General features: G+C 35.0%; 11 protein-coding genes and 1 long non-coding RNA gene across 13 annotated transcripts in view; 6 read left to right on the top strand and 6 right to left on the bottom strand.

Moving 5' to 3' along the window:
• Positions 1-14,757: 14,757 nt before the first annotated feature.
• Positions 14,758-15,772, bottom strand: LOC131944205 (uncharacterized). The gene is made up of 2 exons (XM_059304738.1): positions 15,673-15,772; positions 14,758-15,443 (listed from the first exon to the last, which is right to left on the bottom strand). The coding sequence occupies exons 1-2, from the start codon at positions 15,698-15,700 to the stop codon at positions 14,929-14,931; spliced, it is 543 nt and encodes a 180-aa protein (XP_059160721.1). The 5' UTR covers positions 15,701-15,772; the 3' UTR covers positions 14,758-14,928.
• An 8,287-nt stretch (positions 15,773-24,059) lies between these two features.
• On the top strand, positions 24,060-24,599 carry LOC131944241 (ficolin-1-like). Its single transcript, XM_059304780.1, has one exon. The coding sequence runs from the start codon at positions 24,060-24,062 to the stop codon at positions 24,597-24,599; it is 540 nt and encodes a 179-aa protein (XP_059160763.1).
• A 14,878-nt stretch (positions 24,600-39,477) lies between these two features.
• LOC131944240 (ficolin-2-like) lies at positions 39,478-40,116 on the top strand. The gene has a single exon (XM_059304778.1). It carries the CDS (start codon positions 39,478-39,480, stop codon positions 40,114-40,116), a length of 639 nt encoding a protein of 212 aa, XP_059160761.1.
• Positions 40,117-60,431: 20,315 nt separating this feature from the next.
• On the top strand, positions 60,432-80,378 carry LOC131944223 (acidic phospholipase A2 PA-3). The gene is made up of 5 exons (XM_059304762.1): positions 60,432-60,444; positions 68,133-68,196; positions 68,523-68,670; positions 79,567-79,670; positions 80,194-80,378. Exons 2-5 carry the CDS (start codon positions 68,145-68,147, stop codon positions 80,313-80,315), a joined length of 426 nt encoding a protein of 141 aa, XP_059160745.1. The 5' UTR covers positions 60,432-60,444; positions 68,133-68,144; the 3' UTR covers positions 80,316-80,378.
• Positions 80,379-82,866: 2,488 nt separating this feature from the next.
• LOC131944239 (ficolin-2) lies at positions 82,867-86,446 on the top strand. The gene is made up of 4 exons (XM_059304777.1): positions 82,867-82,906; positions 84,475-84,669; positions 85,009-85,167; positions 85,785-86,446. Exons 1-4 carry the CDS (start codon positions 82,867-82,869, stop codon positions 86,444-86,446), a joined length of 1,056 nt encoding a protein of 351 aa, XP_059160760.1.
• A 3,171-nt stretch (positions 86,447-89,617) lies between these two features.
• Positions 89,618-92,939, bottom strand: LOC131944215 (deoxynucleoside triphosphate triphosphohydrolase SAMHD1). The gene is made up of 5 exons (XM_059304751.1): positions 92,739-92,939; positions 92,087-92,179; positions 90,900-91,004; positions 90,480-90,623; positions 89,618-90,086 (listed from the first exon to the last, which is right to left on the bottom strand). The coding sequence occupies exons 1-4, from the start codon at positions 92,922-92,924 to the stop codon at positions 90,480-90,482; spliced, it is 528 nt and encodes a 175-aa protein (XP_059160734.1). The 5' UTR covers positions 92,925-92,939; the 3' UTR covers positions 89,618-90,086.
• A 3,019-nt stretch (positions 92,940-95,958) lies between these two features.
• Positions 95,959-97,697, bottom strand: LOC131944216 (uncharacterized). The gene is made up of 3 exons (XR_009387005.1): positions 97,539-97,697; positions 96,620-96,711; positions 95,959-96,003 (listed from the first exon to the last, which is right to left on the bottom strand). It is a non-coding gene; the product is annotated as an uncharacterized LOC131944216 (long non-coding RNA).
• A 195-nt stretch (positions 97,698-97,892) lies between these two features.
• LOC131944238 (deoxynucleoside triphosphate triphosphohydrolase SAMHD1) lies at positions 97,893-113,830 on the bottom strand. The gene is made up of 20 exons (XM_059304776.1): positions 113,388-113,830; positions 112,390-112,416; positions 112,187-112,208; positions 111,251-112,016; positions 110,960-111,024; positions 110,548-110,688; positions 108,180-108,212; positions 107,013-107,177; positions 106,814-106,905; positions 106,664-106,711; positions 105,562-105,754; positions 105,090-105,173; positions 103,717-103,821; positions 103,502-103,628; positions 102,783-102,826; positions 102,284-102,444; positions 100,069-100,178; positions 99,341-99,387; positions 98,467-98,616; positions 97,893-97,982 (listed from the first exon to the last, which is right to left on the bottom strand). Exons 6-20 carry the CDS (start codon positions 110,560-110,562, stop codon positions 97,893-97,895), a joined length of 1,464 nt encoding a protein of 487 aa, XP_059160759.1. The 5' UTR covers positions 110,563-110,688; positions 110,960-111,024; positions 111,251-112,016; positions 112,187-112,208; positions 112,390-112,416; positions 113,388-113,830.
• A 581-nt stretch (positions 113,831-114,411) lies between these two features.
• On the bottom strand, positions 114,412-117,214 carry LOC131944255 (uncharacterized). 2 transcript variants are annotated; one of them, XM_059304795.1, is made up of 3 exons: positions 117,176-117,214; positions 115,008-116,042; positions 114,412-114,563 (listed from the first exon to the last, which is right to left on the bottom strand). In XM_059304795.1, exon 2 carries the CDS (start codon positions 115,902-115,904, stop codon positions 115,047-115,049), a length of 858 nt encoding a protein of 285 aa, XP_059160778.1. In that variant the 5' UTR covers positions 115,905-116,042; positions 117,176-117,214; the 3' UTR covers positions 114,412-114,563; positions 115,008-115,046. The 2 variants fall into 2 exon arrangements, with proteins under 2 accessions (XP_059160778.1, XP_059160777.1); XM_059304794.1 differs by lacking the exon at positions 117,176-117,214 and having other exon boundaries at positions 115,008-116,116.
• Positions 117,215-121,140: 3,926 nt separating this feature from the next.
• LOC131944251 (uncharacterized) lies at positions 121,141-126,868 on the top strand. Its single transcript, XM_059304790.1, has 8 exons — positions 121,141-121,263; positions 121,382-121,465; positions 121,572-121,646; positions 123,120-123,410; positions 123,957-124,064; positions 125,024-125,104; positions 125,400-125,549; positions 125,644-126,868. Exons 1-8 carry the CDS (start codon positions 121,203-121,205, stop codon positions 125,715-125,717), a joined length of 924 nt encoding a protein of 307 aa, XP_059160773.1. The 5' UTR covers positions 121,141-121,202; the 3' UTR covers positions 125,718-126,868.
• A 462-nt stretch (positions 126,869-127,330) lies between these two features.
• Positions 127,331-130,657, bottom strand: LOC131944236 (uncharacterized). Its single transcript, XM_059304775.1, has 3 exons — positions 130,489-130,657; positions 129,677-130,257; positions 127,331-127,429 (listed from the first exon to the last, which is right to left on the bottom strand). The coding sequence occupies exons 1-3, from the start codon at positions 130,655-130,657 to the stop codon at positions 127,331-127,333; spliced, it is 849 nt and encodes a 282-aa protein (XP_059160758.1).
• Positions 130,658-139,350: 8,693 nt separating this feature from the next.
• Positions 139,351-144,179, top strand: part of LOC131944261 (neuronal acetylcholine receptor subunit non-alpha-2-like) — a 91,421-nt gene continuing 86,592 nt past the window's right edge. Inside the window, exon 1 of the mRNA XM_059304811.1 lies at positions 139,351-139,407. Coding sequence (XP_059160794.1) covers positions 139,359-139,407 — 49 coding nt within the window. The 5' untranslated portion in view covers positions 139,351-139,358. The remainder of the gene's footprint in view (positions 139,408-144,179) is intronic.

Raw genomic sequence — 144,179 nt, 5'->3', positions numbered from 1 at the left:
AAAGCTTTTCGTTTGACTGGGACCGTACACGTCCAGAGTTAATATTGGTCACACCCACTGGACCATCATCAACTTGATAGCCCGCCTAATTAAATTTTGACACCCGTCATTGATTAATGGGGTTCACTAAGTGTCTCTCTGCGAAGCACTTAGGTCATTATCCAACAGCTGTTGTGCGACAGCTGGTGGTGTAATTAGGTTGAGCAACCGGACATTACCTTGATGGTTTTCTAGTACGCGTATGCTACACGTATATACACACACACACACACACACACACACACACTAAAATTAGAACAAAAGTCTTCTTATATTTTATTTGTTTATTAACGTTTTTCCAATTCCTCAAAGGCTTTTAAAATTTCATCCTGTAAACTTAATAGGCGCTCAAAGCAGACGCGACTCATACTAACACCAGAATTTGTAGGAAAATTAAGATCGGTCCCATCTATAAGCTCTCTAAGATTTAAAGTGTTTTTGTTCATGAATTGGCTGACAATCGCCAATTTAAATCCGGTGTGATTCATCGTTCGTATTTCCGTCACTTTATTGTTACCTCTGGCCACAAGTATCCAATCTTCATTAGACATCTTGAAATAATCTTTTATAATTAGTTCCAATAATTTGAAGTGTTAAACGTAATATAATACGATCGTTAATATATTGACGATTCGCTGACGCCGAAAAGGGTTGTAATATAACTTTTAAATTTGCACCCCGCGTTTAATCGAAAGAGCTAAGTAGTTAACCGCAAAGCTACCGTTAAGTGTGGCGACAGATGTTACCAAGCGGGTGGTGGTGGTGGTGGTAAATTTGCTTAAGATTATAAACTTCAAGTTTTAAAAAACAACAACGTTATAGTACGTCGTGTCAAATGACACACCGTTTAAAATGTCTACATTTAAAGTTCACCAAAATAATGACGTAAAAACTAAATATGATATGACGTTAGCATACATATCATTCAATCTAATCACTCTAAAGTACAAATCAATAATTTTATTGATTAAGGGGCTGGGTGAGTTATTTTTATTCGGGTGCCCAGGGAAGGTTTGGAGTTGGTTGGGACAGAATTTATACACGAGTCGGTGACGTTTTCACCGAGGGAGGTTCGAAGCTAGATCATGCATGTTTTGGAATTGTTAGGGGTCGAGTCTATAGTAGGGTCGGGGGAGTTTTGTTAACACAGAGGGATGTTTCGAAGTTGGTACATCCATGTTTTAGAATTGATAGGTAGAGAGGCCATACTAGGGTCGGTGAAGTTTGCACCGAGGCAGGTTGCAAAGTTGGGACATGCATGTTTAGGAATTGTTGGCAGTTGAGTTCATACTAGGGTCTGGGAGTTTTGCTAACACTGAGGCAGGTTGTAAAGTTGGTACATGCATCCTTGGAATTGTTATGGCCCGTGTTCATACTAGTGTCGGTGAAGGTTGGTTTTGAACTCGGAACATGTATGTTTTGGAATCGGTAGGTCTAGAGTTCATACTAGGGTCGGTGAAGTTTTCACCGAGGCAGGTTACAAAGTTGGGACAGGCATGTTTAGGAATTGTTGGCAGCCGAGTTCAAACTACTGTCGGAGATGTTTTCACCGAGGCAGGTTGCAAAGTTGGTACATGCATCATTGGAAATGTTAGGGAGAGTTAAACTAAGGTCGGTGAAGTTTTCACCGAGGCAGGTTACAAAGTTGGTACATGGATGTTTAGGAATTGATGGCAGTCGAGTTCATACTAGGGTCGGGGAATTTTGTTAGCACTGAGGCAGGTTGGAACGATGGTACATGCATGTTTGGGAATTGTTGGTAGCCGAGTTCATACTAGTGTCGGTGAAGGTTGGTTTTGAACTCGGAACATGCATGTTTTGGAATTGTTGGTAGCCGAGTTCATACTAGTGTCGGTGAAGGTTGGTTTTGAACTCGGAACATGCATGTTTTGGAATTGTTGGTAGCCGAGTTCATACTAGTGTCGGTGAAGGTTGGTTTTGAACTCGGAACTTGCATGTTTTGGAATCGCTAGGTGTAGAGTCCATACTAGGGTCGGTGAAGTTTTCACCGAGGGTGGTTTCAAAGTTAGTACAGGCATGTTTTGGAAGTGTTAGGGGCCGAGTTCATACTAGTGTCGGTGAAGGTTGGTTTTGAACTCGGAACATGCATGTTTTGAAATTGTTGGTAACCGAGTTCATACTAGGGACGGGGGCGAGGGCGGCGGACAAAGTTGTCGATGTAGGTAGGGTGCAAGAGATATTCATCGAGGAGTGGTGTCTACAAGTTATGTATCCCAGTCTGTTGGAGTGGTTTGTAGGGGGTTGTGATATTAGTTGAATAAATATTTGTCTGTAGGATTGTCATACAGCCTTTGTCTGTCCAAGGTATAGTGTGGGTAGTAGTACGGTCTGTTTATCTAGCGGTTGGTATTGAGGTTAGTGTGATGACGCAAGGTTGGATGGGAGAAGGGGGAAGGGGTTGCGGACAAAGGGAAGGGGAAGGGCGAATAGTGATAAAAATAACTCACCCAGCCCCTTAATCAATAAAAATTATTGATTTGTACTTTAGAGTGATTAGATTGAATGATATGTATGCTAACGTCATATCATATTTAGTTTTTACGTCATTATTTTGGTGAACTTTAAATGTAGACATTTTAAACGGTGTGTCATTTGACACGACGTACTATAACGTTGTTGTTTTTTAAAACTTGAAGTTTATAATCTTAAGCAAATTTACCACCACCACCACCACCACCACCCGCTTGGTAACATCTGTCGCCACACTTAACGGTAGCTTCGCGGTTAACTACTTAGCTCTTTCGATTAAACGCGGGGTGCAAATTTAAAAGTTATATTACAACCCTTTTCGGCGTCAGCGAATCGTCAATATATTAACGATCGTATTATATTACGTTTAACACTTCAAATTATTGGAACTAATTATAAAAGATTATTTCAAGATGTCTAATGAAGATTGGATACTTGTGGCCAGAGGTAACAATAAAGTGACGGAAATACGAACGATGAATCACACCGGATTTAAATTGGCGATTGTCAGCCAATTCATGAACAAAAACACTTTACATCTTAGAGAGCTTATAGATGGGACCGATCTTAATTTTCCTACAAATTCTGGTGTTAGTATGAGTCGCGTCTGCTTTGAGCGCCTATTAAGTTTACAGGATGAAATTTTAAAAGCCTTTGAGGAATTGGAAAAACGTTAATAAACAAATAAAATATAAGAAGACTTTTGTTCTAATTTTAGTGTGTGTGTGTGTGTGTGTGTGTGTGTGTGTGTGTTTGTGTGTGTGTATATACGTGTAGCATACGCGTACTAGAAAACCATCAAGGTAATGTCCGGTTGCTCAACCTAATTACACCACCAGCTGTCGCACAACAGCTGTTGGATAATGACCTAAGTGCTTCGCGGAGAGACACTTAGTGAACCCCATTAATCAATGACGGGTGTCAAAATTTAATTAGGCGGGCTATCAAGTTGATGATGGTCCAGTGGGTGTGACCAATATTAACTCTGGACGTGTACGGTCCCAGTCAAACGAAAAGCTTTGGTGTCGGATCGATAAGTAACAGGTGTGGTTAAATGGATGTTCTATTTTCGGTAACCGTTCGTTGTGTTGCTGAATGGTCCCTATACAAAGTCCACGCTAGTGTTAGTCTTTTATTTAAAACATACATACAAGCAAATAAACAAACCAACAAATTAAACAACAAAGAAAAGAAATATATTAAATAAACAAATAAACAAAGTAATTAAAATCAAATTACGTAACTAGTTAATAATAATTTAACTAATTATAAAATAAAATTAAAAATTTAAAAATTCAAAAAATTAAAATCCAATTACGTAACTACTCAATAAAAAATAATTAAAAAGTAAACAAATAATCAAATTACGTAACTCGTTAATAAAAATTACACAATATAAACAAAGTAATTAAATTAAACAACAAGTAAACAAACAAATTAAACAAAATAAAAATGCGATCAAAGTAATTAACACCTAGTAATTCTTAAACATGTATGGTTCGAGTTCAAAACCAACCTCGGTGAAAACTTCACCGACCCTCGTATAAACTCTACACCAACCAACAACAAAACATTGCCTCGGTGAAAACCAAAAACCTATGATACTGTCCGTATAACTGTTAGTGAAAAGCACGGGATCCAACCGGGGGGAAAAAACCGATTAACGTGGTAACAGATGTTCCCACACTTAACGCTGGCTTTGCGGAGAGGCACTTAGCTCTTTCAATTAATTATCATACCCCCTGCTGTGTTCGTTTCGGCGAACAACACATAAAATCGGTGAAGCATAACAAGATTTAATTAGGTGTGATGGCCCCGTGGGTGCGATCAATACATTCCCATTAAAACGGGCAGCGGCGAGAAAACCTCACTAGTAGATCGATAAGTAACACATGTTGCCCGCCTGGTTAAAGGCTGGTATACAAAGACTGTTCTAGTACATGGTAGTGTTAGTCTTTTATTTAAAACATACATACATTCAAATAAATAAACAACATTAAACAACAAAGAAAAAGAAATATATCAAATAAATAAATAAACAAAAGTAATTAAAATCAAATTACGTAACTAGTTAATAATAATTTAACTAATTATAAAATAAAATAAAATTAAAAATAAACAAAATAAAAATAATTAAAAAGTAAACAAATAATCAAATTACGTAACTCGTTAATAAAAATTACACAATATAAACAAAGTAATTAAAAAAATTCAAACTAATTTAAAAAGTAAAAGTTAATTAAAAATAAACAAATAATAAATTAAAACTACAAAATTAAAAATTAAAATCAAATTACGTAACTAGTCAATAAAAATTTAAAAAAAAATTAAAATTAAAAAATAAAATTTAAATAACTTAAAAAATTAAAATCAAACTAATTTAAAAAATACAATCAAAGTAATTAAATTACGTAACTCGATAATAAAAATTAATTAAAAATTTAAAAACTCATTAAAACTAATTAAAAAATACATTAAAATTACGTAACTAGGTCAAAAATTAATTAAAAATTTTAAAAACTCATTAAAACTAATTAAAAAACGCATTAAAATTACGTAACTAGGTCAATGATGATGTCACAAGGTCACTAATTACGTCACAAGGTCAATGATTACGTCACAAGGTCACCAAAAGGTGACTCACCCTTCACTCCTCCGCCAACCCAAGTTGGCGTAGTATTTTACTATATGTCTTTGCGCCTTCACCCTTCGCTCCTCCACATCCCGATGCGCCAGGCTGGGAGTATTTTGCTATATGTCATTGTACCAGGCTGCGCCTTCCACATCCGCTCCTCCCGAGTATTTTACTATATAACCTTTGCGCCTGCGCCTGCGCTCCTCCGCCAGGAATACGCTCCAAAAGTGACCTAATATACTACTACTTAGAATTAACATCAGCATATGAAGGGATAGTTTGGTCGGTTCTATTCCCAGGTGCCTCTACTCTCCCCAATGTGATTCAGGTACCCATCCGAGCTGGGTGGACTCAGGCTAAAAACTTGCTAATAAAATAGCAACTTTATGCAATGTAATTACATCATGTTTAGTTTTCTAAAATTACAAAAATTTGAACTAACAATTCATTTGATATCCTTTTTACTTTTAATATTCACAGGTTCTTGCTTATTCCACATGTTTAAAATAAAATTATTCCGAAATTTTATATATATATATATATATATATATATATATATATATATATATATATATATATATATATATATATATATATATATATATATAATTTACACACACACTCTGGTTAGTTTTCATCTCTATATAGAGTAGCGTTAGTTCAAACTGAGTAAATATTCGATTTTTAAAAATAGGGGGGGGGTGCTTACTTCCGTCCCCTATTTTTATCAAACATATATATTTAAAACACACATTTTGATTGTTCCTATTTTAATATAGAGTTAACTACAACCAGGCAAAATTCGAGACTTAAATAATTAATAGTTCAAATTTTGCACCATTTTTACGTTATTAAACTGAATTTCGGTTTGGCAAAAATGCCTTATTTATCAACTTTATAGCACTTCAAACAAAAATCTTTTAAGTGATGACAAATATTTTGATAGTATTAATTAACTCATTCATAGCCATACATCCTGAGCAATTCTGAGCTTTATATATCAAACAGCTTAGATTTAAACTGAAATAGTATGAAAGCACCTGTGTGTGTGTGTGTAAAAATTGGGGGGGGGGGGAGGTCCCCTATTACATTACTTTTTTTTTTAAATTCTCCCCATAAAGTTCTATTTTTATTGTTTATTATGCTTACTTATATAATAAATTAAGATACATTGAAAGTTTTAACAAATTCTATTATATGGTTTACAGCCTGGGAGAATTTTAGTGAAGACTCAGAAAAAAAAATGTTTTAAAAATCTCATTTTTTAATACGAAAAAATATCATAACTATTTAACCGTTTGAGCTACATCAATAAGGAAAATTGTTCTGTTATTGTAATTTTCTGCTCTTTTTGACTATAGTTGTTTTTTTTTTTAACTATCAATTAAACACATTTTAAAAATTATCATAGTACCTACCATATATTAAACAATTGCTTTCGCTAAAATAATTAAATTTATCACAATATAGGTAGGCCTACTAGGATTTGCCTCCCGTTTTAAGATGCGCGGCGAGATTTTCCCCCCGTTACCCAAATACCGAGAGTTGGCGGACGCGCGAATGCGAGTGTTTCGTAATTTTTATTATTCTTCGTTTTTGCCTGATCAATTTTATTAAGAGGAGTTTTTTTTTAAGAAAAATGGACCTCGCTTGTTACATATTTAAAAAAAAAATATTTTCATGGACTATTTTTTATGGAGTGTTTCATTGAAAATTAGGTAAGTTTGACTTATTCCCTAAACTTCTCTATGGGCTCTACTTGAAATTGTATTGCATAATCTCCATTCTTATCCATTTTTCTTTATTACTTTAAAATATCGTAATGATTAGATGTGTCTCTTAGCTGCAAAACGCTTCACAGTTGGGTGTACTGTTTGGGACTTCGACTATTTACAGACTGGAAGTGAAAGTGAACCGGAAGTTGTCGGGTCTCGCTACTATCACTTGTGTGACTAAGTCTAGCTGGTATGCTTGTATTAATGTCATTACGATAGTTGCGAACGTTGATTTGACTCGGGCGATAGTGGCGAACGTTGTTTTGACACCCGGCGATTATGTCGAGCGTTGTTTTGACGCCCGGCGATAGTGGCGAAAGTTGTTTTGACGCCGGCGATAGTGGCGAACGCTGTTTTGATGCTGGCGATTATGGCGATCGTTGCTTTGACGCCGGCGATAGTGGCGAACGCTGTTTTGACACCCGGGGTATACCATTCGAACCGTCCCTAGAGGATTTCATAGTGTCAGCCGCCAACCAATCAAACGCGCGCTTTCTCCGCGTTTTGGCTGGCGGCTGACGTCACGGATTTTTTAAAGTTTTTTTAAAATGGGCCCGAAAATGACACCTTTTAAAATTGGACTTAGCCATTTTTTCAAACATTTTTTTCGAAAAAAGGCCGTTTTGGGTGATTTTTTGATGTAAACAATGGCCTAGGTCAACACGTGTCAAACCACGTGAAGGCACCCAATCGACGATTTCGGTCACGCATGAGTGGTTTTCATTCGTTCTCGTGAGATAAATACCAGTTTCTTGACAACAAAATGGAAAACGACAATTTCGTGAAAATAACGAGCCTAGAGGCTTTTGAAGATTATTAAATAAAAATCGATGTATTGGCTTCTTGTGTTGATTCTAAAGTTGTCTATAATTGACTAGTAGGGCATGCTGAAACAACGGCCTTAGGGCGCCGTGTAGTGTGTGGTTTCGCTAAATGTAAATTAATCAGCCCGGCCGCAGATAAATCGCAAACTGTTAAAATGGTTGGATGTGAAAAGCATACTACTTACAAATTACTTCTGAATAATCACATCACACAAAATAATCCCAAAGAAAGCACAAAATAAAATCCTTTAGAAAAGCATCACCATAAAATTTGAAAACCACAGTATGTCAACCTTAACCAGCCATCTTTGGCTTGATCTAGAGGTCATTCTTTAGCCTACACATGTGTCTTGTCAACCAATTTAGTTTCTGATGGTACACGACATTTAGATCAATATAATATAACAAACTAACTGAATTCCAACATTATATCTATCTAATCCCAATATTGAAACAGAATTTGAAGCACAATGATCAAACGAATAAATCCAACTGTATGCGAGTGTCGCAGCTTTAGTCCTGGATACAACCATAGTGTGTAGTCGTGTTGTGAGTAAATTTGCACGAGATACAACACCGACCTAGACCTTCCTGATGTGTATGGCCCCAAAGTCAAGTGCTGCGAGTAGGGGAGGGCAATTTAACAACAGAACATTTTTTTTGCAATAGTTAGGTCATCAGTAGTTCACGCATCCTAACGGGGTTGAAAGTGTAACTTTAAAATTGAACTAGGTGAGAGGAGGAGGGTGAGGTCATTTAAACAGGGTCCATAGCCAAATCCCAAAAGAAAATTCAAGGGTTTTTCAAGGTTTTCAAGGTGATTTTGGGGGGAATTTCAAGGTATAAACTACCACTAACGGGCATTACAATGAGGGTGATGTATGTTTTTTGCACACACAATTTTTGAAATAATTTTAGTGTTATTACAAAATTATCTAAGTCAGGAGATTGTCTGAGAGTCCAGCATAATCCCTTTTGCAATCAGTATCTTTGGTGTCAAATGACACTCCTCCAACTTCTATTTTCAGAAAAACCTCTTTCAACACTGGCTTGACCATGTGACAGAAGCAATAGATCTCTAACAATTTTCCAAATGTTCACATAAGAAATTTTGCTACCAAGCTGTTCTATGAAAAAACTGTCCAGCCTATCATGTGATCTATTAAATTTAGATAGACAACTATTTAGAGTACATGTATCTATGAATGTTGAAAATTGAAACAGAACTTGGTCACACTCAGCTGATTTCAGTTTCCATTTGTTGACTAGGATGTGAAGAATTCCCTTCATTTTTTTTTTTTTTGAACTGGCTCTATTTTTAAACATTTGCATTAGGCTAAGTCTCTCACCGATGACTAAAGTAATGGAGATTTCAACAAAACATTTTAAGAAAATCCGATCAAAGTTGTCTTACAATCAGATTTGAAATTGAGAATTTGAAGCTCACTTGCTTTTTTTTATTTTTTTTAGAGACTTTATTAGAGAGTCAGCAACAAACCCAACTTCAATTGAATGACTTGTCAATGTCAAGTGCTAATCAGAATCAGGTCATTATACATAAAAGGAAGCATTGGTTCATCTGTCTGATAGTCTTTTAAAAAGGACTCTGCACACATATTCCTTTAAAAAGGACTCTGCACACATAAAGAAACAAAAAAAAACTTGCTATGCTTGTAGAAATTATCCTGCTTAATGTCATAAATGACCTCACGCTTTTTAAAAAGATTTTTACCTCCCCCCCTCCCCTCCGTCACACTTCACAAAAAGCCAGGCCCCGCCCTCTAAAATGACGTCACACCTCAGCCTATAACCCCCCCCCCCCCCCCTCATAATTGCAGTTGAATTTTTTTTTAAAATACGATTTTTTTCCCAAAATCTTGTCTGAACTCTGTCAAAATAGAGTATTTTAATCAATTCCTTTTACAATTTATTAAAACAGTTTTCTAAAATGCTAAAATTTGTTTTCTAACATTGCTTTTTAATAATGCAAAAGTGTGATGTCACACCATCTGACCCCCCCCCCCATCCCCTCATCACACACCGACACACGATTATGGATCCTCCCTCCCCCTACGAGTGTGACGTCATTTATGGAGGACCCCAATGTCCCCACCTATGATATACATGATGACGTAAAGAAATATCATGGAACTTTTAAGTTAGTTCATATCGCGGAATAACAGAATTAAGTTGTTTTTTTAAACAATTTCACAAGTAACTACGCTAGTAATACTCATGTCAGAGATGTAGCCGCCCGACAAAGTGAAAAGCGGATTTTTTTTTACAAGGGGATGGGAGGGGGCAGTGACAGCGGCAATTTTCTCAAACACGGTAATTCGAGGCTTCTTAAACATTTCAAAGACGTTTTAACACAGTAAAAAGCAATTAGATCTAGACCCTGCTAGATGGTGTAACTAAATTATAGCAGACCTACATATTTTGTTCAATGACCCAAAACGATGCAGATCTAGTTTTTGTTTTCGCTTAAATCTAGCATTAAGCCCAATTTTAAAGATAACCACGTTAAAATTAGATAAACAGCGTTTGTAGAACTGCCTTGACCGTGAGACACGACTGTGCTCGCGCGTGGTCTCGTGTCGTAGGTCATACGGTCAGCGCGACCTTCAAGTGAGAGGTGGTAAAAAAGTGTCCGTAAAGTTGAATGAAAACAGCACAGTCATAGTCCTTCAAATTATTTTTCTTTTCTTTTGATAAATACAAAAAAGTTTTACGTCGGCGCAAAATCTTTCTTTTTTTAAGAAGACAATCGGCGATGCTAATGAGCTGGTAATGTTAGGATTTAGTTTTTTTAATTACATAGCCTAGCGGTAGCCCATTGATGACGTCACGTAATTAATGCGAATTTTACCCCAACCTCTATCGTCATAAATAACCAGACAGCCACGTCAAGAATGACATCAAAAAGTTCTGTCTACAGCCTCACCCATCTGATACAGCCAATGTGTATTTGGGCCATAGCGCACGTGAGATTGACGATTACGTCATTTGCTATTGTTTTTTATTTTATTTAACGAACGTGATAAATAGGCCTATTGGCATTAGGAAATCTTGTTGATTAATAGTTAAAAATCTAGATCTAGATCCACCACTATAATATACTGCGAGGTCACTGTAAGTTGAGATAGACCTAGAAGACCATCTAAGGTCGCAGTGACCGAAACGTCTGCTGACGAGGGGTACACAAAGAACCGTGATTGATCTAGGTTCGTAAAAACGTGTCTTCTCGCACATCTAAAACAACAGAACACAATAACTCGATAAATTATGTCTCGCTATTTATATTCTACCCGTAATTCCGCAGCTACGTTTCGCCCTTTTGTGTTTTACCCACACCGAGAAAATTTAATTTAAATAAACATAAACCTACGCTCGCATAGTTCAGGCTATTCTTTTTTTATTTAAACCTAAGGCTTATTTTCTTGAAGAAAAAATATTAGTTCTAGATGTAGGTTTAATTATAATCGAGATAATTTCCATGCGCGACCAGAATTTTAATAATTTAGGCCACGTTCAATTTTTTTCTTTACGGACATCACCGAGCAGGAGACAACAGACCACTCGCGGGGTCAATAAAGTTCACAATATAAATAGAGCCAACGACTGCCGAGATATTGTCGGGAAGGGATTGGGGGGGGGGGGGGGGTGTCGATTGTTATGATGGAAGATGGTTGAAACCATAGAACCGGATAACACAGAAATTTAACACAAGAAAAAAAAGGTCGACACTAAATCGATTTTGATGTTTACTGTGGGCTTTTGCGTAACATTTGCGGCCTAATTCCGCAACAGGGGTGTCAAAATCGAAAAATTACGGACAAAATCGTACAAGTAGGTAGGCCCTAACAGAAACACTGAATCTAGATCTAGAATCTAGTAACTCGGTCGTAAACGGAGATATCCAAAAAACGATGCATAATTTAGCCCTCGGCTATCGTTTACGTCACGATCTAGAATCTAGGTTAGGAAGAGCCTATGCAAAACTGGTCAGGTTGAGGGTTGGAAATAGTAGACTCCGAAGTTAACGCAGACCCACGGCAAAAAAAAAAAAAGCCAGACAAAGTTTAGATCCATCAGAATTGAATTTTTTTTAAAAAATTCGATTTACGCACGGTTTTCAAGGTTTACCTATAAAATTCAAGGGTTTTTGCTCATTTTTGGGGAAATTCAAGGGTTTTTCAATGCCTTGACATGTTTTTTGGAATTCAAGGGTTTTTCAAGGATTCAAGGTCCGCTACGGACCCTGTATTAAACAACGGAGCTATATTTCTAGTAGAAGAATACCGGGAAATCATAGCTTGAAGTTTGAAGCCGGCATTTCATTTTTTTCATTGTTATTGAGTACAGCCCTTTAATGCACGACTAAAAAATGTAGTTGTGCTAAACTACCATGCAAAAGTAGCCTAATAGGTCGTGTTTATTTAAATGCAGATCCTGTTAGCCTAAAAATATTTGGATACACATTTTAGTTATATCGTAATGATTAATGTTATAATACAATGCATATATTCTGGCAGTCCTTCAAGTTTTTGGACAATCCATAACTTGTATTTCAAATTTATAATGAGCGGGATGCACTCGATGTTTTAAGTGCTACATTCGGTAGCTGTTACTTTGTGCATGACAGCATCCCAATAGTTCACTGTTAATAATATAAACTGAGCTTGACAAGACTCCCATCGCCAAGCAATCGTATGATGATAGACCCAGCAAGCATCACTCGTTAAATTCGACATCATGGCTATACCAGTCCTTGATTTTCATTACAGCCTTTAAACGCCCAGTTCTTGGTTTTAAAAAAAGTGTCTCCCCCCCCCCCTCCCCGCTTGCGCTGACGTCATCATAGGCCAATACCATGTTGCGATTTTTTTTAACGGATATAACACACACACCTCTCTCCCTCACAGCAAACGCCAACAACGTCACCGAAGGCCCAAGGCCAATAACACGCACCACGGTGGATTTTTTCTTCAATGAGTATATACCCTACCCACCCGCCGCCTTACAGCATGCCGAATGTCTCTACGAACGGGGTTAAAAGTTTAACTTTGAGTTCAAGAAGGGGAGAGGGTGGTATTGGAACAAGGAAGGTGTTTCTTTAATAGTACAAATACATAGTTAAAAAATTATACTTACCGTAACTTACCTACTGCTATAGCATCATACATAATTTAATAAATTAGCAAATAAATTAATTAATTAACTAATTAAATATATCTAATGATAATAAAGGGAGATTTATTTTGGTTAAGGCAGGACACACAACACTATGCGTGCCTGGTATGTGGCCTGACCTACTGAAATTATTATTGTTTTGAGTTTATATTTAACTCAATGCAACGAGCCCGCCGGTTGGTTGAGGCCACGACGGGGGGAGGATCTGACCGGGATTCAAAGGGACGACTCGAAATAACGGAAATATCATCCTTTGTGGGTAATCTATAATATTTGACACAAATATATCACAATATACTTCTATTTAAGCCTTGACAATGAGGTAACTTTTTCGTACATTACTAGTCGCGGGCGATTTTACGTACCTAAGACGATAGATTACCCAGAGTTTTACCGGCATAGGCCTAACACTAACGACTAACAGTAACAGTAAGAAACAACACTCAGTGTAACAGACTAACAGGTTCGCAAGTTGTTCTAAATTTATCTAAAGAAAATCAAGCAAATATAGTTCTTTACATAACTAAAAACAAATATTTAACATACCTAGAATGAGCACACCGAAATTGGAGAATACAAATGTGAAAATTTGAGGTTCGTATAAATTGTTTAATAGTCACGACTAACATATAAACTAAAATGGCTGCATTCAGGTCTGTGTCTAGTTTTATATAATTATCTCCAACTGCATAATGTGCCTTAATAACGACACGCTATAAAGCAACAAATCTAGTAAGACTATTTAAGGAACGAAGCCTGCTTAAAAAAATTCAAGTCGGCTGCTGTTACGCATGCATCATATAGACTAGCAGTGTTTCTTCCAGACTTTTTTCACCGGAGGGGGGGGCACTTGAAATTTTCGGGGGTGGGGGGGGGGGGGGGCGGTAGACTTTCTTTGGGGGGGGGGGGGGGGCGGACACTGTTAAAAGTATATATTTTATATATTTTCTATATAAATTATATAAATTTCATTTCGTTGGGGGGGGGGCGGTAGAATTTTTTCGGGGGGAGGGGGGTGAAGCCGCCTGGAAGAAACTCTGTAGACTAGCTGTTATATATAGATCTATACGCCCCTGTTTGCTGCAATTGCCTTTTTTTAACCGCAACTAGTTAAAGCTGCCGCTTGACCTAATTTTTTGCCGTCGTAATGATAATGATGGCCTCCGGAAATGATTATAAAGTTGTTTTTTCCATTTTCAATAATGTTTGATAGTTACTAAAACAACTCATACGTGGAATCGTTATTTTTGTGTATTAATGATAATCAGATATTTTATTCGTGAACAAATTATACGGCTAAGGTAAATTCTAAAGTCTAAAATTGTAGAATCATTTTATAGCTATAAAATTAAGTGCACTAAATATATTCTATGTTAGCAGACAGGCAGAGTAGCCTGATGTAAATACATGATTGTATTGTCTGTTGAATTTGTTTCTGCTGTTGTGTCTTGATAGAGTTATTCACAACAACTCGCACATATGTTGGTTGCTCCCAATCTAGACGTCGTTAAGTGTTATGCATATTTGGTTTAGAAATTAACTTATATTTTTTGGAATTATGTTAAATAAGTATCCCATATATCCTACTACTAAAATTATGCAAAAGTCTCACTTCAGGTCACACATTGTTTTGTCACTAAATTACATTTTAGAATCTACACAATAGTTTTATCAACTAATATATTTTTACGATTAAAAAAACGAAAAACTAAAAAAAATAATTGATAAAGTTCAAATAATTAAAACCCCACTTTAATTACCTCCCCCCCCCCTAGTGTATGTTGGTCAACTTGTTTTGCTTTATGCTTCCATATTCGTTGCTGATGTTGTAGCGAAGATCAGCAAAGTGTTTGACCATCTCCTCCAGCTTTCTGGCAATCTGTGAATCGTGAGTCGCACAATAGAAAACACACACATCTCCTTCAGTATCGGGAGCGTCAACTTTCATTCCAGTAACTACGATATTTGGACTTTAGTCTTCATCAAACCACAACCTACATCTGGACTGTCTCGCCTCACTGTCATCAAACACCACATGTCTGGCTGTCATGACCTTAATCTCCCACCATACCTTGCTTGGTGAAGCCGAGTGGTCACATTCAGGACATGGACAAGTACGGTATTTTTTATCGTCCAACTCTTCCATTCCTTCTGAGTACATGTCCACATTGAAAACCATCCCCGTCCCTGTCCTCAACGAACTCGCCCCCCTGGTGTTGTGGGAGGGATAAGGAACTTTGGTGAGGGGGTCTAGCTCTGGTCTCGCTAGACTTGTATATTCCACGGCAACCCTGACGGTCAGGTCAGCAATAGCTCTAGTCAGTTTATACAGGTCTTCGTCACGATGTTTAGCAGGGAGATGATCAAGGGTGAAGCTCTTGACTGGGATAAAACCTTCATGACCCGGTTTTTTCTCACAAGAACTTCGGTAAACTGCTAGACTAGCCTCACTTTCACCTGCAAGACATTCTTGTACCTCGTGTGTACCTGCGACAGTAGATAATGCAAATCAACTAAAGCATTCTTTCTTGTTAAATTTATGTCAAATTTTAGACAATTGTTAAAGTACTTTGTGGAATGGTCGATAAAGTTCGAAATAGTTTACCTAAAATAACGCCTTATTCATATCCCAAACATTATTTTTATTTCATGTTTGGGCTGTTAAAGTGCACTGGCTATTAATTGCTGTCAGTATCTAGTCAATGGGAAATTTTACCTGCAAATGTGTTTGAATTTTCGGCCATTTTGCTGTTGTATTAAACCTGTGAAATATCCATTAGAAAATGTGTTTGAAAATTTGAAAGAGATTCTATCTAACGTGGTTTGTTGGTAGATTTATCTCGCTTGTGCTAGACTAACTTGTGATTACAATCTTTTGATTGAACTAAAATCAATAATGAGACACTGTGGCCCACTGTTAGATCTAGCAAAATGCGCCACCCTTAAATGGTGTATCGATCCATCTGAAATTAGAATTGATTACATTGTCCTGCAGCACACAGTTTTAATGTTAAATGTGAACTCACTGGAATGTTAAACAAAAACATTTTGCCCTTTAAATTTACCATACAATCAGTACATCTAATTACAATTTTTGTCAAAATGATGAAGTCTTCGTATTGATTATTAGTAATAATTATTGAAATGAACTGTTATGTATCATTGTATGCTTTGTTTGACAGTAAAATATATTTTGGCAAGTACAGTGATTTTACGCTGTTTTTCTTACTTTTTATACTGAAAGATTGTTCCTGTAGTGCGTAGGGAACATATTTTGATGTAATGTTTTCTTTTTAAATACGTCATACGTCTGCATTACACCTTCCTTTCATCAGCCCTTCAGTGTATTGCTCCTACACTAAGTGTATACGGAAGTGTAATACGTCACGCATGACGCCATAATGTTTGTACGGTTGGTCGGCGACGCCAGAGATCAAATAATGACTAAGGACGATGAATTAGGTCTGCTTTAAAGTACATCACGCGTCTAAAAAAAACACTGAGCGTAGAGCACAAACATTTGTTTCATAACTTTAAGGTTAATTCTTTTTAAAACTATGATTAGAAAAACGTCTACTTCTAACGACTTGAATTTATAGATTTTTAAGTTGGAACATATTACATTTTGCCATGTATTTAGGTATTTTTTCCATTCAAGATTTAGCATTTTCAGTCTCAGTTAGAACAAATTAGAAATTCTAGGAACATTAACTAGGATATAGCTATATATACACGCACACACGGCACGCATATATATATATATATATATATATATATATATATATATATATATATATATATATATATATATATATGTATATGTATATGTATATATGTGTGTGTGTGTGTGTGTGTATGTTTATATTTATCATTAACCTAAGCATTTTGGAGGTGATTGTTATAACTAAGTATTATTTTACAAATAGTTTTTACTTATATTTTCGTGTCTTTTTGAAAAAACAATGATTAGAATTAGCAGCAACCTTGATCACTATTTACTAAAATTATAAATTTCAAAGGGATGTATTGTGGTTTTTTTTTTTGGCTCGGTCAGTAATATTTTTTTTTTTTAAGTTTATGTCCTAAGAGTTGACCTCCCTTTAAATATATCATCACTCACCTCTTTATTCGGTCATCTGTATAGGTGTAGGCCGACCTTCATAAGTCTCAAGTCTAATATAGCATAGCAAAACATTAAAGTGATACTTCAGAAATAAATCTTCACATTTTATGACAAACAATCACAGGGGCAATGACATATCCAAATTTGTTCATGATATAAAAGTTGTTTCAGAAAGTGTTCCACCTTAAGGCTAATTTATTACACTGAGTACGGTCGTATGTCTATTTTCAGAGAAAATTTAGTATTAAATATAAAGTTCCGTAGCAAATCAAAAACATTTTAATAGCTTTTTTTTTCAAACCAAATCATGCTCTCAGGTCTTCTTCTTCTTCTTCGTTCTTAATTATTAGTGTTGAAGTTGATCGAGATTTATCTGCCAGTAGGTTTGAACTCGAAACTTTGTTCGAATTTATCAACCATGAGCTTTTTGCCGACTCGACTACGCCTCCAACACAATTAAGCGTTACGTGTCAACTGGTTATGCGCCATTGAGGCCATTGACTCCGATTTCAGCCTGCTTTTCTTTTTGGATTTTGCTGCCATAGCCTTTGTCCAACCAAGAACAAACTACAAGGCAGCAGTTGTTTAATTTTGGAGTTGTCTCTCCTAGAAGAGTGGCTTTCCCCAGCTTAAGAGCCTCATCTGCCCGAGGGTTCGAACTCGAGACTTTTCGGTTTAGCAACCATGAGCTTTACCGACTCGACCACGCCGACCCCTCAGGTAAATTAAATAGTTTTAGATCTAAATATAAAACATTTTTTTTTCCTTTTTCAAACTAAATGCTTTACTTATTCATATAACTAAAAAAGAAAAAAAAAGAAAAAATTCTTAGTTTACCAGCCACCAACGATTAGCCGGCCTATTGAGTAGAGACTCCACTTATAAGTTCCGTCGGAATGAGATCACGTTCAGGAAAGCTGTAAACTTGAAGTGTAGGTTCCTCTTGTAGGAGGAGGGTATAAATAGACTGGGGATTCCCGAGAAAACGGCTCTAGTCTTTATAAAACCGGATAAAACTGGTGGTGTCAAATGACGCTGGCTATGTTGTGTTGGTAGTAGACTAACACAGTCACACACACACACACATACACACACACACAAACACGAACACACACATACACACACATACACACACATACACACACATTCACATACACACACACATACACACACACAAACACGCACACACACACATACACACACACATACACACACAGATACACACACATACACACACACACACAAAAACAAGATTCCTGTACACACATGCTATACACATACATTGATGCGATACATCGCACACTTACAATACATACACATATACGATACATATACGATACAAACGCACACATACGATACATACATACATACATACGATACATACACACACAAATCCTACGCACACAAGATTCCTGTACATACAAATGATACCCACACACAAATGATACCCACACACAAATGATACCCACACACAAATGATAACTACACACAAATGATATCCACACACAAATGATACCCACACACAATAGATATCCACAAACAAATGATACCCAAACACAAATGATATCCATACACAAATGATATCCACACACAAATGATACCGACACACAAACACCACAGGACATGCATGACCACAAATATTGATTGAAAAAATAAAGAGAACCATTGAACCGTGTCCTTTACCGGGTGTTGATGTATCGATTTTCACGTAGGTGTTGCGCTGAGAGACAATACATATTTGAAATATATGTCAACACAGGGGCGTAGCGAGGGGGGGGGCGGGGGGTGCGGACCGCACCGGGTGACACCATTTAGGGGGGTGACACCAAGGCAAAAAATAGCAAAATATATAGAGAAAAACTCGAGGGGGGGGTGCAAATCGAAAGTTTGAGGGGGGGGTGCAAATCGAAAACTCAAGGGGGGAGGGTGCAAATCGAAAGTTTGAGGGGGGGGGGGGTGCAAATCGAAAATTTGAAAGTTTGTCCCTGGGAAGGGTCTCTATGCCTCTGGGGGGGTGACACCATTAAGTGCCGCACCGGGTGACACCCGACCTCGCTACGCCACTGTGTCAACATATTACTGGTTCACACTGGGAAAACCCGCATTTAGTATCCAATGGAAGACTCCACTATGTGGTTTATGTGGATTAAAGTCATGTTGAAGGCTAATCCGCTGAATAACTGAGCTTGTGAACTCAAGCGTGACTCTTCACATATAGTGAACGAAATGTCTTTTATAAGGTGTCGTTGATTATTCAAAGACTACCAAAACAAAAGTTATCTTTATGAGACTGGCGAATTTAATGTTTAGACGTCTGTTGCCACTGCATTTACTTGTAATCTTTGACTAAACTGATAGACTGTCAAATGAAGTTTTAAAAAATATTTAAAGCTCCTTTGGAGATAATATACTCACATCGCATTGTTCAGTATATTATTTTATCATCTGTTAAAATACTATGCCTTTCTCTTTAATTTTTTTCTTTTGTATGCTATCCTTCTAGTGTATTATTAGCAGTTACATCTATTTCTGAAAAAAAATATATTGACTATTTAATGTATTAGGAAAATAGTTATTTTTATGACCACTTTATCTAGATAGACCTACACGCTACAAAATTCTTAACGAAATCCAATAATCACAAAATATCATATGTTGTTAAGTTTATTACGTACACAAATTTAATTACTGAATTTTGTTAGGCATAACCCTACTTAATTAACTTAATATATGACTTAGTCTACTCTTAGTCTTATGTAGTGATCTTTAGAATTTAAAATGCAGAATAGTTGATAAAGCCAAAAGGTGTCAATTGTCATAGATGGATTAACTTACTAATCAAATTAATGTAATTATCCTAATATTTATTATAGTATGTGTATGAATTAATGATAGTTATAGTAGCCTAGTTTGAATATCAATTTTCAACTAATTCCTGAGGTGGCTAAACATAAGTAGTAGATCTTTATTGATACCTTTTTCTTTTTTTTTAATGATATATACATGACTTTTGGACTCTTTTGAAGGCCTATTGTATTTAATGACAAACTCCTTACATTAAAATATTAAAAGTAAACTATTAGACCTATATTTTTAATGAATGGTAATAGTTAAATAGCCCATACAATCCAATACATACATACACATCATTGCTTTATGATCTTTATAAGACACAAATATTTTTATTTATAACATTAAGAGTTGAAAGTATGTAAACATAATGAGTTTAATATAACAGTTATGAAATTTATTTATGTTTTTTTAGATATTGTGGATTATACAACTGCATACAGAGAAGACAAAAGTCAAGATGAAGCTCAATTTAAAAACTGATCCAAGGATACATGTTGGACCCAAGAAAACTTGTTCATATTGAACAATTAATTTTTTAATATTAGTTCTGAATGAATATGGGTATTAAAAAAAAAAGAAAATATAAACTTTGTTATGTTTATTTTTCAGCACTGGTTGTGTGTGCTGGTGTATGCAGAAACTAATTATTGCTACCTTAATTCAACAAATAACTTAAACTGGCGAACTATAAATAGTTTTTAAGAATATGGTGCTGAAGTAGATTTCACCTAGTTTTGTTGCCCTTCCATATTAATAAATTGTATGGTCAGCAAAATGTCAAACAGCTTTTACTAAGTTTTACTGTCCATAACCAGTCAGGTACCAGTTAAAGCTGCTTTGAATTTGAATCAGAGACAACCTAAAGGATTAAAATTTCAACTCAAGAACTTTTGCTTTAGCAAATATGTTCACAAATATGTAGTCCCACTATAAGTCTTACATTTGCATATATCTATCATAGATGTAAAACTTAATGATAAGGGAAGAATCAAGAATATGGGTTTTTGTCAATTATAGCCATACCAGCATATAAATGTAGACCAGGCTTAGTGAAGAATGGCTGATAACTAACTATCAACCACAAATACAACAAACTATAATCACTGCCTGTTTCCTAGTAATGTGTTGTTATTGGCTGTGCAAGTTTATGAACATGTTATAATTGTTTATACATTACAAAAGAAAAAGACTTGCTGATCAGATGCATTCCAGATATTAGAGGAAAAGATGTTTTCTATAAAGGATAGGCAGCTATAGCAAATGAGGTTAGGGGAAATGTTGAGTTAAGATAAACTATTTAATAATTGTAATGACAGAGATACCATCACAGCAACAAATGTAATTGGGTTTGTATGACTAATTAATGAATATCCTATAAATAATAGCAAAATGCTGAAGTGGTCGTCCATAAAAGACTGAGGTGGTGGGAGAGATTTGGACCTTTGTGTCAAGGGGGAGGGGGTTCAGAAAGTAAGATGACACTTCTCCATGTTCAACAAACACTCATGTTAAGAAACTGAATTTAAGCCTTTATTTGCATTATTAAAAGTTGTTTAATAAATTGTTATAAAATAATTCATCAATAGGCCTTCATTGAATGTTGGAAAAGCCCATAGGTCTAAATATTTTATGAAAATCGCTGCAACGAGGGGGGGGGGGGGGGGGGAGATCTTAGGTTTACTTTTTCGGGGAAGGGGGAGGTCTGGCATCGTTGTGACATCGTTAATAGATGACCCAATAGTCAGAGGTAGATCTAGATTGATTAGGCCTATATTAAAATGTTGATGTTAATTACGCTTTACTTATTATTACAATGAAATATAGCCTAGTAGTTTATTTATATTAAATAATATAACATCCCCTTGCACCACAACACCCTGACTATACTAATCCAAATTAAAATTAAAATGTTTGGTAAATTACTATTATATTATTAGTAATTTTGTGTTTAAATATTTCTAGCTTAGTAAAACCGGAAGTGATTTTTACTTATTTCACAAATGTTATAAAATATTCGATTTTGGTTCAAAAATATGCTTTCTCGCAACACAAAGTGGAACCACTTTTGGAACCACTTTTCCAGTCTATTGTTTTAAATAGAACACTATAATTATTGTCTTATAATGCAACTTTTTCAATATAATATGAATTAAAAAGAGATGTAAATGCCACAGCGTTGTATTGAGTTAATACAATACGCCACGCCTCAAGAGGTCTGTTCTATCGAAGCTGAAGCTTTACAATTATGTTCTGCATCAGTTGGGACCAACTGACGCTGCATCAATTCACAGTTTCCTGGCATTTTAATATTATTCCATTGTTCGTTTCATATTTCCACGCTTGCCTGCTATTTCATTACGTCAATCGCTGAAGTAAATTTATAACAATCTATTATTATATTTGTTATTTATTGCTGATTAAAAAATTAAATGCAATTTTTAATCAATAAAGAATTCCAAACTGTAAGAAGTTAGAACAATAGAAATAACTTGTATAGGTATAATGAACTTCATTACCAAGTCGGTCTGGTGGATTGAGTTTATGGCAGGATAACACATGTATGGAGATTAAGTTAATGGAACACTAGGCAACACACCGTCAATTAACTGCATCCAGTTTGATTTAACATGCATTCACTCGTAACTCAGGAGCCAATTAATGTTGACAATAATTAGTTAAAGACACTCTGGGGTAGGTTGTTGGTTTAGGTACATCGATGCTCAAGCGGCTAAGTAAAACATTTTTATCACCATGATAAATCGCTCATAGTACGCGTGGATTGAATCAAGCTATGGGTTTCTCAATTTGTGTACTGGTCTGTGCTCTCACATGTAAGTTTATCTTCATATTTTTATATGTTATATCGACAATTTGAATTATACTTTTTAAATAGCATCTGTTTGACACAACATATGATTTACAACACAGAAAAAATTGATGCGATGTTTTCAGCTTTAAATAAATTACCATGATATAGAGCTGCCAGCATCTACAAAGTAATTTTTGGTCTATAGTAACTCAATGGTATTATCGCAAGAATAAAAAAAAACTTTAAATAAAAATTTCGATTTAAGAGACCTGAGTAATTAAATATTTAATTAGCATACATCTAAATAATGTGTTTATTTCAAAGATTATAGCTGGATAATACATTTCAATCTATAACATTGCTAGCATTCTATACAGTATACACATTTTTAAGTTGAATATAACGTTTTTCGTTTACTGAAGACGCTCTGATGTGATGTTAAAATGTATGCTTCATTATAAAAGTTCACTCTGTTTACTGCGAGACAAAAACTTTCAACTACACCTTGCGAGACAAGAGTGACGTCACAATGTTACCAATGGACGGGCATCACGTGACCGATGGAGTGCTGGGCTGTGCTGTTGTGTGCTCAAACAACGAGAACGATTGCTACAACTTTATGTTTGACGAGGCCAGTCGAGGCTGTTATTTAGGTGGGTTGACATTTGGAACATTTGAGGATTTTTTGCACGTGTTGAATCCAGTCCCAGATTTACGTGTGACTCTTATATATATATATATATATATATATATATATATATATATATATATATATATATATATATATATATATATATATATATATATATCAGAGAATAAACATCCGTTTCAATACATTCAGGCAACTGGCTCCTACCCAAGGCCTCCGTCAGCCCGTCAGTCCCACAAGCCCCTGCCGGGTCAAAGCTCTACACAAGGGGCAGATACTGTGAGACACATGAGATGGTCACCCCACTCAGCTATGGCAGGATAGGATCTTGTAGCACGGCCGCTTGTCAGGGTAAACATTTTATAAACCAATATGTAATAGATGTACCACATAATATGTATTTTATATAGCTAGTATAACATATCGAATTACTTGATAAGATAATATTCAGATATTTTAGCTTAAATAATAAAAAGAGTTTTTTTTTTTAAATTTACTAAGATATAGGCCTTATATTTAAATGGGAATACATTTAAATAACCAGATCGAGGTAAAATAAAGAATGCAACAAATGTCCTGAGCGACCCAGCTATTTATAGATCGTGTGCCGACGTGAAGAACTCCACCAACCCCAGACAACTTTTACAACTGTCGTCTGGTCTTGTCGTCATGTGTGACACAGTGACAGATGGAGGGGGCTGGACAATTTTCCAACGTCGCGTCTCCGGTGTCGTGGACTTTTACCGCAACTGGGAGGAATACAAACACGGGTTCGGAGACTTCGACGCTGGAGAATTTTACCTGGGCAACGAGCATTTATATTGTCTAACTTCTAATGGATCTTACCAGTTAAGAATTGATATGACCTACAATGGAATCAAGTATTTCGCAGCGTACTCAAATTTCACAATACAATCAGAAAGCAACTTGTATAAATTGCTAGTGAGCGGTTTTAGCGGCAATGCTCTTGATGGTCTAAACACCTACCACAACAACCAATCATTCAGCACATACGACGTAGATAACGACCAGAACAGCGGGTTTAGCTGCGCTCAGCGGTATTATGGAGCTTGGTGGTACAACACTTGCTTCCAATCCAATCTAAACGGCTTGTACGGCAAGACAGAAATGGCTAAAGGACTGCTATGGTCTAGTCTTACGCGAAATGCTGCATTAGAAAACACAGAGATGAAGTTTAAAAGCGTGTAATTGATTATGGCGATACTTTCAAAATACATGCGTTTTTTTTTATCAAATAGTTGAGTCTATAAACTTTTAAGATTATAATATTAATATCGACAAGCGTAAAAGTGTTCTTTCAATTACCTGCGATATTATAAATAAGCGAGGTAGCCTGTTTAAAATTTATAATTCACTACAATATCAATTTAAAATGTGGAATAAAGAAATAACATTTACATAGTTATAACATATTGTGGATAAAATTGAAACTAAAAAGATGGATGAAAAACATTGAGATGATTCATTTTAGAATTTTTTTTTTAAAAAGATGTATTTGTTGTTAATTGCACGTCGCTACAATGATTTTCTGCTGACGTCATAAAATAAAAAATTAAATAATCAATATACGTAAAAATGTTGAAAAGAACACTTTGTGTTAGTTAAGTCCCATTTAGTAATTTTAAACATCAGGGGAATTAATAAGTATTTGTGTTAGACAAGTTTGTTAATTATCAAGAAGAATTGTGTAATAAATAAATAGAAATAAAGTTCAATATTTATAATAAAAACAATAAATATATTACAGCTCCCTTATGGAAATATGTTTTTAATATTTCCATGTGTAGGATATTAAAACTAAAATTTGTCTCCAAACTAATCGTGAAAACATTATAAGTTTTAAATATCTACCTTGTAGACATCCGAGAGGGTTTTTATAATTTTCATTGCGCGGTCCTTTTTATCTGTGTTAAATCTATGAATAAGAAAACCACATTTGTAAACCCTACACAGCTTCTTCCACTTGAACTTGTTGACAAATGTTATGAATCAAGGATCCACAGCATCATGAAGAATGACAAAGGAATAGTTGAAATTTTGCTGGGTTTTGATGACGTCACAGAATTTGAAAGTACATCAGATGCAGGAGGGTTACATAGCTGGACAAACCTTCACTCACTGGAAATAATATCACTATGCTTGTCCCTGGTGGTGAGGGTCCTGAGGTCAACATTCTTTGATTCTCGTGTGTGCAAGATTTTGTCTGTACAGTTGATTGTGTGTCAAAAACTGAGGGAACGAACAGATTTGAAAGAGAGTGAAACTGGACTTTAACCATTTTCATTATAATCATTTTGTAAAGAATGGCCTTTGTTTATGTTGGTTATTTTAAAAATAAACCAATTCTAAAAAAAAAAATTTTAAAAGTATAAGTAAACCATTTTATATCAGTCGTCAAAAGCCGATGATGAAAACTATAATACTAAAGCGAACATGCAAGGCAAACTGACGCTGTAAATTACATATCTAAGGCAAAAAAAAATGTATTTTTTATTAATCAACAGCCAATCACTAGTTAATGTATTGATTGCACGAGAAGGAAATTATTGATACTACTTCGGTTGTAGCTTTATGTCTTAGTCTGTTACATTTCAATTTTGGTCCAAAATTTATATTTATGTATATATATATATATATATATATATATATATATATATATATATATATATATATATATATATATATATATATATATATATATATATATATATATTCTCTGACAAATGTAATTTTAAAAATAAGTTGCAAACTCCTGTAGTCTTTATAACAAGCTCATGTAGATTTTGTTTAAAACAAAGTGTTAATAGTTTTATTGACACTGATAAGAAGGTAGTGATTTAAAATGTAGTTGTTAGCGTTTACGAAGTATAACGCATGATCTCTACCGCAGCTTCCATGATTAAAGAACGACATTCTATTTTAAATTTTTGACAAAGATACAACAACCAGAAGTATTGACAAAATCGTTGTTACACTTTACTGCTGTAAAAAGTTCAAACATGTGCAGCCTTGCTTATAACATGTCACATTTTTGTAGATGACAATAGGCAGCAACGTTTATACTAGTAGTTTGTGGACCATAACGATATTTGAATGTGTCGAGTAAAAGGGTATTCTATATCGTAGAACCAGGCACAGTGAAACATTATTACCGTCAATAAAGTGCATTGATCCAAAGCATGAAGCCACGCAAGTCTATGGGAGGTTGAGCTGAATTAAAGCAGTCAAGCATGACTCAAGTCAGAACGTTTACTGAAATTCCATATCACGTTGAAAGAAGCTCAACAGCCATCAAAAGACATTATTGATTGTTAAGCGAGGTTATCTCAGTACACGAATATATACAGACAACAAAATGATTTAATAGAAAGAAATGAACATTTAAAATGAAATTTACAACTCAGTCGTTTGTGTTTGGTTACTATGGTCAGCAAAGCTTTTAATTTTTCAACGCATTAGCCTATATTGTTACTAATACCGTAAATGACAATAACAAAATCAAACAACAACAACAATTCAATCACATGATAAAATAAATATAGAAACTGGAATATGGAATAACAATTCATAAACACAAGGGCTTAAAATAAACTAGAAATAAGTGTTGACGTAGCTGGACGTTAAAATGAATGATATAAGTGACCGATGATTTAGCATGAAGTTGTAAAATCGGCGTTGCCTAGCGGTGGAGCGCTAGACTGCTTACCCGATAGTTTCGAGTTCTAATTTGTGTTCAAGTTAGTTGAACGTCCATGATTCCACCCAACTCTGATGGGTACCTAACTCACGTTAGGGAAAGTAAAGGCGGCTGGGCATTGTGCTGACCACACTATCCCTTTATAGGTTATATGCCGAGGTTAAGAAACATGAACTCCACTTCATCTGCCCATTCGATCGTTAGGTCTAAAGAGGATTCTTTTTGTTTTCTTTTGTAATGAAATAGAATTTATAAGATAGATTGTAAAAAAAGTATTAAAGCGCAACTAAGGTATAAAAATTTATTTAAATGCTTCACCAAGTTGAATAAAAGGTAACCATGTTTTAAATGTCGACCGACATTGATTATGGGTATATTGAGAAGCATATCGAGAGCAACAAATGCAACGACTGAAATGAAATTTAAAAAAAAAACCACTTATTTTCTGATGTCACTAGGAACAGAATTTTCTCAATGGAAAATATTGTTGTCACAACAGTTCACAAACTCACATTAAAATCATGGGTACTCTATAATCAGAGTTGTTGTTCATAGCCTAGGATCTAGGACGACATAGAAAAACAGATATCAACTGCAAATGGAAATGTTTATATGTATCTGTAACAACATGAATTCTTTGTTGTTATTGTGAGTTCTTCAATATACTCATACGAGCAACAGTAGTTGTGAAACAATAACTTTATTTACACTTTGTACAGAGAATTAATAGATCCATAGTAAATCCATGGTCACAACTGGTATAAGTACAATCACAGTCAAGAAACAAAGTGTCGTAGTAACATCCTACATTCACAGCCACAGTCCTCAGGTTCAAGTTCTAGCACACAACACCCGTTCACCTTTTTGCTCTCCCTTTTATTCACTACTTTCTCTCTGTTATGATGTATGTTTTATAGGTATTGAATTGAGTACAGGTTGGTGCGCACACATAGTGAACACATGGGTATGATGACGCGGTACGAGAGATAGTGACGTTTTAGGTTAGAGAGTTGGTTGCTATGAGTTGATGTGTGAGCAGTTGAATCCTTATCGTCGGTGTGGAAGGACGTGTGTTGTTGTAGATACGAGATTAAAAGATTTATATACGAATTACTTGATTCATCTTATTCCTGATTGTTCGTCGTGGATCTATTTGAATGTGACATAACCTAGGGGTTCTCAAGGTGTAATACTCTCTCCCTGGTATTGGAGAGGAGTCAAATGGTAGTGGCTGAGTCAAGTAAAGTAAACCCTCTCACTGCATAACTGTGGTACGCATAGAGAACGCAGCAGTTATAACATGGTGGAGATAGCGAAACGATATATATAGCCAACGACCGTCCTATGAAGAATCTGTTTGTCTGGAAATCCGACTGGAAAGTAGAATCTATTCTGAAGTTACCCGTGTTGTGAGAACCGGTGGGAAAATATATAGGAACCAGAGAATTATCGATATAGACACCATATCGGTACAATACAATTTAACTACGGACATTTCTGATTGTTCACCGTTAGCTGAATACTCCGATGACCTCCAGTCAGCTGTGTCAGCGCAACCTTGACCGTGAACCGTTTAAAACATGGCGGCGGCAGGAAGAAACTAAAGTGATGTGTGTATAAACATTGACTCTGTATCAAGTATCAACGTGAATTACTTCATTTGTGGAAGACAACGAGAAGAACCTATGTGCCTGGACTTATTGAACTAATCAAGGGGACCTGTGTTGTGTGCCGGGACGTATTGGACAAGTCAAAGTCAAGGGGATCTGACGGATCTGTGTTTCAAGTTTCGGGACGTGTTGTACAAGCAAGACTACTCACTACTGCAAGGGGATCTGTGTGTCGGGACCTGGAGCTGTGTGAATTCGGTTTCTAAGATAAGTGCCACCATTTTCTTACTATTTAGAGTACATCTGTGGGGTGTTTTACCACATTGTTGGTTGAGCTATCATATATATTATTTATATATTAGTTGTATAATTGTATATTGTATACGTTAGGAATTGATCTAGAAATCTAGAATAGATCTGGATTCTGTGGTTAATCACAGTTAGTGAATTTAATGGTGATCTGGCTAATAGATCTAAATATTATAAGTTGAATGGTCATATAGTGTGTCATATAAATATTAAATAAGAGTGTTGTGTGTAAGAAGGTGATTTGGTCACTTCTTAAACAGGTGAATCTAGGGCTTAGATCTAGAATCTATCTAGATCTAGATTGATTTGGATCTATTGGTGGATACTTTTTGTTGGATCTAGAATGGACACAGAAGAAATTAGGAAAATGTATAAGTTAGGACAGAGTCTGGAATATAAGGGTGAAGATTTAGAGAACTGGGTAACTAGGCAAATGAAACTAGTAGAGGAGACAGCTAGTAGGGCCTATAAATGTGAAATAGCTAAACAGGAATTAGATATAGAGAAAATTAGGATTGAGGCTAATGAGCAAGCTAGAATAGAGATAGAAAAGGTAAAATTGGAATATGAAGCAAAATTGGAACAGGCTAAAGTAGATAATGTGGGCAAGCAAGTAACTAAGGAGGTTAGAAATTATGAAAGTAACATTTTAGGGAAGATTCCAAAATTTGATGAGTACAAGGACAACCTTGACTCATACATAAGGAGATTTGAAACCATAGCAAGAACTACCAATGTTCATGAGTCACAGTGGGGGACACAGTTATTGGTTTTGATAGGAGGTAAGGGATTGGATGCATGCCAGGGTTTAACAGAAGTTGAGATGAAAGACTATAGAATTCTCAAAAAGACTTTGTTAGAATATTACCACCTAACAGAAGAAGCCTACAGAGTAAAATTTCAGGAATTATTACCAGAAAACACAGAGGATTTCAAGATTTTTTCAAATAATATTAGAACAAGTTTTGACAAATGGTATGATGCTTCGGGATTAGAGTTAACAGTAGAAAATTTGAAGGAATTTATTCTAGTCAACAAGGTTTTGACCTCAGTCCATAAAGATTTATTTGGTTATCTCCAAGAAAGGAAACCCAGAACTTTAGCTGCATGTACAGACCTGTGTCAAAAATATCAGGCTGCCCATCCAAATAAAACCATTAGGAAAGAGACAGAATTTGGTCATATGTTTTTAGCTCAGGGAGTAGAAAGAAATTATAGTAAAATGGTAGACAACAAGAATATCAGAAGGAATAATGCAAGTCCAAATATAGCTTCCCAGGGATCATATAAGTGTTATAATTGTCAAAAGGCAGGTCATTTAGGGAGAAATTGTCCTGATAGGGTTAGAGTTATGGATGAGGTAGGAAATAGACCACAAGTTAGATGTTTTGGTTGTAATAGGTCTGGGCATATGAGGAAAGATTGCAGGGAATTTCAAGAGTCAGGGAGAAATAGTTATAATCAAGACCAGGATAGTGTATACATAGCAGTGTTAAATAAAAATTGTCAGGGGATGAACACTTTCAAAGCTTCAGTGAATAGGATGAATACAGTGACAATTAGGGATACTGGTGCCTCCATTATTGCTGTTAGAGATAAATTTGTTAAACCCCATCAGTACACTAATAAAAGGAAGCGCGTGAATGTGTTTGGAGGTAGAAGCTATAGTTGGCCTGTGGCTAGAGTTTTTGTCAGATCAAAACAGATTACCGGATATGTAGATGCTGTGGTTTTTAAGAAAGGCCCGTATGACTTGATTATAGGAAATGTTCCTGGGGTAAGAGATTATAGTGAAAGTAGTAAAGTCCAGAACTTAGAAAACAAAATCAACATCCTTGAAAAGGAAATTGGAAAACTTGTTAATAAAGTACAGGAATTGACCAGTTTAATAAAGTATAATGGCTCTGACAAGGTAGATAGTACTAAGGTAAATATAGGAGATAGGAATCAGAATAGAAATAGAAACAGAAAGTGGTGTAAGAAAGATGATACAGAACAAAATAAGGCACAATGTTTTATGGCTAGAGATGGAGATGAGGAATTGAATGATTTACAGTGTGCTCTAGTAACCTCTGCTGATGGAACTGAGACTATAAGGATTAATGATCCAAATTGTGTTTGGGCTGACATATTTAGAGCAAATTTGCCTGATGCTAGTGATTGAATTTTTTTTTACTGAGGTAATTGTCAAGGAAAAGACTCTGTAAGATATGATATAGATACATGTAGACATGTTGATATGTTGATGTGCTGATTGATAGTACTCTGAGTTTTGTTTGATTAATATATGACGATGTGGGTTGATGAAGCTTTGTTGTAGAGATATTATACTTATGATAATAATAATAAGTGATAATATGATAAGTTCTTTTTGTTGTTGCATGATGATTACACTAATGTTATGAACTAATGATGTCTATAGTCACTTTGATGGGGTTTGATTGCTTCTGATATAATATGTGTTGATGTGATTATGTTTACTTCTCTAGGTTGATGAGAATCCTAAGTTACCTGATCTAGGATGTGGAAATTATGTTGTACTATAATGATTTACTGAATTGATTATTTTTCTAGGTTGAGAGAAGTCTTTATGCTGAGTTGATATGGTTATATCATGTGTTAATAGGACTTTATTACAGGAGCTGGGGAATCCAGTGCCATGTTGATTAAGCTGTATTAGTGATATTGTATGTAAAGATGGGAACAACCACAGATGTTCACTAAATGGTGGCACTGGGGGCTCTGTTCGCCATCACAAGTTGTATTGGTATAAACTAATGGGATGTTGGGTATAATTTTTCTTTTATAGCTACTGGTGTCAAGAGATGGACATTGTTGAGTTGAATGATGATGAGAAGTGTGTGAAAACCCAAGAATACCTATCTGAGGGAGAAATTCCAAGAGAAATTATTAATTGAATGCGAGTGATTAAAATAAAGTTGTGTGGAAGTAAAACTACAATGTAATGTAATAATTAGGACTGGGAAATAGAATGAATGTTCATGTATAGCACCTAGTTGATATTGTTAGGTTAAAAGTATATTGAAGATGATATGTTGGTAGACATAGTTGGACTTGGTGAAAATGTTTGAAGCTAATGTGATTAGCTTAAATGGGGAGGGGGGTAATGTTATGATGTATGTTTTATAGGTATTGAATTGAGTACAGGTTGGTGCGCACACATAGTGAACACATGGGTATGATGACGCGGTACGAGAGATAGTGACGTTTTAGGTTAGAGAGTTGGTTGCTATGAGTTGATGTGTGAGCAGTTGAATCCTTATCGTCGGTGTGGAAGGACGTGTGTTGTTGTAGATACGAGATTAAAAGATTTATATACGAATTACTTGATTCATCTTATTCCTGATTGTTCGTCGTGGATCTATTTGAATGTGACATAACCTAGGGGTTCTCAAGGTGTAATACTCTCTCCCTGGTATTGGAGAGGAGTCAAATGGTAGTGGCTGAGTCAAGTAAAGTAAACCCTCTCACTGCATAACTGTGGTACGCATAGAGAACGCAGCAGTTATAACACTCTCCCCTTACGTACATGAGCGATGTCACCCAAAAACATGGAAAAACACATGACGATCGCTCAAACAGTCCTTCCGCTAGCCAGGTACTCTTCATTCATGCAACTTCATGTAAAACACAATAATATAAACATACCTAATTATACAGTCTGTGACACGTCCCCCCTTCAAATAAAATTTTGTGTAACAAAATTTATAAATACAATATTGGTAGGGCAGGACCATGTGCCAGACAACAAAAATTTTTATACATCTCAAAAAACATGGAAAATACATTCTTTGTAGACTAATGCACAAGCATTATGTGTAATATATTCAAATATGAGAAAGAAAAACATTTCAATTACCCAGTAATTGTAGTATAAACAAGATCAATGAGTTTAGTAAATTACCAAACTATAATACATAGTTGAAATTATCAAAGACTTGATTCAACTCATAATTTAAATAACTATATCCTATGTGGTAAAAAAAACTTCCTTATCATCAAGGTATGTTATTACCACGCATGAGTAATATACTTTGTTGTCTCCCCTATTTGACCCATTTCAGTCATATCTAGGTCACAACACAACATTCTTGCCTTTCACAGGTATCGACTGATACAATTCATCATTGAGACTTCCGTCTTATTGTTATGCGGAATAAATAGTCTCTAACTTTTACTTGATTTACTTTATTCACTGTTAATTAATAGTATAGAATAGGTTTAACATAATACAGTTTACATTCTTTAGATATAGTACACAATTTATGTTTACTCAAACACATTATTTGATATTTATATATTACAGTTACAGACTGTATAATATTAATAAACTGTCAATTGATAATTTAATCTTAGCATCCTCTATAGCATGAGTAATCGTTCTCGTGCAGTTGACGATGACCTGTATGCCATCTCTCCCTCAAATTGTAGCTTTTAGCTGTGCTACCATAATCATTTCCTAGATTTCGTGTAACCTGTGTTACTTCATTTGTTTTAATATTCTCCTCTGGTTTCTGAACAACGTCAGTAGTTATCTTGCTTTGTGTATGTTGGTTTGGTTCATCAACCAACTCAATATAAATATTATGGCATTGCTTTGGCCTTTCATAATACATCTTGCTTCGGTATCTTTCATTAGAACATGATATATTCTTTCTTAAATTACTATATTTCCCACATGACTTTCTTTGTACATAATTGTTTCTTCTCTGATTTGCCAACCTATGCCAACATTGATTTTGGTAATGACCTGTTTTTCCGCAGTAAAAACATCTAGATTTTGGCTTCTTATAAACATGGTGACTGTATTCATAGTTTGCTAAATTTCTTTTTCTTTCATTCTGTGCATTAATGACATTAATGACATTCTTATTAACATGTTGACTGTATTCATAGTTTGCTACATTTCTTTTACTTTCATTCTGTGCATTTTTATTAACATGGTGACCGTATTCATAGTTCGATACGTTTCTTTTACTGTCAGTTTGTAATTTTTTGACATTGTAGTTTCTAGTTACTGTTTCATCTTTCTTAACTTCCTTGTGCTTCTTTATTGATTCTAATTCACACATAAATTTCTGTGTTAATTTCTCCATTTCTTTGTTAAATTTATTCTTGAGTTCTAGTATATCTTCTTTATAGTTTGACTCCAATTTTCGAAGTAAATCTTCAATAGGTACGTTCTCTTCATTGTGGCTTATTAAGTTCACTGATTCATTAATCATCATTAGTTTATCATGATTCCTGCCATTCTCCGATGGACTTATTAAATCATCACTGCCATTGACTGATGGGCTTATTAAATCATTTTGACTGCCATTCACTGATGGACTTATTTCTTGTTTACTACCATTATCTGATGGACTTATTTCTTGTTGACTGCCATTCTCTGATGGACTTACGATACAACTTTCAATAATATTCTCGTGTACCTGCGTATCATTTAATAAAGAGTCAATCTTAAGACATTCTAATGTATCTGTCACCTTTAAATCATTATTAAGTTCAACCTCTGTTTTTTCCTTGGGTTTCAATTCTTCCTGGACTATGTTACTCTGTTCTTCATTCCAAAGGTTGCCAATATTTACTTCTTCAAGTTCTGCTTTAAATTCTGTCTGTTCACTTTCTAATTTTGGTTCATTTGTGTCTGTTATAGCTTTCATTTCTAATAGTTCTTGTTTATATGCTAGTTCATGTAGGCCAACTTGTTTTTCCAAAGTTTCAGCCCTTTTATCTGCTCTCTGTTTTCTGTTTCTTTTTTTCCGCTTTCCTTTTAGTTGTACAGTCTCTTCTACTTTATCTCCATCCGAGATTTCTTCTTCTTTTTGCATGTCTGTAATAGCTCTTGATCTATTACACACTATTTCTATCACATCATCTAGTTCTCTCAATACATTTCCATGAGCTCGTCGGGGTTGGTCTGTTTCTTCGTCCCATGCTTCTTTTGCTTCTTCTATGTCTCTTTCAAGTCGATTGGTTGCCCAGGCTATCTGCTTATTCATCTTCTTAATGCCTTGCGCCCTCGCTAGTGCTAGATATTCTTCAAAACATAACATTTTGATATATTTTCTATGACATAAAATATAAATTCATTAGTTGACAATAGATAAATGTTAATTAATTTACAATACCCTTTCTTGGTTTCTGGCTTGTTTTAGTTGATTACAGACATCTGGTTATCCAAGAAAAGTTCATAGTACATATATATGTCCAAAAATAGTTCACTTTGTTGATTCCAAAAAGTTGAAAAAAATTCGAAATAGTTCTAGTAGCCTGTTACAGAGTAGAAATTTGTCCAGTTTTAGATAAGACATCTTTAGGAACAGTTTAGGAACAGTTACAAAAATAAACTTGATCTGCTAAATCCAAACAGTAGAAAAACTTGAACAGCTAATCCATATAGAAAAAACTTGAACAGCTAAATCCAAACAGTAGAAAAGAAACACTAAGACTTGATCGGCTAAATCCAAACAGAAAAAACACACAGACGATATTTACTCGACATTGGTGAGACAATATCGAAGTAAGGTGATAAAAATTATCACGTTGATGACTTGACTTGAACAAAACGTCTGACTTGACTACAGCAATCCTTCTGACTTGAGTGTAGATAGATGACTTTCAAGAACTTGACGTACTTGGTAAACAGTGGAAGACCGCAGACTGTAATATCTCCATTTCTGACATATGTAGCACCAATTCTTCAACCACTTGTGACATCATAAGTAACAGTAATACAATGTAGCAACATCACTTTATTGCCCCCACTTCTGACACCATATGTAACAACATGTCTGATAATAATGTAGAAACACTTCTTCAATTGCTTCTGACAATGTAACAGTAGTAGTAGACGCTCACAATGTAGCAACTGTTGTTGCCCCCACTTCTGACACCATATGTAACAACATGAATTCTTTGTTGTTATTGTGAGTTCTTCAATATACTCATACGAGCAACAGTAGTTGTGAAACAATAACTTTATTTACACTTTGTACAGAGAATTAATAGATCCATAGTAAATCCATGGTCACAACTGGTATAAGTACAATCACAGTCAAGAAACAAAGTGTCGTAGTAACATCCTACATTCACAGCCACAGTCCTCAGGTTCAAGTTCTAGCACACAACACCCGTTCACCTTTTTGCTCTCCCTTTTATTCACTACTTTCTCTCCCCTTACGTACATGAGCGATGTCACCCAAAAACATGGAAAAACACATGACGATCGCTCAAACAGTCCTTCCGCTAGCCAGGTACTCTTCATTCATGCAACTTCATGTAAAACACAATAATATAAACATACCTAATTATACAGTCTGTGACAGTATCTTAATCTGGACAATCTCCTGTAAGTTTAGTAGAGTTAGTTTCCAAGATTTTCTCAAATCTTAAAAATACTTTCTAATTTGTATATATTTTTGTATTAAACCATTAAATCTAACCACTAGGAACCTATTTAATGGTTAGGTAAAAGGTTCATTTAACTATAGTAAAATCAAGTCAATAAAGTTTAACTGATTACTTGACGTGAGTTATGTATATCTATAGCGGCTGGGTCTAGAGTTGACCATAACATATTTACATATACACGTCAGCGGTAGAGTCTACCAGCCTGTCCAACAAACCATTATATCTATTATAAAAAAAACACAATTATTGCAGTTTTCCGACTCTTGCAGATGTCAAACATCGAGATTTATTACCATCTACTTTTAGCACGATTACAATCTTTCCTCCATATTCGTGCACGGAAAATTAAAAACATCGAGACGGGTTTTAAAGTATTTTAAAATATATTTTGAAGTATATCAGATTTTTCAAAAATTGTAATTTTATTTTTTATAACAGTTGAAAATGTTTGTTGTGAAAATAGAGAATTCAACTACACATTGAGAGACAGGAGTGACGTCACAATGGTACTACTGGAAGGGCATCACGTGACCGATGCAGTGCTGGGCTGTGCTGTCACGTGCTCAAACAACGAGAACGATTGTTACAATTTTATGTTTGATGAGTTCAGTGGAGGGTGCTATTTAGGTGGGTTTACAACTATGTTTGATGAGTTCAGTGGAGGGTGCTATTTAGGTGGGTTTACAACTATGTTTGATGAGTTCAGTGGAGGGTGTTATTTAGGTGGGTTTACAACTATGTTTGATGAGCTCAGAGGAGGGTGTTATTTAGGTGGGTTTACAACTATGTTTGATGAGTTCAGTCGAGGGTGTTATTTAGGTGGGTTTACAACTATGTTTGATGAGTTCAGTGGAGGGTGTTATTTAGGTGGGTTTACAACTATGTTTGATGAGTTCAGTGGAGGGTGTTATTTAGGTGGGTTTACAACTCTGTTTGATGAGTTCAGTCGAGGGTGTTATTTAGGTGGGTTTACAACTATGTTTGATGAGTTCAGTGGAGGGTGTTATTTAGGTGGGTTTACAACTATGTTTGATGAGTTCAGTGGAGGGTGCTATTTAGGTGGGTTTACAACTATGTTTGATGAGTTCAGTCGAGGGTGTTATTTAGGTGGGTTTACAACTATGTTTGATGAGTTCAGTCGAGGGTGTTATTTAGGTGGGTTTACAACTATGTTTGATGAGTTCAGTGGAGGCTGTTATTTAGGTGTGTTTACTTGATTAAATTGTTATACCAATGAAACTAAAAGAATATTTAAGTATATTACTGAATAATATTATCATTGATTCAGTGCTAACCATCTTGTATTAGATTTTTTGTTGTTAATGTGGTTTATCGAAAGCGTGTAACGCAGATATTTTCCATTGCTTAAACCATTCCGTGATTTTATCTATTTGTTTCGCATAGTGCACGTTACTATCATATATGGGTACATTTCACAGTTTGGGTGTGAGCTTGGGGTAGATTTAACTTTCCGAAAACTAAAATCGGATCAATTCTAAACATCTTAACGGTTGTATTAAAAAGAATAAAATGCAAAATGATATTCTCAAAATATTTTAATAAGCTGATGTTTGTAATATATATTAATTAATTTCGCTAATTTTTAAAAGGCTCTTGGATTCTACCAAACGACGCCGTCATGACCTCGGTACCACAACCACCAGCCGAGTCTAAGTTATACACAAGGGGCGGGTACTGTGATACCGTGGGCAATGGAAGGATGGGATCTTGTAGAACATCTGTCTGTACAGGTATTTAGTCACCGTGTTCTATAGAAGATACAGAGGCGTAGCGAGGGGGGTTGGGGGTGCTGACCGCACCAGGTGACACCATTTAGGGGGGTGACACCAAGCAAAAAATAGCAAAATATATAGAGAAAAACTTGAGGAAGGGGTGCAAATCGAAAGTTTGAAGGGGGGGGGGGGGTTGCAAATCGAAGACTTGAGGGGGGTGCAAATTGAAAGTTTGAGGGGGGGGGTGCAAATAGAAAATTTGAAAGTTTGTCCACGGGAAGGGTCGCTACGCCTCTGGGGTGGTGACACCATTAAGTGCCGCACCGGGTGACACCCGACCTCGCTACGCCACTGAGAAGATAAATATATATATATATTCATACATATATATATATATATATATATATATATATATATATATATATATATATATATATATATAATAAAAAAACGTTGATTGTCAAATTATGTTAATTTTTGTCACTTGCAATGTTTAATGTGTTAAATCTGTTATTAACTTTCGGTTATAGCTTTAATTACGTAACTGTTTGTTCTTTTTAATTGGGTTCTAACACTAGTATCAATTATCTAATTCGAGAATAAAAGCGATATATAGAATTACGCTATTGGTTAGGTACGTTATGTTTGTAGTAGAAACACGATTCTGATTCCTATACAACATCCAGCTTTAACGTGTTAATTAGCTTTGGCGGTAGCTGTAATGATTTAACTGTATGTTGTCTCTATTAGGTAACTTTTGAATAGGATGAATTAGGATATAATTTAATTTAAACAAGTTGTTTTGTTTTATTGATTGGATCATATGCAAGAGTTAACGGTTAAGTATAAAACAATAAACGTATGAATAATTCACTTAAGTTTTATTTAAGTCCGTAGGTTTTCCCTCTGTTGTAGAGACTCGACAGCTTGTTTGAGGTTAAGATCCGCCCAGAAATATACTATGTTACTTTAGCCTGTACAATGATTGCACTTTGGAAAATAAATAAAAATAATAAAAGATACATATTAGTTAAGATGCAATTTGTGATTTCGACTACATTTGTAAAATGGTGATAGATTTTAAACTGAGATTACTTGTATAATTAGTGACCACAAGACGCTTTTAGAAATCACACGCTAATCGTTAAAAAAAACAATAATTACTTGCTCAGACGATTTAGTTAAGCTACTCAATATTCATATGACCTATGTTACATGTGCTTTTAAAATATGCATTTTTTCTTATAACAGAACAGAAAATATTAAGAAAAACAACACAAATGATGTTAGACCATGATTTGTATACATCGTGTGCCGACGTGAAGAACTCCACCAACCCCAGACAACTTTTACAACTGTCGTCTGGTCTTGTCGTCATGTGTGACACAGTGACAGATGGAGGGGGCTGGACAATTTTCCAACGTCGCGTCTCCGGTGTCGTGGACTTTTACCGCAACTGGGAGGAATACAAACACGGGTTCGGAGACTTCGACGCTGGAGAATTTTACCTGGGCAACGAAAACATTTACTGTCTGACAGCAAACAGATCACATGAATTAAGAATTGACATGACTTTCAAGGGGAAAAACTATTACGCCTCGTATTCGAGTTTTAAAATACAATCAGAAAAAGAGTTCTATAAACTATTTATAAGTGGCTACTACGGTAATGCAAGTGACAGCCTAAACACAGTTCACAACGGAAAATATTTTAGCACCTACGATGTTGATAATGATGAGGTCAATTATAATTGTCCAGTAACGTATCAGGGCGCTTGGTGGTACTCCAACTGCCACATATCAAACCTCAACGGTCGTTATGGGAGTGTGCTCTTCGGGAAGGGTCTCTCGTGGAAAACTGTTACCACTTTGTATGATGGAGTGACCTATTCTGAGATGAAGTTAAGGCCTGTTGAGATTTGACTCTTTAAACTAGCAGCTTTATGTATAATAAGCAAGACTTGTGTTGATTTAATGAGCTGTGGTGATTGATAGAACATAGTATTTTATAATAAACACCAACAAATTGTTTAAAACATTAGAGGTATTATTTCACATAACAAAGAAGCGTGTTGATTTGTGATCCATCAAGATTACGTTTTTGACAAAACCATTTTTTTCTCGTGTACAGAGTAGGCCTATAAAGGAAATATTGCACCCGAATAAAAAACATTTTAACTTAAATGAGTAGTTACAAATTGTGTCTGTGTGTGTCTGTGTGTCTGGGTTTTATGTTAACACAAGCACTTGAGTATTTTTTTAGTTAGGTATAGGAAATTTCATACATAATTATCATAATTTAAAAAAAACTTTTCTAAGAATTTCCAGGTACCCGGACGTGATACTAAGTTCAATTCCAAGTAATTAAAATCTGATTTGACGCACAGATTGTTAACTTTTTAATGCTCTCCAAAATAGCCCGATGTGATACTTACGGATCACAATAACTGTAATACTGTTTTATTTAGAGAAAATATATTTCATATGAATGTAAAATATTAATACTTACATTATTTTCAATTTTTTGAATGACGTGCAATATCTGGATATATTACTCAATTTCTGGATTCTAAAATATTGACTATCGTTTCAGTTATTTGGAAGAAATTTCAAAATAATATATAAGTATTGGCTCCTGTAAGTTTTATTAAATTTGGGCGATTTCCGGTAAATTTGATTTTTTTTTCTATTGCCGATTTCTCGAAAAACAATTTGACAATTGTTTTGTCTTATTCTTACAGAGCATATTACCAGAATGTCTGGGCTCAAAACTTTCAGAATCTGACAAATTTTCGCATTATTCTTACAAAGCATATTTGAAAAAAAACTTCAAAATTTGGCAATTTTTATACTCACTTTGTTTAAACTCTCACTTAGATCAAGTTCTCGACTTTTTGAAGTTCTATCTTTGTTCAAGTTCTCATTTTGTTCAAGTCCTCACTTTGTTCAGGTACTCACTTTGTTCAACTTCTCCCTTTGTTCAAGTTCCTACTTTGTTCCATTTCTCACCTTTTTCAAGTTTTCACTATTTTCAAGTACTCACTTTGTTCAAGTTCTCACTTCGTTCAAGTTTCTGACGTTGATCAGGTACTCACTTTGTTCAATTTTTTTTTCAAGTTCTCACTTTGTTCATGTACTCACTTTGTTCAACTTCTCCCTTTGTTCAAGTTCCTACTTTGTTCAAATTTCTCACGTTGATCAAGTTCTCACTTTTTTTCAAGTTTTCACTATGTTCAAGTGCTCACTTTGTTCAAGTTTCTCACGTTGATCAAGTTCTCACTTTTTTTTCAATTTTTTACTATATTCAAGTTCTCACTTTGATGAGGTTCTAGACTTTTTCAAGTTCTCACTTTGTTCAAGTTCTTATTTTGCTCAAGTTCTCACTTGGGCGGACCTCATCGGGTGACACCATTTAGTGGGGTTGCAGCAAGAAAAAATTAAAACATATGGAAGAAATATGATTTTTGCCAGTTAAATGAATGATTAATTAGAGTTAAAAGTATTTTAGTACAAATTGACGATCTCGACAAGGGGCGGGGGAAGGGGGCGGTGACGCCAGACATAAACCTACTAGCTCTAGAGAAAAAAAAATAGTGCTACATCCTGCTATATTATTCTTCTATTTTTTTGCTTTATATTTTTCTATCTCATATACGATTAGCACCTTTAAAAAAAGTAGGTTTACCAGTGACTTCCAACTCAGAGCCAAATGGAATTCATTTAATTTATTAAAAAGTAAATCTTGAGGGAACTCGTTAACTAGCGATGAACAACATGGACGCGGTTACTGCACTTCATTAATCCTGATATGTCACCTGGCTTAAAATATGTTTTAGTATAAAGCATTCAAGGTTAACTTTTGTCATTAATACAACTCAAATGTCGTTCTACAAGATAAGTAACGAAATCACATTAGACCTAGATATCCTTTGTGCAGAGGAAGTAGAGCTCATATGTTTCTTAACCTGGACAAATGAGAGGAAGGTGTGCTCAGCACTTTCCCAGCCTCCTTTACTCCCCATAACATGAATTAGGTACCAATCAGGATGGGTTGACGTATTTCTGACGTGGACCCGGATTCCGATTCGAGAGATTCGACTTAGTTGCCAAACGCTCTAACGCTAAGGCCACGCCGTCCTATCATATAATGAGATATTGACAGTAATATCATGTTTAACTCAGAAATTAATAGAGCTATCACTCACTGTAACAGCTTACTTACTAGACCTATCACTCACTGTAACAGCTCACTTACTAGACCTATCACTCACTGTAACAGCTCACTTACTAGACCTATCACTCACTGTAACAGCTCACTTACTAGACCTATCACTCACTGTAACAGCTCACTTACTAGACCTATCACTCACTGTAACAGCTCACTTACTAGACCTATCACTCACTGTAACAGCTCACTTACTAGACCTATCACTCACTGTAACAGCTCACTTACTAGACCTATCACTCACTGTAACAGCTCACTTACTAGACCTATCACTCACTGTAACAGCTCACTTACTCAGTCATCAGTCCTAAGGGCAGCAGTGGCAAGATACAAATATAGACCTGTAATCAATTAAATACCATTTTTTAAGTTCTCATTGTGTTACACTACTCAGTGTGTTAAACTCACTCTCGATGTGTTTAAGTACTATTTTTGTTCAAGTTTTCAATTTGTTCATGTTTCTCACTTTGTTCAAATTCTCATTTTTCTCAAGTTCTCAATTTGTTCAAGTTCTCACTTTGTTCAAGTTCTCACTTTGATCAAGTTATCACGTTGTTTAAGTTATCAGGTTGTTCAAGTTTTCTCTTTGATCAAGTTCCTCTTTGTTCAAATTCTCACTTTATTCATCTTCTCACTTTGATCAAGTTTACATGTTGTTCAAGTTCTCACTTTGATCAAGTGCTCCCTTTTTCCCACTGTGATCAAGTTCCTAACCTGATCTCAGATTGTTCAAGTTCTCAGGTTGTTCAAGTTCTCACTTTGATCAAGTACTCCCTTTTTTCAAGTTCCAAGTTCTCACTCTGTTCAAGTCCTCACTTTGTTTAATTTCCCACTTTGATCAAGTTCCTACGCTGTTCAAGTTCTCAGGTTGTTCAAGTTCTCAGGTTGTATTCAAGTTCTGAACTTGTTCAAGTTCTCATTTTGTTCAAGTTCACACTGTCAAACTTCTCACTTTGTTCAAGACTCAAAATTTCCTAGCCCACACGAATGTAGACTGCCCATTGTTCAACAAGCTTTCGTATTGCCCATTATGTACATTTTAAATTGCACATTTTGTCTTATCGCTACCTCGCTGCCCGTTTCTCTGCTGGTACTTAGCATTTTGTCTAGATGTGGCTCTTTGTTGAAGGAGTCTGAGGAAGCTAGATGTTAAGTAGCTGGTAACAGACGGGGGAGTGACTCACACCAACCCATGTTACACGAAGCGTGGGCTCAAACTAAATAAACACGAAATAAAAATGCAATGCTAATTTTAACTTCTACGTTGTCCGTAATCATTTAGGGTCGGCGTGGTCGACTGGGTAAGGCTCAGGACTGCTACACTGAAAATTCTCTGCCTTCTCTCAAATTTAGAGTAAAACAATAGGTTATTGCAGGGATGGGGCGGTCAGTTATTGCAAGGGTTGGTCAGTTATTTTCCTCATGTTGAAACAGCCTTTCTAGCCCTGATATCCCCAAAAGCTCTTCACACTGCATCATGACACACCACACACAAGCAAGACCCAGATGTTTTGTGTTTTGCAATAATTTTAGCCTGTTATGATAGGAAGAAACAACTGTTAAACTTTTTAATTTAGATATAAGAAAGTATTGATGGTTAGATCAGTGGCGTCGCTAGGTCGGGTGTCACCCGGTTCGGTACCTTAAGGTGTCCCCTCCCTCCCAAAAAAAATCTCTATACAGGCATATATACATAAGCCCCATATATATGTAAATCTGTGTATACGCATGTGTATAATTTGTATTTAAATATCGTTTTTGCTGATTTCATAATTTTTAAAGCTACAAACATTTTTTTTCTCATTAAAGATATCATTTTCCTAATATAAAAATCGACAGAGTATCCGAAAGTGCAAGAAACCCATCATGACGAAAAACCAGAAATGTGATTTTTACGGAGCATATATACTAAACATATTCCACAAAAAATACAACATTTAATGATCAAAATGATTAAAGGTGTAAATTTTCTTTTAAACTTTAAACTGAAGAAAAGAGTCAACATGTGTCGCTTATTATTGCTTATGGTTTCCATTATTTATTTACGTCTCTCACACTTTTTTTAACTCAATTTATTTATAATGGATTAATACATTGGTTTTAGGCATCTATCACACAATTTTTAATAGGAATTTAAAAAAAAACCATTTAACATATCAGACATCAAAGATAACAAATCAACTACTTGTTCTACGGTAGCAGTCGCCTTTCTCCGCACACTTACGTGCAACACAGTTAAGCTGGTGTATAATAATTTGCTTTTCGAACGATAAGTAGATATAGTTGTTATAAATACTGCTGGATGTAGTATTCTTTTCTATATCGTCATAAAGTTACGTCATGGTGTCACTCCCCCCCCCCTCCCCACCTCGTTGGGATTTGTCTATATTTCTCTTTATTAATTCTAATTAATTTATCTGGAATAATGTTTCTACTATATATATATATATATATATATATATATATATATATATATATATATATATATATATATATATATATATATATATATATATATATATATATATATATATATATATTGCTCATTTTGCCTTGGTGTCGACCCCTAAATACTGTCACCCGGTGCGGTTCCCACCACCCACACCACCCACACCCCGTTGGCGACTCCTCTGGGTTAGATAATTACATTCCTTTTCGTCTATGCAGAAATTTTTCCAATATGAATATATGTGCGACTGAAAATATTTCGCTTTTAAAACACTATCAGTAGCTCGTGAAGGATGATTATCCCCATCACCCGTGAAAGTAGCCGTCCGTGACGACAATTACAGACGACTATATACAGAGGCGTAGCGACCCCACCCGGCGCCCGGGGCGAACATTCAGTTTGGCGCCACGCCATATATATATATATATATATATATATATATATATATATATATATATATATATATATACATATATATATATATATATATATATATATATATATATATATATACATATATATATATATATATATATATATATATATATATATATATATATATATATATATATATATATATATATATATATATATATATATATATATATATATATATATATATATATATATATATATATATATATATATATATATATATATATATATATATGTGTGTATGTGTATGTGTGTGCGACAGTCTTGAAAAAATTAATAGTTACGCTGTATGATTGTCGTTCCCTAAAACTTAACTCAACGCCAATTTAACTCCTCTTAAGATGCATTATCCTTTAAAGATGATGATTAGTAATGTCAGAAAAAAATATTGTAGCGGTGCTAATTCGTTTAGGACAGTCTTTTATGTTTTATCTTTGGAACAGTCTCTTCTATGACATAGTATATATTTGGATTATAAGTTTGTTAGATTAAGGTCATACAATTAACATACAATAGCAAATTATTGTTCACATTGGAATACCATATGGGTATTTCGTTGACTGGTTGAATGTATAATGAAACAAGTTAGAGGAAAAAACATTTCTTTTCTTAGTGTTAAAAGAGTTATCTAGTAAACGATCCAGTACAAATCCTGCGATTTTTGTTCGTGAAAAACCGCCCCCCCCCTTTCCCCACCATCTTGGACAAAAATGGTAAAGCGGATTTTAAACGTCACCAACTCTTGATTTTATGTTACACAATTGTAAAATACGCTTTAGTTCCATGGGTTCTTTTCTGAGTAAGAAGGGTTTTTTATTCCTTAATTTTTCCGATTTTAGACTTCGAAAAAGCGCCCCCCCCCTCCATCTAGGAAAGCTGGAAAGCAGTTTTTCTGGTCACTGTTTCTTAAAGATATACCTTTTACAGTTACTCAATCAAGGTAGAAAACAGTTAAATCAATATGAAAAGGCTCTCAGCCGTTAAATTTCTTTACTTTGACTGTTTATAATTCAAAACTGCAGCTTAAAATGAGCTTGTAAATATTTTTTTCTACCCCTTTTGGCGCCCCCTTAGGGTCGGCGCCCGGGGCGGCCGCCCTCCCCGCTCTCCCCTAGCTACGCCTCTGACTATATAAAGATCAAGCAGAACTTGTTATTACCCAGCCCCCTTTCTTAGTTTCAAATCGTTTAAAACCTAAATTGTCTGCCTCAAATAGCCGTCACTAATTCAACCCGGTTCTATATATATTCAGTATATTTAATAGATTAAAAATAGGATCGAAAACAACAAAGTTGCATTCATCACTGTGTATTTGAAACAACGTTAAAACCTTATCGGCTAGTAAACTAGTACAAAGTATTTAAGGGTGAGTTTTGCCATGAACACAACTCAAATGTCATTCTACATGATAAGTAATGGATTATCTTTAGACCTTGCGATCGATTGTGCAGAGGAAGTAGAGCTCATGTTTCTTAACCTCTGCATATGAAGGGAAGGTGTGGTCAGCACTTTGCCCAGCCGCCTTTGCTCCTCTTAACATGATTTAGGTACCCATCAAAGCTTGCACCCGGATTCGAACTCGATACATTCGGGTTAACAGCCAAGCGCTCTACCACAGCCGTCTCATCATTGAACAAAATATTGACTATAATATCATGTTTATCTCAGAAATTAATAGAACTATCACTGTAACAGCTCACTTACTCAGCCATCCGACCTAATGGCAGCAGTGCAAAAATACACATATACACCTGTAATCAATTTAAGTACGCTTTGTTGAAGTTCTCACTATGTTATAATTCACACTCTGTTAAACTCATTCTCGCTGTGATCAAGTTCTCACTTTGAACAAGTACTCACTTTGTTCAAGTTCTCACTTTATTAAGTTCTAACTTTGTTTAAGTTCTCACTTTGTTCAAGTTCTTACTTTAATCAAGTTCTCACTTTGTTCAAGGGCTCACATCGTCCATCTCCACACGAATGTAAACTGCCACTTGTTCAACAAGCCTTTGTTATGTCCAATATGTACATTTTAAATTGCACATTTTGTCTTATCGCCACCCCGCTGCACATTTCTCTGCTGGTACTTGATATTTTGTCATGCGGCGCTTTGATCGAGGATTCTGAAAACAATTAGATGTTAAGTAGGTGGTAACAGACGGGGGAGATTACTCACACCAGCCCCTATTATACGCATCCTGGGATCAAAGAAAAAGAACACGAAATAAAAATGGAAGGTTATTTTTAAATTCTAGGTCGTCGATAATTATTTAGGGTCGGCTCAGGACTGCTGAACTGAAAATTCTCTCCCTTCTGTCAAATTTTGAGTAATTCCCGTTGACCGGAAGTAGTAATTTACGCTATTTCCGATTCTCAATAAACGCATGTGAATTTAAAAATTACCAATAATATTCCGCACCATTTCACACACATTGTTTGGCGTTTTTCTGGTGCGCAGTTCTTTTTTCTACGAGATTCTATTCTATTATAAAAAGTTGAAGCAATTAAAATTGGATTAAAAATCATGTCTATATCCTGAGTTGCCATCTCCCGTAGTGTTATATAAGAAAATTCGAGAAAGTTAATAGGAGAACACTCCCTTTTTATTTCTTTTTACTTTCCATTCAGCAATATAAAATTTGAAAACGAATATTTAATAAATAAAAAATAATAATTTTTTACGGTTGTTTTCAGTCAGGTAAAACCAGAGGTTATTGCAAGGGGGGTCAGCTATTTCAAGGGGTGGTCAGTTTTTTCCTCATGTTGCAACAGCCTTTCTAGCCCTGAACTCCTAAAAACCCATCTTGACACAACACACAAACTAGCCTCATATTATGTTTTCTGTTTTTCAATAATTTGAGCCTATTATGATAGGGAAAAAACATCTGTTAAACATTTTTTAGAGATGAGAAAATATTGATTGTGCGATGAATAAATACATTTTCGTCTATGCAGCAATTTTTCCCCTAAGAATAAATTGGTTTAATACATTGTTGGCTGATTTACAATTTTTCAAAAAATAAATTTATATAGAACAAAGTGAATTCGTTGGCTACAATCCCAATAAGAATAATTATTATTAATTAGAATTTCTTTTTTTGGAACAGCAAATAGAAAACATGGAAAACATGGAGGCGGACAACGTTTTCTTTACGGTGAATACTTAATTGAATATTAATGAATTTGTATCCGATGCAGGTCCAACGCTATATAAATATATCTCAAGTAGACATAACTGTACAAGAAATACACGATTGTTACTCGTAAGGTCAGTATTTTGTTATTTGTGTGGCTTCATTTTAAATAATATTTCTATAAGCGTAGTTCTACGTAGACTCATGGGGCAGACACGGTAGAGTTATCTGTTTCACTGATCTCAGCATACGAGGGGATAGTGTGGTCAGCACTGCGCCTAGCCGCTTTGTTTACCCTTTACGTCATCTACCAATCTCAGACCGACGTTAGACGGGCTTGAACATGGATCAAAAATTGATACTTTCTGGTTAGCTGTTGTGTGCGCTACCACACGAACACGCCATCTTATCTTTACCGAGATATGTTTGTTATATTTATTTGTAAAGTTTGTTTTTATTGATGTAAAATTATACAAAAATATCCGGCACTAGTCTGAGCTGTCACCTCTCCCCTCCTCTAGTGCTTCCAGCTAAAGCTGTACAGAAGAGAGCTACGGCCTTGCTGAAAGATATGATTGCTAACGTTACAGAAAGTAAAACAGACTACGACGGTTACGGCTGTTTCTGCTTTGGGGGTAAAGGAAAAACCTGTGGACGACATAGACAAGTAACTCACTATAAACTTTAGATGTTGGTAAAACACAAAGAATCGCCTTAGATGTTGTAAAACACATAGATTTGATTGAGATGTTGAAAAAAAACAAAAACGATTTACTTTTAATTTTGTAAAGGAGGTTTTGTAAAGCACATAATGGTCGAATCACTATTAGTTTTTATAAATTCCATTTTTTTTCTTTTTTTTTCTGTTTTTCTTTTTTAATAAATTCCATGACGAATCAATTTTAGCTGTTGTAAACTTCATGATGACACACTTTTAATTATGAAAAATCACTTTCAGGTGTTGTAAGGAGCATGTCGATTGCTACACCTCAGTTATAAATAAGTATAAGCCGTGCTCGCCTACCACAGCTTACTACAAATACGGTTGCATTTACGAAAGGTGTTTTTGTGGTGAGTTATTGTTCTTGTGTATACGGGCTTGTGGTGAGTTAGTGAATCTGCATGAATGTGGTCAAGGTGATACATTAAAATTAAATGCATGGTTTTACGGTGAGTTATCGGAGCTTCCTTCTTCATCTTGTGGTAAATTACCGTTACTACTATCGCCATGAATTAATTAGATCATTTAATGCAAACTATATAATGCCAGCTACAACTATTCACTAACTAGCCATGGGAACCCATTTCACGTGAATAATAGGCATATATATTTTTAATGCTATACTTGTTTGGAAAATATAATTTATAAAATAGCTGTTTGTCAAAATACTAAGTGATTTACTACACGTTATTAGTGACAAAGCAAAGAAATAATTATATATCTAAAAATCTGACACATTTAAAATAACATAGGCTACCAATGCCTATTAATTAAAACCAAATTGTATGCATTATTAGTCAACAAAAAATTATATTAAATGCACACACTGATTAATAAACTGAGTGATTCCGTTAAAAACCCGGCTATTCAGTTGTCATTTGGATGTTCCTTTTTTTTTGTTTTTTTTTAAAGTAATTTGTTTTTGTTTGACAGAGAAAATTGTATTCATTTCTTTGCGTCTTGGTAAGAAGATTTATAGAATCTAGATCTAGATCAAATTTGAATGAAATAGTTCATTTCTTCATTTTCTAAAATTGGAATATGACGCCATTAGTGTTGTGTTCTTTTCGTAGTTTAAACATGTGGCATGTGACGTCAATGTTTATTGCGTTCTTGTCACAAACATAAACACTTTTTAAATTATCTTTCTACATTCGAATACTGCTTTATTTTATATTCTTTCTATAAATAAAATTTGGTTTATACAAATAAAACATTACCATATTATTTTCAACAAAAGTCGACGTATCTTTAAGTTCTCCATGTATAGCTGAATATACTGATTTCTTAAGCTTGGGACATGCACAGAGAGAGAGAGAGAGAGCGAGAGAGAGAGAGAGAGAGAAATGCGCACATGGGCTTTTATATAATTAGAATTATCAACAAGAAAATGAACTAAAAATTTAAGCATAGTTGTCTATCACATTATGCTTACTGCTGGGGTATTCAATGTTTTAACAAACATTGAACAACGCATTGAAACATTTAAATAGTAACAATAACTCAACAGCTAAATATGTGGTCTATATTTTGGCATTGGTTCGTTTATATTTTTATTTATCTGAAGTTCTCATCAAAGCATCTGAATACTTTAACATTGACACTCGTGTTGTTTCATATTCCAGACCCAGTCGGTTCACGGTGTGGATTTAATACCTGCGTTTGTGATCAGATATTGAGTGAGTGTGTGGCCAGCAAAAAGTACAATGCCGCCTACAAAAATTACGACAGAAAGAAGTGCTAGCCTTGCTGCGGCTCACGTTCATTAGCTTCACATTAAGCTTGAACATTAAAACAAAATAGATCAGCTAATGAGTTGTTTTTCTTTTAAGTGTTTTTGAAATGATTGTATGTAGACCTAGCAGTAATGTTGTACCAATGGTTCAATTTAAATTTAAGTCTATACTCATGTACAAATACCTCATACTCGCATTTGAACCCTATTATTTATCTTACAAGAGTATCATTAACCGCGGCAAGGTCTCTAAAGTTCCATCTTGTTGCGTATTGACTGTGATGCCGACTGCCAAAGTTTGTGTTCTTTGATGTCTCCCCTCTCCATCATAGAGGAGGCTCTTCCATGCAGTATTAGTCCTTAATTTGCAATTATTGGAATTGTTTTCTCTAGCAGTCTACCTCTTGACGTTACATTTTGTTCCATGTCGCATGGCATATAGAATGCTATACAAACAGAAGCCGAGATGTAAATTACATACAATGAAATCGCAGCAGGAATTGTTAAATTGCCATCATACCATAGCCTACATAGGACATCGACCAGCCCATTCCGGCCAGTGCGCGCACTGGCCAGCCAATGTACAAAATATGCTGCCAGTTTTAAGTTCGTCGGGTTTTGGCTAAGAGAGCTGGCTATTGGGCACATTGGTTTGTCAATGCGTGCCCTGGCAGTAATTCAGGTTCAACCGCAACAAGCTGATATTGTGTGCTTAGACAGTTTTTTTTTATTTACGCTCTTTTTCTTTTGGTCTAAAACCTTTCATTGAAGCATAACGTGATTACAAAGGTTAAATTAACATTTAGATAAGAATTGTATTCTTTCTGCATTACCTTTTACCTATTCGTAGCATTTTAGTTGAGTTCCTGCAATGTGAATTAATTTCAAGGATATAGATCTACATGAATGACAGCTTTTATGAAATCGATTATAGAAAATGAAACAATTAAGAGAAATCATTTAGTACACGACAGGATTTATAACTGCGTTAACTAATTTTAATGTTTTAAAATTATTTTACAAATCCAATATGAAAGAAAGGGCATTATTTTACGTCATGCTTTCCATAACATACAAAGCTATTCTGGCTGTTATTTAACAATCTGAATACATTCCTTTTAATTGTTAAATATAAACTGGGAGTGATCTCCCCTAAACTTTCTCGAATATTCTTATATAACACTAGGGAGAATGGCAACTCGGATTTAGACAATATTTTAAATCAATTTTTAATAACTTAAACATTTTAAAAACAGAATAGAATCGCGAAGAAAAAAGAATTGCACACCAAGTGAACCCCGACAATCTGTGTATAATAGTAAGGAATATTATTAATACTTTATAAATTCACCTTCGTTTTTTTTTTTGAAAAATTGGAAATAGCGTAAACTACTGTTCGGGTTAACTGAAATTACTCAGCTTTTGAAAGAATACAGAGATTTAGTTAGATATTTTACGTATTTTTGAAATTTCGTTCATCTTTCTAAAATACTAGTCAAGTTACAGGCTTTTGAAAAATTGAAAGTAGCATAAGTTCCACTTCCGTTTATCGGAAATCGCTAAAACGTTGATACAGAACTACAAATTTAATACAATACTTATATATGAAATTTTATCAACCTAGCTTTAACGGTACTCAAGTTATCGTGTTTACAGTCACACATACACACACACAGACACAGACATACGGACAAAATTGAAAAACTATGTTTTTTCGATTCAGGGAGGTGTGAAAATCTAGATTTTTTTTTGCACGATTACAATACTTCCTCTATACTTCGTATATGAGAAAGGAATAAATAAAAAACAGAAGAATCCTACAAAAAGTTTTTATTTTTATTTTATTTTACTTAGCAGCAAGCTAGAGTACGATTCTGAAATGTAAAAGCACACTGTTTTTACAAGCTTTTATTACACTCACTTCTTCTGTCTGTCTGTCTGTCTAGATCGAAACGCCGGAGCGAAAATTCGGACACTTCTAACTGACAGATACGCTTCGTAATTGCTACGTGGGTCAAGACATGAAGACAATACATTATGACATTAAATTTGACTTAATTGGATGCCTAATTAATTTTTTATGAATTATTTAACATTTGACCGAATTAGTAGGCAGTTCTATCTACACGCGTCATCACGGCCGTGCTGGGCGTGGAGCGAGGGGGGCTATTCATCAAAAGCGCGTCACCACGTTCAATCGGCGCGCTTGTTTTTAGTCGGGTCAGCAGTCTAGCTCTTTACCACTAGACTACGCCATCCAGAGGCGTATCCAGGTTTTCGTTGTAGGGGGAGCGAAAAGAGCAAAAAAGGCGCCGAATTTTTAACACGTTCTAATACGTGTATTATATATATAATATATATATATATATATATATATATATATATATATATATATATATATATATATATATATATATATATATATAGTTATATATATAGTTATATATATAGTTATATATATAGTTATATATATATAGTTATATATATAGTTATATATATATATATAATTACTAGCTGTATGTAAAATAAATTGAAAGTTACACTCAGAAGAATTAAGAAAAAACACACAGTGTAGGCCGACAAAACAAAAATTGTATCAATCTAAAAAAAAAAAAATTACACACACTACAACCAAAAACAATGAACGTAACACAATCTGTTTTGTAATTCTTGTAAAAAAAAATTCTTACATAATAATTCCTGGGAAATTATTTAAGACAAGTGAAATAGGGGAAATAATCACTCTCTTAATATCAATCTGTATATATCTAAACATTTAATTATAAATGTTAAAACAGATAAATAATTACTTTAGAATATAATGAAAGTGTTTAACACTGTTAGTGTTTACAAAATGTTTTTGTCTATAATCAGAATTAAATATATCGTCATCATAAATGCTTAAGTATTACAGCATAATGAAAGTTTTTGAAATCAGAGTTGGTATAAAACCACGCTTTTCGATTTAATAGACAGCAGTCGGAATAACAGCCTACATTTAACTAAATATCTCTCTATTTAGTTCAGATCATATGTTTTAATTAACTACTGCTTCTTTGTGTTCTTTAAAGATCATTTTTTAACATAGTGATAGGTATGGGTTAGATCACTGTATTGATCACACACCCTTTTACTGGTAATTGCAAAAGCAATATTCACATATTTTTACGTTTAAAAAGTTAATTTTCTGGCGGCATGGTACTTTGGTACATCATTACGCGTTTTCCCAAAAGTACTTTACAGATCAGTTCGGGGTAGGTTGGGGGATGGGGGGGGGGGTGGGTTCAACTTCATTCACCATTGTCCGGTCACTTTAGGTCAATTATCCAAACCAGTGTATACCTAGGTGTGACATTAATGTCGCTCTACACAATTGTGGTGGTGAAGTGGGGGGGGAGATAACCAACTCAGAATGAACATAGCGTCAGTTTTTAGATGACTGTTCTAAACATACATATAAATTACACATGTATACTGATTCAGAAATAGATTTAAATAAAGTAGCAGTGGTATTATGACAATATTTTTTACAGAGGGGTCCATGGGGGAGGGGGTTGTAACTGTTTCATATAATTTGTAATCGTAATCACTATCGCTCACACTGTCATCGTGATGACGTTGTTGACCTTGTCGAAATTTCCCCACCGCTACGCAGTTCGCCCATAAGTAAATTTAAATAGAGGTGCCACATCAGTTGTATTTGTTTCTGTATTGTAATTTTAAAAAATTAATAACACGATTCAAACTGTATATATAAAGTATAATAAAGTAAGTATGTGTGAAGTTTTATGTATAACATTTTCTAATTCAATTATTTGTAAGCAAATACATTATACAGTTGCCTTAAACTTAACACCCCTCTTGCCAAGTGGTACTAACCGTAGAGGTTTTATAAACATTGCAACGCATCGTAATGGTTATTTTTAGAATGGAAAACTGATGCAGCTGTTAATACGTGTTGTAAACGTAGACACTACTAGACTAGTACAATAGTGCTTTATCGCCTCATGAAAAGAAATCTTGTGATTTACATGTGCCGACCAAAACTATTTTTTAACAAATATCATTGTTTAAAACTTTGAGTTTAAAAAGTTTCCAAAAATGCGCCACTTTGCTGAAAATGGCCAGAGGGGGAGCGGCCGCTCCCCCTGCTCCCTCCCCTGCGTACGCTACTGACGCCATCGCATAATATTTTACTGAAACTTTAGCTATAAACTTGACAATGGTTTTTAGTCATGTAACTATTGTAAATAAAACATGTAAAGTACTGAAAAAAAATTCATTAAAAAAACGTTTTAATAATAAGCTTTTATGTAATAATGCACTAAAAAGTAGAAAATAAATTATACACTATTATTTAAATAACTATAAAGAAAAGCGTGGGTCGTTTCGCTTCGGTAGTAAACATTCCCTTAGTTTCAGCGCGTTGCGATGTTTGATTTGGTTTAATTTTGTTTCTCTAAGCGTCTACATTATTTTAAGATATAATTATTTCAATTAAATATATTATTAACAGTTTAGATTACGTTGTGTGAATTATCATAAGCAGTGAGAGAATTAAATTTGTTTCTTTTTCGATTATGGGTAGAATCAAACACTCGCTAAAAAAAGATCCACATATCTAAGTAAAGTCTAAAACAAGGCACGTCTGAATGCAACAGATTGCAGCTACCTCTACTAAATCTACCACTATTCAGACAAGTACTGATGCAGATGCAATATGCCCAATTACTAAGAAACTCCTGCAATATAAGACACAGTTTTTACAGACAGAAGAAAGCATTGCTACATCTACTACTGATAGTGCTAATTGTAAACCACAGCCATGCAGAATTATTGTTGACGGTGATTTACTTGCCCAGAGTGTAACTGTGATATAGCGGCTATTCTTGATGAAAAAAAGTGTAAAGGGTTTGCTTCAAGCATGGTGTGGCAGTTGTAAAAATGTTGTAAACAGTAAGTATACAACTGCAAAAGAATCCAGAACAAGGCCATTTACAATAAACAAAGACATCGTCTTAGCATCATTGGCTATAGGTATTGGATCATACAAAATATGCTGCTGTTTCTGCGATAGCAGAATTCAATTTTGGGCCCATGCATATTATGGCACTGCTTTCAAAAGAAGGAAACCATAGTAGAAGAATTTGACAACAGCTTTAGGTAAAAGAAAAGAGTGCCAAAAAAAGGAAACTAGGAGCTGAACAAGCTCAGAAGGAATATATTCAGCAGCACCATACTTCTGGCTATGAATGTGGTCAATTTTAATGACATACAGCGGTAAATTTTCATTTTCTGCAACTTTTTGTTGTTTTTTTTTTGCGTTTTTCTCAGTTTGATGTTTTTTTTTGTACCATTGTTGACATACCTTTGTTAATTATTATCAGAATTGAACTAAATTAGTTGAGATATACATTACTTACAATGAAACCGCATCCGGATTTGCTAAAATGCCATCATACCATATCCTTGACGTTTCCGATCATCATTACTTTCTCGTATATACGAAGTATAGAGAAAGTCTTGTAATCGTGCAAAAAAAAAAAAAATCGAGATTTTTACAAATCTCGACGTTTCACACCTCACTGATACGGAAAAACATAATTTTGCAATCTTGTCCGTATGTCTGTGTGTCTGTCTGTGTGTCTGTCTGTCTGTCCGTGTGTAAACACGATAACTTGAGTACCGTTACAGCTAGGTTGATGAAATTTCATATATAAGTATTTAATCAAAATCGTAGATCCGTATCAACTTTTGAGCGATTTCCGATAACCGGAAGTGGTACTTTTCCTACTTTGAATTTTTCAAAAGCCTATAACCTGAGTACTATTTCAGATAGATAAATGAAATTTCATTTTTAAGTTAAATATCTAATTCTCTACCTTCTGTTAAATTTTGAGTAATTTCCGTTTACTTGAAGTAGTACTTTACGCTACTTCTGATTTCTCAAAAAACTAATGTAAATTTTAAAAGTAATGATAATATTGCGCACTATTATGCGCTTTTTTATTCGGCGTTCACTTGGTGTGCAATTAATTTGTCTACGAGATTTTATTCTATTTTTAAAACTCTAAGTATTTAAAATGGATTAAAAATCATGTCTATAGCCCGAGTTCCCATCCCAAGTTATTTTATATAAGAATATTCGAGAAAGTTTAGGGGAGATCACTCCCGGTTTTTTTTTCATTGTTGACAAAAGCACTTACCAATCAAGTTAGAAGTAATGGCAATCTTTTTCAGTACTGCTTTACCAAGCGTGCAACATCATTCCGGTTTCACTAGCTGTAAGACTATACGTTTTGAAAATGAATTTTTTTGTATAACACATTCAATATTAATTCTTTTAATCATAAATTTAGCACTTGAGCACTTTAGATATATTACACTATGGCGATCAAGTCGATTTTTTAAAACTATTTTCCTCTGTTACCTCGGGTCTGTTAAATAAATAATAATAAATAATAAATATAGTGTTGTTATGTTTTAATTGGAATATACATTTAAAATTATATGACGAAAAATTACCTTTTACGAAATGTTATAGATGAGTATTAGTATTTACATGCTGACATGAAATCCGTGGACATATGGTAAAGTATTTTAGTCGTCCTAGGTAGAGCTCATGTTTCTTAACCTCGGGAAAAGAAGGGAAGGTGTGGTCAGCACTTTACTCCACTTGGGACCCGGATTTGAACGAGAGACATTCGGGTTAGTAGCCAAAATCTCTACCGCTTAGGCCACGCAGTACCATCATTTAACAAGATATTGACTGTAATATCATGCTTATCTCAGAAATCAATAGACCTATCACAAGCTGTAACAGCTCACTTACTTAGTCGTCCTTAGTGTTAGAAGCAATGGCAAGATACAAATATTCACCTCTAATAAAAAAAAGTACGCTTTGTTTAAGTTCTCACTCTGTTTTACTACTCAATATGTCAAACTCATTATCGTTGTGATCAAGTTCTCATTGAGTTCAAGTTCATACTTTGATCAAGTTCTCACTTTGTTCGTCTCTCACTTAGTTGAAGTTCTCATTTTGTTGAAATTCTCACATTGTTCAATATCTTATTTTGATCAATTTCTCACTTTATTCAAGTTCTCTCTTTAATCAAGTTCTCAATTTGATCACGTTTCTCACCGTTTAACTTCTCACTGTTAAACTTCTCACTTTGTTCAAGTTCTAACTTTGTTCAAGTTTTCACTTTGTTCAAGTTTTTACTTTGGTCAATTTCTCACGTTGTTCAAGTTCTCACTTTGATAAAGTTCTCTCCCTGTTCAAGTTCTCACTTTGTTCAAGTTCTCACTGTTAAACTTCTCACTTTGTTCAAGGACTCGCAATTTCCTATCCCACACGAATGTTGATTGTCCCTTGTTCAACAAGCCTTTGTATTGTCCATTATGTACATATTAAATTGCACATTTTGTCTTATCGCCACCCCTCTGCCCGTTTCCCTACTGGTACTTAGCATTTTGTCTAGATGTGGCTCTTTGTTGCAGGAGTCTGAGGAAGCTAGATGTTAAATAACTGGTAACAGACGGAGGAATGACTCACACCCGACCATGTTAATTCTCTGCCTTCTGTCAAATGTTGAGTAAAACAAGAGATTATTGCAGGGGGCGGTCAGTTATTGCAAGGGATGGAAAGTTATTTTCCTCATGTTGTAACAGCCTTTCTAGCCCTTATCTCCTAAAAAGCTCTTCACATTGCATCATGAGACAACACCCAAGCAAGCCTCATATGTTTTGTGTTTTGCAATATCTTTAGCCTGTTATGATAGGGGGAAAACATGTTAAACTTTCAAATTTTAGAGACGAGAAAATATTGATGTTTAGATCAGTGGCGTCGCTAGGTCGAGGTGTCACCCGTTGCGGTACCTTAAGGTGTCTACCCCCAAAAAAAGTCTGTATACAGGCATATATATATATATATATATATATATATATATATATATATATATATATATATATATATATATATATATAAGCCACATACATATGTAAATCTGTGTATACGCATGTGTATTTGTATTTAAATATCGTTTTTGTGCGTTTCATCATTTTTAAAGCTATAAACAAGTTTTTTTTCTCATTAAAGTTATTATTTTCTTAATACAAAAATGGACAAAGTATCCAAAAGTGCAAGAAAACCGTCATGACCAAAAAGCAGAAATTTTGTGATTTTTTTTACGGCGCATATCCCCTAAACATATTATATTGCAAAAAACACAACATGTAATGATAAAAATGATTAAAGGCGTGGAATTTTGTTTTTTAAACTTTAAGCTGACGAAAAGATACAACATGTGTTGCATATTATTGTTTATGGTTTCCATTATTTATTTTGGTCTCTCTCCCATTTTTTTAACTCAATTTATTTACAATGGATTAATACGTTGATTTTCGGCATCTATTACACAATTTTTAATAGGAATAGAAAAATAACCCATTAAACATATCACACATCAAAGATAACAAATCAACTACTTAAACAATCAAATCTACAACTATCGTTCTACGAGTATCAGTCGCTTTTCTCCACACACTTACATACACACACACACACACACACACTTACATACACACACACACTTACATGCACACACTCACGTAGGTTGTGTACAGTAATTTGCCCAATCGAATTATAAGTAGATTTGAAAATTTCCATTGTGGTGCCCCCCCCCCCCCTATTCATTTTCATGGACTGTGTATTTGATGTCATCCTGCAAACTTTTTGTCTAAGTTCCTTAATTTGTGCAAACGTTATATTGATCCACATAGAAAAGGCATTTACGGGTCTAACACTTTCAGTTAATAATTCAAGTGGAAAAATCATTGCATTCATAGTAAATTATTAAATTTGATGTCCGTTCAACCCCCCCCCCCCCCCCCCACCCGTTCGCAGCTTTAAACTCTACGCAGATAATACAATCGATGTTCATCTATAGTTGGTTATAAATACATCTGGATGGTTAATTGTTTTCTATATCGTTATCAGGTATACGTCATAGTGTCACACCCCCCCCCCCTCCCACCTCAATGGGATTTGTCAATTTTTCTCTGAATTAAAAGAATTTTTATCTCTAATTACTTTGTCTAGAATAATGTTTTTACTATATACATATTTTGCTATTTTTGCATTGGTGACACCACCTAAATAGCGTCACCCGGTGCAGTCCAAACATCCTGCATTCCCTCGCGACGCCTCTGGGCTAGATGAATAAATACATTTTGGTCTATGCAGACATTTTTTCCCTAAAAATAAATGTGTTCAATACATTGTTGGCAGAGTTACAATTTTTCAACAACAAAAAATAATTAGCGAGAACAAAGTGAATTCTTTGGCAACACTCTCATAAAGAATACTTGTTATTAATTAGAATATTTTTGGTTGCAACTGTAAATAGAAAACACGGAGGCGGACAACGTTATCTTTACGATGAATACTTAATTGAATATTAATGAATTTACATCTGGTGGAGGCCAAACGCTATATAAATATATCTCACCTAGACATAACTGTACAAGAAACACAAGATTGTTCCTCGTAAGGTCAGTATTTTGTTGTTGTGTGGCTTCATTACTTTCTCGTATATACGAAGTATAGAGAAAGTCTTGTAATCGTGCAAAACAAAATCGAGATTTTTACAAATCTCGACGTTTTACACCTCACTGATACGGAAAAACATAATTTTGCAATCTTGGCCGTAAGTCTGTGTGTGTGTGTGTGTCTGTCTGTCTGTCTGTGTGTAAACACGATAACTAAAGTACCGTTACAGTTAGGTTGATGAAATTTCATATATAAGTATTTTATCAAAATCGTAGATCCGTATCAACTTTTGAGCGATTTCCGATAAACGGAAGTGGTACTTTTTATACTTTGAATTATTCAAAAGCCTATAACTTGAGTACTATTTCAGATAGATATATAAAATTTCACATGTAAGTAAAAGATCTAATTCTCTACCTTCTATTAAATTTTGAGTAATTTCCGTGGACCGGAAGTAGTAATTTACGCCATTTCCAATTTCTCAAAAAACGTATGTAAATTTATAATTTATAATTATAATAATATTGCGCACTATTATGCCCATCTTTATTTGGCGTTCACTTGATGTGCAATTCTTTTTTCACGAGATTTTATTCTATTTTAAAAAGTTTAAGTATTTAAAATGGATTAAAAATCATGTCTATATCCCAAGTTCTCATCACATGTTGTTTTATATAAGAAGATTCTAGAAAGTTTAGGGGAGATCACTCCCGGTTTATTTAAATAATATTTCTATAAGCGTAGTTCTACATTGTCCAAGACTCATGGGGCAGACACGGTAGAGTTCATCTGTTTCACTGACCACGGCATACGACGGGAAAATTGTGGTCAGCACTGCGCCTAGCCGCACGTTCCCTAAATGTGAGTCAGGTACCCATCAGAGCTGAAAGGACTCAAGGATGTCCTACAGACTTGAGCCAGTATCTGTCCTACATTTTTAGACATGATTATTGATTTTCAGTGCAGGCAGGGAGGAGAGTAAAGCTGTCAGTTATAGCGTAGTAGGTTATTTGTTTAAAGTGGTCAGTTGTAAGTGATGAATGTAATCGCTTGAACTTATAAAGACAGTGAAGTCAATTTTTTAACAGTTTAACCGAAAATGACTCTAGATTTATATTTAACACAATGACCTTTTAATCTAAATAAAACGCTCAACCAATATTCTGCACGATGTAGAGCGAGACCTTACAATAGCTGGGTATTAATTATGAAGTATGTGCAACAATCAGATGCATTAACAAGCTTGCCGGTTGTTGTTTTTTTGTTTTTTTCAGTTTAGCCAGAAGATGAATTCAATTCAGTTGTTTGCTATCTTGTTGCTGACAGCAGCGTATGTTGGTAAGTGAATCTCAGGGTTGGAGAGTGTGTGATGTTAAGTGAATCTGTGGTTGGAGTGTATGTGAAGATGGTTGGTGAGTTTGTGATGTTAAGTGAATTTCTGGATGGAGAGTATGTGGTGTTAAGTGAATCACTGGTTGGAGAGTATGTTATGTTAAGTGAATCTCTGATTGGAGAGTATGTGATGATGGTTGGAGAGTATGTGCTGTTATGTGAATCTCTGATTGGAGAGTATGTGATGATGGTTGGAGAGTATGTGCTGTTATGTGAATCTCTGATTAGAGAGTATGTGATGATGGTTGGAGAGTATGTGCTGTTATGTAAATCTCTGGTTGGAGAGTATGTGATGCTAAGTGAATCCCTGGTGTTAGTATGTGATGTTGGTAAGTAAAACCCCAGTAGACAAATGTATTATTTGATGTTTATCGTGTAATATCATCTATATGTATAGTTTGTGGCTATTTCATTGTTGTGGCCTGCTTAAAAATTATCAAATAATCATTACAGGATCACATTCAATCCACCATATTAAAATGTTGATGCTAAGAAAGCTTCACTTTCGGATCTGGCGTTAGATTGTCAGATTTCACCAGCTTCTTTGAATTCGTTTTGTGCAGGGATTGTGTTATGTAGAGTGTGCTATGTAGGGATGGTGTTATGTAGGGATGGTGTTATGTAGGATGGTGCTATGTAGGGATGGTGTTATGAAGGGATGGTATTATGTAGGGATGGTGTTATTTAGGGATGGTGCTATGTAGGGATGGTGTTATGTAGAGATGGTGTTATGTAGGGATGGTGTTATGTAGGGATGGTGTTGTCACCACCCACCTCTGCTTTACCCTTTACGTCATGTACCAATCTAGGACCGACGTTAGAAGGACTTGAACCTGGATCTAAATTTGATACTTTTAATATATTTTATTATGAAGTTTATTATTATTAATGTAAAATGATACAAAAATATCCGGCACTCTCTGATCAGTCAACTCTCCCTCCTCTAGTGTCTCCAGCTGATGCTAGAGTGAAGAGAGCTACAGCCTCGTTAAAAGGTATGATAGCTAACGTCACACAAAGTAGCATAGACTACGACGGTTACGGCTGTTTCTGCTATGGGGGTGCTGGAAAAAAACCTGTGGACGACCTAGACAGGTAACTCACCTTAAACTCAGGTTTAGATTTAAAAAACACATAGATTTACTTTAGATGTTGAAAAACAAAAACAATTCACTTTTATTTATGGAAAACAAAATTCACGACGAATCAATTTTAGCTGTTGTAAACTTTATGACCTTTCACTATTTGCTGTTGTAAACCTCATGGCGATACACTTTTAATTCTGACAAATCTCTTTCAGCTGTTGTAAAGATCATGTTGCTTGTTACAAATATTGCTCGAATAATTTTAAAAGGTGCTCCTCGCCTGCCACCATTTACTACAGATACGATTGTATTTACGAAAGGTGTTTTTGTAGTGAGTTATTTTTCCTTTGTATTTGCTCGCAGTGAGTGATTGAATCTGCACGTAAGCGTTCAAGGTGATTTATTTAAATTAAATGCATGGTTTTACATTGAGTTATCGGACTTTTATCCTTCATGTTATGGTGAGTTACCGTTCCTACTAGCGCCATAAGAATACATCTCAAATTGTTTAGATCATTTAATGCAAACTATCATAAATAACGCCAGCGACAACTATTTAATAACTAACCAAGTAAATAATAGGCCTATATATTTTTAATGTTATACTTGATACTACATTCGAAAATTGCTTTATTTTATTTTCTTCCTTTAAATAAAATTTAGTTTATACATTTAAAACATCCACCATAATATTATTTTCAACAAAAGTCACCGTATCTTTAAGTTCTCCGTATATCGCTGAAGATACTGATCAGGAACATGGATACTGAGAGAAAGAGAGAGAGTGAGAGAGAGAAGTGCGCACATTGGCTTATATATATTAGGATAATCAACAAGAAAATGAACTCAAAATTTAAGGATAGCTGTCTATCACATTATGCTTACTGCTGGGGTAGTCAACATAACAAACATTGAACAACGCACTGAAACATTTAAATAGTAACAATAACTTAACAGCTACATATGTTGTCTATTTCTTGGCATTGGATTGTTTACATTCTTATATATCTGAACTCCTCATCAATGCATCTAATTATTTATGACATTGACGCTCACGTTGTTTCATATTCCAGACCCCGGCGGAGAGTGTGGATACAACACCTGCATTTGTGATCAGATATTAAGTGAGTGTGTGGCCAGCAAAAAATACAATGCCGCCTACAAGAATTACGACAGAAAGAAGTGCTAGCCTTGCTGCGGCTCACGTTCATTAGCTTTACATGAAGCTTGAACAATAAGCTTGCACATTAAGCTTGATCATTAAAACAAAACAGATCAGCTAATGAGTTGTTTTTCTTTTAAGTGTGTTTGTAATGATTGTATGTAGACCTAGCAATAATGTCTTAGCAATGGTTCAATTAAAATTTAGCTCTATACACATACTCATGCACACATACCTCATGCTCACATTTGGACTCTATTATTCATCTTACAAAGGTATCATCCACTGCTGCAATGTCTTTAATGTTCCACCTTGTTGTGTATTGACTGTGATGTCTACTGCCAAAGTTTGTGTTATTTGATGTCTCCCTTCGCCATCATAGAGGAGGCTATCACATGCAGTAGTAGTTCACAGTTTGCAATTTTTGGAAACGAACACGGGTCTGCCTCTTGGTTTGACGACACCTTTTGGTCCATGTCGCATTGCATATAGAATGCTCTCCTAACAGAAGTTGAGATATACATTACTAACAATGAAACCGCATCCGGAATTGTTAAAATGCCATCATACCATATCCTTGACTTTTCCGATCATCATTTTTTCAGTGTTGACAAAAGCACTTACCAATCATGTTAGAAACAATGGCAATCTTTTTCAGTACTGCTTTACCAAGCGTGCAACATGATTCCGGTTACACTAGCTGTAAGACTATACGTTTTGAAAATGAAATTTTTTTTTATAACACCTTCAATAATAAATCTTTTAATCATAAATTTAGCACTTGAGCACTTTAGATATATTACACTATGGCGATCAAGTCGATTTGTTTTTTTACTATTTTCCAATGTTACTACGGGTCTGTCAAATAAGTAATAAAAAATAATAAATATAGTGTTGTTATGTTTTAATTGGAATATACATTTAAAAATATATGACGAAAAATTTTCTTTTGCGAAATGTTGTAGCTGAGTATTAGAGTTGAAATGCTGATATGAATGCCGTGGACGGATGGTTAAGTCTTTGATGTAGCGCTCATATGTTTCTCAACCTCGGGAAATGAAGAGATCGTGTGGTCAGCACTTTCCCCAGCCGCCTTTCCTCCCATTTGGACCCAGATTTGAACTAGAGGCACTATTGGCTGTAATATCATGCTTACCTCAGAAACCAATAGACCTATCACGCACTGTAACAGCACATTTACTCAGTCATCGGTACTATTAGAAGCAATGGCAAGATACAAATATACACTTCTAATTAAAAAAGTACGCTTTGTTTAAGTTCGCACTCTGTTTTACTACTCAATATATCAAACTCGTTGTGATCAAGTTCTCATTGTGTTCAAGTTTATACTTTGATCAAGTTCTAAATGTGTTCATTTCTCACTTTATTAAAGTTCTCACTTTGTTCAATTTCTTATTTTGATCAAGTTCTCACTTTATTCAAGTTCTCACTTAGATTAAGTTCTCACTTTGTGCAAGTTCTTACTTTGTTTAAGTTCTCACTTTGTTCAGGTACTCACTTTGTTCAAGTTCCTTCTTTGTTCAAGTACTCACTTTGTTGAAGTTTTCACTATGTTCAAGTACTCACTTTGTTCTAGTCTCACTTTGATCAAGTTCTCATTTTGTTCGAGTTCTCACTTTGATCAAGTTCTCATTTTGTTCGAGTTCTCACTTTGTTCAGGTACTCATTTTGTTCAACTTCTCCCTTTGTTCAAGTACTCACTTTGCTCAAGTTCTCACTTTGATCAAGTTCTCGGATTTTTCAAGTTCTCACTTTGTTCAAGCTCACACTTTGTTCAAGTAATTACTTTGTTCAAGTTCTCACGCTGATCAAGTTCATTCACTTTGTTGGGGGTTGGCGTGGTCGAGTCGGTAAAGCTCATAGTTGCTAAACCGAAAAGTCTCGAGTTCGAACCTTCTGGCAGATGAGGCTCGTTAGCTGGGGACAGCCACTCTTCTAGGAGAGACTACTCCAAAATCAAACAACTGCTGCCTTGTAGTTTGTTCTTGGTTGGATAAAGGCTATGGATGCAAATCCAAAAAGAAAAGCAGGCTGAAATCGGAGTCAATGGCCTCAATGGCGCAAAACCAGTTGACACCTAATCATTAATTGTGATGGAAGCATGGTCGAGTCGGCAAAAGCTCATGGTTGATAAATTCGAAATAAGTCTCGAGTTCAAACCCTCTGGCAGATAATGGTTCGATCCCTCCCAACACTAAAAATTAAGAACGAAGATGAAGAAGACTCACTTTGTTCAAGTTCTCACTATGTTCAATTCTCGCTTTGTTCAAGTTCTCACTGTCCAACTTCTCGTTTTGTTCAAGTTCTCACTGTTAAACTTCTCTATGTTAAACTTCTCTGTTAAACGTCTCTCTGTAAAACTTCTTACTTTGTTCAAGGGCTCACATCGTCCATCCCCACACGAATGTAGACTGTCCCTTGTTCGACAAACCTTCATATTGTCCAATATGTAAATTTTAAATTGCACATTTTGTCTTATCGCCACCCCGCTGCACATTTCTCTGCTGGTACTTGATATTTTGTCATGCGGCGCTTTGATCAAGGGTTCTGAAAACAATTAGATGTTAAGTAGCTGGTAACAGACGGGGAGATGACTCACACCAGCCCATGTTATACGCATCTTAGGATCAGACAAAATAAACATGATATAAAAATGGAATGCTAAATTTGAATTCTAGGTCATCGATAATCATGTGGGGTCGGCTTGGTAAAGCTCAGAACGGCTGAACTGAACATTCTCTGCCTTCTGTCAAATTTTGAGTAATTTCCGTTGACCGGAAGTAGTAATTTGCGCTATTTCCGATTTCTTAAAAATGCTTGTGAATTTATAAAATACCAATTATATTCGCACATTTTCACACATACAGTTTGGCGTTTTCCTGATGCGCAATTTTTTTTTCTACGAGATTCTGTTTTATTTTTAAAAAGTTTTAGTAATTAAAACAAGAGTTTCTTCCAGGCATTTTTTTCGGCGGAGCTCCACTGAAAAAAGTCTATCGTCCTCTCGAACTGTGTCGGCCCCCCCCCCCCGTAATATACAATTTAAGAACTAATATTTAATACATGAAAAATAAGGAATTTATTAATGTCATTTTAGGTCAAGTAAAAGAGGTTATTGCAATGGCGGTCAGTTATTTCAAGGGGTGGTCAGTTATTTCAAGGGGTGGTCAGTTATTTCAAGGGGTGGTCAGTTATTTCAAGGGGTGGTCAGTTTTTTTCCTCATGTTGGAACAGACTTTCTAGCCCTGATCTCCCAAATAGCTCTTCACAATTCATCATGACACACACCACACAAGCAAGCCTTATATGTTTTGTGTTTTGCAATAACTTTAGCCTGTTATGATAGGGAGAAAACATCTGTTAAACTTTCTAATTTTAGAGATGAGAAAATATTGTCGGTGAGATGAATAAATATATTTTCGTCTATGCAGCAAATTTTCCCCCAAGGATAAATTGCTTCAATACATTGTTGGCTGAGAAACAATTTTTCAAAAAATAAATTGACAGAGAACAAAGTGAATTCTTTGTCAACGCTCCCATAATGAATAATTATTATTAATTAGAATTTCTTTGTTTGCAACAGCAAAAAGAAAACATGGAGGCGGACAACGTTCTCTGTACGGTGAATACTTAATTGAATATTAATGAATTTACATCTGACGCAGGCCCAACGCTATATAAATCTATCTCAAGTAGACATAACTGTACAAGAAACACACGATTGTTACTCGTAAGGTCAGTATTTTGTTGTTCGTTGCTCAATGTTAAATAATATTTCTATAAGCGTAGTTCTACATTGTCCAAGACTCATGGGGCAGACAAGGTAGAGCTCATCTTTTTCACTGACCTCGGTATACGAGGGGATGGTGTGGCCATCACTACGCCTAACCGCCTTTGTTTCCATAATGTGAGTCAGGTACCCATCAGAGCTGATTGGACTCAGTGATGTCCTACAGACAACAGCTGGGTATTAATTATAAAGTATGTGCAACAATCAGATGCATTAACAAGCTTGCTTGTTTTTTTTCAGTTTAGCCTGAAGATGAATTCAATTCCGTTGTTTGTTATCTTGTTGCTGGCAGCAGCGTATGTTGGTAAGTGAATACTTGGTTGGAGAAATAAATCATTACGGGATCACATTCATTCAACCATATTAAAATGATGATGTTCAGAGATAGTAAGCTTCCCTTTTGGATCTGACGTTCGATTGTCAGAATTTACCAGCTTCTTTGAACTCGTGATATGTAGGGATGGTGTTATGTAGGGATGGTGTTGTGTAGGGATGGTGTTATGTAGGGATGGTGTTGTCACCACCCACCTCTGCATTTTTATATATTTTATTATGAAGTTTAATATTATTGATGTAAAATGATACAAAAAAATCCGGCACTCTCTGAGCTGTCAACTCCCCCTCCTCTAGTGTCACCAGCTGAAGCTGTACAGAAGAGAGCTACAATCTTGTTAAAAGGTATGATAGCTAACGTTACAGAAAGTTCCACAGACTACGACGGTTACGGCTGTTTCTGCTATGGGGGTGCTGGAAAAAAACCTGTGGACGAGCTAGACAGGTAACTCACCTGAAACTTGGGTTTAGATGTTAAAAAATAGATAGATTCGCTTTAGATGTTGAAAACAAAAACAATTCACTTTTAATTATGTTAAACAAAGTTCACTTTTAGGTTTCGTAAAAAACACAATGATTCACATGTTGTGAATCTCATGACTAATCACTTTTTTTTTTTTTTAAGGGTACAAAAAATTTTATTAGACAAGAATATGAAGAGTCAGTCAATAATCAATTTAATTCTGACAAATCACTTTCAGCTGTTGTAAAGAGCATGTTGATTGTTACAAGTGGGTCGCAAATAGGGTTAGGGGGTGCTCGCCTTCCACAGTTTACTACAGATACGCTTGTGTCTACGAAAAGTGTGTTTGTGGTGAGTTATTTTTCCTGTGTATTTGCTCGCAGTGAGTTATTGAATCTGCATGTATGTGGTCAAGGTGATTTATTTAAATTGAATGCATGGATCTCGATCCCCTTCAACACTAATAATTAAGAACGAAGAAGAAGAAGAAGAATGGTCATTTGGATGTTTTTTTTAAAGCTAATTTTTTAAGCTAACGTTTTAACTAACATTGAGCAACACATTGAAACATTTAAATAGTAACAATAACTTAACAGCTAATATGTTATCTATTTATTGACATTGGTTCTTTTACATTCTATTTTACCTTAACCTTAATATTTACCTTAACCTCTCATCAAAGCATCTGAACATTTACGGCATAGACGCTCACGTTGTTTCATATTCCAGACATTGGCTCACGGTGTGGGTATAATTCCTGCGTCTGTGATCAGCTATTGAGTGAGTGTGTGGCCGGCAAAAAGTACAATGCCGCCTACAAAAATTACGACAGAAAGAAGTGCTAGCCTTGCTGCCGCTCACGTTCATTAGCTTTACATGAAGCTTGAACAATAAGCTTGAACATTAAAACAAAATAGATCAGCTAATGAGTTGTTTTTCTTTTAAGTGTGTTTGAAATGATTGTATGTAGTCCTAGCACTAATGTTGTAGCAATGTTTCAATTTAAATATAGTTCTCTACACATACTTATGCACACATACCTCATACTCACATTTGGACCCTATCGTTCATCTTACAAGGGTACCATCCACCGCGGCAATGTCTTTAAAGTTCCATCTTGTTGTGTATTGACTGATGCCGACTGCCAAAGTTTGTGTTCTTTGATGTCTCTCCTCGCCATCATAGAGAATGCTATCACATGCAGTAGTAGTTCACAGTTTGAAATTTTTGAAAACGATCACGGGTGTGGAATTTATTGTATCTATCAGTCTGGCTCTTGGTTTGACGACACCTTTTGGTCCATGTCGCGTTGCATATATAATGCTCCACTAAAAGAGGTTGAGATATACATTACTTACAACGAAACCGCATTCGGAATTGTTAAAATGCCATCATACCATATCCTACCTCGGACATTAACCAGCGTATTCCGGCCAGTGCGCGCATTGGTCGGCAAATGTACAAAATACGCTGCCAGTTTTAAGTTCTTCGGTTTTTGGACAAGAGACCCGATGCGCACATGTGGTGGTCAATGCGTGCTTTGGCAGTAATTTGGGATTGACAACAATACGATGATATATTGTGCTTATACATTTTCTTTTTTACTTTCTCGTATATACGAAGTATAGAGAAATTCTTGTAATCGTGCAAAAAAAAAAAAAAAAATCGAGATTTTTACAAATCTCGACGTTTTACATCTCACTGATACGGAAAAACATAATTTTGCAATCTTGTCCGTATGTCTGTGTGTCTGTGTGATAACTTGAGTACCGTTACAGCTAGGTTGATGAAATTTCATATATAAGTATTTTATATATAAGTATGTTATCAAAATCATAGATCCATATCAACTTTTGAGCGATTTCCGATAACCGGAAGTGGTACTTTTTCTACTTTGAATTTTTCAAAAGCCTATAACTTGAGTACTATTTCAGATAGATAAATGAAATTTCACATGTAAGTAAAAAAAAAACTAATTCTCTACCTTCTGTAAAATTTTGAGTAATTTCCGTTGACCGGAAGTACTAATTTACGCTATTTCCGATTTCTCAAAAACGCATGTAAATTTATAAAGTACTAATAATATTGCGCACTATTATGCACATTTCATTCGGCGTTCACTTTTTGTGCAATTTTTTTTCTACGAGATTTTATTCTATTTTAAAAACTGTAAGTATTTAAAATGGAGTTCCCATCCCCTGTTGTTTTATATAAGAATATTCGAGAAAGTTAAGGGGAGATCACTCCCGGTTTATTTTTTCATTTTCTATCTTTTGCTTTTGGTTCAAAACCTTTCAGTGAAGCATAACTTACTTGCAAATGTTAGATTAACATTCAGATCAGAAGTGTATTCATTCTGCATTACCTTGCTAAAAAAAGTAAAAATGCTAGGGAAAGTAAAAGAGGCTTAGCATAGAACTGACCATACCCCTGTATAGATGAGTTACCGCTACCGGGTGAAACCCGACCTAGCGACTTCACTAGCTTTGAGTATTGCATATTTTAATAATTAATTAACCATTCAAGAGCAAAAAGTAAACATTCTACCGTAATGTATCAACATGAATCAACATGAATACGGTTTGAATATATCATGCCTGACGTTTCCGATCATCATTTTTTCATTGTTGACAAAAGCACTTACCAATCAAGTTATAAACAATGTCAATCTTTTTCAGTACTGCTTTACACAAGCGTGCAACATGATTCCGTTTTCACTAGCTGTAAGACTATACGTTTTGAAAATGAAACTTGTTTTATCACACCTTCAATATTAATTCTTTCAATCATAAATTTAGCATTTGAGCACTTAAGATATATTACACTATGGCGATCAAGTTGATTTTGTTTTTACTATTTTCCTCTGTTACCACGGGTCTGTCAAATAAAGAATTGAACTTTATATGTTAGATAAATAAAATCAGTATGTATTTTAAAATTACCATAGCTGTGTTGACACGTGTCTATGTAAATGATCATTTAAATAGAAGTATTTTAACACATGTATATCATTTTAAGTTGGTGTTTTGTTAAAAACGTAAAGTATTGAAGAATGTTTCATTTATTGTATTATATTAGGGTAAATACAAATTTAGATTCAAAATAAAAAGCAGAACGAATACGGCAGCTAAAACAAGCTTAACATTTGCTATCAATGAAGTAAAATTTATGATAAGAAATAAATGGTAACAATTGGATTTATTAAAAACTAATATTCTCTACAACTTTACCAAGTAAAAATGTACAACCTTGCTTATAATACGGTATATTTCTAAGAGGACAATAGATATCACTTATAATACAACTTGTACAGACCAAAATGCAATTAGGTAAAAATGCAAATTCCTTAATACTGAATCGGCAATACAAAAACATAATACTTTCACAATAGCTAAATTGATCCACAATATAAAACAACAAACGTCAATGAGAGGCTGAACTGAATTAAAGCATTTAAGATTGACTCGTTACAAATTACTGAAATGCATTGTAAAGACGAGCTATTAAGAGTCAGTATTGATTGTTAAGCCAAAATGTCGTGGTATATTTATGTATAAAGACACTGAGAAATGTTTTGATACGATGTAAAGGAACAACTAAATGATTATCACATCAACCAGCTGGGTTTGGTTGTCGTTTTCAACAGGTATTTTAATTTTTCAACGCTGAATTTTTCTATGTTGTGCAGTTAGGCATCTCACACAAGATTAGTGACTGCCAACTAAGAGTCAAATGGGATTATGATTATTGTAATCCTCACGTTTTCAAGTAAGTTTTACTTCAACAATTTTGTTTTTCATCCCTGTTGTCTCATGCTATCATCAAATACTCTCGTTTACTTTATAATATAGTTTTCTTTTTTTTAAATTATAATATAAATTTTAAAATAACGACAAAAGAGTTCACGTTGTGAAATGTTGTAGTCAAGTATTAAAGTTGACAAAAATCTGACATGAAATACGTGGACAGATGGTTTAAATCTGTATGTCCTCCTATTGTCTGTATTGTATTTTAACACATTTACCCAGTTTATACGACATTGCGAAGAGTAATTTGAACGCTTACACAATAGTTTAAATTACTGCCTGGCCACATAATGTTAATATATGATAGTTGATAATCTACAATATTGTTTAATGGCAGTTGATGTTCTTTGGTGTGAACAAACGAGGTACAAGTTCACATTGCGTGACAAGAGTGACGTTACAATGCTACCACTGAACGTGCATCACGGTACCGATGGAGTGCTAGACTGTACTGTCACATGCTTACACAGCAACAACAACACGTGCAACAACTTTATGTTTGATGACGTCAGCAGGGCGTGCTACCTAGGTGGGTGCAAAGTTGTGCTCTTTTGGTTCTTTTTTAAATTTAAATTAAAATAAATTTTAAATAGACCTATATTAAGATAATATTGTTATACAGGTTTCAATATTTTCACTCATTATATAATAATCCGGAAAAAAAATAATTGCTCACGTAGGCGGCAAAGTGTGAGTTTTATAACAGAAGAACCTTATGAATGACGTATTTAATACAAAACGTATACATGTTGATGTAGTTTTTTTAGTACCAATGTTGTAAATGTTAACACTAATATACTTTTTAACACTTCTAACTATTTTGTAGCAAACTTTCCACTATACTGTGCGTTGCTGCTAGCTGGTCAAACAGAACAATGCATAACTTACTTGGCTGTAAACAGTTTTCTTGACAGATTGTTACTTTTTATCGATTCGCAGACTTTTCACAGTATACGTCGTGCGATACCCAATTATTAACAGTTTGTAGAATGCTAAAAAAGTAATGTTGCTGGTGCAAATAAGGTATTTAACACAATACAATTATTGGCCCTATATCCATACCAAAAAATTAACTATCAAGAAAATGGGTTTACATTTTTGTATCAATATATTGTAAATTATTGTAATACTTACAACGCCATAGTAGACAACTTTAAACGCTCTTAGATTCTACCAAACGACGCCGTCATGACCTCGGTACCACAACCACCAGCCGAGTCTAAGTTATACACAAGGGGCGGGTACTGTGATACCGTGGGCAATGGAGGGATGAAATCTTGTAGCACACCTGTCCGACAGGTATTTAGTCAACATGCTGTTTAGACTATAAAGAGAAACATAATTAAAACACAGAAGAAACCTAAAAAAATGTTTTTTTTTACTTTTCAGCAAGCTTGAGTACGAAATCTGAAATGTAAAAGCACACTGTTTTTAAGAATCAAAACATTAAAAAAAAATGTATATATTCAGGTATAGCCAACGTATGAATATTCTAATATATCAACACAAACATACCTTTTTTATTCGTTTCTTTTATCATTTAATTATGTGAGACACATTCAGGTGTAACATATTGACATACACAAGCTGTTACTTAAATATATCATGTTTACCTCATCAGTCCAGTCACCAGCCGCTACACAACATTTAAACAAAATTCATAAAAACTCTGCTAATCTAGAAATTAAACCAGAGACTTGTGAAATTATAAATACGTTTATGTGTTTAGATATTTTCAATTGGTTTTACAAATTAAATCAAAAATATTATTTTTTCTATGCACAGAGCAGATAATAACGCGAAAAAGAACCGGAAGTGAAATCGACCCAGCTATTTATAGATCGTGTGCTGACGTGAAGAACTCCACCAACCCCAGACAACTTTTACAACTGTCGTCTGGTCTTGTCGTCATGTGTGACACAGTGACAGATGGAGGGGGCTGGACAATTTTCCAACGTCGCGTCTCCGGTGTCGTGGACTTTTACCGCAACTGGGAGGAATACAAACACGGGTTCGGAGACTTCGACGCTGGAGAATTTTACCTGGGCAACGAAAACATTTACTGTCTGACTTTTATCATTAGAGTTAAGAATAGATTTGACTTTCAGGGGGAAGAGCTTACAAGTTTTCAATTACAATCAGAAAGAAAATTTTACAGACTGTTAAAAGCGGTAACTACGGAAACACAGGCGACGCTTTGACATCCCACAGCGGTAGCTATTTCAGCAGTTACGACAAGGACAAAGACACAGGGATCACAAATTCTGTCGTGGTTTATCACGGAGCATGGTGTCACACATCTAATCGGAATGGGCAGTACGGAAGTGTTGTGTTCGGCAAGGGGATTAACCTGGATCAACACCACAACACAAACAACTAGTCTAGACAGTAATGTGATGAAATTTAGACGGGTTTAGCGTTTAATACCTTAAACTACACATATATACATGGAGACAACTTTTGAGAACTACCAGAAAAAAATTGTAAATAGTTTAAAAGCATTAAAAATTGCTCAGTTTCTTTTTTATATGTAGTCATACCAGCATATAGGTTTAGCAAGGTTACACCGAAAGCAAATTATTTTTCACTTTTAGTGATTTAAGATTTTTTTTGGTGATTTGTGAATGTTATAAAAGCTTGTATCTTAAATATTTTTTTTATGTCAGATTTATTTAAAATCGAGCTTATTGTTATAATTAATGGTAAATAAATATCTTTTGAAAAATCGGTATTATGCAATTATTCTTTATTACTCATTGCTGAAGCATGTCCTTAGCATTCGATTAGAATTTCTGTAAAGAAGTAATAAAAAGCGCTTGCTTGAGTAGCACGCTGTAGTGAATACTACTTGAGAACATTCAACACTGTCAAGTCTAGTAGCACACATCATGCCAGACATTTTCAATCGCCAATTTTTTAAAATGTTGAACAACCAAGCATTCAAGAAAAACATCGTCTAAACTCGAATACTACTCTATTCCACCCTTCCTGCAATCAGTGTTTAGCTAAACGTGAATGATTTAGTACAATAACTATAAATACAATATATTGTATTGGATTATTAATGTTATTAGTAAAGTGTATTAATGTAGTAAAAATGGGATCGAAGAGGACAAGGTTGCATCGATCACGGTATATTTGTAGCGTTAAAACCTTAAGGGCTAGTAAACTGGTACAAAGCACTCAAGCGTACCTTTTACTAAAATTACAACTCAAGTGTCATTCCACAAGATTAGTAAAGAATCCTCTTTATACCTAGCTGACAATTGGGCAGTTGAAGTAAAGCTCATATATTTCTTGACTGAGGCATATGAAGGGAAGTTGTGGTCAAGGTCTGGCATCGTTTAATTTATCACTTTTTTGAAGGTCTCAATTTGTTAAAGGTCTCACTTTGTTAAAACTTTCACTTTGTTCAAGTTCTTACATTGTTCAAGTTCTCACTTTGTTCAAGTTCTCACATTGTTCAAGTTCTCACATTGTTCAAGTTCTCCCATTGTTCAAGTACCCACACTGTTCTAGCCCACTTGAATGTAGACTGCCACATGTTAAAGTTCTCACTTTGTTAAAACTCTCACTTTGTTCAAGTTCTCACATTGTTCAAGTTCTCACTTTGTTCAAGTTCTCCCATTGTTCAAAGTCCCACACTGTTCTAGCCCACTTGAATGTAGACTGCCACATGTTAAAGTTCTCACATTGTTCAAGTTCTCACTTTGTTCAAGTTCTCACATTGTTCAAGGTCCCACACTATTCTATCCCACTTGAATGTAGACTGCCACATGTTCAACAAGCCAGCATTGTGTCCATATGTACTTTTAAAAATTGCTAATGTTGTCTTATCGCCACCTAGCTGATCACTTTACTGTTGGTACTTTACATTTTTCCCAAATGCAACCAAGCAGCGCTTTGTTGAAGGAGTCTGAGGAAAATTAGATGTTAAGTACCTGGCAACAGGTGGGAGAGTGACTCACACTCGCGACTATTATACGTAGCGTGGGCTCAAACAATATGAACACACAATAAACGTTTCAGACTAATTTCAAGGTTGTTTTTTTTTTGTATTTTGTTTTTGAGACTTGTTTGTCGGTATTCATGTAGGCATTCTCGTGGTCGAGTCGGTAAAGCTCATGGCTGTTAAACCGAGAAGTCCCGAGTGTGAATCCCGGACAAAAGAGGGTTATAGCATGGCGACAGCAACCCTTCTATGGGAGACAAGTCCAAAATTAAGCAACTGCTACATTGTTGTTTGTTTATTGTTTAACAAAAGCTGTGGAAGCAAATCCACAATGAAAAGCAGGCTGAAATCGGAGTCCATCCCCTATATGACGAATTGCTAGTTGATATGGATTATGGAATATAATTTTATGGGGTCTACGAACAAACCCGAAAGACACTTGCCCGAATGCCGTTTGCCCGAAGGCCGATTTCCCGAATGGACACTTGCCCGAAAACGACAAATGCCCTAATGGACACGCCCAAATGCGACAAATGCCCGAAGGCCTTTTGCCCGAAAAATGTTAGCATTATATATTACAAAATAATCATTCGTAATTAATTTAGATTTGAAATTTTGATAAACAATACATTTCTAAACAAAAGGAAAAGAATAAAATAATATAATATATCACCACGCAAAAATTCTTAATTATTATATATTTGCTTTTAAAAAAAGTGTACAAATATATTTTCTTTCCTAACTATGAAACAAGACAAAAATAACATTTTCGTTTATCGTCCGACTACCAGTTTTATGCAAGAATGGGAAAACATTTTTACCTGAATGGGGAATATATTTTCCTTGAATGGGGAATACATGATTTCTATATAAATTTATATATAAAATTATGTGAAAATAATTGTTTTAAACTTTCCGTTCAGTAATCTATAATTTGAGGATATAATCTTAAATTTAAAAAAAAATTACTCCCTCACTCTCGAATGGTCAGCTACTCACATGTTATGGGAACAGTCCTCTAGCTCCGCCTTCCAAATAAGCTCTTCACACGTCATCGTGACACGTACACCCCACGCAAGCAAGTCTCACATCTTTCGTGTTTCGCGATAATTTTAGCTCTCTGGTAGGTAGAAACATCTATCAAATTTCTAATTTTAGTGATGACGAAATATTGATTGTAAAAATAAATACAGTTTGGCCTATGCAGAAATTTTTCTACTAAGAAAACATTTTGTTCATTAGGAAAACATTCAACGTCCTTGGCTGAGTTCCAATTTTTTTTAAATAATATTTTTCAGTACTTTAAAACAATTTTCGGTAAAAGCAAAATTAATTATGTATCTTCTCTCATAAAGAATAATTAGCATATCTTTAATTGTAAAAGAACAAAGAAAACATTGAGGCAGACAAAGCTATCTGTACAATGAAAACTGAATGGAATATTAATGAAGTCACATCTGCGGTAGGTCCAAGGCTATATAAATCTTTATCAATCAGAAGTAACTGTACAACAAACATACGAGTGTTACTCCTAAGGTAAGTACTTCGTTGTTCTGTTCCTCAATTTTGAATAACATTTCTATAAGCGTAGTTCTCCAGTGAGTATTCAACTTTTTCTTTCGGTGTCCAAGACAACCCGGACAGATGAAGTAGAGGTCATCTTTTTCAATGACCTTGGCACTAATTTTAAAGGCTCAACAAATATTCTACATGCAACAGAGCCCGGTCCAACAATAGATAAGTAGACTTTATGTAGTATATGCAGACATGAGATGTATTAAGAAGCTTTTTTTTCAGTTTACCCAGAAGATGAATTCGATGCCGTGGTTTGCTATCTGGATGCTGGCAGCAGCTAATGTTGGTAAGTGAATATCATGGTGTAAATATATGAGGTTGTGTAGTGAATCTCAGTCTGCCGACAGTATGTGATGTTGTTTCTGGTGTCAGTATATGAGGTTGTTGAGTGAATCTCTGTCTGGTGTCGGTATGTGATGTTGTTTCTGGTGTCAGTATATGAGGTTGTGTAGTGAATCTCAGTCTGCCGACAGTATGTGATGATTTTAAGTTCATCTTTCCCTGGTATCGGAATGTGATGTTTGTAAAGTGAATCTTTTGGTTGGCGGGTAAGTGAATCACTGAATTAATTTAATACAAAGTTGTATCCGTCTCAAAAACAGTGAACTAACCCTTACATTAACGCACTCAATCAAGCACATGAACATTGAAAAACACAACAACACAACTTACTATAGTATGTTCTTTTTTCGAATGTGCCGTTGGGTTGTCAGATTTCGCCAGTTTCGTTGAACTCGAGACATGAAGAGATGGTGCTGTCACTAATAAGTCCACCAACCTTTGTTTTACCTTTTACGTCATGTACCACCAGTCTCAGGTCTGCGCGAGACACACTTAATCTCGGATCAAAATTTGGTACTTTCGGGTTAGCTGTCGTGTGCGCTACTACGTGACGACGCCATCTAATATTTAACGAGAGAACGTTTATATATTTAATTGTTTGTTTCTATTGATGTAAAATTGTACAAAAATATCTGGTACTGAGTTGAACAGTGAACTCTCCCCTCCTCTAATGTCGCCAGTTAGTGCTGTAGAGAAGAGAAGCACGGCCTCAGCAAAAGATCTGCTGGCTAAAGTCACACAAAAGACCATTGACTACAACGGTTACGGCTGTCTCTGCATTGGAGGGTATGGAAAACCTGTGGACGACCTAGACAGGTAACTCAACTAAAATATCTGGTTGAGATTTGGGTAAAAAATATAAGGATTCACTTTTAGATATTGTAAAACACATAATGATTATGTTTAGATGTTGTAAAACACATAAGGATTCATGTTTAGATGTTGCAAAACACATAACGATTCACTTTACATGTTGTAAAACACATGGTAATTCATGTTTAGATGTTGTAAAACACATAGAGACTCACTTTCAATTTGGTAGAAAACTAATAATTAACTTGTAGGTTTTGTAATGCACATAACGATTAACTTTTAATTTTGAAGAAAATTAAATGTTGAAGAACAAAACACGATTCACTTTTAGTTATTGTAGATGTCTATTCAGTTTTATCTGTTGTAAAGCTTATGTCGATTTAATTTCAGCTGTTGTAAAGCACATAACGAATGTTATAAGCCAATCTATAACAAATGCTTTCCTACCACCATCGACTACAAATACTCTTGTGTTGGCAGTACATGCACCTGTGGTGAGTTATCGCCCGTGTGTATACGTGCTTGTAGTGAGTTATCGAATCTGCTACATGTATTTTGTGAATTATCGTCCCTGCGTATAAGTTCTTTTCGTAAGCTATCGAGTCTTCATGTATGTTGTCATTGTAATTTATTAAAATTGAATAGATAATTTTAATGTGAGTTTTCGGACTTTGGTTCATCATCTTGTGATTAGTCATCGTTTCTACATCTGAGATCAATTAGAATATTTAATGCAAAGTATATCACGCCAACTGTTCAATAACAATTATCAAAAACAAAATGAACTTAAAACTTTAAGGATAACTGCCTATTCATTATTACCAATTCTGGAGTATTCAAAGATTTAACAAATACATAGAACAACGGACTGAAACATTTAAATAGTGAGAATAACTTTACAGCAAAAATATGATCAATTTATTGGCATTGGTTGGTTTACAATCTTATTTATCTAAGCTTCTCATCAAAGCATCTGAACATGTAATACATCGACTCTCATATTGCTTCATATTTCAGACCCCAAAAACACCCAGTGTGGAACTAGTGCTTGCACATGTGACCTGCAGTTAGCCAAATGTGTGGCCAGCAAAAAGTACAATGACGCCTACAAAAATTACGACAGGAAGAAATTGTGCTAGCCTTGCTACGGCTCACGTTCATTAGCTTTACCTTAAGCTTGAACATTAAAACAAAATAGATCAGCTAATGTGTTGTTTTTCTTTTAAGTGTGTTTGAAATGATTGTATGTAGATTAGCAATAATGTCTTAGCAATGGTTCAATTTAAATTTAGGTCTGTACACATTCTCATGTACAAATACCTCATACTCACATTTGGACCCTATCGTTCATCTTACAAGGGTACCATCCACCGCGGCGATGTCTTAAAGTTCCATCTTGTTGTGTATTGACTGTGATGCCGACTGCCAAAGTTTGTGTTCTTTGATGTCTCCCCTCGCCATCATCGAGGAGGCTATCCCATGCAGTATTAGTCCATAGTTTGCAATTCTATAGAAACAACACGGGTGTGGAATGTTTTCTCTCGCAGTCTGCCTCCTGGTTTGGCGGCCCGTTTGGTTCAAGCCGCATAAATAATGCTAACAAACACAAGCCAAGTACTACATTTCTTATACCGCAGCCAGAATGGTTAAAATGCCATCACACTGTAGCGAACATCGGACAATACCCAGCGCGCAATGGCCGGCCAATGTACGCTGCCAGTTTTAAGTTCTTTGGGCTTGGGCTAAGAGAGTCAGCCAATGTGCATATTGGCCGGCCAATGCGTGGGTTTGAAGCAATCGTGATTTGACCCTAGCAAGTTTTTCTTTTTCTTTTAGGATCTTTTACTTTTGGTTCAAAACCTTTCACTGTAGCATGACTTATAAATGTTATAATCAATTCAATAATGTATTCAATATTCATTACCTGTTGTTTCTGTATTTACCGTTCTTAGCGTTTCGGTTGGGCTCCTACAATGTGAAGTAATATCAAGGATATACATGAATGACAGCCTTTGTTGAAATCGATTATAGAAAAAGAAACAATTAAGCGAAGTCAATTAGTACTCTACATGGGTTAGAACTGCGTTAACAAATTTTAATGTTTTAGAAATTATTTTACAAAATTAAATATGAAATAAAAGGCATTATTTTTCGTCACGTTTTTCATAAATTACACAGCAATTCCGGCTGTTATTTAAAAATCTGAATACATTCCTTTAAATTGCTAAAAAAAGTAAAAATGTAAGTATGCTGATCGTCTAAACAGAGTTCACCAGGCGCCTATTCGTACTTGCTCATGCTAGGGAAAGTAAACGAGGCTTAGCATAGAACTTACCACACCATCTGTTTAAATGCAGAAATCACAGAAACAGACGGACATTCATCTGCCTTAATGACTATTCAGTCTGAAAGGTACTACATTTAATATTAAAAAATCGAACTCTAAAATCAGTTTTTAAACTTTTGCAAGTACACCGCACCACCCCTCGCACGAAGTAGAAAAATGTTTCATTTGATCCAGTTGCTTCAAGCATTGGCGTCACAAGGTGGGGCGGGGGGGGGGGGGTTACGGACCGCACCGGGTGACAACATTTAGTGGGGTTACACTAAGAAAAAAAAAGAAGAAAAATGTATAGTTAATGATTCATTAAAGTTAAAAGTATTTTAGTACCGATTGACATAAACCTAGTAACTAGAGAGATTAATCGTTAATTAATTTACAATTACCATTCAAGAGCAAAAAGAAAACATTCTGCCGTAATGTATTAGAGTTTCATTTTTAGCGCTTCTTTTGTAACCATGTAATGCAGGGGTCTCCAAACTATTCAGCCCGAGGGCCGCATTGACTATCAAAGTTCAGTTCAGGGGCCAGTTTCTTCCAGGCATGTCTTTGATTTTTCTGAGCAAAGTTCCTCAACTATCAACAACAAACGTTTTTTCCGTAGACAAAAAGATCTCCGCGGGCCGGATGAGAGGACCTCGCGGGCCGCATCCGGCCCGCGGGCCGTAGTTTGGAGACCCCTGATGTAATGTAAACTAATAGTGCATTACTGAAAGTTTTTGTGTGAATTCAACAGGAAAACTTGAAGGAATACGAATGCGGTTAGAATACATCATGCTTGACGTTTCCAATCATCATTTTTCCTTGTTAACAAGAGCTGTTAACAATCAAGTTAGAAATAATGGCAATCCTTTTCAGTACTGCTTTACCATGCGTGCAACATGATTCAGGTTTCATTCAATGTAATTTGAATAGGTTAAGGGTATAATAGAAATGTTTAATTCTAAAGATGTTGAGGTGAGTATATTTGAAAGTTCATAAAGTAAATTTATAAAGTAAGAATAGTGTTCATGAATTATTTCATCACAAATTAGCCTACGGTCTGATAAACCTGGTTAAACTATTTATGCGTGACGGTTGCCATATAGGTAACTAAAAAAACTCAAACAAATTCATAGATTTGAACAGGAAAAAAAGCCGTGTTCGCTTATACAATGACTCTTTTTAAAGATCATACAAGTTTAGAGCCATAATTTATGTTACTCTATTCAATTCGACACAAAAGCATGAGATATGCTATAGTTGAAATCCACCAGAATAGAATGCATCGCAGCTACTACAGTTTTGTGTTAACGTTATTGCAACATAAACTTTTGCCGCAAAGGAAGTGAAAATAGTTTAATTCAGCAATGTGTTTCTTATTTGCTCTAGTAGTATTTGTGTTCTCAGGTAAGTTTTTCATATTAATATAGTTGCTACATTATAAACAGCCTCTTTAATTTATTAAATTTCGATCCTGATAATAAGCAGACACAGACATATATTATGAATCTTTAAGAACATTTTCATTTTGCTTTATATTATTTTTGAAGCTGTATATGCTTGTCTTTTAATTTGTCAGAATAAACTATTATGATGATTGTGTTTTTTTTAAATCGACGCAGATAACTATTTTTAATTCAAACATAAAGAATATGTGTTAATTTCGAAGTTTTAATTTTCTATTATGGACATATCAATTATGTTAACATGCTGTAATTTAGTATTGTCTACAATTGCAAATAAAAATGCGGGTGCTCTTCTGTTTAATAAAATCTTTTATATACCAGTGATAGATGTAACTGCTGACAGTGAACCATCTTTTATATACCAGTGATAGATGTAACTGCTGACAGTGAAACATCTTTTATATACAATTGATAGCTGTAACTGCTGACAGTGAAACATCTTTTATATAAAATTGATAGCTGTAACTGCTGACAGTGAAACATCTTTTATATACCAGTGATAGATGTAACTGCTGACAGTGAAACATCTTTTATATACCAGTGATAGATGTAACTGCTGACAGTGAAACATCTTTTATATACAATTGATAGCTGTAACTGCTGACAGTGAAACATCTTTTATATAAAATTGATAGCTGTAACTGCTGACAGTGAAACATCTTTTATATACCATTGATAGATGTAACTGCTGACAGTGAAACATCTTTTATATACCATTGATAGATGTAACTGCTGACAGTGAAACATCTTTTATATACCATTGATAGATGTAACTGCTGACAGTGAAACATCTTTTATATACCAGTGATAGATGTAACTGCTGACAGTGAAACATCTTTTATATACAATTGATAGCTGTAACTGCTGACAGTGAAACATCTTTTATATAAAATTGATAGCTGTAACTGCTGACAGTGAAACATCTTTTATATACAATTGACTGCCGTAACTGCTGACAGTGAAACATCTTTTATATACCATTGATAGCTGTAACTGCTGACAGTGAAACATCTTTTATATACCACTGATAGCTGTAACTGCTGACAGTGAAACATCTTTTATATACCAGTGATAGCCGTAACTGCTGACAGTGAAACATCTTTTATATACCATTGATAGCTGTAACTGCTGACAGTGAAACATCTTTTATATACCATTGATAGCTGTAACTGCTGACAGTGAAACATCTTTTATATACCAGTGATAGATGTAACTGCTGAGAGTAAAACATCTTTTATATACCACTGATAGCTGTAACTGCTGACAGTGAAACATCTTTTATATACCAGTGATAGCCGTAACTGCTGACAGTGAAACATCTTTTATATACCATTGATAGCTGTAACTGCTGACAGTGAAACATCTTTTATATACCATTGATAGCTGTAACTGCTGACAGTGAAACATCTTTTATATACCAGTGATAGATGTAACTGCTGAGAGTAAAACATCTTTTATATACCACTGATAGCTGTAACTGCTGACAGTGAAACATCTTTTATATACCAGTGATAGATGTAGTTGCTGGCAGTGAAACACAAGAATACAACTACATATTGCGAGATACAAGTGACGTCACAATGTTACCACTGGACGGTCATCACGTGACCGATGGAGTGCTGGACTGTGCTGTCACGTGCTCAAACTACGAGAACGACTGTTACAACTTTATGTTTGATGAGGCCAGTCGAGGGTGTTATTTAGGTGAGTTTACAACTATGTTTGATAAGTTCAGTGGAGGGTGTTATTTAGGTGGGTTTACAACTATGTTTGATGAGTTCAGTGGAGTGTGTTATTTAGGTGAGTTTACAACTATGTTTGATGAGTTCAGTGGAGGGTGTTATTTAGGTGGGTTTACAACTATGTTTGATGTGCCCAATGAAGGGTGTTATTTAGATGGGTTAGGACGTTCGTATTTTATAAAACAGAGATTAACTTTTATATCTTATTTATCAGGTAATGTTAGAATTTGATTTTTTTTTTAATTTTTCCCTCGTACAACTAAACGCCTGACGTACTGCATATTCTTCAACAATTTCCAAGGTACCTGGTTCCTACCGAAGGCCTCCGTCAGCCCGTCAGTCCCACAAGCCCCGGCCGGGTCAAAGCTGTACACAAGGGGCAGATACTGTGAGACCCATGAGATGGTCACCCCACTCAGCTATGGCAGAATGGGATCTTGTAGCACGGCCGCTTGTCTCGGTATTTAAATGTATTATCACATTGAAAACATGTTTTTTTATAAATAAAAAATTACGAGCCGACCCGCGGCATATCATACGCCGCTATTTAGTTGTTTTATTATCTACTTTTCAGTAATTCATAATTTGTGAATTCGACAGTACCAATGCTGTCACTGAAAATATCAGTAGGTCGTCAAGGACGATACCACCCCCACCCTCCTTTCCCCCAACGCCTACCCTATACCCCCCCCCCGTGAAAGCAGCCTCCTCTTAGTTACCTCCCCTAAGTTTAAAATCGTTTCAAACTAAATTATCTGCCCCAAGTAGCCGTCACTAAACCCGGCCCTATGACTGTAAACATTTAGCTTGAACCAAAGCTCACCAGACCATGTAGGGGTAGGGTGGTAGGGAGCGCGCTTACAGCTTGTTTTCTAGCGTCTCCCAGAAGAAAATTATATATATAGATAACCACCTATATTTAGAAGAAGGCTAAAAAATTAATATGGTCTAAATATATAATTGCAATTGATACTATAGTAGAAAAAACACATGTAATCACTACGACTATCCTGCAAATATTAAAATGTTTTAGTGTAGGCTATGTCCAATTTTGTAATTTTGTTATTTTTATATCAGAACAAAATAAAGTAAGTAAAACGACAAAAGTTCTAAAAGACCCAGCTGTTTACGGATCTTGTATGGACGTGAAGAACTCCACCAACCCCAGACAACTTTTACAACTGTCGTCTGGTCTTGTCGTCATGTGTGACACAGTGACAGATGGAGGGGGCTGGACAATTTTCCAACGTCGTGTCTCCGGTGTCGTGGACTTTTACCGCAACTGGGAGGAATACAAACACGGGTTCGGAGACTTCGACGCTGGAGAATTCTACCTCGGCAACGAAAACATTTACTGTCTGACTTTCAACGGAACTTTCAAATTAAGAATTGACATGACTTTCAATGGTAGCAGGTATTATCTATCATACTCCAGTTTCAAATTACAACCGGAACTTGAATTTTATAAATTGCTAATCAGTGGCTTCAGTGGAAACGCCAGCAACTGTCTAGGAGCTCACAATGGAAGAAATTTCAGCACGTATGACATGGACCATGATGATGGTACCTCAAACTGTGCTGAGCTGTACCACGGCGCCTGGTGGTACTACAGTTGTCACGTGTCCAATTTTAATGGGCTCTTTGGTAGTCTGGAGTACAGCAAGGGATTAACTTGTCGAACTTTGACCTCAACCTATGTTGGTGTGGACAGTACTGAGATGAAGTTTAAGGCGGTTTAGAGTTCGGATAATAATTTTGTTTACAATGAATTTGATTAATTGTAATTTTATGGCAAATAAAAGTGTATTGTGTATGCAGATGACGATATTTGCGTAAATCACATCATGGAAATATAATTAATCCGTTTGAGTCATAAATGCAGGTTTTTTTTTCTAATGTGTATCTTGGTATTGCTGTAAGAGTGTAGAAAGTATCAATATATTTATCCATTGCATCATTATTTAAAAAAAAAACAATTTTGAAATTTATTTATTAAGTAGACATTTAATTATCATTTAAGAGAGTTGTTTAATTGTGGAGCAAATGTTAAAATCTTGGTGGTAATTTTCTCGTAGTAGCTGAGCATCACAGTGTTTATACTCAGCTGTTATGAGAAAATTACCACCAAGATTTTACACAGTATCACAGTGTTTTTGGGGCGGCGTGGTCAACCGGTAGAGAGCTAGACCGCTAACCCGAGAGTCACGAGTTCGAATCCGGGTCAAATCGATGGAACGTCCCTGAGTCCAACACTCATGAGTACCTAAACTCACAAATGGAAATACAGGCGGCTGGGCATAGTGCTGACCACATATTCCGATGTCTTCATCTCCCCATGTGTCTTGGGCACGAACAGGAAATGATGATGATCATAATGTTTACAATGTTCTGTTTATTTTTTTTTTGTTAAACTGTTTTAATCATGTTGTGAATTATAATTCAAAATAAAGTATCTTCACATATTTCTTTTTGCATGTTGAAGTTATAGCTTTTTTTTTATTTCATAACAATTTTAAAGTAAAAAAAAGATTGATTCGATCCACTCTTTAGGTACTTTGCAAACTCTTAAAACAAAGGGCCGTTTATTTTACATTGAATATGATGTACTTATTGTGTGATTGTTTTGATGACACCAAACGTGATTTAGATTTTAAATAATATTTAGCTGCTACAGTTATTTATTGTAACTTGCGCAATACATTTTACATTTTTTAGCTTGGTTTTCCTTGCTGTCTATCTATCTGTCTGTTGTGATTTTTTTCATATTTTTGTTACTCACTGCAATCTTCAGTTAAAAAAATGTTTGCATTAAAATATAGCATTTAATATATGTTGTTTTTGTTTAGCTATTTATGCAATATTAATTTATTGATTTGAAAGTCCGTGTAAGCTCTTTTCAAATTTATTTTGTAAATGTTTTGAAATACGAAAACGCTATTTGAATGCTTAGTAAAGCTTAAATGTAACGCTTGTTTTTAAAACCGCTTAGCCAGGAATCTTTTGTATTGGAATCCTTATATTTTATTTACTCAAATATGTGTCAATCAAACGATTTGCTACAATACGGTTGTTGCTTCCGTAGCTTTGATGCTGTTTTGTGTTTAGGCACGAAGTAATTAAACGTTTCCATTTTCTATTACTCCTTTTGGCTCCTATCAGCAGAAGGTCTAGATTACACTTTGCCATTAAATTTAACAAGATTTGTGGTTACTTTTTCAATAAATAAAGGGAGCTCCCATACATTCTCTTGTATATTCTTATATAACAGTAATGACTTGGATGGCACTCGTAATTAGGCTATATAAATGGTAAGTACATGTTTGACATAAACAATCGTTTCTGTAAGCGTATTTCGCAAGGGTAGAATTTTCGACCACTTCAGCCTGAACGAACTCTTTCAAATTCGGTTCGTGGGCCGTGTCCCACAATGCATGTATATCTTAATAGGACAGGTTCTCTTATAAAGTACTAGTTTCATCGCTTTATAATACGAAAATACGCGTTCATTTGGTGCACAATAATTTTTAGTCATGCAATTTTATTCTCTCAAAAGTTTAGAAGTATTGACAAAAAAATGTAAATAAAGAAACATTTTAATAACAATGATTTAATAAATAAATAAAACAATTATAATAAACATGTATATGCATTTTAATGTAAAACAAAATCAAGCTATAAAACTAGTATGCTTCCTTTAATAATAGCATCAACATACATAAAAATATGTAAGAGATCTCTTCAGTGAATATGCATTTATTTTATTATAAGCTGTTCTTTAGTACGCAAAACCAACTTATATCATTTTGGATTTAATGCAATTCTTGTAAGTCACTTTTAATCCAGATCTAATGCAGAGTGGTCATTCAAATGTTTCAAACAACCAATCTCTGATGAAAATGCAAGAACATCTATTTTCTAATCCAATTAGATAATTGGTTTGTCATTATTATTTAAATTTAGTGATTACTAAGTAAAGTAATTTTAACAAGCTTATATACTAGCGATAGCTCTAATATCTAAACTATATTTTGGTCACGGTTGGCTAGTTTTTGCGAGAGAGTCGATCACGGACTCAGAAAGGGAAGATACTTGTTGTCTTTTGGGGAGCGCAACCAAACTTTCATTCGTATAAAATTGATTAATAACAATACCCAGTGGCGTAGCGAGGTCGGGTGTCACCCGGTGCGGCACTTAATGGTGTCACCCCCCCCCCCAGAGGCATAGAGACCCTTCCCAGGGACAAACTTTCAAATTTTCGATTTGCACCCCCCCTCAAACTTTCGATTTGCACCCCCCCCCCCTCAAACTTTCGATTTGCACCCCCCCTTGAGTTTTTCTCTATATATTTTGCTATTGTTTGCTTTGGTGTCACCCCCCTAAATGGTGTCACCCGGTGCGGTCCGCACCCCCCGCCCCCCCCCCCCTCGCTACGCCCCTGACAATACCATTACGATGTATACTGAACTAATTTGAAAAATATTTTACAAACATTGTATAATGCTTTCTTTATCAATCCCATCACACTTGTCTCACAAATTAATTAATACAACCTACAAATTCCGACATGAAAATGCTGCAGTATGTTAGTTCCTTAAAACGAAACACATTTCTTATATTTTCATTTAAAAATTCAAATTGTAATTCATAATATTGTAATGCAGGTATTTAAGTCTAGAATAACTTTCCACATATTATTAAAAGACCTAATGTTTGTGGTAAAGAGTAACTACTAAGTTATATTATTTGCAGAAGAGATGCAAATTAAATATTGTATAAAGAGCAAAAATCACGGATTATTGATTGATATCACAAATAACTATAACATTTATTTTTCAGCACAAATAAATTTTAAAACATAATTTAAATTGATGCGAAATAATTTAAATATATTGGCCATGAAAATTCAAATAAAGCTAGATTAAGCAATTAATGTACGATGTTTTTGTTAGACAACTTCTTTTTACCGTTGTATATCAGCCTTAGAATAGTACCCATAATTTTGGTAGCCACACTTTTACAGTGTATAGGTTCATGTGTACTGCACATTATAATAGCTTATATGTTATAAGAATATCAGCCACTATGTTTCTGTAAGTAGAGGTTGCTTTTTAATTTTTCCGATCTTATTTTCCGTTTGCTTCATTGGCCTGGATGGCAAGACAAACCAGAGACGACTATGCATGCAATAAACTCATGTTTGTTTTCGCCTATTCTGTTTTTACCGAACATATATTTGTCAGTTACGACTCTATCTAGTATATATATTCTATACCACATTGCGATGCTGTCGTATATCAAAGCGTTAAAACTAGTTTCAGACTAAATGTTTATACACCCGCCGCGGTGGCTGTGATCTCAGATGATGTCTTTGCTAGCATTCTACAAAAAATAAAAGTAAAATACAAAATTAACTTCTCAGTGTTTTCTAGATCGTTTTATGTACTATTTTTAAACATACCCATCGCATTAAAATAAAAAATCATTAAAAAATCTAAGCTTATTATGTGCTTAAAAAAATTATTGTATATGGACCTGTCCAAAAACAACGTCACATTTTTAAAAACGATTTTTTAAACCCCATGCCGTCCCAATCATTGAACATTAAAACAACCCACCAATTTCCTTTAATAAAACGACCTCGTAATTCTACTTATCACAGGAACTCGCAATCTCCATAACCTCTTGGATGTAACGTCTTAAATGAACGACCCAATTATACAAAAAAAATATCATCGACAAAATAAAACTTAAAAGCTTAAAAACTTGAAGTACCTATTTCACCAATGCTTTAATTGTCTTTTCCGATGATTCACGCAATCTCCCCATTACATCTGTGCTATACATTCTATTTGTATTATTCAGAAAAACTCGAACTATAACCTCATTAAATGTCGCGGGTCCAAAAACTTTGCTAGCCTACAAAACAATTAAATAATATATAGTGTTTCTCTCACACACACATTCACACAAACACAAACACACACACACACACAAACACACACACACATATATATATATATATATATATATATATATATATATATATATATATATATATATATATATATATATATATATATATATATATATATATATGCATGTCATCATTGAAATAAATGATAATTACAATTGCAACAGACTCTTTGTTTCACACAGTTATCTATTTTTAGTATTAAATGCTATTACGCTTACCTCTTCCTTTGTAAAATGTCTGGCTTTTGTAAAATCGTCTTTAGAATAGACCTTCAATCTCTCTACAGGGTTCGCTTCCTTCATCCCAAAATCCAAGTAGGTCATCTGTCGATATGAATATTTCACGATTCTATAACATACAAAAAACTATTTCGCTGTAGGTATACTGGGTTAATGGGAAAATAAATTGAAAATTATCCTTTAAAACCTGGTGAGCAATAGGGAAAACGAAGTAAATTTTACTTGTTTTTGTGAATTTTTAAATTATAGAGATAATGAAATCAGTTATAACGTAAGTTAGGTACCCATCAGAGCTGGGAAAACTGAAGAACTTCATTCGGACTCGATACTTTCGAGTTAAAAAAAATACGCTATGTCGCCAGACAACACAATGATTGCTAGTTGTAATAACACAAAAGGACAAAGTTCTTGTGTATACGAGCTAAATATACGTTTTGTATTTCTGTATTTAAAAAAATTGCTATAAATTAAAATAACGATTCTATTACATTAACGAACAGTTATATGTACTAATTAGTTATCGATCCAAAATAGTTTACCTTTTTTTCAAATGAGAATATTTAGGAGCCCCCCTCCCCCCCCCCCCCCCCCCCCGAAAAAAGTCTACGCCCCCCCCCCCCCCCCCAGAATGAAATGAAATTTATATAAAAAAATATATAATTTTAACATTTTCTCCCCCCCCCCCCGAAAGTCTACCGCACCCCCGAAAATTTCAAGTGCCCCCCCCCCCCCCCTGAGAAAAAAGTCTGGAAGAAACACTGAGCGAGGTCACTTCCTAAATAGTAGTAACAGTATACAATAGATATTAAACTGAAGGAGGTAAATCTAGGGCGTACGTCCGTTACAGCTTTGGCTCTTTTTTTTTTAATGTAGTTTAATTTTCGTGAATATTCACATTCACATCAAAGTGCTACCGCCCAAATGCGGGGACCCCCATCCGCGTGCACTGTGGTGCTTTGCAGGAATATCCATAGCTATACCTTAGAGAATATATATATATATATATATATATATATATATATATATATATATATATATATATATATATATATATATATTTATTTATTTATTTTTTAAATTTATTTATTTATTTATTTATTTATTTATATGTATATAATTCTTAACATTATTATTAACATTCACGTATTTATATATTCTAAAATTACCTTAATAAATAAATTCGGCTGAATGCCATGTGAGTTTGAGTCATCCACAATCATTGTTTTTAATTCATCTTCGATCTCAATTTTTGTTTTGTTCTAATGTAAGGAAAGTTATAGGAAATTATTTAAACTTTTAGTACAGAAACTACAATTAAACATATTTTTATGATGTCTTGTCGCCTAACATACTACGAAAGAAATGTATTATTAGACTAAAAAATAAGTAAATACAATGTTTCGAAATCGTTCTATTTAAAGGGGTCGGCGTGGTCGAGTCGGTAAAAGCTCATGGTTGCTAAACCGAAAAGTCTTTAGTTCGAATCCTCCGGAAGATGAAACCCCCCCCCCCCCCTAGCGCTAGGAGAGATAACTCCAAAATCAAACAACTGCTTCCTTGTAATTTGTTCTTGGTTGGACAATTGCTATGGAAGCAAATCCAAAAAGAAAAGCAGGCTGAAATCGGAGTCAATGGCGCATAACCAGTTGACACCTATCCTTAATTGTGATGGAGGCATGGTCGAGTCGGCAAAAGCTTAATTGTTGACAATTCGATATATCCTCGAGTTCAAACCCTCTGGCAGTTAAGGCTCGATCCCTTCCAACACTGAAAGTTAACCGAAATATGTATTGGTAAGAACTTAAGATCGATTTTTACCCTGTCAAATATGTCCGCTTTTATAGGCGAACTCTCAAACACACACTCAAATAGGTTTCTTTTAAATATGTTTTCGATCATTTTTGCTTCAAATTTTAAGAGGTTTCCTTCAGTGCTGTCAAGTTTTATTTTGAACAAGAGGAAATCTGTTATTTTGCTGAAATGCTCCATATCCATACTGTTCATGCACTCTTCTATATACTTATCACTGAAAAAATCGAATTGTTATTGTTAAAATTTCGTTACATTTTTTTAAATGTTAAAGATTTCATTACAATCTGATTATTATTAGCTGTTCTGAAATGCTTTCTGAGTTTATTGAACAGTCCCCAACTGAAAGGACATCTCTCTAACTAAAAAGTTTTCTTCTTCTCTAAAATGTTGTCTATATTAATCGCAAAAAGTGTGTATTAAAATATACATACATAAAGTAATTTGCATATGCATTTGATATAAAATAGTTTTCAGTAAAAATTGCTCTGAAATAAAGAGTTTAAGCATGTATATATGTTTTCTTTCTGAAGTATAAATGTAGTATTGTAATCATTCAAAACATTGAAATCGTTTGTTAAAAAAAATACCATATAACATGTATTATTTAAAACGTGTAGCTCTGTATTAACTTTTAAACGATTTACGTAAGCGGGAAGTGGTACTTATTTTACTTTAAAGTCAGTAACTTAAGTACCGTGTAGGTTATGTGGAAGAAATTTCACATAAGTATTACATTGCGCAGTTTTTTCTTAAATTTTAAATGATTTCAGGTAACCGGAAGTAGTATTTTACTTATCGGAACCACAAAAGCTTAGGTGTAGTATCAGTAAGATAAAAAAAAATGTTCAATTATAAGTATACGATCTTAAATTTGGATCGCTTTCAATTTTTTAAGGACCTCCAGAATCAGGATTGGAATATCACTCGGAGCGATTTTTAATGACCGGAATTATTAATTTACGCTATTTCCGATTTCTCAAGAAAACATAAAATTTCATTTATCATCATTGCTCTGTCTATCGTCTAGACAAGTACGGAAGATTGCGAGCAAAATTTCGACCTATTTAACCGGACAGATTTTTTTCAAGCTTTTTACTTAGTTCACTACTGGATGACTATGCATTGTAACATGCAATATAAAATAATTAGAAGTTTTATTTGCATTTTAAAAATGAAAAAAAAATGCTGCTCTACACATATAACTTGCGTTTATTTTGGTGCGTTATTCTTCTTCCCTTCGCGATTCCATTATATTCTTTTTTAATTTAGGGAATTTTGTTTTAAATCAGAATTGTTTTAATGTGACGCTAAAATCTGCTAGCAGCAAAATTAAACAAATAAGAATTAAACCTAATTATGACAAGCTTGTATTTAACTTGATTCTTTTGTATTTCTATCAGTCTGTCTGTCTATCGTGCTCTTGTCTTCATGGATCGAAATTACCGGGAGAATTGTTGATCACTTCTAACTGACCGATTCTAAGTGACGTTGGTCACTTTATAATTTATTGGATATCTTTACTAATATTTAGGAAGAGTCCCACTCGTTTCTTTATACTTATTTAAATTGTAGTGTATAATTAAATATTTAAAGAAAATCATTTGTTTTCTACTTTTTAGTGCATTATTACATAAAAGCTTGTTATTAAAACGTATTTTATAAAAAATATTTCAGTACTTAAATTTTTTTTTTTAAATAGAGTTGTTGACTAAAATCCATTGCGCACCTAATAAACATGATAACGCGGTAGTAATGAATGAAACCGCCTACTTATTTGAACAAAATTTTTATCAATCCATAAAAAAATTAATTAGGCATCCGAAATTAAGTCAAATTTTATGTCAGATTACATTGTCTTCATGTCTAGACACACGTGCCAACTTTCAAACGAATCTGTCAGAAGTGCGCGATCGATGATGTCATTATTATTGTGTATTTCTTTTTTCGGCATTGCTTTTTAATTCTATAGCGTCATTTTATTTAGAACTCTACAAATTTCTTTTCGTTTTGTAAACTTCCCATATATTCCATGACACGTAACGGTCGTTCACTATTAATCTTTTAAATTTCCTAGTGTTTTCTCTAGAGCGTTACCTACAGACAGAATAGGGAAACTATTATAGTTAATTGAACTACTACTTAAATAACTAAAAAGAAAAACGTAGTGGCTTCTTAAATTTTATTAAAGGTTTCAATATATCGATTTATAAAAAGGATAGTATGTGTGTGGGTTTGTTTGTGGGTTTATGGGTTAGTCTTTTATACATTACTACACATTTCATCCTATCGCCATGAAATTTGATGAATTTGTTGAGAATACTCCTGAAGATGTGTCCGCGATAAAAAAAAAATTCACATGGGCACCCCAGTAGGGAGGGTGGGGGGGTGACACCATTAGATGCCGCATCAGGTGACACACGTCCTAGAAACACCACTGAGTCTACCTTCTAATTTCAGAAACTTTTAATTAATTCAAAAACATTTAATTGTATATCCAATTTAGTCTAATCTAATGTCATATTGCATTGTTATTGGGTCTTGACACACGTATCGATTGTAAGAGAAATTGCTCGAAATACATACTCGTAGGCTGTTGTATAATAATTTGTTTGATCTAATGATATCTAGATCTGTAAATCTCCAATGAGACGGTGTATTTGGTGTCGCCTTTCCCTAACTTTTTGTCGAATGGCGTCAATTTTGAGCAAACATTATATTAATCCTCCTAAAAAACACTTAGGGGGCCCATTTAACTCTAAAGGATATTAATTGAAATGGAAAAATAATTGTTTTTGTAATGAATTATAAAATTTAGTGTCGCACCCCCACACCCCTAAATGGTGTCACCCGGTGCGGGTTCACCCCCCCCCCCCGCCGTCGCACTAAAAAGATGACAATAATGATTTTCTTTAAATTTATTATAATACTCTACTAATTAAATAATTACAAAGAAAAGCGTGGATCGCTATAATACTGTATACTTTTACGAATATTTAGAAATCAACATACGATTTTCTGTATGCATTTATTTTGTTTGCTACCACATGTAAAACATGTTAGTCATTTAATATAACATGTTGAACTCAAATTTAATAATATAGTTAAAAAGCACTGCCCTTTAGTTTACTTTTTTTTTATTCTGTGTAGAATATTTTGCTATTGTAATCGAATTTTTAAACCTGACAAAATGCATTTAAGTCAAACTTTTTCATTATTAAATACTTACCCAATTTTAAGAATTTTCTTAGCTCTTTGAAATGTTTCATTGATCCTTAGAACATTGAAAAGAAGAGTATCATCAATACACAATGTGCATTGAAAAGAAGATTAAAATGTCTATATAACACTCTATAAACACTCTACTATTCGACCACGCCCTTCCCACCATTTATATAGCCCCTATAATAATAATAACCAAAACTAAAATTTACGCTGCTTTAATAAAACGAAAAATGCATATTGAAATCATAAAAATCCAAAAGATGTTGTCTTTCGTCTTTATTTAAAATAAATGTGGGTGGGATAAAGTGGTCGGAGCAAAAGTCTCTAGTCCAGATACTGTATACAAGTCTTTCGAAGGTCCCTGCGCCCACAAACCGAAGCAATTTAAATCTTGTTATTCTTATTCAGTCCTAATATTTAGTTTGAATACTGTAAATAAATTGTTAGAATTTAGTACTAACGTATCGTATATCGTTTAGTTATTTAGGTTATGTTCATTTTTTTTACATCCGACTGAACGAGATGTGAACTAAAAAGGTGAAACCATTATTTTACTGAATTCAAAGAGATTGAAAAATGAAAGTTTTAAAAAAATAATATTTTAAATTGTTTGGAATGAGGTAAAGGAAAAGCATCGGTATTAGCGCAAAAAAACTCAAGCTTACATCAATTGCAAAATGGCTGTTTTTTTATGATGATAGGCAAATTTTTGCAGCATGTAGCGTGAATAAAACATACTGTAAAGTGTTGGGATTTCCTGGAAAACAATTACAAAATTTACAATAATGTCTAAATGTCTTTATTTTTTATTTTATTCTTAACATTTTTACAACAACGTTATATATATATATATATATATATATATATATATATATATATATATATATATATATATATATATATATATATATATATATGCCATGCGTAAAGTAAAAAAACTCAAGTTGATCGCCATTTTGTGAAATTCTTAAACAGTTTAGTTTATTACTAAAATCTAAATTGACACTTTAAAATTCGATATTAATCATTTTCAAATAAATTTTCTTTTTACAACTTAATTAACATCATGTGAAAGAACAAAATTAAACTAAATATATTATTCGTTACATAAATTCCATTTTTATTATTTAAAATAATATAAATTAAGATATTTATACAAGTTACATTCGTAGATATATGACTTACAAAAAAAGAAAAATAAAGCAGGAAAAAACAACTTTTTTTTTCGTTATTTTTGTTTCGAAGGGGAAAAAAAGAATTTTATAATTAGCATGTGTTGATAAAGGGCAACGTTGTAACTAAAAACAGGTATTTTAAATCACATTTTAATTTATTTTAAACACTGAATATAGTTTACTAAGTATTATTTTTTATCAATAACAGTTTACAAGCCGTTGTTCCTAAATGTTGTGTTTTCGTTTGTTTTTGGTTTTGGTCGTGGAAGGTTGTGGTTAGGGTTAAGTTTGAAGTTTGAAGTTTAGAGTTAGGTTTAGGATTATGTGTTATCTTCTAAGCTCATGTTAACAGAATTAGGAAATCGAAATGCATGTTATTTAAAGACAGGGTGTTAATAATACTGATTACCTTGTCTCTCATGCATATCTGCATTTCTCCATCAACGTCTATCACTCGGGCAAATTTCATGTACCGTTGAGGGTCAAAATTATTTTTAATGCCTAAATAATGGCAATCTCGTGCGATACAATCCCATGTGTAGGCATCTACACCATTACGTCTGTTTAATACAACCTGGGTAAATAATTATTTTAAAAAATGTCAAATTGTTCGTATATTCGGCACGTATATTAAAAAGTATTGGCTAATACATACGAATATATATATATATATATATATATATATATATATATATATATATATATATATATATATATATATAATACATGCTAATTACCTTTAAATATATTTTAAAATTGAAAATTAAGGCAAAGTGAGTTTTAAATTCTCATTAATCACACTTACCTCATATAAATAGGATTTACTCTCAGGTCTTCCTTTGTAGGGCCAAGCCTAAAATTTAAAAAAAAAACAGAAATTAGAAATGCATTCAATCGATACATTATACGCCGGATATATTTGAATACACACATATACACACACGTCCCCGAATTCGCAATTAAAAGTCTAGTTACATAAAAATATAATATAATATATGAACGTGTGTATATATGTATATACTTGATGAAAAGTGTCAGCATTTATAGTTCCAGTGTCGGTTATGGGCGAAAAGGGCACAACAGATAATGTTTTGCCAATTCAAGGTGAAATTATAGAAAAATGCATTACTTGTTACCAAGAAGTGGGGATTTTGCATGTACTTTGTGTGGCATAGGATCTGAAGTGTGGCAGAAGTGGTGTGAAGTGCTAGTGTGGTGGGAAGAATAGGAAAATCCAAGTGTATTTTTGTTTGTTCTCTGGGGACTTTTTCTATAATATTTGTAGGATAGACTTTTGTCTAATCCAGTATTGTAGTCAAACAAACGATCCAACATACCGTAGACCCCGTAGGTTCAACAGAGTTAATTAACTCCGTTATGAAAGTTAGATCATTTGCTTCCAATCCATTTTCTTGCTCAAGACAAACTTTAATATCGTTATTATTTTCTAATAAGTGTTTGAACATTTTTGCTGATGCTTGTTCAGTCTAAAAAACAAAGAAAATTATTTTATATGATTCAGAAAATGACTATATAATCGATTGTATTGATGGTTAAAACAAATCAATTAAAAATACTATACTATTACATAAATATCAATTAAAACATTGCAGAAAAAGGACAATGACCAGTTGTGTTGTAGAGTTATCTATATATATAAAATCTCTTCTGGGAGACGCTAGAAAACAAGCTGTAAACGCGCTCCCTACCACCCCCACCCCTACATGGTCTGGTGAGCTGTGGTTCACTCCAAATGTTTACAAACAGAGCCCGGTTTAGTGACGACTATTAGGGGCAGATAATTTAGTTTGAAACGATTTTAAACGTAGGGGGGGTGGGGGTAACTAAGTGGAGTTTACTTTAACGGAGGGGGGTGGGAGGAGGGGGGAGGGTTATCGTCCTTTACGAGCTACTTATAGTGTTTTAAAGAAATATTTTCAGTGGCAGCGTTAGTTGTGTCGAATTCACAAATTATGAATAACTGAAAAGTAGAAAAAACAACTAAATAGCGGCGTATGATATGCCGCGGGTCGGCTCGTAGAATATATTTTAACTTGTGTCCTTTCGAATGTATTCATTACAGCAAATCCTACAGGTACACCTAAGCCTATATCTATTGCTAAACACGTACCTACATAAATACAAACACACTTACGTATCACACATTTACTTACTTATTAATACAATTATATACTTATAAATACAGCATACCTTTTTAGCTCTTTCTTCATTAGACCAGAGACCATCGGGTAGTGAACCTATTTTTAAAATTTCGAAAAGTGCATGTTTATATTTATTGATGTTTATGCTTTTATTCTTGTATATGCCATTCGTTAATCAATTGATTACAAGAATAGAGCCAGAGGTGGACACCGGAAATACCGAGATCGGCTGCCAGAAAAAGTCCCAGTAAGCCCACCCGGAACATACCTAGAAGTTAACTAACCCAAGCAGCCTCGGCTGTGTAATTTTTTATATTTCCATTTCCCAAACTTCATGTACAGTCGCATTAGCTTTATCTTTTCTGAGGCAAAATAACTTGAATTTCCTTTGAGTAGGGTAATGTTTACAAAACATATATGCACACACACAGACATACGGACCAGATTGCAAAAGTATGTTTTTCCGACTCGGGGAGCCCTAAAACGTCGAGATTTGTGAAAATCTCGCTTTTTTGTTTGCACGATTACAAGACTTTCTCTATACTTCGTTTAGCCTGACGTTTTCACGTGAGACGCTTGTCCGAATTTGATGAATATGCCGTTTGCGCGAAAAATATTAGTATTATAATAACAAAGTAATTATTCTTAATGAATTTGATTTTGATATTTTGAAAATTATTAACTTATATTAAAACAGTGTTTAAATTACGTTATCACCTTTCGTTGTGTTTTATAAAGTTTCTTCATATTAATTTAGTTGTTTGCAGTCATACATACCTAAACTGTAACATAGTGCAGCGATTTCTAAACACAATATATCCTTGTCATCAATATCTGCAGTGGTTTTCTGTAATTCCTGTATATACTGACCAGTTAAATGACAAACTCTGTTCAAAGATTTAAGTCAAACTAGTGAATAAAATAAATGCATAAAACGTTTTAATAACCAGCTTGTATGTAATAATGCACTAAAAAAATTCATAAAAAACGTTTTAATAACAAGCTTTTATATAATAATGCACTAAAAAGTAGAAAATAAATTATAGACTACTATTTAAATAACTAGAAAAAAAAGCGTGGGTCACTTTAGTATCTATTGGATACCTACACTAATGTTTAGGAAGACACCCACGCTTTTCTTTCTAGTTATTTAAATAGTAGTCTATAATTTATTTTCTACTTTTTAGTGCATTATTACATAAAAGCTTGTTATTAAAACGTTTTTTATGAATTCTTTTGTCAGTACTTTACATGTTTTATTTACAATAGAGTTACATGACTAAAAACCATTGCGCGCCTACTGAACATCACGTTCAGTAGGCGCGCAATGGGTTTTGAACGCAGCCATTGAACGTGATGGCGCAGCTATTGAAGGTGATGACGCGTGCGGTGTGGTTTGGATAGACATGCCTACTAATTCAGTCCAAATTTTAATTAATTCATAAAAAATTAATTAGGCATCCTATTAAGTCAAATTTAATTTCAGATTGCATTGTCTTCATGTCTTGACCCACGTGTTAAATGTGAATCGTATCGGTCAAGTAGAACTGTCCGAATTTTCACTCCTGCGTTTCGGTCTAGACTTACGACTGACGACTGACGACTGACGAGGAAGTGAGTTAAATAAAAGCTTGTAAAAAAGGAGAAAATAAATGCTTTTCTTTAAATAAATAATAATTAACTACTGCTTACATTGCGCATTAAAAAAACAGGAAAATTGTGCGTACAATAGCGCGGTAAATGGTCTTTATATTGTGAACTTTCATTAATTCTTTAAAAATTATTTACCAACCAATGGAGGCGACTAAGTTAACGGGAATCCTTCCATCATGTGCTTGACATGGATTAAAATAAGCTTTTATAGATTTTGCAAACAAAGCGACCGTGAAAATAATTAAAAAATAAAAACTTAAGCCTAAAAACAAATCAGAAATTCAATAGTTTTAGAATCGATGTTTTAGAAGTTTCAAATCCAGAGAACTTGAAAATATTTTTATGAGTTTAAGGCTACATTTATATCTATTTTCAACAAGCCTAAGTTATAACCAGTTGTTTCACTTTCGTAAGACAAACATTGATTGGCTGTACAAAAACACCGTGATCTATTTCTGAAAGCCCCTCATCATATTTTGTTTTGTTTACAATGATGCTGATAATGTTTTTAAATAACAATGCAAATTTAAACCCTTTGACCTAGTTTTCCTTTTTTTTCGCTTACAATGTGTACAATAAAATGTATGGTAGCCTATCGAATAGCAGGATGCCATTGTTTATGTCGCCATTACACTTGAAAACCAAATTGCTTTTGGTTTTTTTTTATTTTTATTTAGTGACCGAAAATATTAAAAACATCAAATAAATCCAATCTATAGTAAAGTCCGAAAAAAAAGCAAGACAGGCAGGATTTTATAACCATATTAATTGTAACTACGCCGTGTACAATTTTTAAAATATTTAATGGGCCTCTCGAATACCCTTGAGTACTTTACTCGCTCGCCTCTATTCTGTTAAATTTGACGTCAGATTGCATTATCATTGGGTCTCGACCCACGGGCCAAGTTTGAAACGAATCGGTCAGTTAGAAATGGTTGAAATTTAGCCCGGCGGCAGTTTCGATCGATGACGAAGCATTAAGCACGATAGACAGACAGACAGAGGAAGCAAGTTTAAATAAAATCTTGTAAACTTGAAAAAAAAGGTGAATAATGTTTTTTTTCTTTTTTTGTCATACATTGCTATCGAAACTGTTCAGTTTCTTTCCGTTAATTTTTGTGCATAACTATTCTATTACATCTAAAGTTTTTCTTTTTCAAACAATAATTTTCGTCAATCATTAAATCTCAACACACAATTAAAACACACAGCTATAAAAATAAAATACATCATTGCTACTTTGACTCTGGTTTTCATGTGGCAGAGAAAATACACACTAGATCAGCCCTATTGCAGTTCGATGCTAAATGCTAACAAAATAGCAAAGTCTTATACAAACCCCAAAGAGTGTTCAAATTTATTGTGTGAGGCTCCAGGATATAAGAAATATACCATTCCAAGATGACTTATGTTTCTCAGTCTTTGAAATTCAGCTGTATCGATAATTTTCAAGCAGGCTGCATTCATCTCTATGTGACCATGGACAGGATCGTTAAATATCTGATTTCATTAAAAAAATGTGTGAATTGTTAAGCGATTCTTTCAAATGTATTATTCATTCTGTAATATTAATAATTTTACTGCAATCGTTTTAAACCTTTGCTTTTTTTTATTTCATTATGCAGTTTCATGTTTTGTGTTTATTGTGGGTTTTAATTTAAAAATCATTTCTGTTTTTTTTTTGAGCAAATACCTAATCAAATAGTTTGTGTGAAATTATCAAAAATGTGAAGTATACTGGCATGCTGAGTAGAAGCAACTTAATTATACCTTCAACAGCTTGTTCTACACAAGCAGATTATACCTTCTACAGATTATTCTATACAAGCCGGTTATACCTTATTTTTCTTGTTTCCTCCCACAGATATTGAAGCAGGCAGACCTAAAAATAGTTACTTGCATAAAACTATCTGAAACAACTTTATTTTTTTTTATCTTTGAAAGACAAAATAAAGTCAATAGATGAATTTTTTATTACATATCTTCGTTGCCCTCAGATTTCGCACCTTTAAAAAAAGTGTTCATTGAGTGGAAATATTTATATAGCCTATATATACATAATATATATATATATATATATATATATATATATATATATATATATATATATATATATATATATATATATATATATATAAACGAGGCTCTATATATTAAACTATATACATATCGAGGGGAATAGAAGACAAACACAGTATGTCCAAAAAACATAATCTCGAGAAAAATGAGTTTATAAATCTCATTCCAATATTAAAATGGTGCAAAATATTATGTTTAAACATTCATAAAATATTTGCATTCTACTTTTCTGTATATAAGTGTTCCTGTAACTTGTATTATTTACAGTATCAGTAATAATGTACATTGATTTGACCTAAAAAATGGACATAGTGCATTTGTCCTCTATACCCTCGATATTGCGTACTAACGTTTACAATTTATCTTTAGTGTTTATAGTTAAGCTGCTGTATATATTTTCTACTAATGTCAATTTTAACCTGTAGGTTTTAAGATAGCTATGTCGTATGAAACCTAAATGTATATTTAAATAAAATACCTTGTGGCAAATTGATCCATTTGTAAAATGCTTGGTATACGTTTTTTTGTAAAACATCGTTCCGTTGTTTAATATAAACACGTATTAATAACTCCGACTCTTCACCAAAACTTAAAATTCCTTGTGACTGAAAACAGTATATTACATTTTTATTTGCATTTATAAGATGCAGCGTTTTATGTTTTCCTATTTTATTTTTAAAAAAAAAACATTACCTCATTATATTGTATTGCTTGAGCTTCATCTCGATTTGCTTTTGAGTATGTATAAATAGCCCTACACTTTTGTGGGTCTGTTTTTCTCAAACTTAAATATTTTTTCTGTGAAATTAAAAATGTTTCTATTAAATAATTTTCGTTTATAGAAAAATTGGATAATGAAATAGTTTTAAACATAAATAATAATAAAAATAAGCTTTTTACTTTTCTCGTATACAGAGTATAGAGGAAGTATTTTAATCGTGCACAAACATTTGTGAAATTTTGACAGTTTTCACCGTTTTACTTCTCAGTACTTCATCATATACGGAGTATAGGGGTCTTATTTTAATAGGGTAAAAAATATAAATCCAGATTTATCAAAATTTCTGTGTTTTACGTGTAATTGAGTCGGAAAAACTGGACATTTCAATTCTGTCCGTGTGTGTACATGTATGTGTTTATTAGTGTCTGTAAACACGATAACGCGTGTACTGTTACAGCTAGGTCAGGGATCGGCTACCTTTTGAGACAGATGAACCAAAAGTTACAATTTACAAAATTTCCTAGTTTTTAAAGAGCCACCAACATTTTTATTTTAATATTATATTACGATCTTTAATTAGGATTTGGTATATATAAATATATATATATATATATATATATATATATATATATATATATATATATATATATATAGATATATATATATATATATATAGATATACTGCACGCCATTGAAATAGAAAGTAACAAATCATACTAATAGAATAGCGAGTGTATATTGTTTATATTTATTATTATATCGTAAACTACCGAGTGTTGCAGACTAATACTTTTATGAGTTTTAAAAATAAAATAAACTAATTATAAACAATTGTGCATCGAGCTGAAGAGAAGCATCCGGACATCAATAGAGCCTTTTTATTCTAAACATTGTCGGCTCAGCGCTTTGCCATTCTATTAAATGCGAGTGTAGATAATGGAAAGAAAAATAGGTAATGATATAGATCTTTTATAAACATCCCCACTTTCATTTTTAAGCACTAATTATACGTTTTGAAATACGTGATAGTAAAAAAACGATGAAAATTTTAAAAATTAAAATTAGCTTAGCAGGGACAAAATTCTTGGTTAATTCTATAAAAGGTTGTTGATTTTAATTAATCTACAAAACTTTGAGTACATGATAAAAACAAAACTAGCATGAATATTAAAATAACAGAATAATTTTAATTCTAATAAGAAACCATAAAGAGAACAAAGTTAATTGCTACAAAATATATAACTGAATATATATATATATATATATATATATATATATATATATATATATATATATATATATATATATATATATCATTGTTAAAATTTAATGTTTGGTGTCATACCTCCACTATAATGTCTCCATTTTCAAATGTTCTTGCACCGGCTCCTATGAGTCTTTGAGTAATTTCTTCAACAGTCATAGAATACTTTAGAATATAAAGTACATTAAAAATAAATACAGCACTATCTGAATAAAATATATGTAGTAAGTAATTCCAATGTAAACTATTCATCTAATATGAGTTCGTGTATATAATGTTACTGTATTGTTGTTTCTTTTGTTCTAAACAATAATTTAAACGTATGTGCATGTTATTTTTAACTGGACCAGCACACGGTAAGTATACTAAAGTATTAAAAATAAAACAAATAAACTGCCATTGTTTCCATTTTCAACGTTCACTGAGGACGAAATCGGCCAGAACAAAAGGTAATATCTAAAAATAACTCACACGGAGGGTGTGTGTGGAGAACGGTCATGTTTTACATCTATCTGCTTAATGAAACAAATATTTATCGTGATCAGTTAGGTACCTGCACACATTTGTTGTTCAGTGGTTGACTCTCACAAACACAATAATAAAATTTTCTGCTTAGAATGTCGTTAGCTAATTCCTTTGCTGTTAGATCTGTATTTTCAGTATCCATTATCCAATATATAATATTATCATCAAGTGCAGTATAGGCTTCAGCATCCTCCAAACAACTAGTTATTGTCTGACCTGATCTGTAAATTTTAAATAGTTTATGGTTATATAAAATTATATAAACTATTTAAAAGTAATATTTGTTAAAATTTCTTAATCATTAAATAATCTGTGAAATATCTCGTTTTCATATAAACGGTATTAATACACAATTCTTAACATGTTTTGTTTTAATATATTTTTCTGACATACGGTGCACTTTCATTTATATGTCTTAAATTTTTGTCGAAACGTTTTATTCTAATATATTTACTGTAACAAATATATATTATCTGAAATATTTTGTCCGATGATGTTTGTTTTTTTGGATTATATTAGTTTAAGATCAATGTGTATTTATTTCATTTTAATAATATTTAAACATAGAGATAATTACATACAACAGAAAAGTTGACGTCGTCCGAAAAAAAAATTAAAGCCATTGAAAATATTATGAAACTAAATTTACAGCCAAATTCTAAACAAATATCATTAATATCTGGATACATACCATATATTAGCTTAATGCATTTATTTTTCCATATTATTTACCGCAAAACATTCCGAGTAATTAAAAAATGTAAGGTATGCGTAAAATAAACTTGTCAATTACACACTGTGTGTCATATATAACATCATATATATATATATATATATATATATATATATATATATATATATATATATATATATATATATATATATATATATATATATATATATAGTATGGAATAATAGCCTGGCTTTGTTACCTGGTTAATAGTCTCATTTAAATTTTCATTTCAACTAAAATTTAAAAGGCTAACACATTTAGTAAGTGCAATACTTAATATGTAGAAAACTAATGCAAATATGTAGAAAACTAATGCAAATAACCTTAAATAAATTAAAAACGTAACTAATTTAAATTCTATCACAATTTAAGCCACATAGTATTTACTTATTCTTACAATTTAAAGAAAGGACGAAGTTTGGCTCTTTCCATCATTTCTGCCAACCTGCAATATAATATTTTAAAATAAAGGTAAAAATTTAAAAAAACATAACATTTTATTGCGCAACAAATATTTTATGTCAAAATAGTAAAAGAAAAAACTTACATGAGCTGAACTGCTTCTGTTACTTTATGTCTATAAGCAAATCTTGTCAACGTATATTTGGTGAAATACAAGTTATATAGATTTGCTATTTCCTGAAAAATAGTTAGTTACTCGAGGAGACAAATAAAATTTGAAATGATTTACGATATTAGAGATAAGCAAAAATAGTTCCTATTTTAAGAATCAAAAGTATACCAACCTTATCTCGTAAACAAATTCTTTCCGCGCCGTTAACATTTATGACCCTAGCAAACTTCATGTAACGTTTGTGGTCGAACAAGTTTTTAAAACCTAGATGATAACAATCTCTAGCCAGGTAGTCGAATGTGTGCACTGCAATCCCAGTCCCTTCATCGCAAATTATCTATGTTTAAATAATTAGTAAAAACATGTGGTGCTTAATTTAAGTAATGTGGTATTCGTGTAAATTTATATTGGTTTATCACACATACAAATAAAACCTGCATATTTAATCTAAAACATAATAATATCTCACATTACATTTCTGCATCTTGAAAATAAACTCTCACTTATTCATAAGATTATTAAAATAAAAAACAATAATTGTAAATGCAGTGCTCTTAAATAATAATATGTATAGTGTATTAACTGCAGTACAACTTCAACTCATCGATTATGCCATGTGAGCGAAAATACATTTTCTAATATAATTTACATTTATACAATGCATCTACCACAAATTATTATTTTCTAATCACTAGGAAAACATCTCTATTGCTGGCACTGTTGTGCCTTGGTTGGTAACTTTAATGTTTTTAATACTTTCAGTGAAATTTAACGCAGAACTTTGGTCATTGATAGTATTAGCAAAATATGAGGACCATCGTCTACCAACTACAACGAGAACAAGATTCTTAGTGGTAAGGTAATTGTTGATTAAATAAAATAATATGTAGATAAACCTTACCTTTGATTTTTAAACAATTATGTAAAAGGTACCTTGTGTAAATAACTTGGTGAGTTCCAATTTAAAAATGAACATTTTATATATATATATATATATATATATATATATATATATATATATATATATATATATATATATATATATATATATATATATATATAGGCCTATATATATATTCCATTTTACAAAAGTTAAAATAAATGTTATGTCCACATGTTTAATTGTGCATTCTATTCTGATGATTCGGTTTACATTAAAAGGGAATATGAACTCACAATTTATTATCAAATACCTATGACATCCATTATCGATATCTCCACATTCTCGTTTTGTAAAGTACGGTGTGTTATGCTATTTTAAGTTTTAAATAACTAACAGTCACCAAAAACTATGATTAGAGAAATAATAATGTTCATTAGATAAAGAAATAGTTTTTACCTCATACAAGAATCTTCTGTTCTGTGGTATTTTCTTTATTGAAAACATAATTTAAATATTAATTTTTATACCAAGGTTAATATTTTTGTAATTTATGAATAAATAACTAGAGATCAAAATAATTCTCTTCTCTAAATAAATGACTAAAACCATAATAATAAACTTATTCAACTTAATATTCAATATCGTAAATTTTCCAAAGTCTACATTGAAAAACAATATAAATAGCAACATATGTGTATTGTAATAAGTGTCGCTAAAGAATGACAAAGAAAAAAAATCCGACGGAGTAATCAGAACAAAATTAGTAAAAGCATGGAAGGTTAGGTTAGATTTGCCTGTCGCCCCTTCTGGGACATATTCAGCTGACAAGAGCTTTCCAGGCGTCTCTGTCCTTGGCTAGTCTCTCAAACTGTCCCCAGGTATATCCAATCTTCTTGGTGTCTTCTTCCAGGTCACGTCTCCAGGTCTTTCTTGGTCTGCCTCTCCTCCTCCTGCCATGTGGATTCCAGGTGAGGGCCTGTCTTGTTATGCTGGATACAGGCTTCCTGAGTGTGTGGCCAATCCATCCTCATTTTCTCTGGAGGATCTCTACTTCAGCTGGCAGTTGATTTGTCCGTGGCCATAGAACATCATTTCTGATGGTTTTAGGCCAGCGAATTCGCAGGATCTTTCTGAGGCATGAGTGTATTAATGATTGTATTTTCTTCTTACTTATTCTCCATGTCTCAGTTCTATAGAGTAAAACAGATTTTACTAGTGTGTTGAAGATCCGGATTTTATATTCCAAGGGTTAAATCTCCAGAACCCCAAATATTTTTTAGTTAGTTGAAGACTGCTCTTGCCTTTTCCGTCCTAATATTTATGTCTGCTTCTGTCCCGCCCTGCTTATCAACAATACTTCCAAGGTAAGTGAATCTATCCACTTCTTCTAGGGCTTCTCCTGCCAATGTTATAGGGGTGCTGCATGATGCAATGACATTAAAAACTTTACTTTTCCCTCTATGGATGTTCAGGCCCAAGCATGTAGAAAAATTAGCAACATCTTTGGTTTTATCTTGCATTTGCTGTTGTGTGTGAGAAAGGAGGGCCAGGTCGTCAGCAAAATCCATGTCATCCAGCTTGCTCCACAGAGTCCACTGTATACCGTTTCGCGTTTTCTCTGTTGACATCTTCATAATCCAGTCTATGGCCAGCAGGAACAGGAATGGCAAAAGTAGGCAACCCTGCCTTACTCCAGTCTGTACTGGGAAGGCCCCTGTAGTCTGTTGGCCAAGCACTACTCTACAGACCTTCATATGAAGACATGATAATGTTGACTATTTTCTGTGGCGCCCTATTGTGTCTAAACAATTTCAAAAATTGAATGTCTATCCATCTATCAAAGGCCTTCTCGTAATCTATGAAATTAATATAGAGAGAGGAGTTTTACTCTTGGGTCTGTTTAATGATGATGTGCAGGGTAGCTTTTTGGTCTACGCATGACGTTTCCATCCTAAAGCCCGCCTGTTGATCTCGATAGCTGGGGATCTATCGCTTCCTTCATTCTGTTTAATAATATTCTGTTGAACACTGTGCCTGTTATCCCTCTATAGTTAGAGCATGCACTATCTCCTTTCTTTGGAAGTTTTATGAGTAGTCCCTCCTTCCACTCCACTGGTATTTGTTCATCTTCCCAGATTTTCTTGAAGAGTGTGTGTAGTAGTGTGGTGTTAGTTTCAATATCTGCTGTCATTGCTTCTGCCGGTGTACCATCTATTCCCGGAGCCTTCCAATTTTTCAGCTGCTTTATAGCTTTATGTATCACTTCTTTTGAAGGTGGGTTGCAGTCTATGGGGAGATTAATTTCAGCTGTTGGTATATCTTGCGTGCACTCTGGTGTTGGTCTATTCAGTAGTTCTTCACAATGTTCTGCCCAGCTCTTCATCTGTCCTTCCGCATCAGGTATTATCTTTCCATCTTTGGTCTTGACTAACCTCTCTGGCTTACTGTACTTCCCAGATATCTTCTCTGAACTGTATTGTACACGTCCCTAACATTTAAATCAGGGGTCTCCAAACTACGGCCCGCGGGCCGGATGCGGCCCACTAGGTCCTCTCATCCGGCCCGCGGATATCTTTTTGTCCACGGAAAAAACGTTTGTTGGAGGTGGCTGAGGAACTTTGCCCAGAAAAATCAAAGACATGCTTGGAACTAACTGGCCCCCGAACTGAAATTTGATAGTTAATGCGGCCCTCGGACTTAAAAGTTTGGAGACTCCTGATTTAAATCATGGAAACGGAAATAAAATTAGTAATCTATACGGATGTCAGTTTCGTTTTCAACAATTTAATGATAGAAAATAATAAAGTTAGTTTAATTGTATTACCTCTGCTAGAATCATGTTTCTTATAAAAAGGATATTTCTATTTGTGTCACTAGGATTTCCAAGTTTGTAATCTTTAAATGCCTTTATGACTGTTTCTTGTTTCAAAATGTAGTTAAAAAGTTGTAATGTAATCTGTTTAAGCTGCATATACAAAACAAATATATTTATTTGTAAAATGAGTTGTTGTAAAAAGAACTACGTAAATGTGTTTGAAAAATACAGCTTAGTTGTTTCTGTGGGGCATTGTTTGTATTTAGCGAAATATAGGTATATGTAGCTAATTACAAATATTAAAGACCAGGTTTTCGCTCTACAGCGTAATTGTATTTTTAAGTTTAAAATTCCGTAGCAAAACGGGATAAATAATTAGTTTTAACAAGCCTAATTTTTAAACAAATAGAACTTGCAATACATTGCAGTTGAGTCCAGATTTCGGTAAAAATGCGTCTTCAAACACGTGCGAATATGGACCTGTTCCTAAAATACATAAATACACACACATATATATATATATATATATATATATATATATATATAGAGAGAGAGAGAGAGAGAGAGAGAGAGAGAGAGAGAGAAGAGAGAGAGAGAGAGAAAGTACATGAGAGAAGTAGCTACAGTGATGACTTTTGTTATAAACAGCAGCTGTGTATAAACATAATTTATTTGCCAATGAAGGGTAATTTAACACCTCAACAACACGAACCTAAGCCACGACACAGTCCAGCTATTTCTAAACACAGTATCTCGTTATCTTTTATTTCTAGTTCCGGTTGATTTTTCTTCAAACATTTTGCAAATTTACCTGCCAAATAGCATACTCTGGGGAGATGAGCGAAAGTTCATCAGATGACAGTTATTGCAATCATAATTAGGTAACTATTACGATTTAAGTTTACATAATTAAACATTTATTTTCAGATTTATAAATAGTGTTGTTTGGTAATTAAATATCGTTAATAATATTTCAATATATTTAAACAAATCAAGGCTAATGAGTGAGTGTGCTGTGGCCACATTTCTTTATACATGCAAATCCTAGACATTCAAAAACCCAGAAGAAAAGATCATGTTACAAGGTCATAAGGTCTTAGAACCGGGTAAAAGAATAAAACTGAGACAGAATGAAGACTTGTAAGATTACGACAGAGAGTGTGCAAGTATAATATTGTCTGTTAGCTACGAAACAAATGATAGGACATAGTAGAATAGGGGCAATGGGTTATGTTTTGTGTTTAAACACTGTGTTATTTCTATTTTATAGTAATCTTTTAAGCACTTAAAATTTTTATTATAAAACTCTTCGCCTGCCCTATGCTGTGTTCAAATCTGTTGTGTGTAGCTCCAGGGTACACATGGTAGCAGGTTCCTAGCTGTTTGATTGATCGAAGTCTCTGGAACTGTGGTGTGTTGATAATCGCAACACAAACTGGGTGTATGGTGATGTCGCCATGGACTGGGTCCCTGAATATCTGATTCAGTTAATACAAGTAGATTAGCCTATAACTAGGTTAAACTGTTACATATATCCAAATCAGGTGGTGTTGATTCGCGGGATAGTTGTTAAAAAAATGTTTTTTACACTACAAGATCAATATAACATTAATCCATAAGTAAAAATAATTTAAAAAGCATTCATTACCTTTCTCTTAACTTTATTTTGCCTGAAAAAAAAATTATAGAACGACTTTACATAAAGAAACACATTTAAGTTAGTTAAACAGTTATTGTTTAACAAAACGTACATTAGTGGCAATTATTACGGTATTTGAATGTTATAAGATCGTGAGCTGCTTAGGGCAACCTTAAAGAACATGAACTAATTTTAAACATAAATCTACGTACGACTCTTGTTCAGCCATCTCTCATTCGCTGTAAAAAAAAAAGAATTAAAAAAAAGTTAAATCCACGTCATTTCTATCAGTCATATAAATACTTACAAGATTTTTTTCAATGTTTATTTTATTGGCAGCAACTTGAATTTTCCGTTTAGGTTTTAAGTTATGTCTAAACATGTCTTTTGCGCAACATGTTGCAAATTGTTGTTCCTATTATATAATATCAATTAAAACCAGCTCTGTATTGTTTTTTATAATTTTTTAAAAACTAAATAAATAGTATAAATTCTTTAACAAATAAGAGCTAATTATAAGACAATTATTAACGTACTCGCCGTCGGTACCCGTCACACGTGAACTATCGGCCTGTATATTTTAATTTATGTTACACTTGTTTGAGAAAAAATATTTCATAAAAAAGTTATTGGTCAAAACGCAATGTGCTTTACTACACGTTGAACAATATTAGTGACAAAGCAAAGAAATAACTAAATAGCAAAAAAATCCGACACATTTAAAAAAAAACATAGGCTAGCAATACCTATTAGAAAAACCAAATTATTTACATAATAAGTAAAAACAGTTATTATATTAAATTAACTTTTGCAATTAATTTTACAATTTAATTACGATGTATAACTTAATTTATAATGAAATAAAACAAGATTGTAAATTCCAAAGTAGAAAGATGAAAATTCGGCTAAAACGTATCAGTTAGCTCATTGTGTTTATTAAATATTCATTTAAAATAAATGTTTTCTTGTTTACTAACAATGAACTTTTCGATATTAGACTGAATGTGCTTTGTTTTGTAAACAATGTTTATTCATCTAATAAAATAATAGTTTCTTTTTATCTTCACTTTACAACATATATTTAGTAATCTACAATAACCGTTGTACTAAATATTGTTAAATTTTCAAAGTTTTAGGCACTACAAACTAACTCAAATTTAAAAGAGCACTATAATAGTAACAAATAAGTATAAAAATGTTTTTACAATACCTTCAGTGTTTAACCTTTACGTTAACATCTTTAGTTAGGCTTCTTCTGTCGTGGCCGCCACATGTATGTATAGAGTGCCGTGAGTTCTGGTAGGCCTGGTATATCGATTACCAATTATATAGATTTTTCCTTAAACAATAACGGGCTATTTGATTGCAGAAACTCTGGGCTAGCAAGTTGCAACACGTAAAATACGTTTAGCTCCCATGCTGTGCGAAACGGGACAATAAAATTAATACTGTGTGCTTCACGGTTCGAACTTGTAAAAGCCCCAGTTCTGACAGAAATTATATTCTTGAATTCGTCATCTTAAAACCATCCTTCTGTAAGCCTCTTCAGGAAACCAACATTCTAAAACATACACACTGAAACCGTCAAACTGAAACTCCTCCACAGAACACACCCTGGAATACTTCTCTTAATAAATGCTTACACGTTGTATCGCTCAATAATGCGGCCTGTAGTTCTATTGATTACCATTAAAAATTGATAATAACTATAGCAGAAGGATATACGTTGAATCTAATGATATAAATAGCATTGCTAAAAACATTAACAACACGGGTAGGCAAGATTAATAGGCAGCACCGGGAAGAAAGAATAAAGCAATGCACGTTACGCTCTGTTGGAGGTCAGTTATACGATCAATCATGTTCCTGGTTTGTGTAATCGTGAAACAGGTGTGTTACACGTGTGCACGTTATGACTTGAAATGCTTAGTTTAGCTTCAATGAATTCTAAAAATAAAATACTTGAATTGAAATGCTAACAGATCGACTGCCTAAATTGATTTTAACACAACATTCTATTTCCGATTCCTTTTTTTGTAAGTCATAAATCTGTATGGGTTTTAATGCAATACTTGTTACTTCAGGCATTCATATTATAGACATAGACTGGTATACCGATATATTTGACTACACATTTGTTAAAATAATTGTTATAATATTTGATGGAAACTTGTTCCGTCAAAATTCACGTTCACACACATTTTACACAACTCGCAGAAGAAACTTGTGATATCAACGTATTCATTTTATTTTGCAAGAAATATAGTCATAGAACTACAGACTTAAATGAAATTCAATAATAACTGTATTGGACGTTAGTTACTTGTACAAGTTTTCTATTGAATCTGTACTTTTCATTTGGACCTATATAGCGTTTCGACGTCTCCTGGAAAATAGAAACAGTATTTATTATCTTAAAACACAAATCACTTGAAAGGAAATTAACTGTGCTTATAAATTTTAGATTAATATAAGCAATATGTGGTACATTAACCGTAAAATTAAATGCTTATTGCTAATTTATATTTAAATAAAATGTATAAAAGACGACATCGACAGTATGAGATCGTGTAGTGGTCTTTCAAAATAGTTTTCTGCTTTGATAATTTTTATAGCAATTAAAGGAACATTTAAGAGCTGTTTCTTGATGTCGCTACAAATGTATTAGTAATTAGAATTAGCAAGTATTTCATATTTCAAATATATTGTTATGGTCAAACAAGCTAACTATGCAGAAAGAGTAAAACAAAATGTTGCTGCACTTTCTCTATACTCTATTTTATCCGCGCTTTAGTCTAAAAATGAGATTGTAATTAATAACTAAACTTACAATTTAGTGTGTGGTCGACACCAATTGAGCTTTTGCTACCTAGAAACGTCTGTTCAAGTGCTTTAGCGTGATTATGAGGATGTCCGAACCAGTACCCGAATCCACAGATTGGTTGGCCACAGATAAAAATTGGAGAACCACTGCTACCTGGGCACGTGACTGCGTTGTATTCATAACGGCACCAGTTCTGTCGATCTCTAATTTCTTTAAGAGTTTCTTTACCACTGTCACTTCTGATTTCTCCAAAGCTGACTTTCTTTGGTCCACCATGTTGTACAAAACGTTTTGCAGTGTCTCGTAGTTTTCTAAACTCTTTTCTAATTTCCTCACAACATCCATGTTATGTGTGACAAACTCGACAGCACACCAGTCCATTTGATCCGATACCTCTCTGTCTGTATCAAGTAGACGCAGTCCTTGTAATTTTATACACTCCTCAAAACGTTGGTCCTCATCGTTAAAGTCTAAAACAAATGTAGCATGTTGAACCACTTCTTTACTGCTTACCACATGGTTGACTGTGGTTATGGTTAGGATAGCAAACTCTCCGTCTTCGTGATGTGCATTTGCTCCACAAGGGCAATGCCCATTCTTTTTTCTGATTCTTTGAACAAAACCGCTGCCAAATTGTATATCTTTATTCGGAATCTTGATAAGAATCATTCCAGTAAGAGGTATCATACACTGTATAATATTAGCTAAATCATTATTATCTGTATAACCCGGTATTTCATTATATTCATCTGAATTAGGCAATAGTGAAGCAGCGAAATATTGTTCGTGCAGATGCTTTTTGGGACAACTATTCCATTCAGTTTCCCAAAATTTATATTCATCTGAATTAATGAAAATATAATTGGAAACTCTTCTGCATATATTTAAGAACTGGCGAAACATTGCTATCAAAAAGTATCTACTCAATTTTTTTTACAAAGTTTTATGTAGTATTCCTTTGATTAAATAAGTTCATTAAAAATATCCAACGTAGGAGAGTCGTGACAAGATTGCACCTTAAAATAATTGAAAAGTTGCGAACTGCAAACAAAGGAACATCATAATTATATAAATATATGCAAGAATATATTTTATAATCAAAATACACCGGTTTAATACTATCGGGTGAAAAACAGAGACTTTTATTTATATAAAATTCTTGTTTCTTAAAATACTTAAATGTATCCAATGTAAAATAAATATCGGAAGTATTTCAAGCTCTCGTATACAGTCATTTAGAGAGCAACAATCATTAAAACTAAAAAGTAACATATAAAATTCAAATATGCCCAGACTCTTTATTAGTAAGTCAAGTTTAAAAGGTATAATTCTTTTTAGGCTTGCAAAGCATTTGTAGACAATGATTTATTTGCATTAATTGCTCCAATTCCAACAGAAAACATTTTGTTAAATATTTTGGCACGATGATTTTATTTTTCGCAATGTAATTTTTAAAAGGGTTTGCCATATTAATTTAAAGATTTAAAAGTCTAATTGTCTCACCGAATAGTCAATGCTTAATCAATTCGTTTTTTTTCGCATAATTTGTGCAACTTTACTTTCTATTCACGCACTTGCCAGAAGTTAGCTAACATATAGACCTATTACTTAACCTCTGAGTCAGCAATCGTTCTTCCAAGAAAAAAAACGGCTCCAAATCCTTAGGTAAGAGAAAATGATGAAGACTACAAGACTACATAACTTGCTCAGACAGTCTCAGTAATTATATTTTCTTGATTTAAAAAAAAATTATGACCTAATAAAACATTTTTAACACTATAACAAAATTCACTACTTTTAATGATTATTTGTAGATAAAAGTTGCAAGTTTCATGAATGTTCTATCACGACATGTTGTATGTAAGACAAAGAAAAGATTTTTGTCTACATGACGTTATGTGACAACGGTAATATACTATGCATGTTTAAAAACATATATAGACTTAGCATGAAGAACTTGATCTGGATACAGTTTTGTTTTTGTATCTTTTTTTTTCGTAAACTAACTGTAAATCACGTCTTTTAAAATCTTATCAATCGAATCATAGGCTGCGGAATAAAAACAATAATCGTTTCTATTTTAAATTTAAAATATGATAAAATATTGAATGCAGTCCTTATTTTATTAACATTACAGCTTTCTATTAAAGTACAACAATGTAAATCAGACTTACGTTTTTACTTAGCGTACCTTCCTTGTTCACTTCGTTGTATGATCAGTCAATTTAAAAAAAAAAAAAAGAATGCCCAGCATATTCAAATAGGAGTCAATATAAATGGCTATGTGTAAGGGAATATTTTCGTAGAAAACCTTTAGCGCTCAATAAAAATCAATCGTCCAGATCAATAAATCGATCACGGAACTTCATGCATCACTAACTTACTAGGCTAGGTAACGCTTCGTGTCAACTTTAACCCAACAATGATTGGTGTGTCGTCTATTGTGTTTGGGTCGCGTTGGTGTGGATATTACTTTAGCGCACAGCGCTGCGTGCTTGTGGCGGTAGCACAAAATAAACATAAGATTCATTTAATATGAATCACAATCATAGTAATTATGAGGCGGTTCCTTTTTAGCGAGAACCTAGATAAATAAATAAATAAAATATTAAAACCAAACGTCAAAAAATATAAACTATTTAAAGATATTTGCGTGCTTTGAGATTAAGTTTTACGTCCAATAGTGTATCCGCTAGATTTCTACATGGTTTGAATCTAAACCAACAACTTTGATAAGCGACATTAAAATTAACGGCGCTGTACTGAATTTGAATTTTCAATACATACTATTCTACCTCGCTAACGAACATAATGTGCGTTTACCATTAAGTAGCTAACAGCTACATATCACAATAGACTTAAAAAATAAATTAAAATGTATTTTTCCATTAACTCCCTACTTTAACAACAAAGTTAACCCTTTATTTACGGAATTATGTTCTGAATGAGATTTTTACTTAAACAATGTGTTACTATATTGCTTTTGGCACATTCAAAGCATATATCGAAGGAAATTTCGTTTCATAAATTTTTAATGGCCCAAACAGATATTGGTACTTATAAGTACCGTCAGTAAACTAGGACATTTTTTTTTCAAAATTTTTTTTTTACAAAACAGGAACAAACGATACAATTTATTAACTAATAACATGGCAATCATTATAACAATCACTTTTTGTGATTTTCACACATAAATACAGCACAAAAGTATATTTTGAGTACGATTTTTACTGGATTTTCTATCGGAACACATCTTAGACCTCATACACAGCAAAAGTGATCGACATGTCATGCTCCCTCATTCTTATCTGTGGTCCTTTTGGTGTAGCAACGGTTGCCGGAATGAACATGATTTTGCTGGAAGCTTCCAATAGCTAGTACAATGAGCCGCATAAACAAACAAAAGCCTAGACATTCAGTACACATTCAGTACACAACTACAAGTAATACTAGTATAAATTTAGCCTACTAGAATGTTATGACAAGTCTACACTACAGTGCAAAGTTCATAAATAGAACTGAGCTCAATGTGTTTAGGATAGCCGTAGTGGCCTACTCCTTTCTGTTTACTGATTAAAATTTACAATATAGATCATTAGTATATGCAGAAGTATGGACTATTACTAGCCTACATGTATACATTACGTAAATGCTAGTTGTTGTAGGCAAGACAGTTTAGTGCAGTAAATATAACTAACAAATTAAATCTTACAACTAGAACTAGGCTTTGGTATACAAATGAAGTAAACTAAACCTTGTAAATGAGCATGCAACTGATACCTTTATTCTGGTTCTTTTTTTACTACTAGAAATTAACATGTAATTACAATATTTCTTAGGTTAACCATATGCTAAACTTCTTATAAATGTGTAAATTTTGCATTTCTTCTGTCTTTAAAAAAAATATTTTTACTCTTTTTTTTAATTATTTAAGAATGATAATATCTTCTTAGATTATTTTTGTTAATTTTATAATTTTAACATATGATGCAATAAAGTAGCTAGTAGTATTAAAACAATATTGTAGAATTTATAAATACTATTTAATTTATTATTTGTTTTACTTTTTAAAAGTACTCAAAATTAAGCAAACGTTAACTATTATTTTATTTCCTCTAACCCAAGATTTTAAAAAAGTGATTGTCTAATTTCGTCACGCTAATAATTCTAACGGCAGTTTTGAAAAAAATAGTCGGCAATCGTTACAAATAATTTTGTTTTGAAATCCTTCTTATAATGTTACGAACACGACATTTCTCCAAGACAGTTTGAGGCGTGTCGTAATGCGAGGGTTGTCACCTCGAGTGTTACAGTGAACAGAACATTAAGAAAAAAAGCGACACGCGATGAACACATTATAATCTATTTTTAAAAAATAGTTAAACAGACGTGTTATTGGTTACAATGCCAACATTACAACATATTTCAACTCCACAGCAACGTATCTTTAAGACGTCTAGTTAACAATGCGGTGTTACGATATATACCTTTACGCCGTCTAGTTATGAGCGGATAGAATCATTACTGCAGGCGTCAAATAATAAAAAAATAGTCTTAAAAAGTCTAAAAATCTAATACGTCTCCGATATATTCCCCTACTTCTCGCCCTCCTTAAAAGAAACGTCAAACTGTAAAAATACTGATAGTTTTATACCGTGGTTTCTTCCCATGGTGTGTAGAACTAGATTTTTCACTTTACTTGATTGATCAGTGTGCCTGGCTCAGGGGTATTAAAAATAAATATGTTAATCAAGTTTAATGAGAAGACGTTGTAGAAGTGGTTAGGTCAAGGTTATGTTTTTCGATGGCAATTAACAAGTGTAGTAAGTAAAAAAAAAAGGATAAATCAACAAATCTAACATAACACAAGTCGTCCTCTGTCGAAAATTCGCCCTCTCTACAATCAATGATTCATACATATGGACCCCTGGACTTATCGTCATCAAACCACAACCTACAGCTTGTCTTTTGTACCTAACTCGAATAAAAAACCACACCCCTGGCTGTCGACACATCTACCTCACACCACTTTAATGGGTGTGTGCGAAAGGTTACATTCAGAACATGGACAAGTGATAATGACGCCCCCCCCCCCCTTTAGTGTTCTGAATCACTTGATATATTCTGCCTATACATGCCATTAGTAAGTTCTGACCCTCACTTTTGTACACGGCAACGTGACGCTTTAAATTACACCTCTGAGGCAAATTGAAAAAAAAAAAAATCTGTGTAAGTGCTAAACGACCTATCTATTCCATTTGATATTTTTTGTAAAAAAAAACAGAAACACTCTCTAGCGCAGCTAAACCAACGCAGTTGCACTGAATATATGCTGCAACGTAAATAATCGATCTGGATTTTACCAGATTTATTTTTAACCAACTAAGTAAACCACTGAAATAGACGGAGAAACGTCGACGTGTTTAAACAGCCATTTCTGGTCATTTAGCTGTTTACAACTCGGATCAGTGACGAACGTTCACAGTGAGCTATAGTAACTGATAGAATGCAGTATTTTTGGTTTTTAAGTTTTTTAATATTCGAGCAAGGGTCAATACTTTCACGTAAGTTGGATTTGATTTATTTTAAAATACCACACACATATTATAATCCCTTTTAATTTGTTTATGTTTATGACTAGCATGAAATTATAAATAAAAATTATATATATATATATATATATATATATATATATATATATATATATATATATATATATATATATATATATATATATATATATATATATATAATATCATCAACATCTTGAGATGAACACCTTATAATCATCTTGAGATGATGGTGATATGTATATATATATATATATATACATGTATCTATATATCAATCTCTCTCTCTCTCTCTCTATCTCTCTCTCTCTCTCTCTCTCTCTCTCTCTCTCTCTATATATATATATATATATATATATATATATATATATATATATATATATATATATATATATATTTGAGTTCTTGTTTTTAAAACCTAGAGCCAACTAAAAAACAAGTAGAAGATCTTACCTGTCCACCAAGCCAGCCCTACAAATGCATCTACTACGGCATCTGTTACGGCGCTAACCAGTTCTGTTCACAGCACAGTTCCAGCATTGAGACCTGCTTCCCACTGGCACTGAACACCTCTAATGCCAAGTCTTTGTTAAGCTGGTGTCGTCGGTTTGGCCAGTACAACGCGACATTGATGCGAGATGAGTCATGTATTTTAGCTTGCCAGTCCAACTTCACTTCACGTGAACTGGCAGGTTGTGGTGACACACATGAAGCTTACATTTGCAATAAGTTACTCTTTATGTTTACATGAATTTTTGAGCAGAAGAAAAGTGAAGTGATAAAGATAATAATTTTTTGTTTATCTTGTAGAAACGATCTTCGATATCCTACCAGTCCGCCATTTTCCCAACAGTTCAGTGTTCACATCTTGTGAGAATTCTGATTTCTCAGCAGGTAAAAAGTAGCAAAAATAATCAAAGTTGACAGAAGTTGTTATGATATTACTTTAGGTTAAGTTTGGGAAGTTGATGTGTATTGAATAATCTTGCCTTTCTTTTAGAACAACGTTTACAAAAGGAGAATCAAGACAACCAACCAGTGCTAAATAGTGCGACAACTATTTGTAACTTCCCAGGTACAGTGTACCAGTAAATTACCTTCTGCACTGTATTAGTTTGTAGGTTATAGACCTAAACAATTTAAAAACACCGCTTTATAAATAATACATTTCAAAAAACGACATAACTCTATATATGACAAGTTGTTTGCTCAAGATATGTTGGCACTTGTATTCTAGGCATCTATTGATTTAACGCTGTATTGATTTAACGCTTTATTGATTTAACGCTTTATTGATTTAACGCTTTATTGATTTAACGCTTTATTGATTTGAAACGAATGAAGCCCAGTAGATTATATATACCATTTTAATCAATATAATCAATAGTCTGTAATTGAACCGTGCAATAGGTGAACAGAATAAAGCAAACCAAAGTCACCTTCCGGGTCAGCGTGTGTTTATGGGCATTGAGGCGGGCACTGCCTACGTTTGTAGAACTAACACACATTTTGTTGTCTGGCATTTTGCAAATACAGAATTATAGTATGTTGTATTATCTGTACTACCAAACACTAAAACCATTCCCGTCCAAACTCTGTGTTAATAGTTTCGACACCTGTTAGTGTTAAGACGCTTCTAGATAGAATCTACTGCTAACTATCTATCTACTTGTGTGTGTGTTTTAAAACGAACAGACCAATCAAAAGTACAACATGGAAGATGAAATGTATGCATAAACACTAAATATCCAAGTAAACTAAAGTTAATAGAGATTAATAGATTTTGAATCTTTGAATCGGCTAACCTGCCTAAGTAGTATGTGTAAAGGTAATAATAAAGAAATTATTTCTCAATACCAATTATTAGCAGCTATGGAAACGTTCGTTGTACTTGGTTTCAAAATAGTACTTCAGTAACACTTCTTCCTACCTGCCAACTAAGTTTTACTAGTAAAGATGTATCGTATACAACTTTTTATTCAACTTTTGATGTCATGCAGATAATGTTTAAATCAAATATTTAGATTTAAAAAAGGAATGTTTAGCTCTTCCTTTGCTCCATCCGTTGTTATAGTCACCAGCCACCACATGCTATTGTACAATTTAATTAAACAAGCTACTGTACTGTACTTTGTGGGTTAATTAAATGCCACACGAAGTAAAGATATGGGATATGGTTGTAATGGCGAGCCATTTAGAATAATAAGGGTTTAACTACGCAATCTAAATTTAGGGTGTTTTATTATTTAGTTTAAAGTTTAAATTATATCTAAAATCTCTCGTTTCACTTAACTTAACGAAAATAGAAAAAATCTCAGTGAGCCTAATAAAACGTCACTATTTTTGTTGGTAAAAATTGATTTAGTATTCTCATGAATATATGCAGTGATTATACAATTTTCATATAAAGTCATTGTATTTTTCACATTAATGGACGCAAACTATACTTTTAACAAAATGTATTTGCCAGTATAGGCTACAGTTCTAAGAATATACAGTCCAATATTTTTGTTCATGATGAAATTTGTGGCCCGTGAATATTGTTCAGATATCTCTAAGAACCTGGATGAGAACCTGGAACATTTAAGCAGCACCATACAAGATCTGAGAAACCTGTCTACTATTGTGCAAGATGTGAGAAACCTATCAACCGCCGTGCAAGATCTAAAAAATGTAACGCAAGATCTAAGAAACCTAATTGAAAGTGTACAATATCTGAAAAAGCTAATTAATACTGTGCAAGATCTGAAAAATGTAACCGAAATCTTGCAAGATGCGATCACTCAAGTCCAAAATGTTGTCTCACAAAGTAAAGCGACTCAAGCTAAAAGTGACTATGGTAGGTCCTGTGTGTTTTGATGTTTTCTATAATTTGTAACTCTCATATAAATATTTATCAGTGTAACTTTATACTTATATTGTTGATAGTTATCTTCGAACTGAGTTTTCTATCAATAATTACAACGGCGTATGGAAAGGAATGTGTGGAAGTTATGTTTACAAAATTTGAATTACTTTTGTTTTTTAAACTTTCATTCATCCCATTTTATTACTTTGATAATAGTATAATAATCGGAACACGCTTAGTTTTTATGTTCAATTATATGTGTCTTTTTCCCACAATCCATTAAGTACAGCTGATAAATGTAATCATATTTCACCACTATATTTCATTTTATTTGCATTGTGATATATGTCATCTTCTTTGCAGCTATATATTTTCTAATGGTTGTCTTAATTTGTGTTAAACATTTTTTTTTACCCGCTATTCGTTTCCTAGAGGAGGCTTGAGTTTATTTTTATTTTTTTAATCTACAGACTAATCATACATAATTATTTTCAGAATAGTTTTTGACTTTTAATCCGGTATTTTAAATTTCTCCAGATATCAGAGAGGGGTTGGGAAATGTTACCAACATACTTGCTGACTTAACCCGCCACATCAAGTCTTTACTGTTCACAGCAGAACCTAGCCAGCGTACAACTAGCAATGGTTAGAAACACATTTTAGGTTTATTAGAAGTGTGTCTCTATGATCTATTCTATCTCTTTAAACTAGTTGTTTTAAAAATAGTGTAGACTATAACCCGGATTATTGGAAAGGAAGTGCGGAAATTTCAAAACAGCCCGATCTGCCAACATTATTTCAATGAAAATAAGCTATGGCTTAAAATAGGTTGAAAAAATGTGTGTTAAATATTATTTCTTGTTACAATCTCTGACTTTTAAAGAAGTAAAGTTAAATACCATAGACAAAATTAAAATTTCGGATTTTTTAGAAACTTCCTCATAGACTGTAGGGTTTATTCCTGAAATTTAGACTGAAAAGAAAACAAAATAGTATTTTATTTATTTAGTTTATATAGAACATGGGAAGGAGTGGTCTAGCGATAGAGACTGCTAACCCGTAAGTCTCGAGTTCGAATCCGGGTTCAAGTCAGTAGACCGTCCCTGAGTCCACCCAACTCTGATGGGTACCTAACTCACGTTAGGGAAAGCAAAGGCGGCTGGGCATAGTGCCTAGGTCACAGAAACAAGAGAACTTTACTTGCCGTCAGGTTTGAAAGGGAAACTTTTCTATAGAGCATTTCATATGCACACTATGCTCATGTCTTTTCATTTTGTCCACATAACGTCACATAATCTTTTAGCTTGTGTTTTTCTGATCCTGACACAGATTATAAATAAGGTACTTAGACAAACTTATCAGGTAGAACTACTACAGACATAGCCATTTAGCCTGCTTATAGGCCAACAAGTTCTAATCTTTAAAACCAAATTAACATGATTAAAAAAAATATAATAGGGTTTAAACTATTCGTTTTATTTATGTCTAAATATAAAAGATTGGCCCTTATTATGCTTTTAAAATAAAGCATGGCATAAAGCATGTGTGTAACATAAATTATTTTATAAATAATCAACTGTTTGTTGTCTGTGTATGACCCTCAGATATGATAACAGTATTAACAGAAGTGAAACGTTTACAGAAAACTGTTCAAGATGAGTTGATTGGGACGACTAGTAACTACGGTCAGTTATCTGCCTAACTTTGTAATAATAACCTGTCTTTGTCTAACATCTGTTTCAATGCGATGTGATGTCTTTCTCCTGTCTTTCACAATGTTTTGGTAGCTTATATTTATGTAAGTGCACTGTTCGGGACTAACAGAGGCCTTTTGCTTTCTAATCTCCAATGTAGCACTTCTATCTAAATTTAGTTCAATATTTTAAAAAAAAAATGATAATATAAATAATTACTGGTTTAACGGAATTATTTTAGTATGCAATTACTTTCTCAACATAATTATAATCTCATCCTACACAGTGTACGCGATTCTAGGTTTGGTTATACTAATTACGGCAACTCTTGTGGTGTCTGTAATTGTAAATATAATCTACATAATGAAATGTTACAACAAGCCAATGACTGAGAAGAAAGAAACAGCTACAGAGGATGAAGATATCCCTCTGACCGGTAAGCTTTTTCTATTTGTTACAGTTTTAACTATCTATTCCTCTGTTGAATAAAATGCCTGTAAAAATATCCAACGTTTTTTTTTCCTCCAAAGATGTTGGCGACAAAACGCCCGCTCCTGATATTGATGATAGGAACATACGAGGTCGTGTGGGCCACATACACTAAGTGCAAATGTTAGATCTAGTAAGATCATCAATATTTCTGACTTAGGAGCCTGCTAGAGAGATATGGAACCTCATACAAAGTCTCTAGGATGACCAACTTTATTATTGTACAATACATTACACTTACCGAGGCTAAAATAAGTTACACTTTTTTCTATTATACAGGGTTTCTATCGGGCAGATTGTATACTTTAATCAGTTTCTGCCGTCCCCTCCTCCCCCACCGAAGAAAAGTAATATAAACAGATTCAATGTCTGCACCACTACCCCTATCAAGCTACTTCCACTTTATACTATCCAGGATCACGACTAGCTACCTTTTGGGTACGACCACTAGCTACCTTATGACTGACTAAATTTTTCTCCCACATCTAACTCCAAATCTAGTCCAAGCCGTATTTTTCCTTGAATCTAAATTAGTCTTTCCTGCATGTTTAGTCAGATGACCCTGGCTTTCATTGGTCAATTTTATGTATTCATTCGTTCCTACCGACATGACCCATGGCTCGCCAGATTATTATCTATGTAAGCCCAATTCTATTCTCCGTAATTTGGCGTTATCAGTGAGTTACCACACTCGCTGGCGATCCTAGAGGGCATTAATATTTAAATTATTCACTTTTTCAGTTATTTTCACGACAAGCTATTATCTCGTTGTTGATTTTTTTTTTAATTATCTCCACTTTAGTAAATACTTATATAATAAATGCTATGTATCTAAACAAATATTTTGTTTGTTTATATGTCTGCTATAAGCTTGTGTAATTGCTTTAAACTTGAGTTGAATAATATTATAAAAAGTTACAAATACCAGACCTTTTAACATTCAATAATTTTAATCTTTAAATATCAAAATTGTTTTGTGCGGTTACTATTTTAGTTTTCGTGAGGCAAAGGAGGAAATTTGAACTAGATCTAGGTCTAAGTCTAATGTAACACTGAGTAAACTAAAAGAAACATGTAGCCTATGTATAGATATATGGGTAATGCATTAGTTGTTCTTATTAAGTAAGGCTAATTTAACTATCAATCAAATATTTCAATATTTCAATGATCCGCAGCAACAAGTACATTTTACCACATGATTGTTGTTGCTAGTGATAGCAGCTTTATGTACTTTACTAATGGTGATGTTGTATTATGCAAATATTGCACTTACTATCTGTAATGTGGATAATTCTGATACTAGTGTGTATTAAAAAATATTTTGTGTACAATTGAATGAGTTCTGTGAAACAACTTGTTTATTTATTCATTTATTACGTCCAAAGGAATTTGGAATTTTAGACTCCCATCTCTTCCCCCCCCCCCCATAGTGGACATCCACAAAAATTTAGATGACCTCTCAAAAATGCTGCAAAATTACTAATTCATTTACATGCAATGTGTACATTAACTGATGATGTAATATAGGGATTTGATATTTTCGGTAGCATCTATTACTAGGCCTAAATAATAAATAATAGTTGGGAGTTTAACTTTTCCTATATTTCCGCAAATTTACGGGGTGAAATTTACTGTGATTGTGTGAATGTGATAAAACTATCTAAAATTGTTCATTTTTTACTTTCTCGTATACGAAGTATACATGGGAGATTCACATGTTCATTGAGACTAAGGTGTTGTAAAGTTGGGTGGAAGGTTCACACGTTCATTGAGAACAACGGGCTCAGTCTCCTCTTTAACTAAAGCATATTGTTTGTAATTCTTTTTCTAAAGACACAGGATGAGGTGTGTTGTTAAGTTTTTGGTTTGTTGTTAGCAGTTGTTGACATTGGAGCTAACACATTTTTGATCAGATCATGATAGATCAGCCTAGCGGTCTCAGCTTTGGTGTTTTGAGGAGTTTGTATTGATGAAGGGCCTGGTTTAATGTCTTCTTCCTGCTGGGGTGGGCCATTGTTTTATAAAGGCTTTTTCCATTCAATACCTCATCCACTTTCACATTCAATCCTGAAATAAAGTAAATTTTAAATAGCTGTTGTTAAAAAACCATTTAGGAAAAGAAAAGCAGTTAAAAATAGCTGTATTTACTTTCTTGTATACAAAAATAGAGGAAGTGTTGTAATGGTGCAGAATTTACGTTTTACACCTCCCTGGGTCAGAAAAACTTATTTTTGCAATTTTGTTTATAAATATTTAAAAATTCATAAAAATCTTGTCTATACCCGGAGTTGCCACGCCCCGTAGTCTTAAATAAGAATATTCGAAAAGGTTTGGGGGAGATCACTCCCGCTTTATTTCCTTTGTTGATGAATAAATAAGTGTCATAATTCTTTTAACTATAATTTTCATAAATAGGATACAAAGAAATATTTAAAAAAAACAACGATAATAAAAATCATTAAAATGCACTGAAATAAGAAAATAAAAGAAATATTCTCTGTTAAGTGCAAATTTTAGTCACAGATAAAAGCTTTTGAGAAAACAATGATTTTTCTTCTTAATTTAAATGCATTATTATACAGGTTTTTGTAGTTGATTTATTATCTTGTTTTGAATATTCAGTAATTTAAAAAAAAAATTAAAATATATTGAAATTAAGAAAGCTGAAACGATTAAAACTTAATGTATTATTTGCTCAATAAAAATAAATTTATTAGCTTATGGTCTGAACTGTAAATGATGGTTATCTGCCCAATAAAACTGAAATGAGTCACCAGACTAGTACTCTATCCTGTTATCTTCCCTTTTACTTAATAAAAATATAATTGCCTTTGGAACATTAAGATATATGGGACAGCTGAAGTAGAGTTTAACCGTTTTAGTGACCTTGACAAATGCAGGGATAGTGTGGTCAGCATTAAACCACGCCATAAAAGTAGAAAAACATGTGTGCACCTTCCTAAGAACATTTATTTTTATTTATAAAAACATGTTTGCATGTAGAAGTTTCCTGCTTTAAACTTTTTTTTAGCAGTGCCAGAAAAGCTGGTTATCCAAATTTTAGCAGAAAAAAATTAAATAAAAAAAAACTACTACCTTTCTTGGTGACAATAAATACATGCTGTCTTCCTGCTTGCGTTGGGTGATACATCCTGTTCTGTTTGATTAGAAATTTCTTGTGGTAGAATTTCTGTTGGTACACTGTACATGTGAATCTTTCACAAAAGTGATGGCAATCCATGAGATGGCTGCTTAACGTATGTCTCCTGGCTTACCTTCGATTGCAGAATTCGACTTTGTTTTAAATTACGATTTAAATGGGGTTTTAAATACTCTTTCAGAACAAATCTTTTATCACACAAATCACATTGAAATATTTTTTTCTGAATGAGTTTTTTATGGAGGTATAAATTATTCTTCACAAAAAATTCTTTATGACACACATCACAAGCAAAACACTGTCCCCTTTTGCCAAGTAAAACACGATTTTTAATATGTCTTTCAAAGCGAATTTGATATATGAATGTTTCTAATCACACAGATACTTCTTAGAATGTATCTTCTGATGAATTACTAAAGCCATTTTAACTGAAAATTATTTTTAGTTTACAAATCCGCGGTAGCAGTTTCGACGCTCTATAAGGGGATCTAAGCCTAGAATCTAGATCTGCATAAGTATAAAGCTGTAAAGCTAGATACGGTGGATAATGAATTTGAAGCTGATGTGTTAGATAATGAGACATACCTTTCATTAGCCCTAATGCAAGCTACTGCCTACATCTTATATTTTTTCGGTCCAACTATTATAGGGGAAACTACAAATGCTTAAACACAATTATCTTGTTTTCATGGTTACCTACCTTTCTCCTTAAATTTAGTTACCTAGAACGTTTATTAGAGTCTGAGCATTATGGATGTTGCTAATTAACATTTATTAAATGTCCAATTTGCATAAGTTTCTATTAGAGTGAAGTATAACTAGATGTTCATGCTCATGATATGGTCAATAGACTATTGGTGTTTGACCACAGAGGGTTTGACCACATTGGGTTTGACCACAGAGGGTTTGACCACATTGGGTTTGACCACAGAGGGTTTGAGCACATTGGGTTTGACCACATTGGGTTTGACCACAGAGGGTTTGAGCACATTGGGTTTGACCACATTGGGTTTGACTACATTGGGTTTGACCACACTGGGTTTGACCACAGAGGGTTTGAGCACATTGGGTTTGACTACATTGGGTTTGACTACAGAGGGTTTGACCACATTTGGTTTGACTACATTGGGTTTGACCACATTGGGTTTGACTACATTGGGTTTGACCACAGAGGGTTTGAGCACATTGGGTTTGACCAAATTGGGTTTGACTACATTGGGTTTGACCACAGAGGGTTTGAGCACATTGGGTTTGACCACATTGGGTTTGACCACATTGGGTTTGACTACATTGGGTTTGACCACATTGGGTTTGACCACATTGGGTTTGACCACATTGGGTTTGACCACAGAAGGTTTGACCACATTGGGTTTGACCACATTGGGTTTGACTACATTGGGTTTGACCACATTGGGTTTGACCACAGAGGGTTTGACCGCAGAGGGTTTGACCACATTGGGTTTGACCAAATTGGGTTTGACCACATTGGGTTTGACTACATTGGGTTTGACCACATTGGGTTTGACCACATTGGGTTTGACCACATTGGGTTTGACCACATTGGGTTTGACCACAGAGGGTTTGACCACATTGGGTTTGACCACAGAGGGTTTGACCACAGAGGGTTTGACCACATTGGGTCTGACCACACTGGGTTTGACCACATTGGGTTTGACCACAGAGGGTTTGACCACAGAGGGTTTGACAACATTGGGTCTGACCACACTGGGTTTGACAACATTGGGTTTGACCACATTGGGTTTGACCACAGAGGGTTTGACTACATTGGGTTTGATCACAGCCTGACATAGGGTGTTTGACCAAAGGTCTTCGGTTCCAAGTGTTTTTCTCACGTTAAAATTCAAAATTGTACGTATTTTAGAACGCTGCGTCATGCACTGGAGCGATTTCTAAATGAACATTAAAATTAGATCGTTTTCCCCGTTCGTGCCCAAGACCCATGGGGCAGATGAAGTAGAGTTGATCTGCTTCAGATGACCTCAACATTAAAATTAGAAACGTTTGCTGCCAAGTGGGCGATTACGCTCAAAACCTATAACATAAAATATCGAACATATCGATAAATCTCAAATATAAAGTATCGATAAACCTGTAAAATAAAGTATTGAGCATATCGATAAATCTGAAACATAAAGTATCGAACATGTCGATAAATCTGTAATTTAAGGTATCGAACATATCGATAAACCTGTAATATAAAGTATCGAACATGTCGATACATAAGTTGTGACGAAATGTTTTTGCTGTGGTTTTAATGTTTATGTTGTTAAAGCGTAGGGCTTAAAATCTACGACAACGGCCTTTATAGGCCTATATGCATACTTACTATGTTAAAAAAAATCATAATGATTGTATGTGTATAATAATAGCTAAATAGCTCATGTCTCGCGGTCTCGTCCCCTTACCTTCACTCCCCACCCTACCCCTTCAATATAACAGGCTTTTACTTTTAAATGGAAAAAAAAAGAAGAAAAAAATCTTCCTTTTTCTTTGAGCTACTACGTAAGTGAAAAATAAAAGTGCTTGTCGCTCTAGAGATCTTAACAAAACTCTGTGACCAGGACTTTGACTGATTTATTTTTTTTATTGTAGAAAACGGTTCTTTAATGTTGTACATAATCTCAGGGCTCAAAAGAGTACAGCCAAATGTCGAACCAAATGTCGAATTAAATTTCGAATCAAATGTCGAACCAAATGTCAAATCAAATGTCGAATTAAATGCCGAATCAAATGTCGAATCAAATGTCGAACCAAATGTCGAACCAAATGTCGAACCAAATGTCGAACGAAATATAGAACACATAGTATTGGAAACATCTATGTTGTGAAACTACATAGTAAATGCACATGTTCAAACAGTCGTCAGCACTAAACAAGTTTGGTATGTTGCAAGTGAGCGAGAAAGACGAGTCAAAAGTGAAATAGATCTAAAACAGCTGATCATGTTCAAATTCGGTGGTTGTCTCGATAAATTGAGTTCAGACATGGAGGTTTTCGCCAAAAAATATGGTAAATTACTGCCAGTGATCTCTGTTAATTATGATGGTAATTTCCCTTAAATCATATTAAATAATGATGGTGATCTCCCTTAAATTACGTTAGAATAATGTTCGTGCCCTTGGTCTCTGAAATCAGATATAGAACTGGAGATTTAACAGCGTTTTAGAATTTTATGAAGCATTTTTTAACGTTGTAGATACTGCTCATAGAGCAGAAAAATGACATTTTTAACTGTGTAAATATTGCACATACAGAGCAGAGAAATGGCATTTTTAACTGTGTAAATATTGCACATACAGAGCAGAGAAATGGCTAGTTTAAAGTGACAATAGTGACGAAAAGCAATGGCTTCCAGCTTGAAATAAGTATTGATTCGTTTAGTATAATTTTTTATTTTTCTTTTTTTACTTAAAATTAATAAATTTAAATTTTTTTTAATTATACGGAGAAGAAAAATGTATGTTAATTAAAACACGTAATTGATCATTCTTTGAAAAACAAGTTAATTAAAATAGTCTAGTGACATTTGTGCGCAATTTCCTTATGTTATCTAAAAATAGCTCTGACGTATAATGTTGGGGTGCGTTCAAGCTAGAAGAACGATCGGTTTGTAGGTGTTTATGTAATTTTAAAATTTGTGACCGAACGAGAGGATATTTTTGAAAACTTTTTTCGGCAATATTGTTCTAAATTATGACAGAAATCGATTGGTACATGTTTCAAGTCGCTAAATGGCTTGGTTGCCGAGATATGGGCCAAAAACTGATTTTTTTCGAGGTTTTTTGGCTTTTCCGGGAAATACATGAAAGAAACCCGGAATTTTTATAGCCTATGCTCATTCTCGTAACTTGCTTAACATAATTGCTTTTGTAACTAGTCATCGATATTGCTTCGTTGAGGAGGAGATACGACTTAAAGCCCGGACACACATTCATCCATACATTCATTCATCCATCCATCCATTCCCAGAAATGACGAGTTAATAAACGCAATTCTCCAGAATGGAAATTGCGCTAAAAAACACAGAAAATTGTTTAAAAGCATATGACTCTCTCCTACTGTGAATAAAACCAATTTGAATTTTAATACTCAGCAGGAATAAAATAAAAGTATTGACAGGCTGTCTGAAATAAAGACGTTAGTCAATACTTCTCTATCCTGTATATTGGTCAAGTAGGTGGGTCTGATATGTGGGTCTACTAGGTGGGTCTAGTTGGTGGGTCTAGTTGGTGGGTCAAGTAGGTGGGTCTAGTAGGTGGGTCTAGTTGGTGGGTCTGATATGTGGTTCTAGTAGGTGGGTCTAGTAGGTGGGTCTGATATGTGGTTCTAGTAGGTGGGTCTAGTAGGTGGGTCAAGTAGGTGGGTCTAGTAGATGGGTCTAGTTGGTAGGTGTTTTAGGTGGGTCTAGTAGGTGGGTCAAGTAGGTGGGTCTAGTAGATGGGTCTAGTTGGTAGGTGTTTTAGGTGGGTCTAGTAGGTGGGTCTAGTAGGTGGGTCTAGTAGGTGGGTCTAGTAGGTGGGTCTAGTAGATGGGTCTAGTAGGTGGGTCTAGTTGGTGGGTCTAGTAGGTGGGTCTAGTAGGTGGGTCTAGTTGGGTCTACTAGGTGGGTCTAGTTGGTGGGTCTAGTAGGTGGGTCTAGTAGGTGGGTCTAGTTGGTGGGTCTAGTAGGTGGGTCTAGTTGGTGGGTCTAGTTGGTGGGTCTAGTTGGTGGGTCTAGTTGGTGGGTCTAGTAGGTGGGTCTAGTAGGTGGGTCTAGTAGGTGGGTCTAGTTGGTGGGTCTAGTAGGTGGGTCTAGTTGGTGGGTCTAGTAGGTGGGTCTAGTAGGTGGGTCTAGTAGGTGGGTCTAGTAGGTGGGTCTAGTAGGTGGGTCTAGTTGGTGGGTCTAGTAGGTGGGTCTGGTAGGTGGGTCTAGTTGGTGGGTAAGTGGGTCTAGTAGGTGGGTCTGGTTGGTGGGTCTAGTAGGTGGGTCTAGTTGGTGGGTCTGGTTGGGTCTACTAGGTGGGTCTAGTTGGTGGGTCTAGTAGGTGGGTCTAGTAGGTGGGTCTAGTTGGTGGGTCTAGTTGGTGGGTCTAGTTGGTGGGTCTGGTTGGGTCTAATAGGTGGGTCTAGTAGGTGGGTCTAGTAGGTGGGTCTAGTAGGTGGGTCTAGTAGGTGGGTCTAGTTGGTGGGTCTAGTTGGTGGGTCTAGTTGGTGGGTCTAGTAGGTGGGTCTAGTAAGTGGGTCTGGTAGGTGGGTCTGGTAGGTGGGTCTAGTAGGTGGGTCTAGTTGGTGGGTCTAGTTGGTGGGTCTAGTTGGTGGGTCTGGTTGGGTCTAATAGGTGGGTCTAGTAGGTGGGTCTAGTAGGTGGGTCTAGTAGGTGGGTCTAGTAAGTGGGTCTAGTAGGTGGGTCTAGTTTGTGGGTCTAGTTGGGGGGTCTAGTAGGTGGGTCTGGTAGGTGGGTCTGGTAGGTGGGTCTAGTAGGTGGGTCTAGTAGGTGGGTCTAGTTGGTGGGTCTGGTTGGGTCTAATAGGTGGGTCTAGTAGGTGGGTCTAGTAGGTGGGTCTAGTAGGTGGGTCTAGTAAGTGGGTCTGGTAGGTGGGTCTGGTAGGTGGGTCTAGTAGGTGGGTCTAGTTGGTGGGTCTAGTTGGTGGGTCTGGTTGGGTCTAATAGGTGGGTCTAGTAGGTGGGTCTAGTAGGTGGGTCTAGTAGGTGGGTCTAGTAAGTGGGTCTAGTAGGTGGGTCTAGTTTGTGGGTCTAGTTGGTGGGTCTAGTAGGTGGGTCTAGTAGGTGGGTCTAGTAGGTGGGTCTAGTAGGTGGGTCTGGTAGGTGGGTCTAGTAGGTGGGTCTGGTAGGTGGGTGTATGGAAACATTTGACCAATGTATCAGTTGTGTACTGTCAAGTGTGACCGACAGATTGAAGAACAGATGCTGAAATAATAATTGGATGGGGAAATATTGCTTCACAACGAAATTAATGGATTTGTACTGATCTTTATGTTGGTTCTTCTTTTAATAACGAAAAATAAAAATACGTATTTCGGTTAAACTAACATTTCTATAGGATAAAAGTTATTTTCTGTCAAGATATACACATTATTTCTCGTGTTATTAAAATAATTTAGTTATATTAGAATTGGAATTATTTTCTATGCGGAAAATAAGCATCTAGTAAATGACAAATTGTCACGCAAGTTTTATTATGATTAAACCCAGGAAAATGATAAATACGGTCAATATTGGCCCGGATAAAATCGGTATTATCCCAATTCTTAGAGAATGTTTCATATTTCTTACACAACGTTAAGATGTTTTATAGTATATCGTTGATAGGATGTGCCGTTATGAGCAGGAATAGCTTATATGATGGGTCACTATAAGCAGACATAGTTGATAGGTTGTGTCGTTCAAGCAGCCATAGTTTATGTAATGTGTCGATATAAGCAGCCATAGTTGATATGATGTGTCGTTATGAGCAGTCATAGTTTATATGATGTGTTGTAATGGACAGCCTTAGATCTACAGCGCCCGTGTGAGCAGACATACGGAGCAGACGATAGAAAAGAGCGTCACGCTCCAGCCGAGGTGAGGCGCGCGGGGTCACGTGGTCTAATGGCGGCACACGTTACCGACTAATTTGGCGACTCCCCCTTCTGTTCTAATACCCGGATTAAGACGGTAATAGCGGCCTTGTCTTTCAATCAATAACAGAGGATATGATTGGCTGGCGTTTTGACTATGCTCGCGTACAGTGCTGCAATGTTGTGAACGCGAGAATTACTTACGTCACAGGCTAAATATAGATCTAGACACGTCAAAGGTTTGAAACGGGAATTTTGTGTTTATATACGAAGACCGTGTTTTAATTTGTAAACAAAAACTAATGTTTATTTAAACATAACATCAGTGTTGAACTTCAGACTCATGTGTCATTTTTCCACGGATTACTAGTGGATTAATTTTTTGCGTTTACCAATGGACACTAATAAAGGTAAGTTAGATATATTTAAATTTTTAAATTTATATACTCTAATTTATCCTAAGATTTTTCGAACTGTAAACCAAAACATAGCCATTGATAATATTCTTACATTTAACGGGTGAATAGTTTAGAATACACATAATACATTTTTTAAAAATTACTTCACAACAATTTGTACAAGGACTAGGTATTATTGTTGTAGTAGTAAGGCCACAGAAAGGGGGTCAGGGTGTATGACGAAAAGGGATGGATGGGCCTGAATCTGTAATCCCATGACGTCACTAGTAAGTGGAACATACACAGCACGTAAAACTTTACAATGCAGTGTGCACGTGATGCGGGTTATCTATATTGTGCTGGATAACACAATAGCTGGTACAGCACAATAGTTGGTATCGAACAATAGCTGGTATCGCACAATAGTTGGTATCGTACAATAGCTGGTATCGCACAACAGCTGGTATCGTACAATAGCTGGTATCGCACAATAGCTGGTATCGCACAATAGCTTGTATCGCACAATAGTTGGTATCGTACAATAGCTGGTATCGCACAACAGCTGGTATCGCACAATAGCTTGTATCGCACAATAATTGGTATCGTACAATAGCTGGTATCACAAAATAGCTGGTATCGCACAATAACTGGTATCGCAAAATAACAGTATCGCCCAATAGCTGGTATCGATCAGATCAAATCGTGCAGTGAGTATCCTCGCTAATGATACTCTATAACGCAGATTAACCATGGGGATTAGTTCGGGTAAGGCTTAGGCTTGAGGATTAAAAGGAGTGAAAAGATTGGGAGGAGTCCCAAGCAATTTTGTTTTGCTCAACACAGGCACAGAGGCACAAAGTTAAGAAAGTGTTGGTATAGATCTTAGATAAAATTTGGCTGAACAAAGACAGTATAGATCAGACAGCTGAAGACAGTTTAGACCAGACAGTTGAAGACAGTTTAGACCAGACAGTTGAAGACAGTATAGTCAGACAGTTGAAGACAGTATAGTCAGACAGTTGAAGACACTATAGACCAGACAGATGAAACAAGACAGTAAAGACAGAATGCTATATCGATGAAGAAAACAGGCTTATCCAAACGGATATGACACGTCATGAACACATAAAAAAAGAACCACATTAATGCAAACAAGAAAAAAAATGTTAACTTTATTCCCACACACCATATTATGTTAATCAAGTTACGACCAGGGACCCGTTATGTAAACTTCTACTAGCACAAGGGGGATAACTCACCACACATAATGCCCACCCTAGTGCATAATAATCCAAAATTCTCCCGTCTTAAATAATCGCGTTACTATTTCAGTACCGCTGCCGTATAGGGGAGATAATCAACTCAACGACCAGATAAAAGGGAGGTAATGTTTTCTTGAGATAAGCAATGTAACGTAGTATTGACTAAGTTATTTTTCCCTGGGTACCGAGTTATGACCCTTTATTGTCGATTGAGGCAGCATCAAGTTAAGATAACTCTAAAAGACGATTGAAACCTAACGTAAATACCCATTTGAATATGAACGCCAGTTTCTTTAGCACCCATCTTTTATTCTGGGCAACTGTTTTCCCGAAAGTATCGATTCAAGTTTTGGAGACCAACAAATGGTAGGCTTTGTGTGGTGCGGCGTCAATGAAATAATTTACAGCCCGCATTATTTACGAAACTTTCAACCTCCCCCCCTCCCAACTATACATAATCAGTTAATAGGTCAAGGTCATTAGTCATTTTAGCAACAACAAAATAATTCCACTCTTTAAACTGATGACTCGTGAGTTTTCATTTTTTCTTGTAGTTGGTGAAAATTACATCTAAATAATACAGTTTCTTATTGGATTGGGTTTTATTTACTATTGTTTCACCAGACACAAACGAACCCAAAATATCTACTAAGCCAAGTGTAACGGTGTTGTGTAATAAATTTCAATGCTCTAGACAATTTCTTAGACTACAACCAAAAACACTATATAATATTGAAACATCGTATTAACTTGTAAATGTAACGCACACATCCTCTTTTTTTTATCAAAAAATTCGAACCCATTTTTAAAGGCTGTTTAGGAGTGACCAATGGGGCACGTGATACTTTATTTTGATTACCGTGATTGATAAACAGAAAACGGTTTATGGCAGACAAAAATTAATTAGTTATTTTACACTTCTAATTAGGAAAACCATAGCTCTGAATCTTTGTCGAAACCGAGTTTCGAAAATTTTCGTGTTTTTAAGGCCAACTTTTTGTCAGCGTATTATTTATACAGTTTTTTCAGGTATCTCATCTACCACCCCCCCCCCCCCCCAAGAAATATAAATTATATTAAAAAATATATACTTTTATTAGTTTCCGCCAACCCGCCCCCACGGAAAAAAAAATTTCGGCCTCCCCCCTCCCAAAAAATTCAAGTGTACCCCCCCCCCCGGTGTAAGTTGTCTGAAAGAAACACTTATTTCAAATGGATAAAAGAAATAGGAGAAAAGTGTTAAAAGGTTACAGGCAATGTAAATACTGAATTTGCGGGCTAATTCATGAAGCTGATCCAGACTGTGAATCTACATCAGGGTTTACGGTATGATACGAATCCACATTAACTCCGGCTTCCAGTGGGTTGTCGCCCCTTAGTCCTGATGTAAATACCACCTTAACTGGCTACTTAGCTGAAACTCCTAAGTAATTATTTATTACATAATCCCTTCGCTATACTAGAGTATATTATATGTAGCTTACTGATTCTTACGGCCTATCATCAAATTATTGAACGGTTGTTTTTTTTTTTAAACTATAGCTTGAACTTAGGTATCTTAGAGTTTTTGTAATACCCAATCATGTGACTTGTAACAGCCAATAAAAATATTGTTACCCAGTGTTTGCGCTGAAATACCAAAACCACGTGACCCGTAACAGCCAATGAAAATCATTTCTGCAATGTCTGCCCTGGCATAGAGTCAAACAAGGGAAAAAAATATTTTTGATCAATCGTTTTGATTGTTGCGCTCGTAGGGCGAAACGAGAAAATATGAGGAGGGGGGTGGATGAGGGAGGGGGGCAGCATTGATGAGGGGGGAACCAGGTCTGAGAAAAGACCTTTGTTCTCAGACACCGGCTAGAATCAATGGGGTGGGTAATAGACTCGTCCGTATCTTGGAATGGGGTGGGTAATAGACTCGTCCGTATCTTGAAATAAAATCTCAGAGAGCCCCGCGATTTGTACCCAACTCATCCCATCCCACCCCGTCCCATCCTGTCCGACTCTACCCATCTAATCCATCACGGTGCCACTACAGTTCCATTGACGGCGCTATATTGATCACAGGATGAAAACAAAACAAAAACATACCGACGATTTAACTTTCTGTAGGTCATAACACTACAGGCGTCTGTTTGTTTTAGGCTAGACTAGATACACACAGACAAACACACTTCTAAACATCAAATAATGGTATTTTACAGCGTCAGTTCACCAGAGAATCAGCCATAGGATGAACTCTAATCCGACGTATAACCGGGAAATCCCAATGTGGAGCTAACACAAAGGCAGCATTGAAATCGGGAAGTCCCGTTTTAGTACAGGAGACGTGTATGGATATGTGAAACTTTGGATATGGATATTTTTGTTTTATTCATTCTCATGATGGAGTTGACAAGAAAAGGTGAGATTTTTTTTGTTATATAAAACTAATCTTTTATTGTTTAAATTTTTGTCATGTGTGGATCTAATGTAAACGTATCGTTATTTGTGTGTTTGTCTGTTTAGGCCTTTGATTTTTAATATTAAGCTCTGCTTTCAAATGGCTCTACGCCCAATATAAGGTGTCAGAGGGTGTAGCTTTTCAAATGTGCGCATGCGAGATTTGCACGTTTCTATTTGTATAGTCGTCATAATAACTCCGCATTATGTGCTAGCGTCGGCTAGCGTTACATCATACGCTAGATACAACTAACATTAAATCAAGTGCTAGCTACAGCTAATGTTAAATCAAGTGCTAGCTACAGCTAATGTTAAATCAAGTGCTAGCTACAGCTAATGTTAAATCAAGTGCTAGCTACAGCTAATGTTAAATCACTTGCTTGCTAGAGCTAGCACCACATAAAGTACTAGATACAGCTAACGTAATAACTGCATGTGCCAGCTACACCAAGCGCCTCTCCACATGCTTGCTATAGTTAGCGTCACAACACGTTCTAGCTACATCTAGCGTCATATGATGTGTTAGCTACATCTAGCGTCACACCATGCGCTAGCTACATCTAGCGTCACATGATGTGTTAGCTACATTTAGCGTTACATCACACCATGTGCTAGCTACATCTAGCGTCACACCACGCGCTAGCTACATTCGACGTCACACCCCAGCCTTTACTACCCCCCCCCCTTAAACAACAATCTCGACGAGCCCTCAATCCCAGATTTTTACAGTGAAGACTTCAACATTTTTACCTCCCCTTCTTCAAATGCCAGAGCGTTCTATCCCTCGTCCAATAACGTCAACTTTTTTTAAAAAGTTAATTCCCACGACAGCTTTGCTAAATTTGGCAGCAGCAGCATTTTTTAAAATGTCGTTTTACTGTGGATTAAACCGATCAAGTGCATTATGAATGGATACAACTTGGATTTACAATGTAGAAAAATAAGAAATTTTAAAAAATTTTAACCAATTTTTAAAACCATGTTTTAATTAAAATAAATTTGGTAAAATGGTCACCATCGAACAAGTGTTAAGGGAGCTGTGGCCTAATGCTAGAGGAGGTGTGGACTAGTGCTAGGGGAGATGTGGGCTAGTGCTAGGGGAGATGTGGGCTAGTGCTAGAGGAGATGTGGGCTAGTGCTAGGGGAGGTGTGGACTAATAATAGGAGAGGTGTGGACTAGTGCTAGGGGAGGTGTGGACTAGTGCTAGGGGAGATGTGGGCTAGTGCTAGGGGAGATGTGGGCTAGTGCTAGTGGAGGTGTGGACTAGTGCTAGGGGAGGTGTGGACTAGTGCTAGGGGAGATGTGGGCTAGTGCTAGGGGAGATGTGGGCTAGTGCTAGGGGAGATGTGGGCTAGTGCTAGGGGAGGTGTGGACTAATAATAGGAGAGGTGTGGACTAGTGCTAGGGGAGGTGTGGACTAGTGCTAGGGGAGATGTGGGCTAGTGCTAGGGGAGATGTGGGCTAGTGCTAGTGGAGGTGTGGACTAGTGCTAGGGGAGGTGTGGACTAGTGCTATGGGAGATGTGGGCTAGTGCTAGGGGAGATGTGGGCTAGTGCTAGGGGAGATGTGGGCTAGTGCTAGGGGAGGTGTGGACTAGAGCCAGGGGAGGTTTTCACTAGTGCTATGGGAGGTGTGGACTAGAGCCAGGGGAGGTGTGGGCTAGTGCTAGTGGAGGTGTGGGCTAGTGCTAGGGGAGGTGTGGGCTAGTGCTAGTGGGGGTGTGGACTAGTGCTAGGGGAGGTGTGGGCTAGTGCTAGGGGAGGTGTGGGTTAGTGCTAGTGGGGGTGTGGACTAGTGCTAGGGGAGGTGTGGACTAGTGCTAGGGGAGGTGTTCACTAGTGCTAGGGGAGGTGTGGGCTAGTGCTAGTGGAGGTGTGGGCTAGTGCTAGTGGAGGTGTGGACTAGTGCTAGGGGATGTGTGGACAGCGCTAGGGGATGTGTGGACACTGCTAGGCGAGGTGTGGACTGGTGCTAGAGGTGGTATGGACAGTGCTAGGGGAGGTGTGGACTAGTGAAAGGGGAGGTGTAGACAGTGCTACTGGAGTTGTGGCCTAGTGCTAGGGGAGGTGTGGCCTAGTGCTAAGGGGGGTGTGGACTAGGGGAGGTGTGGACAGTGCTAGGGGATGTGTTGACTAGGGGAGGTGGGGACTAGTGCTAGGGGAGGTGTGGCCTAGTGCTAGGGGGGTGTGGACAGTGCTAGGGGAGGTGTGGCCTAGTGCTAGGGGGGGTGTGGACAGTGCTAGGGAAGGTGTTGACTAGGGGAGGTTGGGACTAGTGCTAGTGCTAGGGGAGGTATGGACAGTGCTAGGGGAGGTGTGGACAGTTCTAGGGGAGGTGTGGACAGTTCTAGGGGAGGTGTGGACAGTTCTAGGGGAGGTGTGGCCTAGTGCTAGGGGAGGTGTGGCCTAGTGCTAGGGGAGGTGTGGACAGTTCTAGGGGAGGTGTGGGCTAGTGCTAGTGGAGGTGTGGGCTAGTGCTAGTGGAGGTGTGGACTAGTGCTAGGGGAGGTGTGGACTAGTGTTAGGGGAGATGTGGGCTAGTGCTAGGGGAGGTGTGGACTAATAATAGGAGAGGTGTGGACTATTGCTAGGGGAGGTGTGGACTAGTGCTAGGGGAGATGTGGGCTAGTGCTAGGGGAGATGTGGGCTAGTGCTAGTGGAGGTGTGGACTAGTGCTAGGGGAGGTGTGGACTAGTGCTAGGGGAGATGTGGGCTAGTGCTAGGGGAGATGTGGGCTAGTGCTAGGGGAGATGTGGGCTAGTGCTAGGGGAGGTGTGGACTAATAATAGGAGAGGTGTGGACTAGTGCTAGGGGAGGTGTGGACTAGTGCTAGGGGAGATGTGGGCTAGTGCTAGGGGAGATGTGGGCTAGTGCTAGTGGAGGTGTGGACTAGTGCTAGGGGAGGTGTGGACTAGTGCTAGGGGAGATGTGGGCTAGTGCTAGGGGAGATGTGGGCTAGTGCTAGTGGAGGTGTGGACTAGTGCTAGGGGAGATGTGGGCTAGTGCGAGGGGAGGTGTGGACTAGAGCCAGGGGAGGTTTTCACTAGTGCTAGGGGAGGTGTGGACTAGAGCCAGGGGAGGTGTGGGCTAGTGCTAGTGGAGGTGTGGGCTAGTGCTAGGGGAGGTGTGGGCTAGTGCTAGTGGGGGTGTGGACTAGTGCTAGGGGAGGTGTGGGCTAGTGCTAGGGGAGGTGTGGGCTAGTGCTAGTGGGGGTGTGGACTAGTGCTAGGGGAGGTGTGGACTAGTGCTAGGGGAGGTGTTCACTAGTGCTAGGGGAGGTGTGGGCTAGTGCTAGTGGAGGTGTGGGCTAGTGCTAGTGGAGGTGTGGACTAGTGCTAGGGGATGTGTGGACAGCGCTAGGGGATGTGTGGACACTGCTAGGCGAGGTGTGGACTGGTGCTAGAGGTGGTATGGACAGTGCTAGGGGAGGTGTGGACTAGTGAAAGGGGAGGTGTAGACAGTGCTACTGGAGTTGTGGCCTAGTGCTAGGGGAGGTGTGGCCTAGTGCTAAGGGGGGTGTGGACTAGGGGAGGTGTGGACAGTGCTAGGGGATGTGTTGACTAGGGGAGGTGGGGACTAGTGCTAGGGGAGGTGTGGCCTAGTGCTAGGGGGGTGTGGACAGTGCTAGGGGAGGTGTGGCCTAGTGCTAGGGGGGGTGTGGACAGTGCTAGGGAAGGTGTTGACTAGGGGGAGGTTGGGACTAGTGCTAGTGCTAGGGGAGGTATGGACAGTGCTAGGGGAGGTGTGGACAGTTCTAGGGGAGGTGTGGACAGTTCTAGGGGAGGTGTGGACAGTTCTAGGGGAGGTGTGGCCTAGTGCTAGGGGAGGTGTGGCCTAGTGCTAGGGGAGGTGTGGACAGTTCTAGGGGAGGTGTGGGCTAGTGCTAGTGGAGGTGTGGGCTAGTGCTAGTGGAGGTGTGGACTAGTGCTAGGGGAGGTGTGGACTAGTGTTAGGGGAGATGTGGGCTAGTGCTAGGGGAGGTGTGGACTAATAATAGGAGAGGTGTGGACTATTGCTGGGGGAGGTGTGGACTAGTGCTAGGGGAGATGTGGGCTAGTGCTAGGGGAGATGCGGGCTAGTGCTAGTGGAGGTGTGGACTAGTGCTAGGGGAGGTGTGGACTAGTGCTAGGGGAGATGTGGGCTAGTGCTAGGGGAGATGTGGGCTAGTGCTAGTGGAGGTGTGGACTAGTGCTAGGGGAGATGTGGGCTAGTGCTAGGGGAGATGTGGGCTAGTGCTAGGGGAGATGTGGGCTAGTGCTAGGGGAGGTGTGGACTAGAGCCAGGGGAGGTGTGGGCTAGTGCTAGTGGAGGTGTGGGCTAGTGCTAGGGGAGGTGTGGGCTAGTGCTAGTGGGGGTGTGGACTAGTGCTAGGGGAGGTGTGGACTAGTGCTAGGGGAGGTGTTCACTAGTGCTAGGGGAGGTGTGGGCTAGTGCTAGTGGAGGTGTGGGCTAGTGCTAGTGGAGGTGTGGACTAGTGCTAGGGGATGTGTGGACAGCGCTAGGGGATGTGTGGACACTGCTAGGCGAGGTGTGGACTGGTGCTAGAGGTGGTATGGACAGTGCTAGGGGAGGTGTGGACTAGTGAAAGGGGAGGTGTAGACAGTGCTACTGGAGTTGTGGCCTAGTGCTAGGGGAGGTGTGGCCTAGTGCTAAGGGGGGTGTGGACTAGGGGAGGTGTGGACAGTGCTAGGGGATGTGTTGACTAGGGGAGGTGGGGACTAGTGCTAGGGGAGG

This window comes from Physella acuta, unplaced genomic scaffold (assembly GCF_028476545.2).
Source record: "Physella acuta isolate Inbredline_101_S28 unplaced genomic scaffold, ASM2847654v3 ptg000486l, whole genome shotgun sequence".
Lineage (NCBI taxonomy): Eukaryota > Metazoa > Mollusca > Gastropoda > Physidae > Physella > Physella acuta.
The sequence above is the reverse complement of the archived record's forward strand: the minus strand, read 5'-3'. Positions and strand labels throughout refer to the sequence as shown.

Coding starts and splice junctions, on each gene's coding strand:
- LOC131944236 (XM_059304775.1), bottom strand. CDS start 130,657: ATGACGCAGCGTTCTAAAATACGTACAATTTTGAATTTTAACGTGAGA. Junction 130,258..130,488: donor ACCCAATGTTGTCAAACCCA/GTGTGGTCAGAC, acceptor AACCCAATGTAG/TCAAACCCAATGTGGTCAAA. Junction 127,430..129,676: donor CCTCTGTGGTCAAACCCAAT/GTGGTCAAACCC, acceptor CTGTGTCTTTAG/AAAAAGAATTACAAACAATA.
- LOC131944251 (XM_059304790.1), top strand. CDS start 121,203: ATGCGAGATGAGTCATGTATTTTAGCTTGCCAGTCCAACTTCACTTCA. Junction 121,466..121,571: donor GAATTCTGATTTCTCAGCAG/GTAAAAAGTAGC, acceptor CCTTTCTTTTAG/AACAACGTTTACAAAAGGAG. Junction 124,065..125,023: donor CCAGCGTACAACTAGCAATG/GTTAGAAACACA, acceptor TATGACCCTCAG/ATATGATAACAGTATTAACA.
- LOC131944223 (XM_059304762.1), top strand. CDS start 68,145: ATGAATTCAATTCCGTTGTTTGTTATCTTGTTGCTGGCAGCAGCGTAT. Junction 68,197..68,522: donor GCTGGCAGCAGCGTATGTTG/GTAAGTGAATAC, acceptor CCCCTCCTCTAG/TGTCACCAGCTGAAGCTGTA. Junction 68,671..79,566: donor CCTGTGGACGAGCTAGACAG/GTAACTCACCTG, acceptor ATTTAATTTCAG/CTGTTGTAAAGCACATAACG.
- LOC131944241 (XM_059304780.1), top strand. CDS start 24,060: ATGTGTGACACAGTGACAGATGGAGGGGGCTGGACAATTTTCCAACGT.
- LOC131944239 (XM_059304777.1), top strand. CDS start 82,867: ATGTGTTTCTTATTTGCTCTAGTAGTATTTGTGTTCTCAG. Junction 84,670..85,008: donor CAGTCGAGGGTGTTATTTAG/GTGAGTTTACAA, acceptor ACAATTTCCAAG/GTACCTGGTTCCTACCGAAG. Junction 85,168..85,784: donor TAGCACGGCCGCTTGTCTCG/GTATTTAAATGT, acceptor TTTTTATATCAG/AACAAAATAAAGTAAGTAAA.
- LOC131944240 (XM_059304778.1), top strand. CDS start 39,478: ATGTTAGACCATGATTTGTATACATCGTGTGCCGACGTGAAGAACTCC.
- LOC131944238 (XM_059304776.1), bottom strand. Junction 103,822..105,089: donor ATGGAGACATTATAGTGGAG/GTATGACACCAA, acceptor TTAATTTCACAG/AAAAAATATTTAAGTTTGAG. Junction 97,983..98,466: donor TTGAACCTACGGGGTCTACG/GTATGTTGGATC, acceptor TTTAAATTTTAG/GCTTGGCCCTACAAAGGAAG.
- LOC131944205 (XM_059304738.1), bottom strand. CDS start 15,700: ATGGCCGAAAATTCAAACACATTTGCAG. Junction 15,444..15,672: donor AAATTCAAACACATTTGCAG/GTAAAATTTCCC, acceptor CTACTGTCGCAG/GTACACACGAGGTACAAGAA.
- LOC131944215 (XM_059304751.1), bottom strand. CDS start 92,924: ATGAACAGTATGGATATGGAGCATTTCAGCAAAATAACAGATTTCCTC. Junction 92,180..92,738: donor AAGCGGACATATTTGACAGG/GTAAAAATCGAT, acceptor TCCTTACATTAG/AACAAAACAAAAATTGAGAT. Junction 91,005..92,086: donor AGCCGAATTTATTTATTAAG/GTAATTTTAGAA, acceptor TCATATCGACAG/ATGACCTACTTGGATTTTGG.
- LOC131944255 (XM_059304795.1), bottom strand. CDS start 115,904: ATGTTTCGCCAGTTCTTAAATATATGCAGAAGAGTTTCCAATTATATT.